The sequence below is a fragment of the Peromyscus leucopus genome, chromosome 3 (assembly GCF_004664715.2).
Source record: "Peromyscus leucopus breed LL Stock chromosome 3, UCI_PerLeu_2.1, whole genome shotgun sequence".
NCBI lineage: Eukaryota > Metazoa > Chordata > Mammalia > Rodentia > Cricetidae > Peromyscus > Peromyscus leucopus.
Genome location: NC_051065.1, coordinates 124,954,252 through 125,098,430, shown reverse-complemented (window position 1 = coordinate 125,098,430; position 144,179 = coordinate 124,954,252).

Genomic DNA, 144,179 nt, shown 5'->3' with positions numbered 1-144,179 from the left:
TAAAAAAAAACGAACCGACAGGAAGTAGGTCTCTTTTTGCGAAGCTGGGACAGCAGGAGGAAGGGTGAGATTTTAGCTCTGAGCTCTGACCTCTCGGCTTTCTCTTTTACATTGTTTCTGTGTTTCTTATTTAATAAGACGGTTGGTTACATCTACATCTGGCGCCCAACGTGACAAGAATCCATTAAAAACTGCTTGGCTTGGCGGCAGGTCCGCTTTCCCGCAAGGGCGGCAGGCGGCCCGCGGCGGCGGCGGCGGCGGCGGCGGCTGCGGCGGCGGTGGCACGCGGCGGCCGGCGGCAATCGGCTTCTTAGCCTGGGTCTGGTTCTGCTTGACCTCAGGCTGGACTATCGGTGAGCTGCTTGCTTAAATCCTGCTTGCTTAAAGCCGGTGCTACAAACAACTCAGAGTTGCCCTGCCGAACAGGGCCCTGCCTGTAAAGCCAACGCACGTGGTCAGAGCTTAAGGAAGTCAGACCCAAGCCTTGACTCGGCACAAGAGGGAACACGTGGCTGCATTTAAACTTTAGCCAGCTACGCTTTCTTGTTCTCTCTCTCTCTCTCTCTCTCTCTCTCTCTCTCTCTCTCTCTCTTTCTCTTTGGATTTACACCTGGGACACTAGGTGGCTGTTTTGAAAATCCCCTCGGATTTCTACTGTTCTACGCAGATTTGGTAAGTCATAATATATCAGATATTTTAAAGGAAACTATCTAAAAGAGAATTTTTTTCCACATTTAAAAAAAAATGGGTTTTATGTGTACATTGGAAGAAAATTGGTTTTTGTTCGAAATTTTAGGCAGTCTGGCAATGGAACAACTATATAATATTAGTATTGGTGGAATTATGCACCTTATCACTATAATAATCCACATTTTAATATTTAAAAAGATAGTCAGTTTAAGTGCCAGGATAACAGCTTTAGAAGAACTTGTTAAACCTGTAAAAATTCAGACAGAAGAAATTAACAGTGAAGTTGTTTCAAGTCCGGATCATAAGGTTGCAGAAAGAAAGCCTGTTTTCACACAGTCACCCTTAATTTATCCTGTAACCGTACAGCAGATGCCTGATCAAATGGCTACACAAAATACTTGGGCTCCAATTGAAATGTTGGATTTAAAAAGGTTTAAGGAGGCAATAGTATCTTATGGCATGCATTCCCCATATGTAAAACAAATGTTAAACTCTTGGTCAACATATAATAGGATAGTACCACAGGACTGGCGGGAACTTGCACAAGGTGTTCTGGAACCCAGCCAGAGACTTCAATTTCTGACTTGGTTTAAGGAGGAGGCTAAAAACATAGAAAAACAATGGAGGGATAAAGGAATACAAGTTTGCCAGGATCAGCTTATGGGCGAAGGCCAATATGCTTCAGCACAAACACAATGTGTATATGATGTCCAAACCCTAATTTTATGTCGAACGGCAGCCTTGAATGCATGGGACAAAGTTGAGGAACCAGGAAAAAAATCTGAGTCATTTACAAAGGTGAAGCAAGGCCCAAAAGAGTCTTTTACAGATTTTTTACAAAGACTGGCTTCAGCAGTAAAGAGAATGGTCTCGGATTCAGAAGCTAGTAAGGCAATAATTGAATCCTTGGCCTTTGAGAATGCGAATGCAGCATGCAAAAGAATAATCAGGCCATTAAGGGCAAGATCTGCACCTATGGAAGATTGGATTAGAGAAACAATTAATGTTGAAGCTGATGAGCATGATGATACATGGGTAGGAGAAGTAATTTCAAAAGGTTTGAGGAGTGTTAGATGTTTTGGATGTGGAAAGCAAGGACATTTGAAAAGGGACTGTAGACAGGTCATTCCCAGAAACAATGTTTCTTCAAGGAACAATGGCAACAGAAGGCCCCTTCCTTCTGGAGTATGCAGAAGGTGTGGTAAGGGAAAACACTGGACCAATGAATGTAGATCAACAAAGGACAGACAGGGTAATCCTTTGCCTCAGTCTTCGGGAAACTCCCAGAGGGGCCTCGCGCAGGCCCCCAGTGCAAATCCAGTTCAAACCTTTCCTGCAGCCATAGAGGAAATGCCTGCTCTGGAGAGCGATTAAATAACCAAATGCTTATTGGAATAAATCATGCTGGTCAGGATGATGAAACAGAGAGAATAGAAAATTCAGGAGAAACATAAAGAAAATTTTTTGGCAAACTTGTATTAATGAACAAAGACCAAAATTAACAATAAAAATAAATGGTGTTTTGTTGTCTGGTCTGGTAGACACAGGTGCGGACGTTACCATAATTGCACCAGAATTTTGGCATCCAACTTGGCCTCTTCAGGAGGTAAACGTTCAACTGTTAGGAATTGGGACATTATCTCAGGTGAAACAGAGTGCAAGATGGCTCGAATGTATAGGTCCAGAAGGACAGAGAGGAAAATTAAAACCATATGTGGCTAACATAACTATGAACCTGTGGGGTCGAGACTTGTTGCAACAATGGAATACTCAGATTAACATCCCTCCAATCTCAGAAACAAATCATAAACTAGCACATGTTACTGAGAGAAATATTAGAAGATATTGTTCTAATGAGTGGTCACCAGCCATCCATATTATACAAGAACAGGGCACAATAACTGATGATCTTCCAAAGACACCAACAGCTCTACCTTTAAAATGGTTAACAGACAAGCCTGTATGGGTCCAGCAATGGCCTTTAACAACAGAGAAACTCCAGGCTTTAGAAGAGCTGGTAGAAGAACAGTTAAATGCTCAGCATATTGAAGAATCAACCAGCCCTTGGAATTCTCCTGTATTTGTTATTAAAAAGAAATCTGGTAAATGGAGAATGGTAACAGACCTTAGAGCAATTAACAAAGTAATTCAGCCAATGGGCTCTATACAATCTGGGATGCCTTTGCCTACTCTGTTACCAAAAGAATGGCCTCTCATAGTTATTGATTTAAAAGACTGTTTCTTTTCAATACCCTTACAAGAAAAAGACAAAGAAAGATTTGCTTTTACAGTGCCTACTTATAATAATTCTCAACCAGTTAAAAGATTTCAATGGAGGGTCCTCCCACAGGGAATGTTGAATAGCCCAACTCTGTGCCAATATTTTGTACAACAGCCATTGGAAGTGATACGTAAAAAATTTCCTAAATCTATAATTTATCATTATATGGATGATATTTTACTAGCTGACTCAAATGCAGATACTTTAGAAATAATATTTGAAGAAGTAAAGAAAATTTTGCCTTGCTGGGGATTACAAATTGCTCCTGAAAAGATACAAAGAGGAGATTCTATTAATTATTTAGGATATAAAATAGAGCTACAAAAAATTAGACCCCAAAAGGTGCAAATTCGGAGAGATAGACTACAGACTCTTAATGACTTTCAAAGATTATTTGGAGACATTTCTCATCTACGAACTATTGTTGGGGTAAAAAATGATGAACTGACTAATTTGTTCAGAACCTTAGAAGGTGACAAGGACTTAAATAGTCCAAGAGAATTATCACCTGAAGCTGAGAAAGAATTGGCCTTGGTAGAAAAGAAAGTGCATGAAGGACACGTGGATCGTATTGATCCAAAGCTGGATTGCATTTTGGTTATTTTACCTTCTAGGCGTTCTCCTACTGGAATATTAATGCAGAGGGAAGATATTATCTTGGAATGGATATTTTTACCAAATAAACCAAATAAAAAATTAAAAACTTATGTGGAAAAAATCTCTGACTTGATTTACAAAGGAAAACTGAGACTTCGTCAATTAGCAGGCATAGACCCAGCAGAAATTGTCGTACCATTAACTAAGGAGGACATTGAAAAATTATGGACAGAAAGTGAACCTTGGCAAAGAGCTTGCAGTAATTTTTTGGGAGAAATTAACAGCAAATATCCCAAAAGTAATAGAATTGATCTTATAAAGAGAGCTGATTGGATCTTGCCTCGAATTGTACGGCAAAAACCCATATCTGGAGTTCGTACATTTTATACAGATGCCAACAAAGAAGGAAAGGCAGGTTACAAATCAGAAAATTTAAGTAAAGTGGTTCAAAGTCCGTATAATTCAGTTCAAAAATCAGAATTGTATGCTATTCTGTTGGTATTAATGGATTTTTCAGAACCTCTCAACATAGTAACTGACTCTCAGTATGCTGAAAGAGTGGTGTTACATATTGAGACTGCAGAATTTATCCCTGATGCTTCAGAATTAACTTCACTATTTATTCAATTACAAGATACAATCAGGAAAAAGAATCATCCTTTATATATAACTCACATTTGATCCCATACTGGTCTGCCAGGCCCTCTAGCACAAGGCAATGATGAGATTGATAAATTATTGATAGGAAATGTGCTGGAAGCCTCAGAATTTCATAAAAAACATCACGTCAATAGTAAAGGTTTAAAAAAGGATTTTTCCATAACCTGGCAACAAGCCAAAGAAATAGTAAAGAAATGTCCTACTTGTTCCGTCTACAATCAAACGCCATTACCAGCAGGATGTAACCCAAAGGGTACTCAGAGAAATGAAATCTGGCAGATGGACGTGTTTCACTTTGCAGAATTTGGAAAATTGAAATATGTACACCACACTATTGATACTTATTCAGGATTTCAATGGGCAACTGCTTTGAGTTCTGAAAAAGCTGATTCTGTAATCACTCATTTGCTAGAAGTTATGGCCATCATGGGTATACCTGCACAAATCAAAACTGACAATGCTCCATCATATGTCTCTGTTAAAATGAAACAGTTTTTTGCTTATTACAATATAAAGCATATTACAGGCATACCACATAATCCTACAGGTCAAGCAGTTATAGAAAGATCAAACAGAACTCTAAAGGATATGCTAAATAAACAGAAATGGGTAACAAAAACCCCCAGAAATAGACTGCATAATGCTCTTCTAACTTTGAATTTTCTGAATGCCAATGAGAAAGGAACAACAGCTGCAGAGAGACATTGGATAATAGAAAAAACTACAGAATTAAATCAGCCTATATACTTTAAGGATGTGCTGACCTCAGAATGGAAACCAGGGTATGTATTACATTGGGGACGAGGTTTTGCTTTTGTTTCTACAGGAGAAGATAAGCTGTGGGTACCATCAAAATTGATAAAGGTTCGATTTGAACAAGAGAGACCTCTTAATTGAGGAGGTGATAGTTCATCAACCAGCATGAACATCCAATTCAAACTAACTTGTATCAATAACACATGCCTTTTCATTTAATCAGATAATAACTTGTCAAAAGGAAACATCCCCAAAATTAGTCTTGGGGAAAGGTTTTTGTTTTTGTCTTGTAGGAGAATGAAGGTTAAGGAATCTGAAGAACACTGGACAAATGAGACAACTGAAGAAAAGGACAAATCATCTATCCCAAGAAACAGAGTGAAACGGTGTATGGGTATATATTATCTAAAAAATTTTATGTCTTCCTAAATGTTTGTTTCTGCTTTTCTCTAAAGATTTAACACTATTGGTTTTCTAATAGTCCCAGTTCAATTAAAATTTAAAGCTGACTTTGGAGTTGGAGAATGGCTCTCTCCTTCTTTAAAATCAAGCATGTTGTTAAAAGGTAAATGCAAACTCCCTGTATCATGCCAGAATAAGAGCCATCTTCTGCTATGGTACAGGACAAAAGCAAAATTAATTAAGGGACTATTCTATTACTAATCTCAACTCTTTGATTCTATTCTGATTCTTTAAACTTTTCTCAAAGTATAAATTTTATATCAAAATTTACAAGATTAATATATATATACATTTTAAACTTTGTTAAGATAGGAATGGTCACATAGAGTACTAACTAATTCTAGAAAAAAGGCTAGCTGCATATATATGTTTTTTGTGTTCGAGTCTCTTATCAGTTTTCTGCAGGAAATCATGGCCAGGCCTAACATCAACTGAAGTCTCCAGAAAGAAGATGGGGCCCCACAACAACAACAATTCCACGTGGACAATAATAATATCATTAAGCTGACAAACATCATCCATAGATCAGCTTTGAACTACAAGGTGCTCAGAGCAAATTTGAGATGACTAGCTGAGATGATCCAGTCTCAAAGACTACTTGAATAAGGACTTGAGATAAACCCTGAACTTTGGCATTATACACAGACTGGATAATGAATGATATAGTTACCTCTCCTAGAATTTGACAATTAACCTAAAATTTTTCTTTCAGGATAAAGAAAACTTCGCCCATACCCAGCAGGAAGCAATTTTAAGAATACGACGCCCACATTCCCAAAGAGGTGGTGTGGGGCGGGTGGTTTTTTGGTCTTTTTAATGGGTTTTGGGTCTGGGATAATTTTCAGTATTTAGGGGGGTTGGTTACAAGTTATTGTCAAGGGTTAGGAAAAAGGCTAAGCAAAGGAGATTAGATTTAAGGTTCTTGTTTAAAAAAAAAAGAAAGAAAGAAAAGAAAAAGACAATTACTAATTTTAAATACTTTACATTGGATTGGATTGTTTTATATTGTATACAAATTTGAAATTGATATTGTTAGAAAATGCTATATGTATATTTCTAATTGTATTTATTCCATCCATTTAACAATGTAATGCAAATTTCTGATCCTTGAATGTTATTATTATCAACTATTAGGATATAAAGAAATGAAAGCTAGTAGTTAGACATTATCATAGAACTTGTAGTCATATTAGATATGTTTGAAAAATTGAGCAGAGATGTTTTAGACAGGTCATCTTCAAACCCTTCAGAGATCTACAGAATATGGCATTTAAAATGTTTTAATAACTTAGAAAATTTTTCTTTTTTGAGACATGTCAGCTCCTGGCAGTACTAATCTACTTCAGAGAAAATATGGGCATTGAAGAAACTGCATATGGAGTCAACTTTCCTTGTGGCAAAAGTTAGCCACTGGACAACAAAGTATCCTCGAATCAACAGGACAAAATGGACAGACAGAACACGAAACAAGGGACTACTGATTCTTGCCAAAACAAGTGTGGTTATGGCTTTATCAAAAGGCATCTTCTGAGGCCAGGACAATACGGCCCCATCCCTGAAATGGCCTTCGCATCCGGAAAAGGTACGGTGCCCTTTTCTTCAAAGCAGCTTAACAGGCAGAGGGCCGATGGATTCTGTTGTACAATGGAACAGCAGCTGAAAGCTCATGCCTCTCGAAAGTAGACTGGCATTTAATAGAGGGATGTGGAGAAGAAGGGGATGCTGAGATGAAGCCATATATACACAGCCAAGAAGAATGGACAGCTGAATTTAAAAAACCGTCAACAATTTCCAGAATTTAAAATCCTGAATCATGACAGGACACTAGTGGAATTCAGGTGTTTCTGGTACGTGGACTACTCTCACCCAATGTGAGGTTGAACTGTTGACCTTGTGTACATCCTACTTCACAAATGAGTCTGTCAGATACACTAAGCCTATAGGCTGAAGATGATGCCCCAACACTGCGGAGAAACCTCAGGTGACTGCCCAGGCAGCTGGCTATTTCTGTCAACTCACAAAATTTTTTGGAAGTTGCTTGCATGCACTTCCTGTTTTTATTTTTGTTAGCTAATATTATTCCCTTCTTGGGTCTCTGAGGAGTTGAAGATTAGTTAGTTATGGTTGAAGATTAGTTAGTTATAGTTGAAAATTAATTAGGATAGAAAGTGTATTAGATACATCTTGGATTTACCAAAATAGGATAGATAATGGAATTATTTTCTCTGATTTGTCAAACACCTGTTTAGGTATTTATTACTTGTATATATTGTATATAGTTATTGTACTTTTGTATATAGTTTTTCTTTTGTTAGTTATAACCCTTTGCTTTTTTTCTTTTTATTAAAATAGAAAAGGGGAAATGTGGTGGTAATCTAATTGTACTGAAATATTATTTTGATTGTATGTTAATAAATAAAGTTGTCTGGGGGTCAGAGCTATTAGAGCCATAGCAAGAGTGTGGCGGTGGTGGCACACGCCTTTAATCCCATAAGATCTCTGTGTGTTCATGGTCAGAGCTATTAGAGCCATAGCAAGAGTGTGGCGGTGGTGGCACACGCCTTTAATCCCATAAGATCTCTGTGTGTTCAGGGATACAGTCAGCATTGGTGACATATACCTTTAAGACCTAGGGGGCTGTACATTCAGACAGTGACGAGGCAGTCATGTGTTTGGGTTTACAACCAATGAGAAGGCAGAACAACATACTATAAAAAAAACGAACCGACAGGAAGTAGGTCTCTTTTTGCGAAGCTGGGACAGCAGGAGGAAGGGTGAGATTTTAGCTCTGAGCTCTGACCTCTCGGCTTTCTCTTTTACATTGTTTCTGTGTTTCTTATTTAATAAGACGGTTGGTTACATCTACACATTCAATATTTAGTTTTAAGACTTAGCTACACAAATGTAAGTGGTCTTTACTAGAGAAACAAACATCCTTAATTCTATGACATAAAAGATGATGGCAAGTCTAAGACACTGTTGGGGTTCTTCAAAACGCACAAGTTCAGAAAGTCTCCAATACCCGTTTCCCCGAGAAATAGCAGGCTTCGTTGGCATGGCAATAGATGACAACCAATTTTCCTTGCCATTATTTTTAAGAATGCTCTCTAATGTCATCTGTAGTGCAGAATCTCACTTTTCAGTGTGAAAATATTAAGAATCACTGACATGTCACAGTGCTGCAGTAATGCGTTTTCTTGTCTAATACTCCCAACTGGAGTGGCTAAGGGCCGGGACAATATATCCTTGTATTGACCAGTCCAGATCTTTCCATGGAGTGAAGATGTAATTTGTGATTTATATTTCAGCTAAAATCCAAAATGGTATTTCCATTCTGACATGGCACCTATGAGAATTCAACATGCTAATGTGAAGCTGGCTCCTCACACTCACCTGAGCCAAACTGGCTCCTTCCCTAATCCTCAGTTGTATCCGGTGTGTAACTATTAACAAAGAAGACTTCAGGTTACATTTTAATGGCTCCATTCCCTACTGTCTAATTATACTCCGACTGTAGCACTGTTATTATAGAAACCTTGAGGTTATTTCCAAATTTCTCTTTGCTGAAATAATAGAACATCTTTAATCAATCGTCACAAGACAGTGGCTTTTGTTTATTGTTTCAGGGCCTCATCTCAGGGCTCCACTGCCCACTTTCCAAGCAGAAATTTCAGGATCAGTCTCCTCACCATCACAACTGCTAATCTTTAGCTCATTTTCCAGCTCCTCACTCGTTCAAGAACCTTCTGTGCTTCCTGTTCACTGTTACATTAAGAATGAACTTGTCTGCCCGTTTCCTAGGTTCTCATAGTCTGCGGCCAAAGACAATAATTCCTTGCCTTATTACCCACGAGCTCTCAGGGTTCAGGAAGACTCCTTCAATCACTTTCTGCACCATTTCACATGAACACACACCCATGCTTTATGTTGTCCCCCCCCTCTTCCACACTTCATCCAGTCTTACTTGAATACCCTTGAGGACCAATTAAAATCCCCCATCTTCACAGGAGCCCCTTACTGGTCTGCCTTTATTGGCACTTACAATGTAGTTATAGTTGTTAAAATGAAAAGTTTACAGAAATTAAACAGTTAATTTGCACAAAACAATTCTGGATAAGGAAGTATGAACGCTGGGAAAGATGATCCTCTCTGCAGTGTGAGCTGTGAGCCTATATTAGGCTGTGGTTGGAAGTTAGTGAATTATTGACCATTCTGGACACAGTGAGGAGTTGCCTGTGTGGGTATGGTTGGAGATAAAGTCCCTAGCAAGTGACTGATTGTTCACGTCTTAGGTTTCTTTTCACTGTTTACATTTGGAGTCAGTTTGCTTACAAAGAAACACAAAGCACTTAGGCCATCTTAGAAAAATGAATGGTCTTTTAATTCCCGTGTGTGTGTGTGTGTGTGTGTGTGTGTGTGTGTGTGTGTGTGTGTGTGTGTGTGTTTCTCAATGGCTTGCCACCTTAATTTTTGAGACAAGGCTTTTTACTGAACCTAGAATAAGACTAACTGACCAGAGTCTCAGGGATCCTCTTGTCTCTGCCTCCCCAGTGCTGGGAGCACAAGCTTTTACCACCTCATCTGGCTTTGTCACATGTGTCCTGAGGATGGAACTCAGGTGTTCATTCTTGTATGACAAGCATTTTAGCAACTCAGCCATTTAACCCATTTACTCTGCTTGTTTTGTTTGAAGCAATCCTCTTATTTAAATAACCAATGTTCTTTTATTAACGATAGATTAATTGGAATTTGGGTCAGTCTCCTCATGGGCTCGTAATTCACAATGCTGATGGAGTTCCTGTGTCACTGATCTTCCAGTTGTCACCTTGGTCACAATAAGACCACCTAGAAATGGACAAGGGCTGATGTCATGCTTGGAAGAGTATTGAGATAAACATATCACACTACGAAGATTTCAGTAATGACTTTTGAGGGACAAAACCAAAATACTGACTGAGGATGTGCCTCAATCAAGACCACCTATAGATGAGCTTGCTAAGATAATGAAAAGAAAACAAAGATTTCGAGTCCAGTGGGCAGTTAGTTGAGGTTTCTAGGCTTGAGCTTGATATTTTCCTGCACTGAAGTCTGAATGTCTGTGTTGTGGCACCTGCTATTGTAGTGAACACCCTGAGTGGGCCGTTCAGCTGGACTAAGTGTAGTTAGTCCTCAGAAGCTCTTATCAAGTCACCCACATTGGAAGCCTTTGGAGCAAAGGCTTTATGTAGACCTGGGCTCTAGAGGCTGACAAGGGGTTTTCCTCAGACTGATACTCTCTCCTTACAGCCCCCCTTCATTTCTTCTTCTTTGTATAAATTTCTTTTAAGATTTATTATTTTTATTATTATCATAATATTTCTATTGATTATTTGGGAATTTCACAAAATGCACCCTGATCACCCTTACTTCCCAGTCCTCCCAGGTCCACCCTGCCCCCCCCCCCCGCCTTCTACCCCCAAAAGAGATTTTTTAAAAAAGAGTTCAATTTGTTTTGCCCATGTAGTCACTGAAGCATGATCAAACTCCCTGTATCCAGCCCTTAAAGAGAGTGAGTTCCTCCCCACTCCACCCCAACCAGTAGCCCTCTGCTGTGAAGAACTGCACTCCAGCATCCTATGACAATTTTCAAGAGTTCTCTTCTGTCTAGGGTGTTACTTTTGGGGGGAGGGCCAGTGGGCTGTCACAGAAGCCTTCTATGTCCCTCTTTCTCAGGTGTGAGTCTACAGTCATCCACACCACTGCAGAAGCAGCTTCCTTGTCCTTTACAGTCAGCAGGAGCTCGAATGGATCATGAACTTCCATGTGATCTCTGGTGACAGCATGGACCATGGACATCCACCTGGTCTTTGGCATCAGCACATGCCACAGACATCAGCATGTTTTCCGGTGGCAGTATGGACCATGGACACCAATGTGATCAACAGAGGCAGCCTGGCCCACGGACATCAACATGGCTTCAAGTGGCAGCACAGATGACAGACATCCCTATGCCTTCAGTGGTAACATGGGTCCACGTAGGTGGACTTTTCTGTCCCATCAGCCAATTCCCAAATAACCACATGGAGACTTCTTACTAATTATAAAAGATCAGCCAACTAGCTCTTATAACTTAGGTTAACCCATTTCTATTAACTACTTTCTACCTCATGGCTTCATTATCTCTATCCCATTTTGTGTGTCTGACTCATTCTGCATCTGCCCCCCCCACCATCTCCTAGCATCTCTGTCCTTCTTCATCTCTACACTCTCTTACTGTCTGCAAGTCCCACCTAAAGACCTCTTCCTGCCTAGCTATTGGCCATTTAGCTCTTTATTAAACCAATGAGAGCAACACAAATTCACAGTTTACAGAGAGATTATTCCACAAAAGGTCCAGATACAGCAAGACCACAAACCCCAACATGGACTCAGGCCACCTTCATTTCTAATGAAAAAAATCACAATAAGCCCCAATTTGTTTATGAAATAGGCCTACTCTCATCAAATTTTATCCAATTGCTTTCATAAATGTTGTGACACTATTAACTATTTATATTTAAGGTTTGTTTTCCTGGAACTACTAATAAGAAATAGCAGGCTGGACTTTAAAAGCCTTTTAAAGTTAGGCAGTCAACCCCAAACCTTATTAACATATTTTGCCTTCAGTGCCTGCAGATTACCAAGGTTCCCTAATGTTCCTTATTCAATCTGCAAGACTGAGAACCATTAAAGCCAAATACCTGGTCTGGTAGTTTGAATGAAAATAGCCCTATGTACCCATAGGGAGTGGCTTGGTAAAAGTTATTAGTTTTCTAAGGCAATGTATTCCAGAAGGTTTTATATGAGATTCACAAGGATGTTAGTCAGACACAGAGGCGGGCAATGGATAGTTACTGAGGAGATGAAAGATAGCCGAAGTTAATTTGGCTCTGAAACTGTGACATTCTAACTCCCCATAGTCACAAAGTTCTAATCAGTCCATCAGGCTCGTGGCATCTCCAACACAGTTGTGGCTTTTTCCTGGTAGCTTCAGTTCTAAGCAATACAACTGAATCCTATAACATAAGCTGCTGGTTGGTCCTGGTACATCTCAGATCTAGGATGAGAACACTACAGTAAAAAGCTTAAATTCCACAATTGATTGCAATTGGGTGGGTACCTTACTCAGGTTTGATCCATCTCTCTTGGGTGTTTTGAATCTCACCATAGAGGGCAAATTTCAGGGTTTTGTGGTGGTGGTGGTGGCGATGGTAGTTTTGCCTTTTGAGACAGGCTAGCCTGGAATGTTAGGTGTACCCATGGCTGATCTCAAACTTTTGACATTCCCATTGCCTCAGCCGCCTGAGTGCCTGAAGTACAGACATGCACCATCACACCCGGCTTTAGCTAGTTCTGATGGAAAAGATGTGTAACGTAAAACCACGAGTCTAAAGCTACAGGCAGCCTTGATGATGAAGGATTCAGGCTGATCACAGGCTGCTGCTTTCATGAACCAGTTTCAGTCCCAGCCACATTCTAGTCAAAAATATGTTGAATAGAAGATGGTTGCTCTGTACCTAATGCTGATCATAAGTAGACATTATGAAAAGCAACCAAGGACATGGGGATTGACACCAGCACACAGTAACATGTGTGGCAATCAGGTCATTATTGTCTCTGTTTTCTGAAAAAGAAGCAAAAGCTTTGTCTGAGTTTTTGCAGGGGTAAACATGAAAACATGGCCCCTAGTCTCACATCCAGGCCTGCCTGTTTTTCTCACTAGTCTATGGTTTCTCATATACTTGTTGGGAGGGTGAAACCTACAGACATGAATTAACTTGAGAATTGGGCATGCCATGTGGATATCCACTGATCAAACAGATACCCTTTCAGTGCAGGGTAAAGCTTGAAAAGCAATTGGGACCTACCACAGTTGAAGGATACAACTTGATCAGTGTGGGGTCCTGAAATTGTTTTTGGCAGTGCTAATTAATAAAGTCTGACAAAAACATAATTGTGAACAGAAACGACATCTGGTTGTAACACAAGAGAAAGTGGCATAACATACCCCTCATCTACTCAGTCTGGCTGTCCCTGTGATAGCTGGGGGCTGACACTAAGATCTTCCTCACAGCTGGCTTCTGGTATATCCTCAGCATACCTCTCATGGAGGGGTGTGTGTGTGTGTGTGTGTGTGTGTGTGTGTGTGTGTGTGTGTGTGTGTTAATCACAAGAGTCACATGTTAATGTGAAACTAAACTTTGAAGACTGCACTGTCTACTTTTGTCTCATAAATTCAGTTCAATGTGATGTAAATAATTTTCAAATTATCCCTTCCCTGCTGTGACATGAGCTATAACATGTGAGGAGAAAGGGTGAGAATTAGTCCAAGAGGAAAGTCATCTGCCTAATCCTGACTCCAGAAGAAAGAGCTTTGGATATTCAGAGCTCTATGCTGGGGGATGACAGGGCTGGACCCTCTTCCTGGATTGGTGTCTATGGCAACCAAGATTCTTTGGTTGCAAGTAATTGAACCAACTGGGAGCACCATGCAAGAAAGATGTGTCCTTAGGACAGTTCTGTATTTCTAGCACCCTCTTTGGCTACAGAAGTCCTGGTGTGATGGCGGTAGGTCACTGCAGCTGTGTGACACCAAGAGATGACAAAGGTGTACTTTGAATGCTATTCATGATGGGCAATAATTGTACCAAGTGCCCTCTGTGTCTCCAGGGGAGAGAGATTACTAAACATGGAGGTGTTTATTGGGGCTCAGCGGGAGGGTGGAGCCCTGTCATGGAGCACTGGGGTCAGGATGAGCTGGTATCAACATCTCATGGCTTACCACGGGGTTCTGGGCCCTTTTTTCCCAGAGAGGGAACAACAGAAAGGCTCTGTACTCCGGAAAGATGATGCCCAAATAGAATCAGGAAAGGGCTGAGGTGAGGGAAGAATTTCTGGAAGTGGAACTGGAATCAGGGAAGGAAACCAAGACTCTCTGGTTCTTGGAGAACATGGAACTTTGGACATTACGTCAGAGCGGTGAGAGCCACTGACTGCCCCATCTGTTCAGAGAAGCGTGGGCCCTCTGCTTTGGAGTGCTAGGTGAGACCTTTAGCTGACACAAGACCTTCCAAGACAACGGCAGACACAAGGCCCGGTGCCTGATTCTGGCAATTTGGTCCAAGTGGCAAGCATCCAGTTAGGTGGTATAATATGACTTCACAATGGCCATACTGGCTAAGACTTTGGGGATTTAGTTAATGTAAGGTCAAATTTGTATTTTGACTTTCCCAGTGTATTGATATCTTAAAGAGCAGAGGTGATAATTCTGCTCTCGCTCTCTTTTCCCTCTCATGTGCATGCACGCGCGTGAGTGCATGCGTGTGTGTGTGTGTGTGTGTGTGTGTGTGTGTGTGTGTGTGTGTGTTTAAAATGTCAGCATAATTGAACCCAGGTCCTCACACATACTAGGCAGATGAAATGCTCTCATCACTGAGCTACATATTCATCACTAATTCTGCTTTCTTTACTCTTCCAAATCCCACTCAGAGTATGGCATTTGGTTTGATTTGGGGAAAGTACCCCCCCCCCAAAAAAAAGGGGAGAAAAGAAAAGAAAATGCCCTGATACATTCAAAGGGAAGATTTCTGTTACCTTTTCATTTATGGATGACTGTGACTGTATGTGGGGTGAGGGCCATGGACAGGTATAGAGGTCAGAGGATAACCCCCAGGCTGGCTCTCTCCTCCCACTATGTGGGTCCCAAGGATCACACTCAGATTTTTAGACTTGGTAGCAAGTGCCTTTACCTTCTGAGCCATCTTTTCAGCCCAGCAAGGAAAGATTTCTTAGAACAGCATGCAAAGAGACCGTGACAGGGGAAGCCACAGGCACTAACAGCTGCCTTCAGCTGAGTGACTGCTGCTCACATAGTGGGACGTCCCCCATTGCCTGGCTGAGAGTAAGGAATGGGTACAATTTTCATGGAGGTAGAATTTTGGAATTTGGAATCAAAAGAACTTTTGATGCGTATGCATTCAAGTACAGACTATGTAGTCTAAGAGGACAGCATTTTTGTCAAATATTAAGAACATACACAGCCGGGCAGCAGCGGCATATGCCTTTAATCCCAGCACTTGGGAGGCCGAGGCGGAGGCGGAGGCAGATCTCTCTGAGTTTGAGGCCAGCCTGGTCTACAGAGAGAGGTCCAGGACAGGCACCAAAACTACACAGATAAACCCTGTCTCGAAAAACAAACCAACCAACCAACAAACAAGAACACACAGGTACTCCTGGATCATACCATGTGTTGGAATAAAACAAGAAAAAAAAAATCCCTGAACTCATAGACTATACATTTGTGATGACTAATGTTTTATTTATTTGTGTGTGTGTTTGTGTGTACATTTGAATGCCCACAGAAGGCATCACATTCCCTGGAGCTAGAGTCATGGGTAGTTGTGAGCCATTCCAACACTAAGGTTCTGTGGGGGATGGTGAGTGGGTAGGAGGAGAACTGAAGGGTGACAGGAGAGGGAAAAGGGAGGGAATTGATGCTCCAGAGCCCTGTGGGCCACAGCAGGCTTGGCTGTATGCCAGGTAAAATGGGGAGACCATGGAGGAGGGATTTGTCCCGACAGACCCACCCTGGATGCTGGGCAGAGGACGGAGTGAAGAGAGGTAGAGGCAAAAAGAGGAATTTCAGAAGACTATGCTGAACTGGACCAAAGCACAGCCCCCAGCCCACCTCCAGCAAAGTGGCTGCAGATGGACAGAACCACTGGCCGTACAGTTTAACAGTTACAGCCAAAGGCTGCTTCTGTGTGTGTGCGCACTTGCTTGGATTCCCACAATAAGCTGATCATGTCTTTTCACATCAACCTGGAAGAACAGGAGAGTAAGGCATAAAGCAAGACACCTCAGGGTCAGCAGTACGGCTCACCACCAGACTTTCTCCAATGAACTCTCTAGTTCTTGGACCTAGGAGAGAATTCTTATGTGACCACCGTGAAGCACTGTGGCTGATTGTGACTCTTATTTTCTTAGGATGAAAACTAACACTTGGTGAACATACTAACACTAGAGGGGAAGCCAGAGAACAAAGAAAGTGGGGCTTTTAGTGTAAGAGTGAGAGGGGGAGCCGGGCAGTGGTGGCCCACGCCTTTAATCCCAGCACTCGGGAGGCAGAGCCAGGCGGATCTCTGTGAGTTCGAGGCCAGCCTGGGCTACCAAGTGAGTTCCAGGAAAGGCACAAAGCTATACAGAGAAACCCTGTCTCGAAAAACCAAAAAAAAAAAAAAAAAAAAGAGTGAGAGGGGGAAAAGAGATGACAGAGAGATAGATGATTGATAGATAGGCAGATAGACAGAGATAGATAATAGATAGATAGATAGATAGATAGATAGATAGATAGATAGATAGATGAGAGATAGATAGATAATAGATAGATAGATAGATAGATAGATAGATAGATAGATAGATAGATAGGAGAGGGTTGTTTTTTTGTTGTGTGTGTGAGTGTGTGTGTGAGAGAGAGAGAGGAGAGGGAGAGGGAGGGAGAGGGAGAGGGAGAGAGAGAAAGAGAGAGAGGGAGAGAGAGAGGGAGAGAGAGAGAGAGAGAGAGAGAGAGAGAGAGAGAGAGAGAGAGAGAGAGAGAATCTAAGGCCAGCTGTCACCCTCAAAGTCCCTGGAAGAGATAACAGGTCAGGAGGAAGGGGGCCAGGGGAGTTTGTAACCCTACCCACGTCATTTAAGTCAAAACATTCTTGACAGGCATAAAATTGCTATTTATGAGGTTCTATGACTTAAAAGAGTACATTGTATATACAAAGAAAAATGCCACCCACAAAGCTAATTTTTCTGTGAGTCAGAATTTGGGTGTGGGGAGGCTTATGAGTAGGAAAGCCAATTTCCCTAGTTTTCAAATTGTGTTTAACATTTGATCAGAGTTAGCTAACCACCTTTTTTAATTTGTGGTTCTTAAACTTTTTGGACTCTTCTGAGTATTTTATGAGAATTACTGCCCCTTTCTTCTGAAAAAAAAAATGAATGCACACATACAAATTTACATATATTGTTGGGAATTTATTATGTTCCAGAATGACAAGAGACCCAAATTATCAACAAAAGCACTCTGCAGTATAAGATGCAAAAGTGTGTACCTTGGGTCATTCAATAGACCAGCTAGTCCTACCAATATCATCAATTTCTCTAACCCTTTAATTTTTTTCACTGTCCAAAGTGGGTATAGATATTTGCACGATGTCTGCATTTTAGAAGTTTCTAAAAGAAGGACCAAAAGAAAGCAGTATCTTAAGAGGAAGAGGGGGCCCTGCTAAACGAGCCTTGAATCTCTCGTACTTTCAGAATTTCTTCTTTGCCATCCTAGCAAAGGTGACCTCAATACTGAGATCCCCACTCCTTGTCTTAGTTAAGGTTAGTATTGCTGTGAGGAAACACCATGACCAAAAGCAACTTGGGGAGGAAAGTGTTTATTTCACTCACAGTTCAGTATAATGGTGAGGACAGAAACTCACACAAGGCAGGAACCTGGAGGCAGGAGCTGATTCAGAGGCCACGGAGGGGTGCTGCTTACTGGATTACTCATCATGGCTTGCTCAGCCTGCTTTATTATAAAACCCAGGACCACCAGTCTAGAGGTGGCACCATCCACAACAGGCTAAACCCTTCCACATCAATCACTAATTAAGAAAATGCTCTACAGGCCTGCCTACAGCCCAGTCTTATGGAGGCATTTCTTAATTGAAGAAAGAGGTTCCTTCCTCTTGAATGACTTTAGCTTGTATCAACCTGATATAGAACTATTCAACACACACCTCAAAAATCTGCATCAGAGCCTCTTGGAAAGCTGTTTAAATGCAAATTTTGAGGTCTGTCCCAAAAACATCTGACTCAGGAATTCTGAAGTGAGGTCCAAGAATTTGCATTTCAGCAAGCTCCCTGTGATTCTGAAGCAAGTTCTACACTGCATTTGGAAGACACCAAACTCGTCTGTTTTGTAGATAAGAGTCTGACATCTCAAATTTCCACAGCTGTTCCTTGCTTCTATCCTGAGGATGGATGAATTCACTTGGCCTTTTGCACCAACTTCACACAGTCAATAGTATCCCAGAATGAGGCAAATTGGTATTACGTATTACGTCAGATCTCAGGGACATGGTACTTGCTGATCCTTTAGAAAAAAAAAAAAGGCCCGGGCTGGGGGGGTGGGTGGTCATGTGACTTTCTCTGCTTAGGTCAGTCCTCTCAAATACTTCCTACTCTGTCTCCTATGGTTTGAATTTTGAGATGTCTCTCAGAAGCTTTTGTTTGCTGTGTCCCAAGTGATTGGGACTATTTTGGGAAAGGAAGGACACATTTGGGAGAAGTGTTAGCTGGAGCAATTAGGTCACTGGGAGCATGCCTTGGAAGGTTGTACCTGGCCCGGGGTTCTCTGTATTTCCTATCTTCTGTGAGGTGAGTGACTTCTCCCACTTGCTCCTGCCACTGTGACACTGCTTCACCATAGGCTCAGCATCCAAGAAGCCAAGGACAATGGGCTGAGGTCTGTCAAACTGTGAGTCCCTCCCTTTCACCCATTTTCCCCAAGTGTCTTTCATACTGACAGAAAGCCTGACTAACATTCTTTCTTGATCCTTCTACTTAAAGTAGTTCTGCTTTGCCTCTCTCCATTACACACCGAGTTAACTTCCAGCTTATCTCAGCCTGGACCATGTGTTTGTTAATTATCCAACAACATAGGGACTAATTCATCATGGTGACTCCAGCTCTTAGAACTAAGCCTAGAGCATAATGGATGGGTGGGTGGGCATCCCAGGAAATATATTTTAAATAATTAATGTTGTAGGTTTAATAGAATAAACATTATTCTGCTTTATGCCTTTAAGGTCTTCTTTGAATTTATTTATTTTTGTCACTTCCACAATGTTAGTGATTTTTTTCTAACACTAATTCAGCAATTATTATTGTAACAATAAAATTGGGTAACAATACTTAGACATAAAAGAACAAGAAAAAGTGTTTATTTGAATGCAATGCAAGCTTGCTTGGTTCATTAGAAAATGTAACTGAGAGACCTCCATAGCCAAAAACAAGGCCATAAATGAAAGGAACGTCCCTGGAGGAAGCTGGCATCTCACCAACTGGTAGCTTTCATTCATCAGTGCAATAAGTATATATTATGGCTGGCTGACTGCATTCCAAACACTGGGCTAGGCAAGGGATAGAGAATAGACAGAAAAGGAGAACATGGTCATCAAAGAGCCTTTGAAGAAAAAGCAGAGAAAATTAAGCAATAAAATATAGTATATGGGAAAGTAATAATGGCTTCAGGAGAAAGAATATGGATGGGGGATAAAACCTCTGTGTCTGTGTCTGTGTGTCAACTTGAGCGAGAGAGGAAAGAAGTGTATACATGTCTTAAAGAATATTCTAGACTTGTGGTTCTCAACCATGGGTTTCAACCCTTTGGTGGGTCAAACGATGTCACATATCAGATATTTACATTACAATTCATAACAGTAGCAAAATTACAGTTATGAGGTAATAGCAAAAATAATTTTATGGTTGGGGTCACCACAACATGAGGAACTGTATTAAAGGTTCTCAGCATTAGGAAGGTTGAGAACTACTGCACTAGACCAACAACAGGAAGTGTGGAGGCCTTCAGGCAGAACTAGGCCTTGCTGGTGAAGGAGCATGGAGGAGGATGGGGTGGCTGGTAGCCTAAGAAAGAGTGTGACAGCAGAAGGTGAAGTTGGAGAGGATGGGGTTTGGATGGGCTTGGGCTTGGCTGTGAAGCTCCATAGACATCACTGAACGGATGTGAAGTCACCAGCAATTTCTGGGGCTTAAACTTAATCATGGTTTGACTTGTATCTTAACAGGCCAGCTTTATTTGTCAGAACACAAACAAAATATCACATGACAGCAGGACATGTGTGAGACCCATTTTAGAAAGAGGGAGAGAGGGAGGGAGGGCGGGGGAGGGGGAGGGGAGAGAGAAAGAAAGAAAGAAAGAAAGAAAGAAAGAAAGAAAGAAAGAAAGAAAGAAAGAAAGAAAGAAAGAAAGAAAGATGGAGGGAGAGAGAGAAAAAGAGAGAAAGAAAAAGAAAAGAGTTTAGGATTGATTTCTCTTTAATCATAATCATTTCTGTCACAACACACCCTTTATTTCATAATAATTATTGATCATCTACTTCAAACCAGATGTAGCTTCTCCCCCACCCCATGTAGAAAGAAAGAAGCGAAGACCTTGCAGGTAGAAGCAGGGAAACTCCGAAGATGTTCATGAAGGGACGATCACACAAAGCCACTGACACAAGCAGGTAGGAGATATGAGATACTCCTGGGTAGAAGAGAAGCAGGAGAAGGTAATGTTCATGAAGAACCCTAGACGACAAGCATTTGTGTCCACACGAAGCATTTCTCACTAACTTGCACATGCATACTCTAATCTGCCTGGGGAGGAATGGCCAAGTAGGAGTTTTCACATTGGCATGAAGGCAGTGATGAGGGGAAAATTCCTCAGGGCAGACAATTACATCGGCATATTTTTCTAATTTATATTTTAAATAGTGCAAGTATTCCCCAAGGCCTGGTGACAGACAGAACTTCTATAAATACATTAAACTCAAGTAATCTGTGCACAATTGCCAGTCTAATGAAGACCCCACCTCCTTCCAGACTCAAACCATGTTTAAAGGCAATTACATTTGGAAATGCAAGACCTGCAGCTAATCAGTCTAAGGAGAGACAGGGCTCCCTCCCTCCAATGGCATCGCAAAGTAATCCTTTTCCTGGCCCACCTTGTTTCTTTAGCATTTATTCTAGGTCATCAGCTAGTGCCTGCCAACCAATAGTTTCGGAAAACACTGGGAGGCATAGTCTAGGAAAGAAGCTGGGACAGATGAGACAAGACCAAAGCTCAGGAGGCATAGGAGGCTAGGGCAGAGGGCTGAGGCAGAAGAGATTGGCAAGGCCCGTAGTCCAGTCCTAGCCCTGTGATGTGACCTTTGCTGTTAGGGGCAGGGAGCAGCTTCAGGTCAGGGCCTTTGGGGTCAGCAGCTGGGGTCAGGTTTTTCCTTTGTTGCCTCCTTCCTGGATGACCTTGAAGAAGTGACCCCACCTCGGTGTACTTCAGTCTTCCTGACTGTGAAGCAACAACAGTGCCCAGCTCTTAGGGTCCTTTATGAACAAAATGATTCAAATTCTGACGGCTGTTAAAATGTCACCTATCAAGGCAAAACCATTGTTTATGGCATTTGCTTGACTGTGATCATTAAACTGAACAGAGCATCTAGAACACTCAAGAAAGGTCTGGGGAAAGCCAGAGTATCACAGTTAAAAATCATAGGACACGGGAACTTGTGATCTGACTGTATGTGTTCAGATGTCAGTCCTGGGCTGGGAATGTAGTTCAGCAGTAGAGAACTTGCCTAACATGTACAAGGCCTTAGGTTCCATACCCAATAACACACACACACACACACACACACACACACACACACACACACACACACCTCAGACTCTCAGCTTATCAACTTAAAAGCCATTTGACTACAGACCAGTCACTAGACTTTCTATCCTCTACTCTGAAAGGTATTTTTGTGGCAATTTAAAATGGCAATTAAATGTCTCAGATCTAAAATCTAAAACTCTTTAGCATTAACATGATGTCAGGAGTGGAAAATCTCATCTCTGACTTAGTGGGTTGGATTTAGTTGAAGCCAAGGTGTGCTAAAAATACTATGTAAAATTATCTTTAGCTTTTAGGCCGTGTGTATAAGGTATATATGAAACATAAATAAAAATTGTAATAAAATAAAATTATCATTATGAATATGTAAATATTGTAACATCTGTGAACATTTGAAACTTCCAGTTTGGAGCATTTAGGGATAAGGAATACTCAGCCTGTGCAAGAGTATGATAACGAACGTGGTGCTGGGTACATATGATTGGACAGTAAATACTGACTGGTATTTGGATCACATGGTCACACATGTATATATGATACAGCTTCAGATATGGTTGCATCTCTGTTAAGACCCTGCAGACCAGTGACCAGGAGCATAATGCTTCTGGAGTGATGTGAAGCTGTAGTTTACTACCCAGGCCATCTTGTTCCTTTAAACTGCATTTATTTTAACCTCTGTATCTGATCTCATATTCTTGTGACTCAGGGAGAATTCTTGAAGGTGTAGCTAAGCTTGAAGGTGTAGGTTGCCTTCAGCAACCCTAGAGCTAAGAACACTTTAATACGATAACAGAATCTCATCAATTTCACCACGTTGCAATAACTTCACTTCCTCATTCTCCATCAATATATTTGGTGAGTGCATCAATTTCTGGCTTTCTTTTATTCTGTGTCCATAAAGTTCATGTAGGACTTTGATGGTAAGATATTCACTCAGAGCACTGTGAGTCCACTGCTCCTGGTTCTGTGGTAACTCACATTTGGCTCAAAATAAACATTTTTCTTTCATTATTTTTCATTTAGTTATTAGTGTGTATGTGCATGTGTGTGCACCTCTACCACAGCACATCTGCGGAGGTCAGCTTGTGGGAGTCAGTTCTCTCTGTCATGGGGGTTCTGGAGATTGGCAAGGTCATCGGGTGTGCCAGTGAGCACCATTACCACCTGAGCCATCTTGTTGACCTTCAAAATGAACCATTTTCTTAGTTCCTTTAAAACAGTCATTATTTTATATCAATACATGAATGGAGTAAAAGCTGGTGAGATCAGAGGCCAAAAGCAACTAAAAGCTAAGCAAGTCTCAAGTCCCAGGGGCTGCTGAGTACTTGCTTTTTGATTTGTTCCTGGTAGAATATTTGGGACAACCAGGCTAAGAGTTATTGTAACAACAATGCAAAACTAGCTCAGAAGTAAACAACATCCTAGATGAGTGTCAGTAAAATACAGAAACAAGTCTCAAAAAGGCCAGGTTGGCCCATTGGTCACAAACCTTCAAAGTTGCCAAAGCAAATTCAACATAATTAAAAATAAATAACCAAATTCAAATAGTCCTCCCAAAAGTACTTAACATACACAATAAAAGATAGTTAAAGCACACGGTTAAAAGATGGTGAAACACCAAAAGTGGTAAATACGGCCAAGAAGAAAATCTGTCAAAGCTAACAATGGCAATAGGTCTCCAAACAACATAGATGCCAGGGTTGATAGGAAAAGATGTTGAAAAAAAAATGGCTATAAATATCATCAAGCATTTGGGATGGGGAAAGTGCTTGCATGAGAACTGGAGTTCTGTAATCTTAGGGTTGGAAGGCAGAGACAGGAGGATCCCTGGAGCTCATGGGCCAGCCAGTCCAGCTGATTCCACAAGGTCTAGGTTCAATGAGGAACCCTGTCTCAAAAATAAGTTTTGGAGAGCCATTGAGAAAGATGCCTGATGTCTACATCAGGCCTCCACAAGTACGTGCACATGTGTTTACACACACACACACACACACACACACACACACACACACACACAATATTTAAAGGAAAAGATAAACACAAGAGCAATGTAAGGCAGAAGATGATGAAGAAATATCTGTGAAATACTAAAAGGGGAAGAAAAAGCAGCTTATCTACAAGGAAGGTGTCTTTCAGAAGTGAAAATGAAGTGAAGCCCCTTTCACCCATCTCCAGAAAATCTGAGCTTTGTTCCCTGGTGAACAAATTGCCGAATGACTGACAGGTCACTTCAGAGGTGTTTGTGTGGCGGGGACCCAGGGCAGTAAAGTCACTCCCTACTCTGAAAGGATCTTAAGGCTCACATGAACCAAGGTTATTTATGACTGGGTAGTGAAAGCACACTGTTGAAAAGAGACATAGGCTGGTGTGGAAAACACAAAGACTCTAGCTCGGCTGGTGGTGCTGATCGTAAGTACATGAAGTGCTCTCTGAGTCCCTATCCTAAGAGAGGAATTACATTATGCACCAAAGCACAAGATTCGGGCAGTCCTGTAATACAGTAATACATGTGCAAATGCTTGCAGAATTAGGAGAGTGCTACTTAAGACATCATTTTCATTACCGTTGTTAAAGATGATAGCATATGTTATTAAGCTATTGGGGCATGGTGTTCTGCTCTTAGACTCATCAGAGCTCTGGGGATAACAGACATTTGGACTATTTATTCTATGTAAAGAGCAATTTTCCAAATGAGGGATATTTTTTTCTTTTCCCTAGTTGATGGCCATGCCACATCTACAGAGAAGTCTGTTAGACTGCACAGCTGATGGGAAAAGGAACTGGGAAATGAGAGCGTCTAGGAAGAAAAATGCTGCTACATTCAAGATCAAAGTAAAATGCAGCAAAAAATCAGAATATCTGTCTCAGGCTTGTATCCCCGGGTCTGCAGCCAATTCATGCACCCGCTCATGGCTTCATTTGCAAGTCTTATTTCCAAGCTCCTGACAACATTGTGAGTTACACACAGGAGTTCCCAATTACTGCTGTGCCTAGATTTAGATGTGCGAAGCTGAGACACAAAAGAAAACGCTGAGCTTAGTGGAGCTGAATTTTTCCCACCAATGACCCAAAAGAGGGATTTTGCTCATAACTATCAAGTGCTATAATGCTATGGAAGAAATAAAGCTATCACTGAGAATTAGAATTTCAAATTACATATCTCAATTAGAGAAAATTAGCTTCTTTCTCAACAAGTTTCCCCAGGGGAAGTTGGAGACTGGAAAGATAAAAGATAACATTAGCATAAGATGGATAGATTTGGGGTACAGGGGACAAACTGTATCACTGAATTCAAGAACAAGGAAAACACACACACACACACACACACACACACACACACACACACACACACACACACACAGAGCAAGACTACAGGGCCAGTCAACTGCTCTGGACATGACTGGGCTCTTTGCCCAACATCCTGTGTAATTCTGTAAATCTTTACAGTTGTGGGAAGTTTGGAAAGATGATCATACATTTGTGAATGAAAATTATGACAGAAAGATTAAAAGGAATCCTGGGACTCATCAGAAAGCAGAGAAATTAGTACACTTTACGCACATAAGAGCTCTCATCCTAAAAAAAAGTATCTGGAGGTTTTGTTTTTTTTAAATCCTACTTAAATTTTTTAGGAAATGAAATTAAACTATATAGGTTCTAAGGAAGGATGTAAATATGACACAGTCAATAACAAACTTTAATTAAGTGCATAAAGTGTGGCCCTCTGACTCCTCCATCAGGTGCTTGCCATCTCTCTAGGAGATGATGTCTGCTTGGAGGAATCAATGTTCTGCTAGGGAAAGAACAGGGAAACATGTCTGGCTCAGAGTGAGGGGAGGGGTCCCATGCTCCTGCAAATGGATAATGTCCATCTTTGAAGGATGTGTGAGCCAGGACAGAGCAGTTCCATCAGAAATAATGGCATGAAGGCCTAGGATGACATGGTACCCAAGGCCTGCAGAAAGAGCCAGACCTATCATCCCCACATTGGGAGGCAGAGGTAGGAAGATTAAGAGTTCAAAATTATTTTTGTTGGCATTGTGAGTTCAAGGCCAACCTGGACTACATGAGACCCTATCTAAACAAACAAACAAACAAACAAACAAACAAGACACACACAAGAAAAGAACTGAAAAATAATGTTGAGATGCCTATAGTTTAGAAATACAGCTTTCCCAGAACCTCTATTTTAGAGTCTTCCAGGGCTTTGGTCAAAGAATTGGCTGGGGCTGTCATCTCACCTGAGGCTCAACTGGGGTGGCTGAGCACATCTGTCTCTATGTGCACGTTGATCGCAGCATCTGTATGCTAGTTATTTGTCTTTCTGTTTTGACAAATACCTTACAAAAAACTGTGTAACGGAGGACAGGTTTGTTTTGGCTCACAGACAGTGCGGTCCGTCATAGTGGGACATCAAGGCAGCAGGAGCATGGGGCACTTGATCCCATTGCATCTACAGATGGGAAGCAGAGAGATTAATGCTCAGCTCACTTTCATCTTTTCAGTCCAGGACCCCACTCAGTGAAATAGCACCACTCACAGATAAGGTGGGTCTTCCCACACTTATGAACACAATCTAGGTAATCCTTTACAGGCTTGCCTAGCGGTTTGTCTCATAGGTGATTCTCGATTCTGTCAAGTTGATGGTATTAATTATCACAATTTACTTAGTTGTTGCTATTCGGCTGAGGTCAGGACTGCCTGGAGTCTTGCTCAGTTCCTGGCATCATTCTCAGTTCCCTCACCACAGCAGCTGCCCTTTTCAAAGCAAGCAAAGAAATCTCCCAGAAATAGTGATACGCCATTAATGTAGTCATGGGAGAAACAGCCTTTTGACTTTGCCAAGTTCTGTTGGCTAGAAATAAGGACAGGTCTTGCAGGTGACGAAGAGTGGGTCATACAATGTTGAGAGTAAAAAGTGGGAAGAAAGAATGTGAACAATCTTCGAATCTGTTTACAACCATATGGTGTATAAAAGTCACTACTAATAGTTATCAGAAAAAAATTAGAGTCCATGAACTGTAATGACTTATCAAAGGCCTTGGGAGTAGAGGGGATGTATTTTTTTTTAAGCTGTTGTCAGATGGTACCATCAGACTATACAAAACCTTCTAACGTGATGAAAAGTTGGATTTTACATCCTGTAGAGAATTAGATTTTCCATAATGAGAAAATTAGCCTTTCTTTTTGGATTAGTTGAGTGTTTGGATTCGTTTGAGATGGTAAAACTAAAGACAGTTGGAAATTCAAGGGAGTTTGGGTGAGATGATGAGAGCCTTGAGTGGGACAAAATGACCCAAGGGATCATACTTAGTACTAGGCATGTGGATAAAAGAGTCAGAGCTTGCATTGTGGGAGATGGTAGGAAGAGACCAGGTGAAAATGAAACCAGATAGAAACAGGCTCATAATGTTAGCTGTTCGTGTCCCTCTTACGCCTCTTTCCCTCCCCAACTCCAACCTATTTATCTTGCTTGGTCCTGTTTCTGGGACATTTCAAACGATTCCCCTTCACAGACTCTGTATTTGCTGGTCTCCCTCCCTGGAATCCTCCCCAAATCTCATACATGGCTAGCTACTAGCTCTCTCAGACGTCACCATTCCCTGCATAACATACCATAGCATGATTCACTCGTGGAAATTATCCTTATAGTTTATTATTGATATATTTTTCCCTGATAGTAATTGAGTATGGGTATAGTTACTCTCTGGAATCCCAGGCTGTGATATGTCAATGATATGCACAATATGTAGAAAGGACCTGAGATATGAAATGAAATGACTGAGTAGGATAAAATGAAGCCAAAAGATACTGGGGTCAACTTAGAGATCACATAACATAGGGGGAGTGAGAAAGTAAAGGATCTCGGGGAATAACATCTAGTGAGATGTCCAGACTTCAAATACAAGGACCTGTAAACTAAAGATATGAAAGTTGTAACCACAGGAATGGGGTAAAAGAGCAGGTCAATAGAGTGGGAGTGACCTAGGGACCATGAGGCCAAGTACTGGCTCAGAACTCAGTGAGAAATACATACACAGGCCAGGAAGGAGCCACGGGGAAATCTCAGTACAGTGCTCAAGTCTCCAATGACTAGAAGGAAGTCATCTGAGCTGGAGTGGTAAGAAATGAAAAAACAAATTGGCTGGGTGAGACTGCAGTAGCTCCAAAGAAGAGGGTCTCTCATGGCGACAAAAACCCCAAGTACTCTTGTCAGTACTATGGGTTTGGCGCTGTTATCACCCCCATTTTCAGTAGAAAAACTGAAGAATAAATGAGGGACTAAATTAACTTGCCCTAATCATAAAGCTGTAAGTACTGAACCCTGGATTCAGGTCAAACAACCAAGACTTCATTTTTAATTGGCATGAAACTGTGAGCTAATCAGAACTCTATAGTTTTTTTTTTTTTCCTTTTTTTTTTTCACTCTTTGGGGGCCCACCACCCAGCTTCCAAATAAACACACAGAGATTTATTCTTACTTATGAATGCTCAGCCTTAGCTTAGCTTGTTTCTAGCCAGCTGTTCTTAAACTATCCTATCTACCTTTTGCCTCTGGGCTTTTACCTTTCTCTATGTACCTTTCTTTCTTTCTTACTCCATGGCTGGTTGTGTGGCTGGCCCCTGGTGTCCTCTCCTCCTTTTCTTGCTCTCCCAGAGCCTAGATTTCTTCTTCTGTTTATTCTCTCTGCCTGGCAGCCCCACCTATCCTTTCTTCTGCCTAGCTATTGGCTGTTCAGCTCTTTATTAGACCAATCGGGTATTTTAAGCAGACAAAATAACACAGCTTTACAGAGTTAAACAAATGCAGCATAAAAGATTGCAATGAGTCTTTGCATCATTAAACAAATATTCCACAGCATAATCACATGGAACACATCTTAAACTAATATTCCACAAAGAAACTCAGCCTTGGGGCTAGAGAGATGTCTCAGCAGTTAAGAGAGATTGCAGAGGATCAAAGTTTAGATCCCAGAAACCACATGGGACAGTGTACAACTAACTGTAACTCTATCTCCAGTGGATATGACACTGTATTCTGGCCTTTAAGGACACTGCACTCATGTGCACATATAAACACACAAACATGCACATAATCAAAAACTTTTTAAATCTTAAGAAAAAACAATTTATTCTCTGGACTCCTGACCCCCAGACCCATTTCAGAAAATACAACAGTAACAACAACAACAACAGACTCCACAAAGGATGGCTTTGGAGAATAGCAAGGGTAATTTACTTTATAGCTTGTCCATTCATACATCCCCAAGTATTTTTCTATCTTTGTTGTTTCACATTGCTTATACATTTTAATGCTCTTAATCTGTTTGTTGGGCTTTGTGAGAGGTGTTGCTCTCTAATGTATAAACAAGTATTTCAGTATCTCCTACAGTGCTGGAATTAAATCGAGTCCTGCACACATTCTATCTAAATACACTTAGTTTGAACGCATTGAATGGCAAGCCCACAGCTTTGCCTGCTTAACACTTTCTTCTTTAATTCTAGAATGTTTCTAGTTGAGCACTATCTATGAAGAAACTCAAATTTAATTTAAACTGAATAAAAGAAAATGATAGTTCAGCAGCTTCCAGTCAAAAAAAATTTACATTTCTCTACCCATCAGATTGTAGAGGGACAGATGCCAAACTTAAGTGGATTTTTGTTCCATCAAATCACTTTCTCTTTTAGCCAATTGCCCTGCACAAGCTGGGTCCTTCCTTCCCATTGTAAGCTCTGTTGTTATATCTTCCTAAAGACACCTGCAATCGGTGTGCTTGGCAGCCCCTGGTCTCATGTTTCTTTTCCAGAATGCTTTGTGAAGGCAACCCTGTCACAGGCTCCTTCAAACACCCACAGAACTTACTAGGCTATTCCCAGGACTCTGCAGATCACTGAGACTCAGCACTAGCAAACAGGGGGCAGTGTGGCTCAGTTATAACAGTCCTGATCCAAGTAAGAATAAATACACACTTTCAGCATGTTTCTTCTTCATCCCATCGTTCTGTATGGAAAAAAAGACAAGTATAGGTAAGTGGTGCCCGGTGCCACCTCTGCCAAGCAAGTCTCTGCCACTGCGTATTTCCCTACCTCTGTTCCAGAATATTTAACTATGTAAAGATGTGTTGTATTTGTTTAATTATGTAAAGATGTGTTCTGTTTTTCCTTGCCTGCCTAAGGCACCTGATTGGTCTAATAAAACGCTGGACAGCCAATAGCGAAGGAGAAGGTACAGGTGGAACTTTCAGGCAAGGAGAGTAAGGAGGAGGAGGAATTTAGACTCAAGGAAGAAAGAAAAAGAGATGCCAGGGGCCAGCCAGACGTAGAGGAAGCAGGAAAGTAGGACATTCAGAATGAAAGTAATGTAAAAAGCCCTGTAAATACAAATAGACTAGATATTATAAATAGACTAGATATTGTAATTGTAATTCTTGCTTGATAATTATTTTGTTATATGTAATTTTACTATGTTAAAGTTAAAACCTTCCTTTTTGAAAAAAAAGAAAAGGGGAAGTGCTGTGGATATCATTCTGTATAAATAAAATGCTGATTGGCTGGTGGCCAGGCAGGAAGTATAGGCAGGACAAGCAGAGAAGAGAATGCTGGGAATAGGAAGGCTGAAAGAAGAGACACTGCCAGCCGCTACCATGAGAAGATGTTAAGATACCGGTAAGCCATGAGCCACGTGGCAACTTTAAGATTAATAGAAATGGGTTAATTTAAGATAGAAGAACTAGATAACAAGAAGCCTGCCATGGCCATACAGTTTGTAAGCAATATAATCTCTGTGTGTTTACTCACTGGGTCTGAGTGGCTGCAGGACTGGTGGGTGAGAGAGATTTGTCTGACCATGGGCCAGGCAAGACTGGAGAAAACTTCAGTTACAAAGCCCAGAGGCAAAATGTAGATGAATAGAAACAGGTTAAGTTAAAAGAGCTAGTGGGACAAGCCTAAGCTAAGGCTGAGCATTCATAATTAATAGTAAGTCTCCGTGTCTTTGTTTGGGAGCTGGTTGGCAGCCCAAAGAAAATGCCAACTACACCCCTTCCTCTCTCACTGAGAAGAATTCACTGACTGGTGCAATAAGTTGCTAGTTGGGGCTGTTTGGGGTGTGTGTGTGTGTGTGTGTGTGTGTGTGTGTGTGTGTGTGTGTGTGTTCAGAAGACAACTTCATGTTGGTTCTTCCTTTCCACCTTTATGTGGGTTCTGCATATGGAACTCAGATCCTCCAGCTTGACTGGCAAGCACCATTACCCCGAGACACCTCGCTGGCTTGGTATTGACAGGTGACTAGAAGTTTCTCCCCCAGAGACTATTGAACTGGCTCTGAGGAGGGTGAAGAAATGTAGTAGTGATAAAGGTTTGGGGGCAAAGTCTTGGAAGGGGAAGGAGAGCGAGCTGCCTGGGGAAGGCCAGGAGCTGAGGAAAGGGGGCTGAGTGGCAGCCCCCAGGAGATTAGCAAACACTGCTACTTAAGAAACCAGAAGGAAGGCTTGCTTTCTTCTCTGATGTCCCATTTTGAGTGTTACATATCCCCAAATGTTCTTCGTGATTTATAATTATAGTGTAGCCACACACAGCACAATTGGTACATTCCTCCTGTAATGGTGCAGGGGATGAAAGTCGATGGCAGCATCAGAGACACCTGGAGGGGGATGAAAGGTAATAGTCTAAATAGTTGACAGTCACTGAATTGTTTATCATATGAATTTATTGGGTGAGGAGATAGGCAGGACTAGCAATGCACAGAATATTGCTATTTCAGAAATAGGGAACTGAACTTGGATTTGACTGTAGCTGTCAGCTGTCTTATTGAGGTTTCTATTGCTGTGATAAATAAAACACTATGAGCAAAAGCAGCCTAGGGACAAACGAGTTTATTTCAGATTGAAATTCCAGGTAACAGTTGGTCACTGGTGGAAGTCAGGGCAGGAACCTGGAGGCAGGAACTGAAGCAGAGGGCCATAGAGGAACACTGCTTACTGGCTTGCTCCTCGTGGATGGCTCTACCTGCTATCCTCTCCAACCCAGGACCACCGCCCCAGGGGTGGTGGCATTGCTCACAATGAGCTGCACTCTCGCAGGCTTGCCTACAGGACACTTGTGCGTGCATTTCCTCGGTTGAGGTTCCCTTTCCCCAAGGGACTCTAGCTTGTGTTGACACAGCACCAGCCAGCACAGCTAGGAAAGAGTTAGAGGACAGCCTTTGGGGGGCCACCCAATATTGCCTGTTTTTTTGTCATGTTTTTCTTGTTTGTGTGCGTGCTGGGGGCCAAGTCCAGGCCTGTACCCACCTCTGGAAGAGTGGAACTGCTGAGCTACACCCAGACTCTCACAGTTGCCCTCTTTCTGCTCTCTCCACAGTCTCTGGTCTGGTGGGAGAATCAGAACATCGGACTGATACAGGAGTCTGAACTTTGGTTCACAAGATGGTTCTATGATATTCAAAGCCAGGGTGCCCCGGTTGCCTTAGTGACTTGGAGTGATCCAGAGTCCTGCTGGACCACACAGCTTTCTGTGCCCTTGTAACACTGTGCATTCTGTTCCTGTAACACTTACACTTCAGAGCCTGACTAGACAGCAAGCTTCTTGGAGAAGGCAGCTGCCTCACAGGCTCTGTCATCCTCGGCTCCCGTGTATTCTAGTCCTTCTACAGGCTAGGTCATCTGGATGATTCAGGATATCCCCCCTGCCTATGGAGTTCTTCTGTGGGGCAAAGCCTGGTCAGAGCCCAGTGGAGAGTTTTAGCCTCTCATATCACCTGCTGGTTTAGACAAAAGTGTCTTAAGTGTGGGTGGCACCCCAGATAGGATCATGCAACTGAATATGGGAATCATGAAGATGTTGGCAAAAAAGCTTTTGGAATTCATGATGACCAAAGTAAAACATGTAAATCTTCCATTCATGACTTCACTGTAGCCTTGATTCTGGACACACAATGTGAGGACTTCACACTACATATTCCAACATGCCATGCAACAATGCCAATCAATGCAACAACTTGAGTCACATTATACACCATGTTATGAAGAACAGAATTTGTACTAAGTGTATAAAACCTTCTGCTCTTACAGAGACATAATGGTTTAATCACAGAAAATAAAGCTCTAGCATTTTCCTACCACTGTTATAAGTATTAAATTAGTATATCTTTGGGTTGTATTATGCTATATAAGCCTGTCTATTCATTTCATTATACTTTGCAAAGGTGCTTTCCTCTCTAAGAAGTTATATAATTAATTGCATATATACCAAGGAACTGTTTTATAATCAATTATTTTGTGATTTATTATCAATAAATATTTTATATTATCAATATTATCAATAAATACCTAGTTCATATACCTATAAAGAGGTTATTGAGTAGAAAGAGGCCATAAGTGGAAAAAGTTTTAAAAGTTTTGGTTTAGTTAACAGCCTCCAGTTAGTGACCAGAACAGCTGGGTTTTTCTGACTCCATAGATGTGACTTGGGGTGTCAATGGTGCACTGAATGTGCTGTGCCTTCTCTCTCCCTCACATTTCTTAGTGAAGCCAAGACTGACCCAGAGGCAATCAGACACCCAAAGTGTCTGCTCTGCTGTGCTTTAGAAAGGACAAATGCATTGCTGAGTGTTTTCCTAGTCAACCAAAGCCCATTGCTTTGTGTTCTATATTTTTACCTTCCTAGAAACAATTGTTTTACTTATTTTTTTCACATTTCACATTGAGACCATGTCTCAAACAACAGGAAACTGTAAACGGAGTTCTCTTGTCCTGACCACCCAGTTCCAAATAACCACTCAGAGGCTTATATTACTCATAAATGCTCGACTGATAACTCAGGCTTATTACTAGCTCTTACTTTACATTAACCTATTTCTATTAATCTACATTCTGCCACATGACCTGTGGCTTATTGCCTCATTTCCCACACATCCTGCTTGTTTGGCAGCTGGCTGGCATCTGCCCTGACCCCGCCCTTCTCTCCCAGCAGTCTCCCTGTGTCGGGCTGTCTTGCCCAAGCTCTTTCTGCCCTGCAATCAGCCAAACAGCTTTATTATTAACAATGAGCATAATCCACAGCAGGAAACAAACAAACAAAAACAACCATGACAAATGCTCCTGAAAGGAAAAAAAAAAAAAAAAAAAGAGTTCAGAAACTGCTACCAGCTGTCCCGCCAGAGTGTTGTTTTATTTGTGATATTTTAAATTTCTATGAGAAGCCACAAAACAATCTGGTTCATACCTTGAAGTTAGACTATTTCAGAAATTTTAAAAATTTAAAAATTAATGCAGTACAAGCAGATGAGCACTCCTTACTACACTTAGAGTAATTGAATGTAATTCTATTCAATTAAATATCACTGCCATCAAGAGGGATTAAAGGCTCAACAGTCAACCTCTAAATACAGTGATTAAGGTAGCTGAGATCCAGGATGGAAACTCACTCCACTATACTGCATTAAGTCAACGGACTAATTCCATGGTTTCAAACAGCACCTGTTGAGTCATTACCAGAGTAATGGAGAATATGGGTGTAGCATCACTTAAGTGACAGGTCTTAATCCCTGGGGTAAAGCCCAGTGACACCATGTTGATAGAGCAGACCAGAGCCCAGGCTGAGCAGACCCAGCTCCTGTGGGGTGTTGTTCTTATCCTGGCAGAATGGGCAATGCATTAATAAGGTGCTTGGCCAAGGGTGTTAGGGTTAATTGGGGTCCACAATTAGTGGCAGAAAGTAAATGAATCATCACTTAGCTATTGGGACATCTGAGGGATTTTGGAAAGAGACTCTTGTCTAAGTGTCATCGATGCCCAGTCAAGATGTCTGGGATCCAGCCATGGTGGATGTGGTCTTCTGCACTGGAAGGTTTTCCCAGACTTTCTGACACTTCTGCTGCCAAGGAGACATGCTGATTCTTCAGGCCAGGACTTGCCATGTCTACCAGACATATGGCAGTTCAGCTAAGCACAGATAACCAGAGAAGCCATAAATCTATGATCTGGGTAGTTATCCCTTTCCATCTCATATATTAAAAAAAAAAAAGACATACCAGCTAAAACGCAAGAGTTATTGCATTTAACACTGTCATGGTGAACAGCATGCTTCTTTACATTACGATTTCTTATCATTTGCAATTTGATCTGTGCTTAGCTTCCAAAATTATGGTGGGTTTTTTTCAAATTATGCAGCTTTGAAACTATATCTGAACCAACTTTCATGTAATTGCTTTTCTTGGCAGAGGAAGTAATTTTAAATTTCTGGCTCCATGTAGGCTCAGATGTTAGTCTCCTTGGCACCTCCTATTCCTTTCTTACGGGCAAAATGGCAAATGCCCAGTGAATCCTTCCTTCACTTTCTCTGCCCTTTCAACTTCCTTGCCATGATTAATTGAAGAAACTCATAGAGAAATTAAGTCAACCATGCACCGTGTTTGGTCCAGTGAAAGCATTTGCCCATGCTCTCTCCATATTCAATTTACCATGTACACTAAATTTCTGCTACACTCTTCTGGTCCCAAGCCCTAAAGAAAACAATTAACTGAGATGAATGCAGCTCAGTGGAAACATCTGCCTCAGATCCCAGACCAACAGCATTTCTCACACCTTTCTTTTGAAAGACAGAAAACAGATTGCAAAGGAAATCCAATGACATTGTTGTAGGACTTCTGGTATGAATTTGATGCCAGTTTGATGCTGCAACCTGACTCAACTCTTCTTGGAAACCATGCAGAAAATGTTTTAAAGAATACAAGCCTTGCCGGGCGGTGGTGGCGCACGCCTTTAATCCCAGCACTCGGGAGGCAGAGACAGGTGGATCTCTGTGAGTTCGAGGCCAGCCTGGTCTCCAAAGCGAGTTCCAGGAAAGGCGCAAAGTTACACAGAGAAACCCTGTCTCGAAAAACAAAACAAAACAAAACAAAAGAATACAAGCCTTGGGTACAATGGAACCAGGAGACAGAGAAACCTGCTCTGCTAACTCCTTTTACCTATAGGAACTGTGAGGCACCTCCAAGGGATTGAACCTCAGAAATCAGAAAATTATTCCCTCATAAGGGAATATACCACTTTATAGGGAAAGGAGCTACTGTAAGCAGGAGTGAGATCAAAGGGGGTGGTGCATTGAAAGTTCTGGGTGGGAGTGATGGATCTGAGCTGGCATATGTCACAAATTGCCAATAAAGACAAACTCTGACCATGTGGAGATGGCCTCACAAAGCAAGCCCTGCTTCTGGATTGTAGCAGAGCAACTCAAGGAGAGGAGGTAGACAAGGGTAAACACGGACAGCCATAGGAATGTGTCTCCACCCCGGGTCATATGTAAAATTAACAGTCTTCCATCAGGCTAAAGGGGGTCAGCTCGGCAGCTGCCATCTGAGGCACTGTGTGACCTCGTCTCCGTTACTTTTCTGTCGCTGTAAGAAAACACCATGAGCAAGGCAACTTATAAAAGAAAGTATTTAGTTGGACTTACAGCTCCAGAGGGTCAGAGTCCATGATGGGGGAGAGAAGGCCTGGTGTCAAGAACAATGGAGAGCTCAGATCTCTAACCACAAACAAGAGGCAGAGAGAGCACACTGGGACTGTATGAGCCAGTCCCCAGTGACAGACCTCCACCCACAAGACCACACCTCCTAATCCTTCCTTAACAGTTCCACCAGCTGGGAAACAAGTAGTCAAACACTTGAATCTATGGAGGGAAGCATTCTAATTCAAACTTAAACACCACAGACTTCTGGAAAGTCTTGAGCAAATACCTGTTCATCCTAGAAAGGATACTGATAACAGTCCAAAGAAATAATTCTGCCTGTCTAGATTAAGGCTGCTTATACAGGAGCATGGATGACTCAGAGGCAGCTACAGCACCTAAAAGCCTAGCCCAGCAGGGGCCCACTCAGGAAAGTTGCATCCCTGGAGCTTGCTAAACTGGTTTTAGGCCATGGACTGCTCAGCTATGCTCTGCACAGCAACTGTTACAGCTTCTCTAACCCCAAGAAGGGGCCTTGTTGACTCTTGTAAGTTTCAGAAGCTTGGTCAGCCTTGTAAGATTGGTTTACTTCCTGGCCCTTGAATGTTTCATCTGCTTCTTAAGGCTTAAGAGCTTCTCTCCTCCCCTAGAGGGGATGTTTCAGGATATAAAATAGCTGCACAAAACTAGAAACACCATTCTTGCCCTAACTACTCTTTATCCCTACATCTAACCTCTTTCAAAAAGAACAATATGATAATAACTTTAAAATTTTAAGAAACTCTGTCATATTTAGCCACAAAGTATTCTAGTATGTGGGAAAGAACAGCAAAACATAGCTGTACAAAAATAAAAGTTTTGAGGAAAAATTGCCAAAAAGGATAAAAAAAAATACAATCTTTTTTTTGTTTTAATTATGGGACTAGGGGTGTAGCCCAGTTGGTGGAGTACTTCCCTGGCATGTACAACCCCTTGGTTAGATCTTCAGCACTTCATGAAGGGACTGTGGTGGTGCACACATTGAAGCCCAGACTCATGAGGTCAGGGCAGAAGGATCAAAGTTCAAAGTCATCCCAAGCCATATAATAACTTTTAGCCAGCCTGGATATGTGGTCTCAAAAAAAAAAAAAAAAAAAAAAAAAAAAGTCAAAGTCAGACTCCACATCCCTTTTAAAATTGGATGGATGGATGGAATCTTCCTGCCCTGAATTACTCCTTTTAAACATTTGTATAGCTTAGGACTCTTTCTTTAATCCCCCACAGAATCCTGTTTTTTAATTAGACATCTTCATTCATGCTTCTTATAACTGATAATAGGAGTCAGAGAAGTTGTAGTAGTGCTGGTGGGTGGATAAAAGTACTCCATGGCACCTTTGATAATCTTCTCACTGAAAACATCTTGTTGCTTTTGTGGGGAGATTAAACCAGTTGTAAATAGAAACTGTCAGTCTTTGGACCATTGAAAAAAGAGAAACACTGCTCAGCTGAATAAGAGAATTTTCTAATGTCAAAATACAGCAAACCAGACTAACTTGGTAGGATGTCACCCAACATTATTGTGAAATCATTACTTGCTCAAATAGTACTTATTGTACAAAGACAGGGAGATGGTTTTTGCACAAATTTTTATTTTCTGTCTTTTTCATCATAATCCATTTAATTATAACTTATTAGGGACCAATAAGTACAAGAAATTTAAGAAAATGTTTAATAGTGGAGGTAGAGAGTAGTCAAGACAACATGCCTACAGAGAAGATCATTTCAAATCCATTATTCATGTCTCCATATACAGGGACCAGCTCCCTGTATATGGAGACATGAATGGTGTTTGCAAATGGTATCTGGAGCCAAATCTATTGCATAAAAGAGCTTAGTTCTCTGCTTAAAAATGCAGAAACTGAGAGCTAAGTGTAGCAGTGCAGCCTGTAATTCCAGCATTTGTGAGGTGCTGGGTTGTCCTTGGCTACCCAACAAATTTGAAGGAAGCCTGGCTTATATGAGACTCATTCACAAAAACTAACCACCAAATGAACAAAAGAGAACAAATTGTTGGCTGGGTGAAGGGACTCATGCTTGCAATTCCAGTACTTGGAAGGCAGAGGCAGGGGGAATACCACAAACTTGAGGCCAGCCTGGGCTATGTAGTAGGACTGTATCTCACAAAACCAAAGCAGTAACAGCTCCCCACTCCCAATTCAACTTTTCAATCATGAAAAGCTTATGGCAGCTCTTCGATCTTACTTTTCAACTAAAATAAGTTTTTTAAAAAATTAGTTTCTGGAAACTGTATCATCCATTGCTTTTCAAAAAATCTGGCTGCAGTTTGGAACTTCCCAAGCTCCCCACTCCTATTATATCAGTGATAATTAGGGTAAGCTATGTCTTTTGGGAATAGGTATTGTCACATCCTTGGCCATGATCGGAACTACTGAGAAATAGAAAAACAGGAAATAGGGAGTTGATGACTAGGAAATCAGCAAATAACATCCAAACCCACATTGGGTGCCATTTGTTGCTGGAGAGCTTCTCTCCAGGTCCCACCAAGCCCCGCAGTCCCACAACCCACGTATAAAATAATCACTCAGATGCTTATATTACTTATAAACTGTATGTCCATGGCAGGCTTCTTGCTAACTGTTCTTATATCTAAATTAACCCATTTCTATAAATCTATACCTTGCCATGTGGCTTGTGGCTTACCGGCATTGTTACATGCTGCTTGTCCTGGCGGTGGCTGGCAGTGTCTCTCCCCGCTTCTTCCTGTTCCCTCAATTCTCCTCTCTCCTTGTCCCGCCTATACTTCCTGCCTGGTCACTGGCCAGTGTTTTATTTATATAGAGCGATATCCACAGCACCAAACTCCTAGACTATGTGCCCAGCCCCATGTCAAATACTGGACCAGAGGGTAAACTGGGGGATAGGAACAGACACTAGTCATCTATATCTTCTGGGGGGTGTCTTTCTATATGCTGAGAATATATGTTGTTCCCATTGGTTAATAAATAAGATGCTCTGGCCTATGGCAAGGCAGCTTAGAGGCAGGTGGGAACTCCAAGGAAGGAGATAGGAAGAAGAAAGGCAGAGGCGAGAGAGATGCCAGCTGCTGCTGAGGGAACAGCAACATGCCAGCAGACCAGTAAAACCACAGCCACGTGGCAACTTATAGATTAATAGAAATGGTTAATTTAAGATATAAGAGCTAGCTAGCAAGATGCCTGCCATAGGCCATACAGTTTGTAAATAATATTAAGCCTCTGAGTGATTATTTTATAAGCGACCATGGGACCATGGTGCCTAGTGGGACCAGAGAAAACTTATGGCTACATGCATCTGTAGTTACAGCATCTTCAAGGCCCATTCACAATTTAATTTTCACTATCAGTACTGTAGATGTAACCAACTGTCTTATTAAATAAGAAACACAGAACCAATGCAAAGAAGAAAGCCAAGAGATCAGAGCTAAGAGCCTTACCTGCATGTTACAGCTAGCCTCTTCAGCCAAGAGACCTCTCTGAAAGAGACCTACTTCCTGTCTGTTTGTCTTTATATAGGCTTTCTGTTCTGCCTTCTCATTGGTTGTAAACCCAACCACATGACTGCCTCATCACTGCCTGTATGTACAGCCCTCTAGGTCTTTTATGGTATTGAGATTAAAGGCATGTGTCTCCAATGTTGACTGTATCCTTGAACACACAGAGATCTACCTAGCTCTGCCTACCAAGTGCTGGGATTAAAGGCGTGCACCACGAACACCCAGCTCTGCTATGGCTTGCTATTAGCTCTGACCCCCAGGCAACTTTATTTATTAACATACAAATAAAATCACATTTCAGTACAATTAAAATATCACCATACAGTACCTCATTCTAATGTCTACTTACACAATGATATATGATTATACACATTGTATTATTTTAGAACTCCAACCATGCATGGCTTTAGAAACAATTTAGATTATGATTGACATTAAAATATCAATTTAAAAAGCACTTTAACTCTAAGTTGTGGCTTCTTAATGTTGTGTATTATGGTTTGAACTTTAAATATTTCTTAAATGTGTTGAAAAGTTTGGTTCAGTCTTGTGCTAATGAAAGTTGGTGGGACTTTTAGGAGGCAAGTCCCAATGAAATGAAATTAATTAAATCATTGGGCATGTGTCCTTGAAGTAGATATTGGGACCCTATTTCTTCCTGTATCTTTTTGTTTCTTCCTTATGTGCATGATGTGAACAGACCTTCTTTTCCACATGCTTCCATCAAGGCAATGGCAATGGAAGCAAGCAACTAGTCATTGAAACCTCCAAAACTGTGAGCTAAAATAGGCCTTCCTTTTCTTATGTTTGTTTTTCTCAGATGTATGCTACAGCGATGGAAAGCCACAACATGTAAACACAGGCTTGAGTCCACTCTGACCTTGACCTATTGACCTGTTTTTGTTTTACCTATAAAGTACAAATATTCAGAATATATCAGATTTCTGTCTCCAAAGCTCAAGATCACCATTATGAATCTGTGACAATAGTAAGTCTTAAGTCAAATTGAAATAAGTTGAAGAAAAAAGGTATCCAAAACTCACGTGAAAAATCTGAGGAGAAACAAGAGCTCACAGTGTACTCTGAGCCAGTGCTAAGAGCTTACACAGCAGCATGTCTCCTTGACCTGCTTATTAACAAGTAGTAACAGAAATTAGTAGGCCCATTGGAAGTCTTTCTAAGTATCTGGAAATGCATCCCAATACAAATACTTTAAGATTCTACAGACAAGAAATCTGTCTCCCCCTGCCTTGGGTTGGTGAGAATACCCAAAAGTAGTCCCTGGAAGTTGAGCTTATGAGCCCTTCCCAACTCAGCTACAACACTCAAGGAGAAAGAGCAGAACACAGAATTGGCTAAGACTAGACTCTTAATAACTTTTTTACATTCTCCTTTAATGATGGGGCTCTAAGTCTAGAGGCTTTGCTCATTGTTATACACTTCAAGTGTTATATCTAAACAAAGGTACATTCACCCCCAACATCTCCCCATGTGTGCTGGTTAATTTTATGGCAACCTGACACAAGATACAGTCATCTGAAAAGAATGAACTCCAAACGAGAAAATGCCTCTATAAGATTGGGATGTAGGCAGGCCTATGGGGCATTTTCTTAATTAAGGTGAGAGGGTCCAACTCATTCATTGTAAGTGGCGCAATCCCTGGGCTGGTGGTCCTGGGTATTATAAGAAGCAAGGCTGAACAACCCATGAGAGCAAGCCAGTAAGCAGCACTCCTCCATGGCCTCAGCAACAGCTCCTGCCTCCAGGTTTCTGGCCTGCTTGAGTTCCTGCCCTAACTTCTTTCAATGATGAACTGTGAGTAAAATAAACCCTTTCCTCCCCAACTTGCTTTTGGTCATGGTGTTTCATCATAGCAATGATAACAGTAACTAAGATGCCCTACAATTTGTTATTTGTGGTGATTTGAGTAAGAAATGACCCCCACACGCTCATGTATTTTAACACTTGGTTCCCATTGGTGGTAGTGATGTTTGCGGGGGTTATGGAACCATTAAAAGGTTCAGCCGTGTTGAAAGAAGTACATCACTAGGGGAGGGCTCTAAGGGTTTATAGCCATGCCCCACTTTCTGTTTGATTTCTATTTCTTGTGTGTGGTTGAGAAATGATCTCTCAGCTTCCTGTTCTGGCTGGCTGTCATCACCTCTTCCCTGCCAATGTGTACATTTAGCCCTCTAGAAACATAAGCCAAAATAAACTCTTCCCCTATGAGTTGCTTTTGGCTATGGTATTTGATCACAGCAACAGAAAGGTAACTAATAGAGAATCTTTTGTTTAACAAGCAAATTTAAATTTTAAACTTAGTTTAGTGAATTTGTTTAGTAAATAAATAAACAACTTAGAGTATAATGCTATTCCAGTGTCATGAATTAGATACCCCCAGGCACATTTATAATCTTATTAAGGTATGGAATGGAATGGTGAAATAAATCAATTATAAAATATTTTATAGCATTTTCTCAGCAGTCCAGTCATTGAGATACACAAGAGTATATGCAATCTAATTGAAAGCATGGTCTAATATTTTAATTTAATGATCCTTTGTATGAGGAAATAAAATTACAAGGTCACTAAATAACATTAAGTGATAGCTCAACAAGACACCTGAAGAGTTGAAACCTGTGTTACCATGCTATGAGAATAATCCAGGTCTTGTATTCATGTCTCATAGTCCATTTCAAACCCATGCATTGCTGAACACAAGATTTCAAGTTGAGCATAAACATGAGGTATGGAAAGTACACCCCAAGAGTAGAGAGGCATGTTAGAAGAACAGTTTTGCACACACATCAACCTGACCTATTAAGGAACGTCTTTGCTTTGTGTTCAGACACTTTTGCAGTTGACAAGGGCTGTCACATAGTAGAAGAGGTGGCCCACTGAGTAAATAACAAATACACCTGCTACTACACATGAGTACCATGGAAAGACAAACTACAGATAGTATCTGAATTGTGAAAGAAAGAATCACTCAGAGTCCCAAATAGAGCTTTGTGGCCATATAAATCAACCTACAAATTTTGTCCTGGCTTCTTGCTTGTAGAAAGTTTTTAATATGAAAAATATTAACCAAAAATGGAGTGGGAATACCTGAGAACAGGCACCTAACAGATGCAAACCTGGGTCTGGCTTGGTGGGTTCCTATCATACCTGTTTTTAGGTACAATAGTTTGACAGCATACGTTACATCATTTAGAAAAAATTTAATTATCACCTCCCTCTTCAATTTCAATCTCTTTTGGGATGATGGAAGGAAGAGGAGCATTGGAGAGCACTGTTTTACCTATTTCCTCTCACATGTGGTGCTGACTCTTCCTCCCTAGTGATCCTGGAAGGGAGGCGCCTGACCTTTTAGTCCAGCTCAGGGTCTGCATGTTGTGGGGTATTTGATCACATCATGTGAATTGTCTCTGTTTTACCTCACCTGCCTAGGGTGCCTTCTGATTGGTTTAATAAAGAGCTGAATGGTCAATAGCTAGGCAGGAGAGGATAGGTGGGACTTCTTGAGAGAGATAGGAACTCTGGGAAGGAATCTGGAGTATTCACCAGTCACACTCAGAGGAAGTTGGACATATGGTACCAAGGAGAGGTAATGAGCTGTGTAGTATAACATAGATTAATATAAATGAGTTAATTTAAGTTTTAAGAACTAGTTGGGAACAAGCCTAAGTTAAGGCCAAGCTTTCATAATTAATAAAAAGTCTATGTGTCATTATTTGGGAGCTGGTGGTCCAAAGAAAGACTCATTACATCTGCATGTCTACATGTTACAAAGTGTAGGGAAGGCTTTGTGAGTGACATTAGGAAGGGAAGTAAGTTTAGACACGAAAACTTTGGTACTGCATTCCTAAATCACCTGACAGGAAGGCAGCACTCCCTTCTCACTCACTGAGGGGACAAGCACTCCAGCCATACACAGAGGCATAATTTATCATTTCAACTTGACTTATTCTCCCTTCCAAATGATGTTTGCCACATTTCCATATTGAAAAAAAAAATAACCTAACCCACTATGTGCATAATATCAATAGCTCCATATTTCTTCCAGCTCACTCCATTTCCACAAGTTCTTGAATAAAATGTTTATCATGGTTCATCTGCATAGTTGGTCTGAATGGACTGGGAACCACCCAGGGGCCACAGCCAGCTTAAGAGGTGACCAGAATGTAGAATGTGGGTGCCACCACCCCATGGGGTCCTAGACTGAATAAAAGGCAAGTGAGTTGGGCACCAGCATTCACCTCTCTTTGCTTCCTGCTTGCAGATACCATGTGACCAGATACCACCACCATGCCTCCTCTGCTATGAAGGACTGTACCTTCAAACTATGGGCTAGTAATGAGAAAAGTACATTGAATAATGTTGAAATTTTCTGAATTTCTTGTGATATTATGAACAACAGCAGCTCATGAACATTGAATAAAAACCCTTAAGGTGGGCCATTAAAAATAATAATGAACAGCAAGGAGAGAGGCAAAAACACTAGAAAGCATTTGGACCCTTGTTACTATTGGGGGTAGGGGTGCAGGGAAAGTTTTTCTTCCTAATCTAGGGCTCAGATTCTCCAGATCCGTTGATACCATGGCCATAGTGCTGCTCTTGCATCACAGGAGTGACACTGTGGCTTCAGGAGATTGTGAACTACAGTCAGTCCCCGGTCCCATCCCTCCCTCCCTGGGATCACGTCAGCAAGTGGAACATTAACTTTGAAGCAATGGCCCTGGTATTCCAGGACAGTCATTCTGAGCTCCACAAGCCTGGCGTCCTGTGTCCTGTATGCTCTGAGGTGGCTTGAAAAAGACACTTCTGGAATTCTCCACAGTAGCCACTTGTATGAGTTTATACAAATCCCCTAATCTCCAGAGTGGCTCAGCTTACAGGACAGCTGTCAGGACCTAAGTAGATATGAAATAACATCTAATAACGTGTTTGTTTTATAGCAAGCATTAAAAAAAAAAAAAACAACTCCAAGTACATGTCTTACAACTGTCAGATAGGCAGCCTCTACAATAAATACTGTACTCCAGAGGATAGAAATGGCCAGATCCTGATTTCTTCAAGCCTGGCAAATGTAACAAAACACTCCTCAAAGCTATGCAGAGGAGGAAATGCTTTGGCCTCATCTAACCCCCAGCTGTGAGCATGGACAGAGATGATCGCACAGCTGAGGACACTCATCTGTCTTGGAGCAGAATGTCCACCTGTTTCTGGTATCAGCATTCTGTCTGGGTCCCCCAACCTGTGTGTGTTGTGCCTACATTCAGGGGAGTATCCCTGTTTAGTTAATTCTCTCTCAAAATCATGAACACGCAGAGATGCATTTTGATGATTAATTTGATAATCAAGCCTAATCATAGCAGTGTGAATTCTTACATAGTACAGGTTAAATGAAACTGTAAATATTTTTAGTGCAAAGAACAGACAACAGTCTCATATTTACTGTGCTGTGACTTAGGCAACACTTTCCTCCCTGATATCTTGACATAAGGGGGAAGGTGTGGCCTTGTCCCCTGCCTGGCCGTCTCCTGACCTACTAGACTACATTTCCAGGTTTCAGATAAATGCACAGGGCTGTGGGGTCACTGCAGTGATTTCACAGGTACAAACTAGTATGGCTGGGGGTGCTAAATCCGTAACAGCTTTCTGAAAGTCAGTCATCCCTCACTGGAGATGAAAAATAGATCCATAAACAGCAAAGCAGGTGTGGCCTACACTGTTTACCAGGCACCAAGTGGTACGAGTGTTCACACAACCTCAGGTGAGAACCCCATGCTCGGACAGGACCTTAGCTCACAGGAAAAGCTCTAAATCGAAGTCAAATAGCACTTCTCATAAGCATATATGGCTGTCTTTACCATCAGTAAAATCAGAGCACACCCAATTTACACAGACATTAAAACAAAACCAGAAAAGGAGATCCATACAGCTGCATACCAGGTAAACAGAGTGTAGACAGAGGTGATTCACATTTTATGCATCTCATTTTCATCTTCATATATATCAAAAGACAAATAACCTGCAGGTATCTGAGCCCTGGGGAGAAGAAAGGTACTAAAAGAATGACCAGGAATGCTGCAGCCATAAAACAGTATCGTCTTCTCAACCCACCGTGTGCTAGAGTCTACCCCAGCGTCATCTTCTCAACCTGCCGTGTGCTGGAGTCTACCCCAGCGCATTCAGAGCTGTGCTTCATCTCAGCTTCATCTCCACAACTGCGCTATAGACTTAAATACATTTTAAAAATGTAAAACCATATTTATCTTCGTGTCATAAAACTAACCAACAGGGAAAGCACTTTCCTCACATGTAAGACTTTGAATGGAGTAAGCCACACTCATCCCCAGGGAACCACCCAGGACCAGCCCACAGATGACCCCTTCCTGTTATTTTCCAAAATCTGGTTCACAGCTGATCCAAAGTGGAAGGAAAAGAAAGGTGTAATTTCCCTGCAGAGTCAACCTTGTGGATGAAAAGAGGCTGAGGATGCCTGCAGGGAATCCAGGCATTTTCTATTACCATGCATCATTTCCCACTGGTGTTGACCTATAAGAAAACTGTAGTTTTCAGCATAAATGGGGTTTGTAATAAAAATTTCTTATTACCACAGAGTCTTCAAGCAGCTGCCTCCTCCAGTTCAGTTCTCAATGTAGACAGGCTTTGACAATACTACTAACACTGTTATTCAGCCTGTTTATAGAAATCTACAGGCAGATCAAGGCTCTTCATGCCCTAGGGGAGCTGAATTCACTGGCAAGAGTTTTAATTACTAAAATATTTTCAATGTTTTTATTAGCATATATTAATTATACATAACAATGGATTTCATTGAGACATTTTCACACATGTATATAATGCATATGGCCATGTTCAGCCCTGTAATAGGTGCTTGCTTGCCTCCCCTCCCAACTAGTCAGGTCCCCTTCTACTGTCGTGTGTGTGTGTGTGTGTGTGTGTGTGTGTGTGTGTGTGTGTGTGCACGTGCGCTTGTGTAACTCTCATGAGGGTTGCTTATAGAAGCAAGAGTGAAGGACTGTTTGTAGGAGGGAAACACCTTACCAGTGCCTACCAGTGAAGAAAATGCCCCCCTTCTCTCTTCCCCATCAACTACCAACTGCCTATAAAACCTAGAACATTTTTATTTAGACAAATGTATATAGCAACACATTAGTTTCCCTTTCCATATTAAAAGTGTTTATTGGTAGAAATATTAAGGCAACTCCACGTAGTTAAAAGGGAGGTTTATTTTGTGGGGTAACTTACAAGTGAAGAGATAGGTTAAGGGTCTCAGAAAGGTGAAGCGCAGTCCAGTGGTGTTCTCTGGAGAACTCTGCTCAGTCTACCTCCAGCATCCAGGATTTAGGAACCAAAAGGAGCCCATGCATCTGGATCTCGGGCCTTCAGGACTCCTCTCTTAGCTCTGCCTTCTAGGCATGACAGTTACCGAAGCCTCAATGGGGGTAGTACTTCCAGGTCAAAGCTGGAACAGCTACCCACTACAAGTGTTTCTGTTATTTTTTTCTTGTTGCTGTTACAAAATCAGTTTAAGGAAAGAGGGTCTATTTTGACTTACTGCTTGAGGTGGGGAAACAGCAGCAAGAGCATCTTTTTGCTACTGCACAGAAGCCTGAGTGAACACTAACAATTTGCTCACATCTAAGTAAACCAGGAAGCAGAGAAATGGATGCTGATGTCCAGGTAGTTTTCTCCTTTCCTCGTTTTATTCAATCTGGGGTTCCAGATAATGAGATGGTACTCCCTCAGAGTGAGTCTACCACAGTTGACTTTCTCTGGAAACATCTTCACAGATACCCAAAGGTGTGCCTCACTATGTCCTGGGCATTTCCAAATCCAGTCAGTTTGACAATCTAAATTAATCATCTCAGAATTGAAATGCTTGAAATATGTGCTGTTTCTTCCTCTAGAAAATAATATATACTCTACTTGTTCTCTTTATACTGATGACTAATACTATCCATTCAAATCAGTGCATTAATACATTTAGTGGTGTATGTTTATATACACATGCATATATTTACAAAGAAAATTATGCTGTTTTTTGCACAATATCACTTAGTATCTTAGGGCTTCTATTGCTGTGAAGTGACACCATGATCATGGCAACTCTTATAAAGGAAAGCATTTAATTGTGGTGGCATGCTTACAGTTTCAGAAGTTTAATCCATTATTGTCATGTCAGGAAGCAAGGCAGCATGCAGGCAGATGTGATGCTAGAGAAGGAGCTGAGAGTTCTTACATCTTGACTTACAGGTAACAGGAAGTGGTCTGTCTCACTCGGCATGGGTTAAGCATATATGAGACCTCAAAGCCCACCTCCACAGTGACACACTTCCTCCAACAAGGCCATACCTACTCCAAAAACGCCACACCTCCTAATAGTGCTACCCCCTTTGGGGACCATTTTCTTTCAAACCACCACATTCCACTCCCTGGCCCCCAAAGGCTTGTAGCCATATCACAATGCAAAAATGGTTTCAGTCCAACTTCAAAAGTCCCCACAGTCTATGACAGTCTCAAACTTATGTAAAAGTCTAAAGTTCAAAGTCTCTTCTGAGATTCATGGCAATCTCTTAACTGTAATCCCCTGTAAAATCAAAACCAAAAACCAAATTACATACTTCCAACATACAATGGCACAGGGTATACATTACCATTCCAAAACATAGGGAAGGGAACATAGTGAGGAAATGCTGGACCAAAGCAAGACCAAAAACCAGCTGGGCAAACTCCAAACTCTGCACCTGCATGTTTGATGTCAAAACACTCTTCAGATCTCTAATTCCTTCCAGCTTTGTTGACTGCAACACACTTTTTTTCTCTTGAACTGGTTCCACTCCCTGCTAGCAGCTCTCCTCAGCAGGTATCCTATGACTCTGGCATCTCCAACATCTTGGAGTCTCCAAGGCCATCCAGGCTTCAACTTCACAGCTTCATGCAATGGCCTCTTTGGGCCTCCATTCAGGGACACTCCTGACACATGTCTCACCTCACCAGCTTTCCTTAGTCATGGAAAACTATTCCATAACCTATTTCTTCTGTCCTTAACTCTAAAGCCAGAACCACATGGCCAAGTTCTGATGTTTGCTGAGGCTGGGACATGGCCCCATTGTTTAATTACACCTTCACCAGCTTTCTGGTTTCAATGGTTACCTTCACTGCCTAAGCTTGGCTGTTCTGGAACTTGCTCTATAGACTAGGTTGGCCTCAAACTCAGAGATCTGCTGGCTTCTGCCTCTGGTGTGCTGGGATTAAAGGCATGCACCACCACACTCTGCTCTAAGCTTTTCTTTAATTCCTTTTCACAGGTTGGAAATTTAGCTGGGTAGGATGTAGCTAGAGTTTTCCTGCCTTGCCCACAGTCAGGACAAATCTCTGTCACCTGCCAGTCCCACAGCAGCTCAGACCCAACCAAGTAAACACAGAGACTTATTTTGCTTCAAACTTTATGGCCGTGGCAGGTTTCTTGCTAACTGTTCTTATATCTTAAATTAGTCCATTTCTATAAATCTATACCCTGCCATGTGGCTCGTGGCTTACCGGCATTTTCACATGCTGCTTTTCCGGGCAGGTGGCTCCAGGCAGTGACTCCTTCTGCCTTCCTGTTCTTTTATTTCTCCTCTCTGTTAGTCCCGCCTATACTTCCTGCCTAGCCATGACCAATCAGGTTTTATTAATTGACCAATCAGAGCAACTTGACATACAGACCATCCCTCAGCACAGCCAAGTGCAGACCATCTCAGATACCTGCACTAAGGCCCATGGTCCTAATCATCCTCTATGCGGACCTGCTGGGTAAAGCCATGAGGAACCCAAGAATGAGCTCCCACAGGACATACAGAACATCCCACAGCAGTGGGATCTTGCCCTGAGGTCACCAATCTCTTTATTCCATTTCTTTAATCTGTTTATCTCCTTGAATACAAGATTTAGCTCCATTCCACTTCTTAATGCTCCTTTTCTTCTCAAATTTTACATTTTCTTTCTCCTTTTCATTATAAATCTTCATTAGAGTTACCACTAATAACCACATGACAGAAGTCTATACTTGGCTGTTTTGAGATTTCCTCTGCCAATGGAATTAATCTAAATCTCTTCTCAAGCAGACATTTTGGACAAGGGCAAAAAATGGCCACATTCTTCACCAAAATATCACAAGGATGATCTCTAGCGACTTATTAAAATCCTTCTTCTCTGAAACCTCTTGAGCCAGGCCCCCACAATTCCCTCAGAACCCTTAGAACCTGTCCTCCATGTTCCTGCTAGGATGGTCCATTAAGCAGCACTTAAAGCGTTCAACTGTTTTTCTAATCCACAGTCCCAACATCCACATTCCTTCAAACAAAAGCATGGTCAGGCCTATCACAACAATACCCCAGTCCCTGGTACCAACTTTTGTCTTAGTTAGGGTTTCTATTCCTGTGAAGAGACACCGTGATCACAGCAACTCTTATAAAGAAAAACATTCCAATTATGGTGGCATGCTTATAGTTTCAGAGGTTCAGTCCATTATCTTCATGGTGTGACATGGCAGCATGCAGGCAGACGTGGTGCTGGAGAAGGAGGTGGGAGTTCTACATCTTGACTCACATGCCACAGGAAATGGTCTGAGACACTGGGAGTGACTTGAGCATCTATGAGACCTCAAAGCCCCCTCCACACTTCCTTCATCAAGGCCATACCTCCTTTTGGGGGCCATTTTCTTTCAAATCACCACACTTAGGAAGGCAGAGGTTTTGAAACCTGGTATATATGTACTACTCAGTGGAATGTTACTCAGACTTTAAAATGGAGAGGTTTTTCATTTATAGTAATGTGGATGAACCAGTAAAACATTAAGTGAAGTAAAATAAGCGAGATGGTGCCTCCGAAAGGCACAGGGAGGCAAGTGTGTTAGCTATTTTACTGTTGTCATGGTACCTTGACAAAAGCAAGAAAGAAGAAATGGCTTATTTTGTCTTATAGTTCCAAGTATTAAGAGAGTCCATCATGGCAGGTAGGGCATAACCGCAACCAGAGAAAGCCTAATGGTAGGACAAGAAGCTTGCTGATGACATTTTACACACACACACACACACACACACACACACACACACACACACATGCGCGCTAGAAGGAGGGAGAAGGAGGAGGAGGAGAAAAAGGAGGAAGGGGAAGAGGAGGAGGGACAGGTTTTAAAACCTCAAAGCCTATCACCAGGGATATACTTCCTCCAGCAAGACATCACCACCCAAAGGTTCCACAACTGTTCAAATACGTGAATATATGGGGTGCCATTTCTCTTTTAACCCACCACAGCTGGTGTTCCAGGGTCTCTCACATGGAGTCTAAGAAAGTTGATCTCACACTCACCCAACATGGCCTGAACACTACTGAATACTGCACTGGGAAGCAGGGCCCGGGAATTGTTAGTCAAGGGTTCAATTTTCAATTAAACAGGATGAATAAAATTTGAAGTATGTATTCAAGAGTAGCTATAGCCAACAATAATGTGTCTAAGAACAACTAAGAGTGAAAATCAAATCTATGACTGCACATAGAGGTAAGTTACTTAACTTTATTCTTTTCATATAAATGCATATGTTCAAGAATCATAAATTACCACATATGTTGGTATGTATATTGTCAACTAAGTCATATTAATTAAAATATGCTGCCAGAAAAATATTTGAAGTAAACAATATTTAGATAATCTCTTTTCCTAATCTATCATGGTTTCTGTGTTGAGTGTTCAACTTAAAAATCATCTTTTCAAATGTCTTATTTGCTTAACACTATTACTAATAATATTAGCAATATTTAAAACTAAACTTTGAATTTGGTTTTCTTTGTAATGAGGTCTCATTATTTAGCCAAGGCTAGCCTCAAACTTGTCATCCACCTTCCAAGTCCCCCAAGAGGTAGGGTTATAAGCACGTGACACCATTCTCATCTCAGCACTTACGTTTGTAATAGAATTTGTAATTTTACTTTCCCCATAGTATAAATGTGTGTTCCTGCAACTTCAGTAACTTTAAGAACTGCTTCATCAGGAAAAAAAAAAGGTACCATGTGTCTATTACTTTTCTCATGTGTCTGTGAAGTTTGTGATAACATATGAACTGTGTGTGAACTCTATTTCAGTGCTGTGTGTGTTAAATTTGGACCTTTGACATGTTAGAATACATAAAGCAATCATAGATCATAATGATTCCACCATAGAAGCTCCTCAAGGAACCTCAGTCCTGTTAGATTACACACAACAAACAAGGGCTTGAAATAATTGGTACACAGACAGTAAGTGTCTTAAGATAGAGAAGCCAGGACACTGTGAACTGGGCTGTTTCGGGGGCAGGGGCGGTTCCAGAGAAAAGAAGACACACCCATGTCATCACTAGGGTGGGTGAGAAGGATGCAGACAAGAATTGGGGGGGACTCCAACCACACCTCTGTGTACAGGTTTGGCAATGTCCATCACCTCTCAGGCAGTGGTTTAGGTGGAGCAGAGGTCCCTCGGCGTGTTGGGGGAAGGGAAGCAGCTGGTCTGAGAGTGAGAGCAAAAGGTGCAACACTATAAATTCCAAACTAAAGGTTAAAAAAAGCCTGTTCATTTATAGAAGTAAATAAGTCGATTATCAGAAGATTTATTCTACAAACAGGCCAAAAAGCTTAGATTTTACTACATAAATACATATAAAGACTAATAAAGTACTAATTTTCATTTGTGAACTTATTGTTTTGATTCTATTAAACATTTATATTGAAAAAGCTTTATTAAAAAGGTTCTCTCCTTGCCTATATCTTGTGGGTGAAGAAACACAACGGGTTTGTCCTGCCTTTTCTTTCTCTGTAGTTTTTGTAGGGCGTTTTGTTTTGTTTTGTTTTTTTAGACAGGGTCTCACCCTGTGGCTCAGGCTGACTTGCACCTCACTATGTAGTCCGGTGGCTTCAGACTCATGGCGATCCTTCTGCCTTGGGCTTGTAAGTGCTGGAATTACAGGTGTGAGCCACCATGCCTGTTTTTCATTTGTTTGTGTGTTTTTAGGGGGCTTGGACCCGTGTCCTCACACCTGCTAGGCAAGGGCTTTGCAATGAGCTGCACCCCAGACCTTGTTTTGTTTTTTAACAGCACAAAGTGACTCCAGAGGTTGGAAGTTAGGGCAGAAAGAAAGCAGAATGGATCACAGGGATCTGGCTGAGGTATTAGCAATGAATGGGCTTGTTCCTATGCTGACTTGCCAGTACTAAACTTGGTTATCACCCTTGACTCGCTGAGAAATGAGGCAGCCTTGACAGTTACAGTCCCTCCCATCCCCACCCCAAAGAGTAGCTCAGAACTGTCCCTGCTCACTTTCCAGGCAAGTCAGGTGACATCTAGAATCCAGGAGACGTGGGGTCATATATTTGCTCAGTTATGTCCTGCCTGGCCACTAACCGAGCAGCCCCTTCTTCCATCCCAGTGTTCATTCTAGCCCCAGCACTCACTGTCACCTAGTGGCCCGAGATCCCCTCGAAGTACCAAATACATATCTGATCACATTGCAAACATCAGTAGCAAACCCCACAGCTGCCCTCTAAGTCTGAGCTCTTTAGAAATGGTGTTATTTTTACCTAATTTGCTCCATCTCCCTTTAAATTATTTCATTAATAGAGAACAACAAATAAAATACATGTGAAAGACTGAAGAAAATTAAAAGCCATCGCTGGCACTGGTGAGGAAGGTGGGTGGGAGGAGAACACCCAAACACCCCGCTCATCTGTATGCCGGAACACTGTGACTCACTAAACACGCTGGATATGTGGCTAAGATCAACCACGCAGAAAGACCGACCGCTGCTACCCACATTTCTTTGCTTCAGTTGTGGGTATTAAAATGCTTAAGACAACTTCTTGTTTCAGCTGGAAGATGTAGTGAGATAAGAGGCCAAGGCTCTCATTCTTACAGTGAAAAGAATGTCCGGGGAAACTGCAAGTAAGCTGTTTCCTTGAACGCACCGGATAACTAAAACCATGAGGTGAACAGCCAACTCGAGGTGCTGCTGGTTACAAGAACAGGACAGAGCACTGGCTCACCTGGGTCAGAGGCCACCAAGCTTCTGAGACAGTAGGAAGATGAGGTTAGGAACATGAATAAATTCACAAAGGGTAGGCATGAGCCATCTCAGTGAACTCTTAGGGGCCGCAGATACAGTCTCGCTAGATCTTTCTCCCATAGCCCCATCAGGCTCTGGAGAAACCAAGGTCCTGGTTCCAATTTGCCCGAGATTGCAGGAGAGCCTGGGGTGTGGGATTTTTAGCTCTACAGCTTTGACTACATGGTCCTACATAAGTTTCAGAGAAGAGACAACGAGGAAGCCCGAGGCACAACTAAAAACTGCCTAGATCATCGAATGCAGGGAACAGGGCACTGAAGCTTAATTTCAGGTAGTTACATATTCTTCCATTTAATTTAGTAAGTCAGATGTTCTTTAACTGGCATTTGTGGTCTCCGCAAACTTTATGGATTCCAAATGCAAACATCAAATCCATACAAGTTACCTTATTTAAAATGCAAGTGACATAGAGAATGTTTCTGAGGAGGTATTGTTCTTCTCTGGGTAGCAGTGTGCTGGATCTAACAGTTATGTCCCCCAAATTTGCAGCAGTGAGGAGGTGTAAGTTAGCCATCTTGGAGGATGTATGTATGGAAATAGGCAAATGCTGTACCACCAATGTCTGTGCATGTGTTTCAGAGTGGGTAATCTCCAATATATGCTTACTGCACAGAGGGCAGGCATGGCATTCACACCCATGTAGATGAGGGAGAGGGAGCTGGACTCTGGGGTGCCATTATGGAAAGCTGCTTTCCATCATGATCATGTGCTTAGCCTCTCTCTAAAAATATTTTCATCTAGTTAATAACGAGTCATAAATTATCTCTTATGAACAAATATCAGGTAGTAGACTATAATAAACTAAGGACTGTGGTCGACTGATGTTTTAGACCCACAAAGCCATATCTACTTTTAAATCCCTGGGGTCTTTGAATATATGCTTTATTTGGAACAAGGATCTGTGCAGATATAATTAGTTAAAGAATTCATGATGAGATCATCCTGTTATAAATCCAAGGTCTCTATCAAACAGAGGAAAAAAGAGAGAGGCTCAGAGGAGAAGCAGAGTGGAGATGAAGGCAGACAACAAGGATGTTGTTACAACCGTGAAGCCAGCAACACAAGAGCCACCAGAAGCGGGATGAGTCGGCAAAGGTTCTACCCACAGAGAATGTGCTCCTCCAGCCCTATATTTCTGGTTGCTGGCCTACAGAAGTAACAAAATAAATTCCTGTTGTTCTAAGTTACCTGAAACTAAGCAAGGACTGTGATGATTTGAGTGTGAAGACTTGGCCCCCCCTGGGGGTGTTGTGGGGGGAAGTGTCACCCTCCGGAAGGTAGGGCCTTGCTGTAGGAAGTGGGTCACTGAAGTGGGCATTGAGGTCAGATAGCTCATCCCACTCACTCTGTTTCTTGACTGTGTGCAAAGTCAGGGGCTGCCTCATATACCTGCTGCCATGCCATCCCCACCATGATAGACAGCATCGCCCACAGACTGTGAGTCCAAATAAACCCTCTTCCCTGTGGCTGCATTTTGTCAGCTATCTGCCCATAACACAGAGAAAACGTGTATGTAAGTACCAAGGAACATCCTCTCTCTCTCTCTTTGCTGGCTACATAGACATTTCACTCTTCATCTCCACTCTTGATTCATCTTTTGAATACAGAAGATGATCTGGCACTCTGATGTCCCCCTACTCAGCAAATGTTGTTTCTTTTATAATCTTAGGTTTTCTTAGCAGCTAGGATGGTGTCATCAATACCAAACTATGACAAACAGAGAAATATCACTTCAAAGAAAAAATGTCCAATATCATTAAATAACAGCCAAAGAAGAAGTCTGGTGTGAGCCTGCACCCAGGGCCTGCAGCACTGTGGGGAAATGTGTCTGGTGTGAGCCTGCACCCAAGGCCCACAGCACTGGGGAAATGTGTCTGGTGTGAGCCTGCACCCAGGGCCCACAGCACTGGGGAATTGTGTCTGGTGTGAGCCTGCACCCCGGGCCCACAGCACTGGGGAATTGTGTCTGGTGTGAGCCTGCACCCCGGGCCCACAGCACTGGGGAATTGTGTCTGGTGTGAGCCTGCACCCAGGGCCCTCAGCACTGGGGAGAAATGTGTCTGGTGTGAGCCTGCACCCAAGGCCCACAGCACTGGGGAAATGTGTCTGGTGTGAGCCTGCACCCCGGGCCCACAGCACTGGGGAAATGTGTCTGGTGTGAGCCTGCACCCCGGGCCCACAGCACTGGGGAAATGTGTCTGGTGTGAGCCTGCACCCCGGGCCCACAGCACTGGGGAATTGTGTCTGGTGTGAGCCTGCACCCCGGGCCCACAGCACTGGGGAATTGTGTCTGGTGTGAGCCTGCACCCAGGGCCCTCAGCACTGGGGAGAAATGTGTCTGGTGTGAGCCTGCACCCAAGGCCCACAGCACTGGGGAAATGTGTCTGGTGTGAGCCTGCACCCCGGGCCCACAGCACTGGGGAAATGTGTCTGGTGTGAGCCTGCACCCCGGGCCCACAGCACTGGGGAAATGTGTCTGGTGTGAGCCTGCACCCAAGGCCCACAGCACTGGGGAAATGTGTCTGGTGTGAGCCTGCACCCCGGGCCCGCAGCACTGGGGAGAAATGTGTCTGGTGTGAGCCTGCACCCAGGGCCTGCAGCACTGTGGGGAAATGTGTCTGGTGTGAGCCTGCACCCAGGGCCTGCAGCACTGTGGGGAAATGTGTCTGGTGTGAGCCTGCACCCAGGGCCTGCAGCACTGTGGGGAAATGTGTCTGGTGTGAGCCTGCACCCAGGGCCTGCAGCACTGTGGGGAAATGTGTCTGGTGTGAGCCTGCACCCCGGGCCCACAGCACTGGGGAAATGTGTCTGGTGTGAGCCTGCACCCCGGGCCCTCAGCACTGGGGAAATGTGTCTGGTGTGAGCCTGCACCCAGGGCCCACAGCACTGGGGAGAAATATGTCTGGTGTGAGCCTGCACCCAAGGCCCACAGCACTGGGGAATTGTGTCTGGTGTGAGCCTGCACCCAGGGCCCACAGCACTGGGGAGATATGGAAAGGGGAGAAAACAAAAACAACTTGCTATGTTTTGCATTTGTTGGCAGCTTTCTACTTCTGCAGACTCTGCCTTCACTCCATTTGACCTCCATCTTCAAACATGTAACTATATATGCCTGAATGGCTCCAGAGAAGGTTATATCTATCTGGATATTCACAGAATGGGCCATGTGGCCACGAATACCTTATGCCTTCTGACCCAGCATTTCTATGTTCTGAATCTGTCTTGACTACCCCCATAGTCCATCCTTAGGAAGTCAGATACAAGAATACATTTTTTTTCTCATAAGATATAAAAAAAGTACTTGGAAAGATTGTTCAGTAGTTAAGAGCACTTGCTGTTCTTCCAGAGGACCAGAGTTCACTTCCCAGCACCCACATCAGGTAGCACATGACTGCCTATAGCTCTTAGCTCCAAGGATCTGATACTCTCTTCTGGTTTTAGTTGCACCCACACACATGTGTGTACACTAACACACACACATACACACACACACACAAGTAAATAATAAAGTATTCAAAAATAGAAAGGAAACCAAATGATCAGCAATAGTTATTAAATACCCTCTGATCCACCCATTCAAGAAGTACTAAGATGATATGCATGGAGGTCCTAAAGTAAAATAAAGGTGTGCACATTTTCTAAAATAACCAGTAAACAGGAGAGGATTGACATGTATAAGCATCTGACATATGAATATATGACTAGACTATTATTTTATACTGCAGTCTAACCAATTACCACAACTAGTGCCTCAAAACAGTCCTCATCTACTAAGGTATAGTTTTATGGGTCAGAATTTTGAGGCTAAAGTGGATTTTCTTGTTAGTGTCTCATAAGATGAAAGTCAAGGTGCTGGTCAGGCTTGTTCTTACTTGGGGTCATTGGGGGACAAAGGGACAATGCCTCCATGGCCTTATTGGGGTGATAGAGGGGTGCTTTTCCTTTGTAGATCCCCACATTCCTTCTCATTCCTCTGTCTTCAAACCAATAGACTCATCTTCATGTTTTAACTTCTTCAGACTCCTCCTTCCTCTAACGTCTTGTTAAAGCGCTAACAAGATGGACCCAGGTCTGCCTGGTAACCTCTATAGTTTAGGGTCCATGGATTAGGACTTTAATTCAACCTGCAAAGACCTTCACAGAAGCAGTACTTAGATTGGTGTTCCCTTGTATAGTCAGGGATATGGATCTTAACAAGACCACCTTAAAAAAATCTACAGACCTATCAATCTATCATACACCATCTTCCCATACAGGAAGAATGGACTCTGCAAGATTCAATTTAGATGTGAACAGAAAAGAAAACAACCAAGAAAAATGAAAATTCAGCCTGTGCTACAAAAAAATACACTGGGATACACAACTGATGATGAGTTAATATCCATGGTCCATAAGAAACCTATACAGCTCAATCACAAAAAAACCAACAAAGACAAATAACAGAAGTGAAAATGGACAGAGATGCTATATAGACATAAATAGAAGAAATATTGGCATCTTCTGGTTTTTGGTCACTAAGATAATTATTTCAAGTTAGTCGTATTTTTGACAGCCTCATTAACTTAGACCTGGGGAATGCTTTCAGTCAGGTGCCACACAAAAATGTCAAGTATCACCATAAACAGAACAATAAATGTGAGCAGGTAATAAAGAGAAGTCTACAGTTAGTTGTCTCTCGATTAAAACTGAGCTCAGCTTGAAGAGAAGTTTCTAGAGCCCTACCCCAAGCTTACTATCAGTTCTGCTCTCTTTAACACGTCACTTTACCAAGGACTTTAAATATTCGAAAAGTACTGTAATTTAATTGGTCGATGTAAATAGCTAGAGTATTTTAAAGGCAGTGGATAACAGTAGAAGCAAAACTGTCCCTGTTTCAGGGAATGGGACAGGCCTCAATGATGGTCTCTCTAGGTTGAGATAACACAAAGGGGGCTGGGGGTGACTTAGTCAGTAGAGTGCATGCCTTACAAGCATGGTGCCTTATTGTAAGCATGAGCACCTGAGTTTGCTCCTCAGAACCCACAAATAAAAGTCAGCCATGGAACTTACAATCCAAAGAATGTGGAAGCAGAGACAAATAGATCCCTGTGTCTCACTGAACAGTGAGCCCAACCTACTTGATCAATGAGAGACCCTGTCTCAAAAACACAATATAAATGGTGCCTGTGGAACAAAACCCAGAGCTGACCTCTGGCTCCATGTGCATGACCACATACATGCATGCTCACCCACCTACACATATGTTTACCCACTCACACATGAATGAGAACACGTGCAAAGATGTCACAAAAGCAATTTGTATTTCTTCAAAACTGTACTTCGAATTTTGATCTTTTCTAGGGCTGTTGTGACATGCAATACAACATTCCTGGGACCTCAGAGGACTTAGTTACTTTTCAGTTGCTGTGTCAAAACACCATGACCAAGGCAATTTATAAAAGAGAGTATTTAATTTGGGGCTCCAAGTTCTAGGGGGTGAGAATCCTTGACCATCATGGCAGGAAGTACAGAAGCAGGCAGACAGGCATGGTGCTGGAGCAGTAACTGAGAGAGTTTAAAACATCTTGGTCCACAAGCATGAAGCATGGCAATGACTTTTGAAACCTCAAAGACTATCCCTATGACACACCTTCTCAAACAAGATCACACCTCCTAATCCTTCCCAAACAATTCCATCAACTGGGGACCGAGTATTCAAATATATGAGCCTAGCAACCAGTTCTCATTTAAATCACCACACTGGGCTGTGGTATGGGTGTCAGCTGCCTGTCACAGCTATGATCAAAAGGAAGCAACTGCTACTTGACAGTGTGTGGACAGTGTTTTGGATGTTAAAGTTTCTGGGTTTTGTCATACACACACACACACACACACACACACACACACACACACACACACTACTTTCAACTTGTTAAATGAGATATGAGACACTTTGTCACAAAATAGGCCTTGTGTAAGATGATTTCCCTTAGCCATGGCCAACTGGAAGCCCTCTGACACCTTCAGGGTAGTCTAAGCCATGATGTTTCTTAGGTTAGGGATATTATGCAAAGCACATCTACCACAACATAGGAATATAACCCCCTCATAAATCAAGGAGCAGCTATATAAATAAAATGAATTCTTCCTTTCAGGTCTGGTTTGCCATGGGTGAGACACAGCTGAATAGCAACTAAGATTACAACAACAAGAAACAAATAGATTTGTGTTGGGAACAAAGCGTTTGTTCAGGGACGATTCCAGATGCCTAGATCATCTGAGCAACAGGCAAGGAAGTGCTCTTTCTTCTTGTACTTAGTGGAGTGTAGTTCAAAATGCAGTTCCTCCTCCAGATTCTGTCTTTTAGTGGGGAGAGATTAGATCTGTAGGATAGGCAAAGCATCATTACCAGAAAGATAACCATATGGAAATGTGGGCAGGCGAGGAACACAGAGGAGGGAAAAGGAGCATTTACCTAAAATCGGTGTGAAGAAGTGTAATGTGATGCCTGTGGCTCTGAACTAAACAGGCTCTCAGGAGGAAGGAGGGCAGAGCCAATCAAGTTCAGATTAGCAGGAGACAAACTTCAGTTTAGTGGGTACGAGGAGGTACTTTTAGTCATTCAATTGCTCCTCAGATAGAATGTGTTCAGTCAGGTACTGGATATTTCCATCTGGAACATTTTGTGTGGGGGTGCCTACATTTGTAGGAGGTTGAGTTGAAGAAAACAAAATAACAGCTGTGGTCTTTAAAATCATCTCACCTGCTCTTAACCAGATGTTAAGAATGCAGTAAGAATGGGCTGCCCCGTGGATAGATGTGTCACTGAAAAAAGAGATGGGGCTGAAAAGGATTTCACAAGTTGTAGCCAGCTGATGAAGATTTATAAAAGCAAACCTCACATGGCACGGAGGGCGGGGATGATGATGCGGTGTCGTTTCTGCAAGGCTGTTGAGACACAGGCTTTCCATGAACAAATTCTCTGGGTTTTGAATGGGACCTGGAGCTGTGCTATGCAAGATACGGGCAACAAATAGCTCAAGGGAGGAAATGGTTACTTGACTCAAGTGTCAGAGGACTTAGTTCAAGGCAGCTGGCTCAATCACTGTGGACCTGAGTTGAGGTAGGATGTAACAGAAGTAGAGAAGGCAGAATGATGGGCTATTTCCTTCATAGAATCCAGGAAGTAAAGAGTCCATAATAAGAGGGCATAGGGAAAGACACCTCCTGCAAGACACCCCCCAGTGACCCACTTTCTCCAACCAAGCCATACCTCCCAATCATCCATTCAAACTGTGACTCCATCAATTGATTAATCCAGCACCCTTGTGATCTCCCGGCTAAACCACCTCTGAATGCTGCTTGCATTGAGGACCAGGTCTTCAGTGCATGAGCCTCTTGGGCAAGAAATACTGAGTCACCACCACAGGAATACTCTCTAGTTACCACTGGAATTTAAAATATGAAAACCAAAGAGAGACAGGCACTCCTGAGTTATGCTCACTAGCTACTCTTTCTTTCCATGTGAAAATCAATTGCCCCAAAAGCTCAAGAACTAATCTTTCAAACTTTCCATTTATTTCTCAAGCCTCATAGCATTTTAGAGTTGTGTTTAATATAAGAAATATTGGCAGAGAATGCAACCTCTAGATACAGCAAAAACCATAGTCTCACTAATACTCTCTTTAAAATTACTTACAGTTTCAAATATCTGAAATAAAAAAGTTCATGTCAAGATAACCTTGAGATTCATTCAAATTAAATTTTACTATTGTTTCTAAAATGAGACGCCTGTCACCTTTTTAAACATAAGAGAAAACAAATATATATGTATGCTACCATTAAAACTATTTTTTATAAGAATGATCAATAGCAAAGATAAGCAGAAAGATATGAAATTTGGCTTCAGGGGCAGTGATCATCTTTTTTTTTTAAAATGATAGTACTTTTTTTTTTTAAGGATTTATTTATTATGTATACAGTGTTCTGTCTGCATGTACGCCTTTATGTCAGAAGGGGCACAAGATCTCATTACAGATGGTTGTGAGCCACCATGTGGTTGCTGGAAATTGAACTCAAGACCTCTGGAAGAGCAGCCAGGGCTCTTAACCACTGAGCCCCAGTGATCATCTTAAAAATTTTTAAACAATAGCTTTTCAATCAGAATCACTCAAAAGGTAAAATTTAATTTTGCACCAAAATTAAAATAGGCTCAAAGCCAGGCTTGGTGCAAGCATATTATTCCTCTCCAGAAGCTGAGGCAGGAGGATCACTGTGAATTTGAGGCCATCATGGGCTACAGAGTTCCAGGAACCTGAGGTACAGGACTCTATCTCAAATGAATGAATGAATGAATGAATGAATAAATAAATAAATAAATAAATAAATGTACGTATTTGGAATATCAGGTGTTATTGAAAGCACAATTGCTATTTTAAATATGAATATATTATAGCATTGAGACGATAGCCTTAATTATAATGGGAATTTGTTCTATCCATTATAATATTGGTTAGTAGTTGGGCTGATATAAAAGGGATAACACAAGGAATTCATAAAATTTTATAATTAGAAGAGTAGAGATAATGTTGTTTACCTATTTTATTTTATTTTTGAGATAGGGTCTCACTATGTAGCCTTGGCTGTCCTAGAACTCATTATGTAGACAAAGTTGGCCTCATACAGCGATTTGTCTGCCTTTGCCTCCTAAGTGTTGAGGTTAAAGGTTTTTGTCACCACAGCCAGCTCCCCAAACCCCCCCCCACCACACACACACACACACACACACACACACACACACACACACACACACAGCTTTGTATTTATAAACAGATCCAGAGAGATCAGCATCTTTCCAGAGCTCACATACCTAGCTCCTGGGGGCTGAAGTTAGAAGCCAGGGCTACTGCTCACCACCCCATGCTCTGTGTACCACTGAGAGGCCTTCCAAGACCAGGAGAAATCAGGCTGGAGCAATGACCTACATGAAGCCTGGTCTAGACATCCATGACTTTTCCCAGCAGACCCCAGTTTTTCCCAGTGCTTCTCATTCACCCAGGCTTCCATGCAGCCATATTTCTAGACTTTTCTAGGGAGCAGTGGGAATACTCAAAAGCATTGTGTTTCTCTTAAAGAAACAGACAGTTTTCGCTCAGGAGATAAGCCTACAAAGCTGAAAATTAATGAAAATTTAAATCACAGCTTAAGATAGCAGTCCAGGAAGTGAAAGTACATGACTGGTGGGCAAAGACAGAAGTGGGAAACAGCTCTTGGGGAAAGAGGGACACTGGTTTGTGTCTGAGGGATCCCTAGAGTTTAGAAGAAAGGCACAGCAGAGAGGGTATTACATGGAAGAAAGAAATGGAGGAGCATCTGTAAATAGTGCTCACATCCGCAGTGTGCTCCCCCAGATGCGTGAAGAGGCTGTAATTTTCATTTACAGTGAAAGCAACTACATGCTTATTAAGTTACATGAAGTCAACAACTGAGGGGAAACAAGCAGGCCTAAATGCAAGGCCAGCCAACCGTAAAACACAGCATACAAGCTATTCACCAGGATGCACACACAACAACCAAAGATACTTAATTGTCAATGAAGATCAAATGTGTAAGTCAAGGGGGAAATTTTGCTCTTGTATGTGTATGAAAATGTTCCCTAGTGAAGTGCTGGCTGGTGGCCTTGACCCATCTCCAAACCTAAAGCCACAGTGAATGATTTACATGGCTCTTTCTTATAATGTCCCCCTGTGTGGGCAAGAATGTCACACAGAGCACACCTTGCTAAGATGAGGCAAAAGCCTCAATGCAAGAATAAAATGGAAATGGATGAAAAGGTGTGTGTGTGTGTGTGTGTGTGTGTGTGTGTGTGTGTGTGTGTGTAATTTTTAAGAAATGTTTTATTCATTTTACATACCAATAACAGATCCCCCTCTCTTCCCTACTCCTGCCCATCTCCCAGCCTTCATCATGCAATCCATCCTCCATTCCCTCCTCCAAAAAGATAAGGCTTCCCATGGGGAGTCAGCAGACTGCTACATTCAGTTGAGGTAGGTCCAAGCCCCTCTCCCTGCATCAAGGCTGTGCAAGGTGTCCCACCATAGGTAATGGGCTCCAAAAAGCCAGCTCATGCACCAGGGATGGATCCTGATCCTACTGCCAGGGGTCCCTCAAACAGATCAAACTACACAACTGTCTTGCTTATGCAGAGGGCCTAGTCTAGTCCCATGGAGGCTCCACAAGTATTGAAGTTCCTAACTAAATTTCATGAGTTCTCACTAGTTTGGGTTAGTTGTCTCTGTAGGTTTCCCCATCATGATCTTGATGCCTCTTGCTCATAGCAAGATACAAGATTAACTAAAAAAAAAAAAAAATAAATAAATCAGGAGCTCTGCTATATACAAATGACAAATGTAACAAATGGACTGAGAAAGAAATCAAAGAAACATCATCCTTTACAATAGCCACAAATAATATAAAATACCTTGGGGTAACTCTAACTAAGCAAGTGAAAGACCTGTAAGACACAAACTTTAAGTCTCTGAAGAAAGAAACTGAAGAAGATATCAGAAAATGGAAGGATCTCCCATGCTCACAGATAGGTAGGATTAACATAGTAAAAATGACAATCTTACCAAAAACAATCTATAGATTCAATGCAATCCCCATCAAAATCCCAACACAGTTCTTCACAGCCCTTGAAAGAATAATACTCAACTTCATATGGAAAAACAAAACACCCAGGATAGCCAAAAGAATCCTGTACAAGAAAGCCACCTCTGGAGGCATCACCATCCCTGACTGTGGTGATATTGTGTTCCCCAAAATATTGTGCACCCTAATAAACTTATCTGGGGTCAGAGAACAGAACAGCCACTAGATATAGAGGCCAGAAAATGGTGGCACACACGCCTTTAATCCTAGCATTCCAGAGGCAGATATCCGTCTGGATCTCTGTGAGTTCAAGGCCATACTGGAAACATCCAGGCGTGGTAACAAGAGCCTTTAATCCCAGGAAGTAATGGCAGAAAGCAGAAAGGTATATAAGGCAGGAAAACCAGGAACTAGGCTGGTTAAGTTTTTAGGCTCTTGAGCAGCACAGTTCAGCTGAGATCCATTCCAGGTGAAGACTCAGAGGCTTCCAGTCTGAGGAAACAGGATCAGCTGAGGAATTTGCAAGGTGAGGTAGCTATGGCTTGTTCTGCTTCTCTGATCTTCCAGCATTCATCCCAATCCCTGGCTCTGGGTTTGTTTTTATTAATAAGACCTTTTAAGATTTCATGCTACACCTGACTTCAAGCTCTACTATAGAACTATAGTAATAAAAACAGCTTTGTATTGGCATAAAAACCAATGTACAGACCAATGTAATCGAATTGAATACTCTGGCATTAATCCACATACCTATGAACACCTGATGTTTTGACAAAGAAGCCGTGTACTGGCTTCTGTACAATGGAAAAAAGAAAGCATTTTCAACAAATGGTGCTGGCATAAACTGGATGTCAACATGTAGAAGATTGCAAATAGATCCATATCTATCACCATGCACAAAACTCAAGTCCAAGTGGATCGAAGACCTCAATATAAAACCAGTTACACTGAACCTGATAGAAGAGAAAGTGGGAAGTAGTCTTGAATATATTAGCACAGGAGACCACTTTCTGAATATAACACCAGTAGCAAAGACACTGAGAACAACAATTAATAAGTGGGACCTCTTGAAACTGAGAAGCTTTTGTAAGGCAAAGGACAGAGTAAATAAGACAAAATGACAGCCTACAGAATGGGAAAAGATCTTCACTAACCCCACATCTGACAGAGTTCTGATCTCCAAAATATATAAAGAACTCAAGAAAGTAGACAGCAAAACACCAAACAATCCAGTTTAAAAAATAGACTACAGAGCTAAACAGAGAATTCTCAACAGAAGAATCTCAAATGGCTGAAAGACATTTAAGGAATTGCTCAACATTTTTTTTCAACCTGTACTCTCATTCTGTGAGTTTAGCTGAGTGCTATACTAGGGTACTTTTCACAGTGTGGCAAAATTTCTGGCAAAGCAGCTTAAGAAAGGGTTTGTTCTGGCCATGATCTGAGTTTGCCCATCGCGGCCAGGTGTGGGCCAGCCAGTCACCTTGCAAGTCACTTTGTTAGCCAGTGACCACACCGATCTATAGTCAAGAAGCAAAAATGAACCGTGCTCTTTGTACTTTGTCCTTTTCATTCAGACTATGAAGTAATACTGCCTACATTTGTGCTGGGATTTCCTACTTTGTTAAACATTGCTGAAAATACCCTCCTAGATACACCCAGAAGCATGTCTCCTAGGTAACTCTAAATCCCAGAAAGCTGACAAGGTCAGCCATCAGAAGTGTGACTAAGAAGATAGCGTAAATAAGACCACACTGAGGGGATGTTGGTACACAATGGAACAGACTAACTTTACACCCTGGGAGAGTCCCCACCAGGGGAAGAGACAGCAAGCCTGACAGGACCAGCACTGTTATACAGAGAAAGTCCTCATGGCATCTCTTTCAGACAGAACAACGTTTGAGTGAGACATCAATGAAATGAGAAAGGCAAGAATGGGAAACAACCACAGCAAAGTCCCCAAAGTAAAGCAAACGTCTCACAGAAGAGCAGGAAGGCTGTAGTGCCACTTCTATGGGAAACAACCACAGCAAAACCCCCAAAGTAAAACAAACGTCTCACAGAAGAGCAGGAAGGCTGTAGTGTGACTTCTTTGCAAACACTGTTCCTTGGGGAGCTGGTGGCACCACAAGGCACAGCAAACCAACAGTTTTCACAGATGCCCACGGCATTCATCTACCTCGTGTTCAGTAAATGATCTTATACTGTAGGTTAGTTGTCTATGGCCAAACTGAGACACATAAACCCTGTCTCAAAAAGTAGATAAGTTAAAAAAAATATATTAATTATCTTCTCTAGAATAATCATACATTTTAAGTAATAACAATGAGTGGATAATAATTATAATAGCTCTCTCTCCATCTATCTTTAAAATCATACTCAAGGAAAGGTGATGGAGAACGCCTCACCCAGTGGATGACCCTAGCCCAAACCTTCCTGCCATGGAATGCTAACTAGGCATTTGTGTCAGAGCCTAGGCTTATTGTTTTCACAAAAGAAAATCGTCAGGGAGATTAATGTCAATTATGAGATTACGCATCAAAGCTGTTACATGAAAATCTGTTTAAAGTCTTAAATTACAAACTGACTGTCTTGATTTATATATTTTGTAAATTGTAATTGGTAAAATTGGCAGTTAATTTAAAAGTGTTACATAACATTAAGTGGAAATGAGGACCTGCTTGACTGATCAGGTACCAGAACTACGAACTTCGGGTTGTGTTTCATGGACCCTGTGTAAGAGCAAAACCTCTTCTTAACCTCTCCTGAGACTTAGAGAGTTAATGACTGTGCCTAAATGCGTCTTGGTTGGACCTCAATATTATTAGTTTTTGCAAATACTACATGATTTACTATGAATTTTTCACTCAGAGTCAACTAAACCAGACTTTGTCAAGGTACCAAAAGATGTCCTGCCTCTGAACCCTCAGTAGAAAGGATGCTAAGGCTTGGAGGAACTCAGGTACTCCAGTGCCCCTGACAAGCTGGGGGAGAGTTTTGCTCAGCAGGGTGCAAGCTGCTCACAATACCCCCCCTCCACCTTCAGCTGAGCATTTTCCAGGGCAATACTAACAGCTCCAGAGCTGTTCCACAAAGTTCTGGAGGATGACAGGGACCCTGGGGCTGGGTCATCCCACTGCAGAGTATCCTCCAAGGAGAGCTGAGCCCCTGCCTGGGGCAGGCCTGGCTCTCTACTCAAGAAGAACAAATTTCAAACACAATGTTTGCAGCTGTGGGGCACATGCGACTTTATTAGGAAAGGAAAGCTGGCTATTCTAACACTGTGATTTTATTGGAAGGGCTGGTTGCATCTTCACAGCTGGCTTAGTGGGGCCTGGGGCCTCTGTTAGTACTTTGTCAGTAAAGATTCTGTCATTGGCGCCACAGGGAACCATCAAGCCACCACCTGGCAACTGTGTCTGTGGCCACAACACAGAAGCCTCACTAACGCTGTGCCTGAGTTAACAATGCGGCTCCAGCCCCTTAGTGGTCTGCACAGCCCTTGGAGGCAGAGGAATCGGGGTGCAGAGGCACTCTAAACTGCCGTGCTGCTTAGCACCGCATTGACTAGCTAGGAAGCATGACTTTGTGTTAAGTCACTGGGAGATTCTCACAAGGCTGTTTTCAGGTATATATTAGCGTAGTGTTGTTACTACATGCTTTTCTCCCAGGACACACAGTGTAAACTCAGTATAGTGGGGTGACTTGTGTTCTCAGGGGTCTCCTGACTCTGGGTACAGTTCACAAATACTCTTGTATCTGTCTGTCCTTCAATCCACCTCTTCCCCTAGTACCTTATTGCCAGAGTGTGGACCACTGATGCCCACCCACCTCAATGTCACCTGGGCTTGGGCCACACCAGGCTCACTGAGGTCTAAGACTGGTACAGCAGAGCTGCTGGGGGAAACATCAAAGGCAGCCAAGAGCAGCACCAGCTGCCCACCTGGATGCTCCCTGGGGTAGGGAAAGGCTTCATTTTGACATTATGCATTTTCATGATGGCATGCCCGAGGTTGCTTGTTCCCAGGCCATTTTGCCTCCAAGGCAGTTTGCTACCACAGACCTGGAAAATAAAATGCACTGCACTGCCCTTCCCCCCACCTTTAAATTTTTCAGTTTAGCAAACTCGTAGAATTGCCCCCCCCACCCTGTTTGTTTTGTTTTACAGAGAAATCTAGGTAAGCTGCCCATGCTGGCCTTGAATTGTGCCTCAGTCTCCCCTCAAGGCCATCCCTGTGCCTCAACCTCCCCCTCAAGGCCATCCCTGTACCTTAGCCTTCCTCCCAAGGCTATCCTGTGCCTCAGCCTCCCTCCCAAGGTCATCCTGTGCCTCAGTCTCCCCTCAAGGCCATCCCTGTGCCTCAGTCTCCCCTCAAGGCCATCCCTGTGCCTCAGTCTCCCTCCCAAGTGCTGGACTTACAAGTGACAGGACATCCATTGCCTATCCACATGTGCCAGGCACAAATAAAATGTAGTCTTGGAGCTTTCCCAGGAAGGAGGCCTTCCCTCTATACTGTTCCACTGTGAGTCAGCCCATCGATGACTCTGACTGTCAGATCATCATGAAGTTGTACCTTCAGGCTGCTTTCCCAAGGAGCCACTCATTCACGGCACACGCATTTAGCATACATACAGACCCTGTGAGGCCTTTCATGATGCACATAATCCACTCTCACATCACAGCACTCCCCAGAGCTACTTCCTCCGGCATACATTTTTAAATGAAGATTTTGTTGCTGCCATCTAAGTACTGGCAATTTTTCTTGGGTTTTTATGGCTAATAGTGCTATTTCAGTTAAAGGCTTTAAAACTCTTCACCAACATCTTCCCCAGAAATCTCTTTCAAGGAGAAGTGAATTTAGGAATTCAGACCCCTTAACCTGTGTGCGTTCCAAAGTCAGAAGAGCAAAGGAAATGTTATACTAAGTGTTGACTGACGGGTGCTAATGAGATGGCTCTGTGGACAAAGGCCCTCGCTGCCACACAAGCCTGCCATCCTGAGTTCAATCCTGGGAACCCACTTTCACGTTGGTTCCCAGCAAACTGACTCCAAAATGTTGCCCTCTGACCTCCATCGGCATGCTGAGGCACATGTATACCCACGCATGATAATAGTAAAAAACTTTAAATAAGTAAAATAAAATAAAGGTCTGACTGTTTCATTGGCTTGTTTTTATCCCAAAACTGACCTCCTGTATAGCACCTGTGTTGAAGTTTATGTCATTCAAACAGAGATGGCTGATTTAAATACCCCTGCCTGTTTTTCACTCACCAAGATATATCATCAGAATTGCTCACTGGAAACTGCATCTTCATGGCGAGCCACAGCTCTAAAAATCCCATTGCAAAAAAAAGCACCCAGAACCACACAATGGCACACAGCCTTAGGCTGCTCAAAATGATGGAGCTCTATGCCACTTTGAAAGACCGTGGTTCCATCCATGACAAATGGAGAGCATCAGAGAGTCAGAGAATTCTTGTCTTTCACTTCACGACAATGTGAGCCTGTGGCTAACTGGGAAGAGTAGGTCCTTAAGTGTTATGATATTTTCAAGCGTATTCAACCATTTTTATTTACTCTATTGCCTTTTGTGTATTCATGTGTATACATGAGTGTGGGGGGGGTGGGGGGGAAGTCACATGCATATGTGTGTGGAGAGGCCAGAGGTCAGTGTTGGTGTCTTCAATCACTACCCACCTTGTTTTGAGACAGGGTCTCTCATTGAACCAAGAGCTTTCCAATGTGGCTAGGCTGGATGACCAGTGAATCCTAGAGATCGATCCTTCTCTGCCTCCCAGTGCGGGAACTACAGGCACACGTTCCCATACCCACTGTTGCCGCTGTTATCACATGGGTTCTAGTGGATCCAACTTGGGTCTTCGAGGCTTGCAACATGAGCACTTATAGACAGAGCCATCTTATCAGCCCTCAATTTATTCCTTTTAACAAGGGCAAAGGAATGTCTAGACATATCAATATAATACAAAACAATCAACACTCTGGTTTTGCTGCTTAATTGTTCATTACATAGTAAAACACATTGGGAAGTTTCAATGTTATTGCCTGCTGTCTCAGGGCAACCTATGTACCACAGTAAATACTGTCATCTATATTGTTAAGAAATTGAATGATATTTGTCTGGAACTTCTTGCATATTTTTTAAAATGCCTGTATATTTAATTAGCTCCTAGAAAAACTATTTAAGAAACTTGCCTGTCTCCCCAAAATTTCTAATGGCGTCTGTTTTTTTTCCCTTTTTTTTTTTTTTAAAAAAAACAGCTTTATTGAGATAATATTCATGTACTATACATTTCAGTCACCCAGTCTGCCTTCGTATTCTAGACTGATGACCACATGTTAATTTCAGCTAACAGTGTTCATTGCAGACTCTGGTAGACTCCCTGCTCTGAGGTGGCCCCACAGGAGTGTAGTCCGTAGCAGACCTATTGGTGAGCTGATCTTGGCACTATTTTGAGACCTTCCAGGAGGCTACTTTCCTGAGAAAATAACAATATTGACATTGTCCCACTTTGTAAGGGGTGCTCAAATCTAATTCAATTTGATCCTATCAAAAGAGCTAAGTCTAGTTCTTAGAAGAAGCATAAAGATTAAATTCTTGCTTTTTAAGGACCATATTTTTAAAGGACACACTGAAACATAAGCAGGATTCTACTGTGAGGCAGAGAGACAAAACAGGAGAAAACAAATCAAGTAAAAAAAAAAAATTTGAAATTGTGGTCTTCGCTGCTCGACTTGGAGCCACTGACACAGAAGCATAAATAGCTTATGGAAAGTAGAAATAAAACCCGGAGCTACCTAAATGTGGATTAGTTCTGCTGCTTTCTGGGTCACCTCTTCTGAATCAGAGAGGCTAGCTTAGGGGGATGCAAACAAAATTCAGTATTTTCTGGAGACGCAGTGAAGAGGGTGCTTTCCTCCAAAAAGGAAATGAAATGGTAAACTGGAAACCTAAACAAGTTTGGGGTGGCAAGCACTGTGGCAAGGAAAACTGACCGGGATAAGGGGTTCTGGGCAGGGATTCAACCTTGGGACACCTGAGGTTGTCCAGCTTTGTCAGAATCTGGGAAGGAAGGCAGAGGGGGGAGGCGGAGGGTTACAGTAGCAGCTCTGACAAGCATTACGCCCGAGTCAGTCTGGAAAACAGAGACTTCTACACAATGTTAAATGTTACAATGTTCCTACTCTACTATTGTCTACACCAAAATTCAGTCATTTTACTTGCAAATGCAAAAACAACAAACAGCAACTCAACAAGCATTACCTCCTTTTTACTCTGATCTATTTCCTGCACCTGTGAGGTGCTCATAAAATAAAGAACACACCTACATTTTATTTATTTGTTTGTTTTTATTTATGCATTTATCACAATGCCAGGGATTGAACCCAGATTTTTGTTCATACTAGGCAAGTGCTTTACCACTAAGCCAGAGCCCCAGCTTTTGCCTCATTGGAAAAGCACTAGAGTACTATTGTCATGGAAGGCACAGTTCTTACAAAGAACCTTCCAAAGACTTCAGTGTAGCAGCATCAGGAAAAAGAAGCCCTAACCTGGTTTTGCCTTACTTTTTTTTATTGCCGTTTCACCTTCACACACACACACACACACACACACACACACACACACACACACAGAGAGAGTTGTACTTAAATACAATAATAAAAAGGTTATTAGAAATTTATGTGCCTTGAAAAGGAAGATGGTGGTATCAATCTCTTTCTTGTATCTTAGTAAAATGGCTTAGAAGAGCTTCTGCCGCCCTTAACATGCTGTGCACATTACACTGAAGATTCCAGACCTCTTTCCTGAGAGTGAGGTGTCTACACTGCCAAGCCCTGAGAGCTAGCTTTCCTGGGAAGAACCAGAGGAAAAACCTCCACATGTCTCCCTAGGACTTGAAATCAGCTTTTCATTTTATTATATGATCCATCCCCCCAAGGCATCAGAACCCATTTTTCTAGCCTTTCTGTCATTGGGGCTGCAAGTGGAATGTTGAGAAAGAAGCAGCAGTAACTTTAACAAACGAGTCCTTAGCAGGAAGGAGAAACTATAAAACCAACAGCAGCAGAATAAAATACCAGACACCCTGGAGTCCTGTACTCTAAATAAATACCACAATAACCATCTTCCAGTTTCCTGTATCTTTGACTCCCTTTGCTTTCTCGGGCTCTTCCTGGTAGTGAGATGGAACATCTGCTTCAGAAGTTACCTTCCTCCTTAGTTTCTATCTCAAAGTACCTGGCCTCCAGATTTTATTTTTAACTTTTCAAAAAAAGTTATTTATACTCAATATACCTTCAACAGTAGGGTAATAGTGTCACCTGTGTTTGCGTGTGTGTTGTGTGTGTGTGTGTGTGTGTGTGTGTGTGTGTGCATGATGTAGCTAGAGTTTTCCTGCCTTGCCCACAGTTAGGACAAATCTCTATCACCCACCAGTCCCACAGCCGCTCAGACCCAACCAAGAAAACACAGAGACTTATATTGCTTACAAACTGTATGGAAGTGGCAGGCTTCTTGCTAACTGTTCTTATAGCTTAAATTAATCCATTTCCATAAATCTATACCTTGCCACATGACTCATGGCTTACTGGCGTCTTCACATAGTGCTTTTCATGGCGGTGGCTGGCAGTGTCTCCTTTTCCCTTCCTTATGGTGGTATTCTATTAGTACTGAAATGTGATTTTAATTGTATGTTAATAAATAAAGTTGCCCGGGGGTCAGAGCTATTAGAGCCATAGAAAGAGCATGGCGGTGGTGGAGCATGCCTTTAATCCCATAGATCTCTGTGTGTTCAGGGATACAGCCAGCATTGGAGACATATGCCTTTAAGACCTGGAGGGCTGTACTTACAGGCAGTGATGAGGCAGTCATGTGTCTGGGTTTACAACCAATGAGAAGGCAGAACAGAAAGACTATTTAAAGACAGACACACAGGAAGTAGCTCTCTTTCGGAGAGCTAGGACCACCACAGGAGGAAGGGTAAGATTTTAGCTCTGAGCTCTGACCTCTTGGCTTTCTCTTTTACATTGGTTCTGTGTTTCTTATTTAATAAGACAGTTGATTACATTTACACTTCCTGTTCTCTTAATTCTCCTCTCTGTTAGTCCCACCTATACTTCTGCCTGGCCACTGGCCAATCAGTGTTTTATTTATTAACCAATCAGAACAATTTGACATACAGACCATCCCACAGCAGCATGATTTCAGCTTCTTCATATTATATTCTATCATGAGAGCTGAGGCTATTTTTTGAGTGCAAAGCTTACTTCATACCCATGATAAGCACTAACTCTACAAAAGTAGCTCCATAGTTAACCAACAACATTCCACTGAATGAAACTGAAGAAATCACAAGCAGACAGAGATACAGACATGCATCCACACAATCAGTGAAAAGCACAGGTCTCCCTAGGAGCACAGCCCTAGGCACAGTGTAATCAGGCAACAAAGAAGGGGTGTTACACTGCATGGTACACCAACTCTATTGTGGAGAGCAGGAGAGCAAACGTGTGCATGTTCCTTATTTCGTAGCTGTGATAAAATTCCCGACAAAGCAACCTCAGGAAGGGCTGATTTTGACTTACTGTTTCAGGGATACCTTTCATCATAGCAGGGAAAGAGTGATGACTGGAGCCAGGAACTGCTGGTTGCGTGTGCAGTCATAGCACACAGAAGGATACTTGCGCTCTGCTTCCTTTCCTCATCTTACTTAGTCCAGAACGCTGGCATGTCGGATGGTGCTGCTCTCACTTAGGGTAGAGTTTCCCACCTCGACTAATCTTACCTGGATAATCCCTATGGGCACACCCAGAGGCTAGTCTCCTGGGTGATTATACATCACGTCAAGGTCACAATATTAATCATCACAAAACAACCCCCCTCATTTTAAGGATGACCCTGAAAAAGTCTTTTTCAAGGCATCAATGAAAATTAGCAGTCCTGTCAATCATTGTCTATGCATGTTCAGCAAGGTGGCCATGACTTCATGGAAAGTTACTATGAATAATCAAAAATTTCAGAACTTCACTGATTCTATAGCTCCAATGCATTGAGCTGAAAGTTAAAACCAATCTCATTGCCACCTTAAAATTAATCAAATAACTAGCTTTAAAAGAAAGTCCTTCAGAAGTTTTCTGGTCTCCAAAGTTCTAAACACAAAATACCACTAGATAAAATTTCATTGCACCAGGCCAGGTGGTGCACACCTTTAATCCCGGCACTTGGGAGGCAGAGGCAGGTAGATGGATCTCTGTGAGTTCGAGGTCAGCCTGATCTCCGTAGCTAGCTCCAGGACAGGCCCCAAAGCTACACAGAAAAACCCTGCCTTGAAAAAGAAAAAAAAATTATTGCTAATTTTCACCTTTGTTGATAAGCACAGCACAGCAACAGTAGTCAATGTGATGTGTTGTGATGATTCAGTGAAGAGTGGTCCTTATTTTTCTAGCAAATATGTGGCCCAGGCCAGCACAGGAAGAGACAAAAAACTGAATGAACATGTTCCTTGTCCTATTTCTCTGTTTCCCTATTTGTATAAACACTCATCTCCTTAAAAGACTTAAATAAATGTTTCATAAGTGCTCTTTGAGTCCTAAATTTTTAAATGTTTACTTTGTGGCTGTTGCTTTCATTCAGAGTATCATTACCACTTCTGAAATCACCCATGTGTCTAAGAACTGTGTGAATAAATACACAATATCCCAAACTCCAAATCCAATCTTCAATGACCTGATTATATGATCAGGCCATAGCATAGTAACAAACAAAACCCACACTCCACTCCTAAGAATGAATATTGCCAATTCTAACACAAGTGTACTGTTTCTTACTGGGAGCATAAACCAGGCATTTCATTATAACCAAGTTCTATATCCTGTGTGTTCATCCCCAGATTATATGCCTTGGAATGTTGGTCTTAAGAAATGTTTCCCTAAGAAAAGTCACTCCTTGACCAATGCTGAACTCATATTTACTTCTTAAAGATTCACAGGGCACATTAGTGCATTAAAGGAGGCATGCCTTCAATCCTAGAACATAGGAGGTGGAGGAGACAGGAGACCTACAGAACAAGCTTGCTAATCAAACTAGCCAAACCAATGAGCTCCAGATCAGTTAGAGACCCTGCCTCATTATATAAGGTAGAGAGCAATCCATGAAGATATCAGATATTAACCTTGGACCTTTATGTACACAAGCACATACACACACGTGAATATACATACATATACATACACACCACACACATACATGTACTAAAAGATAATATTTTTGAAAGGACCCTACAGTAAAGAGTCTGTCAGTGCTACCCTTAACTGAAGAATGGATAAAGAAAATGTGGTACATTTATGCAATGAAGTATTACTCAGCTGTTAAAAACAATGACATCATGAAATTTTCAGGCAAATGGATGGAACTAGATAAAATCATCCTGAGTGAGGTAACCCAGACCCAGAAAGACAAACATAATTTCCACTTATAAGTGGAGATTAGCTATTAAGTAAAGGATAATCATACTACAATCCACAGACCCAGAGAGGCTAAGTAACAACGAGGGTTCAAGGTGGGAATACGGATGTCCCTGGGAAGGGAAAATAGAATAGGTTTTGTGGATGGACTGGGGGATGTAGGGATGGGAACAGAAGGGACAAGGTAGGGGCAGGGGGAGGAGAGAGAGTACTGGGAGAGATGACTGAAATGGGGGACATATGGAGGGCAGTGAGACCTAGTGCAGTAGAAACGCCCTGGAATCTACAAGAGTGACCCTAGGGTAGACTTCTAGTAATGGAGGATACAGAGCCTGAACCAGCCATCTTCTATAACCAGGCAAGGCTTCCAGTGGTGAGACTGAGACACTAATCTAGCCACAAAACTTTCAACCTATAATCTGTCCTGCCAGCAAGATGTGCTGGGGTAATGGTGGTGCAGAACTCGGAGTGGCCAACCAATGACCCATCCAACTTGAGGTTCATGCCATAAGAGAGAGAGAGTCCATACTTGACACTACCTGGATGGCCAGGAGCCAGAGGCTAGACAGCTCAGAGATCCAGGATAGAACCAAACATAACTGGAAAACAAGTTCAATGATTACTAATGATATTTTGCTATACTCATAGATCAATGCCTAACCCATTTGTCATCAGAGAGGTGATGACATCCAGCAACTGATGGGAACAGATGGTGAGACTCACAGCCAAACACTAGGCAGAGCCAGGGAAACCTTGCAGAGCAGGGGAAGGCAGGATTGTAGGAGCCAGAGGGGTCAAGGACACCATGAGAACACAGCCCACAGAATCAACTAAGCAGAGCTCACAGAGACGGAAGCGACAGTCACAGACCCTATATGAGTCTGAACTAGGTTCTCTGCATATATGTTATGGATGAGAGGCGCGGTGTTCTTGTGGGACTCCTAACAGTGCGAGTGGGGGGTATCTCTGACTTTTTGCCTGTGCTTGGGACCCTTTTCCTCCTACAGGGATTTCTCATCCAGCATTGATATGAGGGTTTTGTGCCTAGTCTTGTTGTAACTTGTTATGCTATCCTTTTTTTGAAGAGAAATGGGGGAGGAGTACACCTGGGGGGAGGTTTAGAGGGAGGACTAGGAGGAGTGGAAGGAGGGAAAACTGCAGTCAGGATGTAATGCTCAAGAAAAGAATTAAAGAGAGAGAGAGAGAGAGAGAGTCTGTCTCTGTGCTAAACACATCATTTTCCAAACCTACCTGAGTGGCAAATGCCCCACATCTATTTTGGTCATTTAGGGCAACTATGAAAACAGCATCTTCAAAAAGACATTTGGAAAGATGCTGTTGAGCAACAAGTGGAGGAATTCATCCCAGTGAATTTTACATCCTCCCAAAACCTGAGGTGGTGCTGAAACTGCAGCTTCAGAGCCAAACCTGTGTGATTGCAAAGCCCTTGACACTCCACTTTCTTTTTTTAAAAATATTTTCATTTTATAATTAATTTAATTTTACATATCAGCCATGGATTCACCTGTCCTCTCTCCTCCCACTCCCCAGCCTTCCCCCCTAACCCACCTCCCATTCCCACCTCCTCTAAGGCAAGGTCTCCCCTGGGGAATTCAGCTCAGCCTGGTAGACTCAGTTGAGGCAGGTCCAGTCCCCTCCTCCCTGCACCAAGGCTGAGCAAAGTGTCTCAGCATAGGCCCTTTGTTCCAAAAAGCCAGCTCATGCACCAAAGACAGGTCCCAGTCCCACAGCCTGCGGGCCTCCTAAACAGTTCAGGCTCATCAACTGTCACTTATCCAGAGGGCCTGGTCCAGTTCCATGCTGGCTCCTCAGCTATTGGTTCATAGTTCATGTGTTTCAACTAGTTTGGCTATTTGTCCCTGTGCCTTTTCCAATCTTGGTCTCAACAATTCTCACTCATATAATCCCTTCTCTCTCTCTCGCCAGTTGGATTCCTGGAGCTCCACTGGGGTTTGGCCGTGAATCTCTGCATCTGCTTCCATCAGTCACCGGATAAGATTTCTACCACAACAGTTAGGGTGTTCGGCCATCTGATCACCAGAGTAGGTCAGCTCAGGCACTCTCTCAACCATTTCTAGTAGTCTATTGTGGAGGTATCTTTGTGGATTTCTGGGAACCTCTCTAGCACTTTGCTTCTTCCTATTCCCATGGGGTCTTCATTGATCATGGTATCTCTTTCCTTGTTCTCCCTCTCTGTTCTTGATCCAGCTTGGATCTCCCACTCCCCTAAGCTCTCTTTCCCCTGACCCTTGCCCTTCATTATGTGCCCACATGTCCAGTTTGCTCATGTAGATTTCATCCATTTCTCTGTCATTGGGTGATCCCTGTGTCTTAGGGTCCTCTTTACTAGGTAGCCTCCCTGGAGTTGTGAGTAGCAGCTTAGTCATCCTTTGCTTTACATCTAGTGTCCACCTATGAGTGAGTACATACCATGTTTTCTTTCTGAGACTGGGTTACCTCACTCAGGATGATATTTTCTAGATCCATCCATTTGCCTGCAAACCTCATGATACCATTGTTTTTCTCTGCTGAGTAATACTCTATTGTATATATATACCACATTTTATTTATCCATTCTTCAGTTGAAGGGCATCTAGGTTTTTTTCAGGTTCTGGCTTTACAATGTCGCTATGAACATAGTTGAACATGTATCCTTGTGGTATGATTGAGCATTCCTTGGGTATATGCCCAAGAGTGGTATAGCTGGGTCTTGAGGGAGGTTGATTCCCAATTTTCTAAGAAAGTGCCATATTGATTTTCAGAGTGGCTGTACAAGTTTGCATTCCCACCAACAGTGGAGGAGTGTTCCCCTTGCTCCACATCCTCTCCAACATAAGCTGTCTTCAGTGTTTTTGATCTTAGCCATTCTGACAGGTATAAGGTGATATCTCAGAGTCATTTTGATTTGCATTTCCCTGATGAATAAGGATGTTGAGCAATTCCTTAAATGTTTTTCAGCCATTTGAGCTTCTGTTGAGAATTCTCTGTTTAGCTCTTTAGCCCATTTTTTAAATTGGACCATTGGGTATTTTGATGTCTAATTTCTTAAGTTCTTTATATATTCTGGATATCAGCCCTCTGTCAGATGTGGGATTGGTGAAGATCTTTTCCCATTCTGTAGGCTGTCGATTTGTCTTGTTGACCGTGTCCTTTGCCCTACAAAAGCTTCTCAGTTTCAAGAGGTTCCATTTATTGTTTCTCACAGTGTCTGTGCTACTGGTATTATATTTACGAAGTGATCTCTGGTGCCAATGTGTTCAAGAATACTTCCTACTTTCTTTTCTATCAAGTTCAGAGTAACTGGATTTATGTTGAGGTCTTTGATCCACTTGGACTTAACTTTTGTGCACAGTGACAGACATGGATCTATTTGCAGTCTTCTACATGTTGACATCCAGTTATGCCAGCACCATTTGTTGAAGATGCTTTCTTTTTTCCATTGTACAGTTTTGGCTTCTTTATTGAAAATAATATGTTCATAGGTGTGCGGATTAATGTCAGGGACTACAGTTCGGTTCCATTGGTCCACATGTCAGTTTTTATGCCAGTACCAAGCTGTTTTTATTACTGTAGCTCTATAGTAGAGCTTGAAGTCAGGGATCATGATGCCTCCAGAGGTTGTTTTATTGTACAGGATTCTTTTGGCTATCCTGGGTTGTTTTTTTTTTTTTTCATATGAAGTTGAGTATTGTTCTTTCAAGGGCTGTAAAGAACTGTGTTGGGATTTTGATGGGGATTGGATTGGATCTGTAGATTGCTTTTGGTAAGATTGCCATTTTTACTATGTTAATCCTGCCTATCCATGAGCATGGGAGATCTTTCCATTTCCTGACATCTTCAATTTCTTTCTTCAGGGACTTAAAGTTCTTGTCATACAGGTCCTTCGCTTGCTTAGTTAGAGTTACCCCAAGATATTTTATATCATTTGTGGCTATTGTAAAGGGTGATGTTTCTCTGATTTCTTTCTTAGCCCATTTGTCATTTGTATACAGGAGGGCTACTGATTTTTTTTTTTTTAGTTAATCTTAAAGGCATTTACACCATTTATTGTACCCCAAGCTAGGCACAGGGTGATCTGTTCTTTGATCTCCCCAGGATATTCCACTCTCAAAATAAAACCTGGTGAATTTTGCCTCAGTCGGAAAATAATCTCCATGGAGCATGAAAATAAGTAACCATCCAGTAATACACACTACCAGGCAAAGGTGACCCGATACACACACTGTAGTTCCTTACAACAGAATGTCCTTTTTAGCTCAGACCTGTGCTTCTGGCCTGCTGGGATGCTGACCCTCTGATTGCACATTATCCTTTCAGGAGAAAGATTCTGCCTTAAAGAGAAAGTAAAATGCAAGATTTCTGAAAAAATTTATTCTTACTCTAGGTTTTCCTGTCTGACTTCATCTCCTGGCATGTGTGTAGATTTGTGTGTTTGTGTAAATGTGTTTTGTAGATGTCAGAGAACAACGTAAAGCCTCCTACCCAGTCTCTCTCTACTGAACCAAAAGCTCATGGATTCAGCCAGGGTGGCTGGCCAGGGGCTGGGGGTCATCCTGTCTCCATCTCTCTGGTGCTGGAATTACTAGCTGACTCCTCCTGCTTCTCAGGTGGATGCTGAGGGTCTAAACCCAGGTCTTCATGCACATGTAGCAAGGACTTTATTTATGGAGCCATTTTCCCAGACCTGCCAGGCTTCTATTTTCGGACTGAAACCCTGGCAAAACACTTAAGCAATATGTTTATGACACAAGGAAACCTCCAAACAGACAACCCTTCCCAATGACAGAAGCAGATACAAAGGAGAGCCAGCCACCTGGACTTCTATAGACCAAGGTGCACAACTGAGGAAGCAGAGAATTAGTGTTACATCCTCACTGAAAAGCTAAAAGATGCCCAATGGATGGCCACTGTGTAACTTAGCTGCTTCTGCTTCCTTTGGATTAGACATGTTTGCTATTTAATAGGCACTTTCCATCTCTGTCACCCAATGTTCTAAAAATAAGACAATGGGGATGGCTTTTAATGTAGAAAAGCCACGATAACTCCCAAGTAATAAAAACAGGATCAGTGCTTGTCAAGTTACTGGGCGATTAAATGTCATTCTGCCCCCTCTCCTGCCCCATCACTTTAATCCCTTCTGAGGACAGAAGGGATTTCTATTGAAACGGCAAGCCGCATTAGCTCACAAGCCGCCAAGAACTCGGGACACAGTGGCCTAGCAGAAATCATCCTGAGCCTCAGGGAAGCTTCCACTAGCCAAGACAGTTGACTTGAGGGACTCCATACCCCTCCACCACACAGTAGGCAGTGGTCAAGGGACAGTAAACTCCAGATGCCATCTCAGAGAGACAGTCAGTAGAGGTCACAGACATGGCCATCCCCTCAGGTCGTGTTCTGGTTCCTGCTCCAGGAGTTCGCTGCGGCGTGGCTGTCATTCCAAGTTTGCGTCATTGGTTTACGTTTTACTTATGCTAAGCTCAGCTCCCTGACAACCCTCAGGTATGAGAGGTGTCCAGTGGACACAGTGAGGCGTTCCCACACAGGCCATCTCCTTCATGAGGTGCATCGACAGAATGAACACCCTGATTCTTTCTACCCTTGATCACATGAGAAGTGATGACCCCTGTGAGCAGGGAGCACCGCCCGCAGCTGAAGCTGCAGGAGGGAGCCAGAGAGGCTCACAGCCAGAGTGGGCCTTGCCTTGACAGAGTCCTTACATCTCGTGAGCAGGGTACCCAGCGTCTACAGCAATGTACTGATGGTGCATCCACATGCAGCCTCCGTGTCAACAATGTGCAGGTAATTTTTGTTTCTGGGAATCTGAAGGGCCTGGAAGCAATATCCACTCTCTCTGGGTATCTGATTAGGTGAAAATTCCTTCAGGTTCAACCAATTAATGCAAGCATTGCCTTAGTTATGAGACAAAGCTCAACTTCCTTAAAGGATTCTTCAACAATCAGGTTAAAAAAAGAAATCATTTTTTTATTTTGATTTGCTTTAAGTACATTCTATTAAAATATGCACTTTTAAAATGTACTCTATATGCATGAAGACACAATACATGCTGTGTATTTGTCTTTTACACATGTATTTGAACTAAACTGTAGTTTGAGGTCTTTAGATGAGACAAGAGGATGGGGCGGGCGTATTTTCCACTAAAAAGATGAATAATTCAAGAGCTGTCTGTCAGAACTACTAATTTAAGCTCATTTTGATTTTGACTTTTACAGGTATGTCATACAAAATCCTGTTAGTGATTAATCTCTATTTCATCTGAAAAAAATAAACTCAGATTCCTATGGTACCAAAGCTCTACTGAGCTGTAACCAATGGTGATGAGCACTGTACTTGCAAATCATCTGAATGGCTGTCCAGCTCTCCTCTCACAGTCCTGTTCAATCTCTGTCTCTTTATGTCTCTTGTGATTGCTTTTTTTTTTTTGTAAATTGAATTTTTAAAAATTCATTCATTATAAGATACTGCATTCAATACTCTTAATAGTTCCAATAAAGACAGCATATTTTCACCTGAAAGACAAAGACATAGATGTTACTATGTTGATCAGAAATAGAATAAATTAGCAATCAAGAAAATAATGTCTAATCCCTGGAAATTTTAATCTTCTCAGTTAAATATTAAAAATGTAAATTCTTAATAAGCATAGCTATGTTATTGTTTAAGGGGCTCATGATTTATATCTACCATCATTTCCATTAGGTGAAAACATTGTTACTCCTCTTTCATGTTAGTTATTGTAACTAGGACACAGTCTTTGGTAGGAAGTGCATGTCTAAAGGAAAAATGAAGACAAGGTAAATAAGTTCAAACAAGCTGTGGCCCTGGTTGCTAGTATGTGTTACATTTTCTAGTTTTTAAAGTTTTTCCACTCTTTAGATCATGCCATCTTCACTATTCTTTAAAGTAAGGTGACTACTGTCCCTACCTTACAGGTAAGAAAATCAGTCTAAAATAAATCAGTCATTTAAAAAATGTATCCAGGCTGGAGAGACAGTTTAGCAATTTTAAGAGTCCTTGTTGCTCTTCCAGAGGACCTGAGTTCAGTTTCCATAATCCACATAGAGTAGCTCACAACTGCCTGTAACTCCAGCTCTAGGAGTCCAACACCTTCAGTCTCTGAGGACACCTATACTTGTGTTTACATAATCTCATACAGACACACATACACATAATTAAAAATAAAATAAATCTTAAAAAATAATCAATGAGATGAATTACAGAAGACCAATAGACATATGAAAAGTGTTTAACATCACTAGCCATCAGAAAAATGCAAATGAAAACTACACTGAAATTCCGTCTCATTCCAGAATGGCAGTCGTTAAGAAACAAATAACAATAAATGCTGGTGAAGATGTGGCCAGAAGGGAGTTCATATGGCTCTGTTGGTGAGTTTGTAAACTAATAAATCTCTATAGAAATCCATAGGGAGGTTCCTTAAAAACTGAACAGCCCCAGTTATACCTCCTGGTATTTACCTAAAAGATTCTAAGTCAACATACCAGAGATATTGCACGTCAATGTTTATTGCTACACTGTTAACAATAGCTAATAACATAAGTATCTATCAACAGAGGAACGGACAAAGAAAATATGGTCAATGAATTCAACAGGAGGGCATCATACTAAGTAAATTAAGTCAGACTCAGAAAGACAAACATTGCATGTTTTCTCTCATTTGTGAGTCCCAGATTTTATATGAACATATAAAATTATAAATATATATGAAGCATGAAAACAGATTTTAAACTGTCTAAGGGATTAAAGAGAGTAATGGGCACAGGGAGAAAGTAGAGCGTGGGGAATGATGGGAGTGGAACATACTCAAAGGATGTTATATCCTCGTACAAAAAATATGCCCATGATACTTACCCAGTCCCATGCACAGCGACTATATGCCAATAAAAATAATTACTATGTTAATCACGTTATTCCGAAGTGATGTTCAGGGGCTGGAGAGATGACTCCAGTCCCAGGATATCTGTGCCCTCTTTTGACCTCCATGGGTACCTCTTTTGACCCTCCATACATGTAGGGAAAACATACATACACATAAAACAGAATAAATCTAAGTTTTTATTTTTTTAAGAAAAGAAGTGATATTCATAAAACACAAGGGAGCAAATATCTTGAGGAAATCTTTGCATTTCAAAAACAACAACACAAACTATAGAGGAAAATAGTCAACTAAGGAAATGGCAAGTGTACAGCTATTAATTAACTCTTCCACCAAAATAATTACTTCTTCTTTTTGGCTAATTTATTCTATTCTTAGAAACCACTTCTCAAAGACAGAAGTCATATAAATTCAATTTTCAGGAAACCAGGTGTCCAAGATTTCATTTTTAAGTAGAAAGCTTGTCTCTTACCATATTACATCATTGCTATATCCCTGAAAAGTATAACATTATAGAAAGCTCTTGGAGGGGGATATGTTTAGAAATTCATAGAATTTGGTTTCCTGGGTATTTTAGAAAAATAAAGTGAAATAACTCAGACTCAGAAAGACAAACAGTATAAGTTTCTTCTTATATGTGGAAACTAAACTCAAGGGTGGCGTGGAGGTATATGGGAAACGGTCTAGAAAGAGGAAGGAACCAGCTAGAGGGGGAAGAGGATGATGGAAGGGCACCTGGAACTGAATGTCAAAGCACATTTTATATTTGTGTATGAAAATATACTAACTGTATCATTTCATATGGTAATATATGCTAAAAAATATAACAGAAATTCAGTTGTTATTTTCAACTTCAACCCCAAATCGATAGAACAGAGTCTGGAAAATAGCTAAATGAGCCTGTGACACAGACAGGAAACAAAGATTTCTTATTGGTGAAATCTGTATCTGTAAAGATACAGAGGCCAGAATGAAGTGAGGAACAGCCTTGGGCAGGGGAACAGCATAACAGAAGCTCAGAGGCAGGGCTATGCCTGTCACTGTGCTCCAGGAGCAGTGAGGACCCCTGAGCAGAGCTGTGGAGGGCAGGGGGCAGGGTAGCTCTGAGGCTGCCTCTGGATGGGGTAGGACCTGTGCATGGCTGTGAAGGAAGGAAGGAAACTGAACCTGGGGCCCGGGAACCCTGAGGACAGGGGTGGGAGCAGGCAGGCAGTGGACAGAAGGTAGCAGGAATATTGTTGAGCAGAGAGCAGACTCATGAAGAAGGATAGATCCCAACTGCAGTAGCAGCCCACACAGTTTCCCAGTGCCACTGTGACTAAGAACACCACATAGTTGATTCTTAGATAGTTACTTCTATGGCTAACTCGACTTCAGCAATCTGAAGCAATTTGGTGCACATAACCAAATGCCAATGAAACTTGTTTTGATGTGCAGGAGAATCTGAGGCCAAAATAATGCAAACTCTTACCGAATTACAAAGAAAAAGCAGTGCTTTGTTTATTATCTTAAGGGTTTATATTCTCAAAGTCACTTTTACTTTGTTGTTTTATTTTTAGGACAGGGTCTCATAAATTCCAGGCTGGCCTCAAACACTCAGTGTAGCCAAAGATGATCTTGAACTTCTGATCCTTCTGAATCTATCTCTGGAGTGCTGGGATCACAGACATGCATCGCCATGCCTGGTTTATGCTGTGCTTTGTGAGTGCTAGGGATGTACCAGCCGAACTACATCCCCAGCTCTATTCCAGTTCACTTAAAAATTAGTGTTTAGCACTAATGTATTTGACTTAAGGATCTCGTGGATCAAAGACTACTTTGAAAAAAGAGGCCAGCCCCAACCATCTGTTCCCTGTGTCACAGATGAGATGTCAAACTCAGAAGTGCATCCATGTTGAATGGTGCCGACACATGCATTGGTCCAGCTAACACTGCATGGGGCAGAAACAAGCTGACCAGCAGAGCTCTGTCCTACGGAATAATTCTGACCAAAGAGGTGGTGATTGTTATATTATGTCACTGCTTTTTAGGGGCAGTTTCCTAGGCAACGGAGAGAAACTGACTGGTTACAAAGCCTTGGCCCTGCAGTGTTCTCGTTTGCTAAAATATATAATCACAATCTATAACAAGGAAGATTTTCTCCGATGAAAAGAAAGCCAGCACTGGTGTGAGTGCTGGAGCTTTAAGAAAAGGATTCTGACCTTTTCCTCCAATTCAGGCTTTAAATTAAACCTGTAATGTCAGAAGTGGCACATCCAGAAGAGTTTGCTCACAGCATAGAAATAAAATTATGCTTTGCTAAAGGAGAAGGCCCCGATCTTCAATAACTTAGAAACAAAACAAAGAGCTGAAGAAGAGGAGTTCATATGGCTAGGAAGATGTATTGAATATTCACTAATTGAAAACATGCATGTGGAAAGGAGCAGGTTGGTTATTACGATGAACAAGTAGACACCTGACAACAAACTGTCTTTGAAATCAGTAATTCTTGCAGTGGGACAGGCACTGAGATCTGACTTCTGGTCCTATCACCTTGGTCTGTATCTCTTCAATTATTTTCCTTCCTACTGGGAGGATGGAGAACTTGACAGACTCACAGAGTGTAAATGGGCAAGGAGAAGATGGCATCTCCTTCAGGAACGTCTACAAACTCCAGCAAAGGCCACCCTGGAGTGACCTGAGTAAACAGCCACTAAAATGGTCAGTAATTGTGCCTGTTTGCTTTCTCCATGGTGCATACTAAAAAGTGACAATTTACTTCAAAATACCCAACACCGTTTGAACATTTGCAATACAAGGTCTTCATAAGAACTGTATTTTCAAACAGAACATGTTTTCAGTCTGGTGTAAAAAGATAAAATATTTCAAAATTACTGCGTAGTATATTTAGAGCTTTTTTTTTTTTTTTTCATTTCTCAAGAGACACACTTCTTCCAGAAGCACAGTTGATAAAACATGGTTTATTTTTATAATTCAGGCAGGGAAAAGCTGAAAGCAGCTACCAGCACCAGTACTCTTCCACAATTAACCACCAGTGACTTCTGCAAATGTTACATCCTTACTGTGAGGTTTGCTTTAAGGACTGCTTATTCTTGTGTTTGCACTGAGATGAAAAATAGAATGAGAAGACTGTCCAGCCTGTAGTTCTCAGACAAACCTAGCTCACTCTTTTCCATCACTTGGTAACAGCATCTACAGTTGCTAAATGCAAATTAACTGCCATCTCATCTGTCTTGTCTCAGCTTAAAATGGCATTCTCTAATAAAGCCATAAGACACTCCTTACAGAATGTATGCAAATAAGAGCTTCTGAGGAAAAAAACCTCAAGCATAACCCCATGAGCCACAGGTGGTCATTACCAATTTTGCTAAACTGTCTTCCAGTAAAGGAATGTGAATGTCTCATGGATCTCTAGTGTGCCTTCTACACCTGATTTTTCTTTTGTAATTTATACTTCTTGTAATTATTAGGGATGCTTTTGATATACCCTTGTAACAGGCTATTTTCCAAGTCAGATTTAGGTTCATAGTAAGATTAAGCAGAGCATACCAAGATTTCATGCATACTTCCTGCCTGCACATAGACACATGGTCATTTGTTTTATAAATGGAAGTGTGTTTTTGATGCAGAGTTGGCTAACCCTGAGGATAGAGGGAACCTTTAGGTAGTATGGAGGGTGCATGTAATGAACATGAGTATCCATGGATTTTCATCTTTGCGGGTTCCCAACCAGAGAAGGCCTCCAGGACACAGGGCAGCTAAGCTGAGACTTAAGACTAGGTAGAAATGAGCCTGTATGGGGGAGGAGAGGAAAGAGTCCTTCCTTCTCCCCCCAAGAGGTCCCAGAGAGGAACTATGCAGCTCCTCAGAGTCTGAAAGAACTTCAGGGTGGCTGGTTCCTCAAGGGGTCTGGGAGCAGAACAGCCCTGACAGGGCCTTGTGAGTCACATCTGAGATTTGGGGGGGTCCATTTTAGAGCAACAAAGAATCACTGGATGATTGGAAAGAGATGAACAACATCACTTATCTGTCACTTTAGAAGACAGACGTGCCATCGCATGGTGCACATGGAAAATCCCAGCACTTGAGAGGTAATGGTCATAGGTTCAAGTTCATCCTCAGCTATAGAACAAGGTAGGAGCTAGCCTGGGCTACATGAGATAATATCTCAAAAACAAACAAAAATAAAATAAAAAGAAAGGCAAATAGACAGGTGTGTGCAGAGTACAGCAATTAGCAGAGGAGACAGGGAGCTACCGAGGGCGAATTTCAATAAAGTAGGAAGACCGGAGGCTGGCTGCAGCCATCACACTCTGCTGAAGAATGTCCACCATCTCAGTGCACTGAAGCAAGCTGTCATTGTCTGGTACTCGTGCAGGACTGAAGATGGGTGTCTAGTTCTCCTCCTCTCGACATTCTCTGCTTTACTACCTGCGTGAAATTCATCTCTTGACATGATGATTGTCTCAGATGAAACAGACAATGTTAACAAGCAAATGGTATTAGTTTGGCCATAGACAGTGGAACATAAATGTAACCCAGATCATACCAATGAGCTGTGATGTATTTGAGAAAGAACATTCCTCATCCTTCTGTAAGAGAAATGATAGGGTAGGACCTTTCCTATGGAGACAGGCTAGGAAAAGCTGATAGCAGATAATAGAGGAGCAAATTTGGTATTGGAGTAACCATGTTGAGATACCAGATCCTTTATTGAATATTTGTTATGTGTTCGACACTATTTTACATGTGTTGACTAATTTATTTACTCTCTATACCAATCCATCTTGAACTTACAACAGAAACTCTCTTTATTGCTTGGGTCAGTTCCAGGTTTTACCATCTGCAATCACATGCATTTGCACAGATGCAAATAGAGTGTTTTGTTTAGATGGGTGTGAGAAGGGTCCAGTCAACAAGCACAATCACACTACAAAGAAAGCTGTTCCTGACTCATCTTCTGTATCTCCTACCCGGCTAGTCCACAGCTCAGAATCAGCCCAGCATGCTTCTCCTGGCCATCAAATATTGTTGTGGAATACCATGTAGTTAAACATCAGGACACCCCAAAGTTTGAGGCCTTCTCATTTTGCTTCAGATAGGAGTGTTGCTCAGTGACTCACTGTAAACTCACTAACTCCTTGAATTCTTCAGTACACTAGATATACACAACACACAAGGATATAGGCACAGGCTTGTTGCCGAGAAGACTTACAAATTGTTCATAAGAATTACAGCATGGGAAGGCTATGCTGCATAACTCTAAGATGGGATGTGTTTAAGGGTGGAAATGTGGAAATGGAGAAAGACAGGGCCATACATTCCTGACTAGAGAGACTCTACAAGCCCTGAAGCAACCCTGCTGCTGTCCCTGGAGTCTGTCCTGGAGGGACTTGGCAGAGTAGGACTAGACAAAGAGCTGAAAACCAGCTTCTCCACTACCTGCCTGGAGCGCTTCAGACTGAGAGAACTACAGAACACAGGGACGCAAAGCATATGGAATGCCACACAGATATTTCAGGATCTCTGACCTGCTCACACATCAGAGTTCATCATCTGCACAGAAATCTGTGATTTTGAACTCAGCACCCTCGTATTTCTAAACTAGCAAATCTGAAAACGGTTCTGCATGCTTGTTTGTACAAACCTTTGCTAGCCTCGCCACACAGCTTACACTCTACAGGCTGACAGTACATTCATTTACTTGGAAGATTGTTCTTGCTGTCATTACTGTTGTTAGATTTTAGGGTTCTGTGAAGGGAAGTTTCAAGAGACAGACGGTCAAATCACCCTCAGGCAATAGCTTTATTAATGATGCCAGGGAAATGGGCAGCAGAGCACAGTGGGGGGGGGGGTCCTGAGGTAAGATGCCGCAAGCCTGCTGAGAGAGAGTAGAGCCTGTTCTTTTATGGTCCCCAGTAAAGGAAATAAGGAGGGAGAGGTGTTGTGCTGTGAGGTAATGGGTCCAAGTTTGGCTAACATCAAGATAAGAGACATTATGTTTTCTTCTATTTCTGGCTGAGGCAGGTGTTTGAAAGGTCTCAAGGGCACTCCTGGTAAGGGGCCTCTGGGAGAGCAATGGGACTGAGCAGTATGTGATGTGATGGCGGTCACCTGTCCTGCCTGGAGCCCTTGCCACCTGGAGCTTTTTTGTTTGGAATGGGCCCATTCCTGGAGGGCCAGTTTCCCCACCTAGGTGTTCTAACAATTACCATTTCCAGGTTCAGCACTCATATGAATGCAGAAACAACTGTCCCTTGGGCTGCATGTTAGGCAGGTTTATTGACTTATCCAAGGTCACCATTCAGCAAACAAAAAGCTGGGGTTTGAACCTGGATCTGATGGACTATAAAGTCCGTGGCCCCGGTTATTAGAAAGAGCTACTCGCTCTCCCATAAACCACTCAGGTGCCACCAGAGGCTGCTGGGGGGCGGGGTGAAGCTGTTTCTGAGTGAAGAGCCACCTCTCCAAGCCTTTCTCAAGCCAGGGCAAGCATTTTCCATCCATCATTTCCCATTCCTTCATCCTTGGTCATAGGATGAGGGAGGCTGCTAGCCATTTATAGCTGCCTCACATTAGACCGTCTTGCTTACCTTTTCCTGGGAATCAAACCTTCAGTCTGCCCTTCCCAGGAAACCCCTCTGTCTCCAGTGTGGCCTCCACAAACTGTTAGCGTCACCCTGTGGTTTCCATCCCGATGCCCTCAGTCTCTGCATTTCCCACAGAAGAGTGAGGCTCTTGGGGACAGGAACCCTGCTTCCTCACCTCCCTGTCACTGCACCAAGCCGGGGTTCCACACATGATCTTACCGAATTGTTTAAAATCCCACAATAAATATTCCAGAGATCAAGATGTGTTCCCAGTACAATGATCTTTTGTTGTCTGATTTTTTGAGATCTCTTCGGCCCAGAGCGTTGATGGGTATCTTTTCCCTCTCTAGGAGCAGGGCAGGGATTCTTCTTGAAAATGAAAGTTCCAGTTATTGTGACACCCACCCTCCCCCAGTGGAAAGAAGGATAGAAGCTCATGAAATGAGGCCCTTCTCAGAGGTTATATGAGCAGTAAACAGTACCAGGGTGGGGGGGGGGGAGATGCTTGGTGCTGTAGCTGCTTGCAGGTTGGGCAGAGCAAGCTCCAAGGATGCAGCTTTCAAGAGCCAAACTGGTGTGGCTTTTTTTTTTTTTTTTTTGTGATGCAGCTACAAGTCACCCAGGCTCCTGTAAGGAATGCTGGTTAAGCTCACTAGTACACCAAGCAAGGCTAGATGCATCTGGGGTAAAGAGATATTTGTTCTAATCTCTCAGGAGAAGTCATGCAAAGGAATCACCTGTTTCTCTCATATGAATTGAAGTTCCAAGGGGAAGAAAGAAGTCACACCTGCTTAAAAATTCTACAAGGCCATGGCTGAATTTGGGGGCTACAGAGAGTTCAAATGTTAAAGATCAGAGCCAAATCATCTTGGACTATCTATTTGCTTTGAAAGCCGTTCATCACCAGCCCTACATCTGGCCTATCATCCTGTGACTATCAAAAACTTAAAAAATGTGTTCTTAGCAAACACCTACCTTCCACCACTCCAAAAGCTAGGGTTATCATTAGAGCATCTGAGACCCAAAAGAGATTTCCTTGCTCTTCTGTAACTATCTACCTGACGTTTCCATCAATGTGTTTTAAAAGCATCTTGATTTATACCTTTCTTTGTTTGGTTACTATAAAACTTCTTGAAATTGTTACCACACTGGGACACGGGCTTCAGGGTAGCTTTAATCTGTGTTCCAGAATAAACCATCGTTTATTCCCTCTGAGGTGAGAATTGTTTGCACTGTCACTAGCCTCAAGAAAGATAAAAATAGCATTCAGCTGGTCCTGGGTGTGAAGAAGACTCTAAGATTCTGAAACAAATACTTCTTACACGGACCGAGAAGGAACTGCTAACATGCAAGGACCACAAGACAAACTCCAGCTGCCGAATGTTTCTCCCACAGCATCCCACACCAGACCCTTTTAATTCTGGTGCATTCCCAAAGCATGCCTGAGATATCAAACTGTAACCTGTGGGAATGAGGTGGTTCCCCGACTCATAAAAGTGATCTGCAGGCTAATGGTATGTCTGTGCCTAATTTTAAATATGTTTTCATTGGCACTTAAATACTTAAATAAAGATACTGTGTCATGTTACATGGCTGGACAGGCAAATTAGCAATATTTGTTTAAGTTAAAATAAAACAAATTTTCTTAGCTAAGCTTTTTAAAGCCTATCACTTCAGAGCACGGTGAGTATTTAATTACTGTGTGAAATGCACAAATGTGCCTTCATTAATCATTCCTGAAGCTTGTAAGTAATGAACGAACAATACTTCCTGTTCTAATTTCCATAAGCAGTCTTCTAATTTGGGGTAGAGTCTTTATGTTTCTATGGTTTTTCTGTAGCTTCCCTTTTTAATTTAATTTACATGCAACTTAAAAAATGCTTTTCTTTTTCTACTACAGAGTATTGGATTTCTACCTTTTTGCATGTGATTTAGCTCACAATCTGCTGAGTGCCTATAAATAACACTAATGATATAAAACAGACACCGTGTTATCATTTTGTTGGTTTTTCTAAAGTCATAGCTGGAAACTGCTCCAAACGGAAGGAGAGGAGAAAAGAACGTATGTGCAGAGTATTTGATCCTAGGCCAGCTCCCATGCTGAGAGAGAAATGTTATGCATGACACTATGCCCATGCAAAGGAGGAGAATAGGACACAGAAGAATGTTCCAGAGCTCTGAGAAGAATATACAGGGGTAGAAGAGCAAAACCCTCCCACCCACGGCCGTGGTGGTTGGTGTTGACAATCAACTGGATGAAATCTAGAATGTCCCCACCCCCAGAAAATTCTTTTATGTATTCAAATGCTTAACAATGTGTCTATAAACAATATTTAATACTTGCTCCATTCAGGCTAAGGCTGGAGGAGGCTGGCTAAGGTCGGCATCAGCATGTGGCAGAGCTAGAGACAAGGAGAAGCTGTGCCTGGAAAGGAGGTATGGCTGTCCCCCCCCCCCCCAGCTAGAGACAAGGAGAAGCTGTGCCTGGAAAGGAGGTATGGCTGTCCGTCCCCCCTTCCTGGGGCCTCTTCTCCCAGCACAAACCTTTGAGCTTTCTGGGGCTTAATGTACTGAGGTTGTGAGTGGCCAGCACGTAATCAGGGCTGATTAGTGAGCATGTGAGTGAGTGAGCAGACACTGCAGTGATGGAACTGCTAGGTGATTTAATGTAAAATATAGATAATTAACTCCTGCCTCTGCAGAAACTGAACTATAGCCAACCAACAATAAACTATAACCAAGACCCCTGAACACTGTAAGAAAAATAAACCTCAGAAGAATCCAAAAGCTGGTGAGATGGGGCAGACATAGGACTGACACAGTAGTGAGTTTCCTGACTTTTCATATATATCCCTAATTTAACCAAAGGAGGCAGGATTCAGAACTACCTGTAGGGTGTTTGTTTGTTTGTTTGTATGGCTGGTTGGATTTTTTGGTTGTTTGTTTGTTGTTGGTTTTTGTTTGTTTTTCGTTTGTTTTCCAGACAGGGTTTCTCTGTAGCTTTGGAGCCTGTCCTGGAACTAACTCACTCCATAGACAAGGCTGGCCTTGAACTCACAGAGATCTGCCTGCCTCTGCCTCCTAAAGAGTGCTGGGATTAACGACGTGAGCCACCACTGCCCAGCCAGTTTTTGTTTTTTATTTGCCTAGTGAAAGCTTGATTTCTATAATTAAAAGATCAGGAAAGAGCATCTAAGTAAGATAGGAAACTTCTGGACAGTAATTACGCTATGTTAGCCAGAGAGAGAGAGAGAGACAGAGACAGAGAGAGAGACAGAGACAGACAGACAGAGAGAGAGACAGAGACAGACAGAGAGAGAGACAGAGACAGAGACAGACAGAGACAGACAGATACAGACAGAGAGACAGAGACAGACAGAGAGAGAGAAGAGAGAAGAGAAACAAAAACCTATGGCCTTACAGTCATTCACACCAAGAAATGGTGTGAATCTAAGATCCATCTGCAGCAGGCTGAGTCCCTGTTACACTCACCCACTGAGGTTGTAGGAGAGAAGATCACACTGAGAACTGAAACCTTTACCCTCAGTAGGTCTACCAAAGCCTATCACTACACACTTTAGATTCAGTGGACCCACATGGGAAGCCTGGACTCCCACCCTGACCAGCAACGATAAAATAAATACCCCTCTCTCTTTCCCTTTGTGAGAAAGGGGCCTAATGCAGCATTAACATGTTCATCACCATATCCAGGTCATGAGGCAGATCCTCTCCTGTGGTACCTGAGAGACTATGGAGGAATAGAAAGCAGGCACTTAGGAAGTGTTGGTGTAGACCTAGGCAGGAAGCAGAAGTCCCACACTGCCCTACAGTCTCAAGGAGCCCTTCGACCAAATCACCACCATAGATACCCAGAGGCCAACCATCTGGCATTAGCAGCATGGCCCACCTACTTCCCCTAGAAGAGGAGGTACTCAGGGAAGATGATGGGTAAATCTGAAGGTTGAAATAAGATCTAGGGTCTGCTAACAGCACACTGCAAATAGACAACATTTCAATCAAAAATTGCCCACTATATCAAAAGCCAGGAAGATATGAAAAATTAAAATCATTAAAACCAACACACACACACACACACACACACACACGTTCCCACCTCCCCAGACTACTACCTGCATGTTAGATAACAAAAGTCGTGTAAAGTTCATAGTAATGACCATGATTTTATATTATATTGCAAAAGTATTAATACTGAGGCACAGTTTTCATAGAAATTCTCATTTGGCGTTTTAAAAACTGCTTTTTAAATTGATTGCCAAAATTTGAAGATTCTACTCAAAAGTGAGAATTACAATTTTCCATGTCGCATGTGCATAAGCTCGGGAGCTGAGCAGCCAAGCAGCTCTTTCTAAGCCGAGAACAAGCGAGCTGCTTAACATTCCCTTCCTTAGAACATCCTTCAGCTTCTACTCCACGCTCCATGTGGCTTTTGACCCATGCTGTCCTAGCTCACTGTGGTAGCTTCTCTCTTGTGATTTCCCGAGGTGGCTTGGCTCTGTGTTCTTTGGCCCCTAGTGAATTAATCATTCAGAAGTCTGGCTTGTGATGAATATCTGCACATTCTAGGACTTCCTTCAAGAACCCCCACCAACTACTTCTGCTTCATTAATCCTAAAAAACATCCTAGATGTTTGTTAGTTGGGGATGGGGGGGGGTTGTAAAAGATAAAAACAAGAATATATGTGTGATCTTAGCATAAGAATAAGAAATGGACCATTCCAAGAGGAATGGCCCAAGCGACAGATTCCTGACTGTTCACAAAAAACCCACAATGCTATTTTGTTTTGCTCTTTTTCCTGGCTCTAGAAAGGTCTGCATGGCTCTAGGTTAGAAAACTGGGCTTTTGTTTGTAAATCTTTGCCACAAAGAGAGAGGAGAGATATCACAGATCTTTTTAGAATGATCAAGGTTTCATCACTTGACAGAATTTTGAAATAACCAAAAATTTTCCTAGGTTTATAATATCATTGAAGGTTGTCTGTGACAACCCCCCACCCAAATGAAACAGTCTAGACAGAAAGCCATTGAAGAGACTCCTTAAAAAACGTGATAAAGATGCTGATTGATGGCTTCCGGCGGTAGGGGTTAGGGTAAGGTAACTCAGTTATCATTAAGGGGCTGGACACTGGGAATTTGACCATGCTCCAATGAGTATATAGGCTACACAAATTAAAGTTCGCATATATTGTTTTCTTCTTTTAGGGGGGGCATATGGGTGGGAGGATAGACCTTGGAATGGGAAGTGGGTATGATTGGGGTGCATTCTACAAAATTCCCAAATAATCAATAAAAATATAATGTTGGAAAAAATGTTAAAGAAATGTTTATAGAAACCAACTTCAGCCTAATAACAAAAAATATTAACTACCTGTGTTAAATGTACAATAGAACTATAACAAAATTAAGTTGAGATATTTGACATCTAGTACAATAAACTTTCCTATTCTGCTAAGATATGTGTACTAGAGTGTAGAATGAAATGTTAAATGCTCTTATTAATAAAAAACCTGGAACCAGATATTGAGGTTAAAATCTGAGAGATCAGAAGAATAGGAAAAGCCACAGCTAACCTCACCTCACCAGCTCCGCAGCTTCCAAAGAGATCTACTTCTTGTCTACCCACACCTATATGCCTTTCTGTTCTGCCAACTCATTTCTTCTCTCTACCTAGCTACATCACTTCCTCGTCCTGCCCACCTCTGTCACTTCCTGTCTATCTATACAGACCTCCAGACCTTTATGGTTAGTGCTGGGATTAAAGGTATGTACCCCCATGCCTGGCTCTGTTCCCAATGTGGCCTTAAATGCACAAAGATCCAGACAGATCTCTGCCTTCCGAGTGATAGGATTAAAGGTGTATGTTATCATTGCCTGACCTCTGTGTTTACTATAGTGACTGGCTTTTCCCTCTGATCCACAGATAAACTTTATTGGAGGACACAGATAAAATATTACCTCACTAGAGCAGGTTACTTAACTGTTCAAAGCCAGCCTTTTCTGTATTATCCACAAGGTAGAGCTGATAGTAAAAATAATTGTTATAAGAATTAACATGTACCAAATATTTACTATCCACACAGAATTTTCATATTATTTCCTCACTTAACCTTGAAAACACTTCAACACAATGAAGGTTGACATCATCATAGCTAATGGTCAAGCTGAAATCTGAACCCAGATAACCTCTGGCTATAAAGTCACACTGAGAAACATCATTAATGTGGGAAGTATACAAGGTCATGGATACTAAGTTCATAGGACTGCACTTGACATACAAAAGCCTTCACACTGGCTCATTAAAGGTGTGCTAATATCTTTGTTTCATAGCCAGAGAATGTTTGGTAAATAGGAGGATGGATATACTAATGTTTTAGGGAATGTTAGGGCTTACTAGATGCTCTGGCTAAACATTGACTCTGGTAGTTGAAATTCCCTTAATGATATTTGTTTTTGAAACCAGATACTGAGGATCTACTTCCAAGGAGGGGATCTGAGTCAGGTGTAGTGGCTCATGCTGATCATCTCAGCTCATAAGAGGCTGAGGCAACAGGATTGCTCTGAGTTCCAGGCTAGCCTAGACTACAGAATGAGACCCTGCCAAAATATAGTAGGCAGTCTATAAATGCAAGTTTAATTAAAAAGCGTTCACAGTGGCTATAAATATTTAGTAAAGTCCACATTAGGCCTAACAGAATCATCAACTCTCCCAAAGGTGTCCTTGGCATTGATATTGGGTGCAGGGCAAAGCTCTCTGCCTCTTCTCACCTGCCAGGGCAATGTGGCAGCTCTCAGCATTGCAAGGTTTGCCAAGACCCACTCACGATGCAAAGAACATTCTCCTATTTTTGCCTTTATGAAATATTTAATTTTGCTTCTCAAATTATGATGAGGTCATACAGGTGAAAGGATGGCCAACCACTCCCTAAATCCATTCCTCCAAACTCCATATTGAAATGTCTCCAGAGAGCTTGAATAACAACTTATGGCTTTGATCATTTGTAATTCAATATCAAGAGAAAAACTTCTTTCTTCTCCCTCTTTTTCCTGTTTCAGTGTATAGCACTCCCTATTAGTAAATGTCACTCTTATATGTCATCAATAGAGTAAATAATGTTGGAGATGGGCTGGTCAAATGACTCATTTTAAAAATGTGTGTCTTGGCCGGGCGGTGGTGGCGCACGCCTTTAATCCCAGCACTTGGGAGGCAGAGGCAGGCGGATCTCTGTGAGTTCGAGGCCAGCCTGGGCTACCGAGTGAGTTCCAGGAAAGGCGCAAAGCTACACAGAGAAACCCTGTCTTGAAAAAACAAAACAAAAAAAAAAAATGTGTGTCTTGCTTATGACTATGTGGCTGGCTAGTGGTGGAACCAAGACCCTATCTTTATAGTTGGGAATTTTCCAGTCATGTAAAGAGAAACACATCTCTGGGAAGATTGCAGGTGGGTCCCTTGGAAACATTGCAAATATCCAAAAGCTCAGTGTCATTTTTTTATAATCTCTAACTTCTCAATACTGTAATTTTAAAACCCCTTTGTATCTTTTTAAAGGCCAAATTCATCTGAGGTTTTCCTCATTAAATTTTTTTAAAAAGAGAAGAATCTTGGAATAATGGCTCATCAGGAAAGAGTGCTTGCTTTAAAATCACAAGGGCCTTCGTTCAGGTGCGGCTGTGAGTGACAGAGACAGGAGGCTGCCTAGGGCTTGTTGCCCACTAGCCTAGCTTCAGGTTCAGTCAGAGGCTCTGTCTCAAGAGCACAAGGCAGGAGTGATAAGCAGGGCACTCTATATCCTCCTATGGCATTAAGGTACAGACATGGGCACTGCACACACGTGCACATCCATGACAGACAGACAGACAGACAGACAGACACACACACACACACACACACACACACACACACACACACACAAAGATTTGCTAAAACAATGCTACTTAATCAAGTACAATTGAGTTAATATATACAAACCAACACTTGCAGGCATCTTCTTTAGTTACAGCTTTGAATATGTAGATGTTTGGGAAAGGACTTCATGAACTTAGTTACTGCTGAGTACTTGTGTGAGCTCAAATCAACTGCTCAAATTTCCTTTACATTTTGCAGTTGTGTACAAACTATTATGAACCACAGTGAACAGGTCCGAATTTAACCTTATTCAATAGTCTTTAGGGCTATCTATCTCTAAGGCTGTTGTAATAAAAATCTCAAATCCACATGAGTCTACTTTTCACATGTGTAAGAGTTCTTCCCTTAGGATAAGTAGAGGTTAGTGAAGAAGGGCAAGATTCATTAGGGAGGAAATTGTGTGTGGCAATTACCCCAGCACATAAAGGATTCTCTTGCCCACCACAAAACCCACCTGAAGGAGTTTGCTCCCTAGGATGAAAGGGAACATGGGGAATCATAAGTCAATAGAAATGACTTCTCATTCCAACCGAGCAGACTGTAGTTTCTAAAAATGGCCTCACAGTATTTCTGGTCTCCAGTGTTCCTTCTGAAATATGCATGGGGCTGTATGCCCAGACAAATGGAATGTGCAGAATTCACTGTGCATAATTTCTTATGCTATGTCTTAATGGAGAAATGTCTCCTGACCCTTTTCGCAGCATGCCCACCCCGGACTTGTCTGGGGATGAGGAAGCAGAAGCCACTGGTAGATAACTTGGATCACAGCTCCACAAAGCACCCAGCCAGCAGCCAGCATCAAATGCCCCACATGTGAAAGAGCCTGAGAGCTGCCAATCCCAGCCTTCTTTGTGTCCAGGCCAATTGCACGTGGAACAGGGTAGAGCTCCCCCCACTATATCCAATCCAAATGGCAGAACCACACACAAAATAAATGTCATCCATGCAAGTCACTCTGTGGTTTGCTAGTGAGCACCAGCTAGGTAGGGAGCACATGTCGCCTTTTGAAAGGTAGAATCATGAAGGACAAATTAATTTTCCCTTAATTCCTCTATGTTGATTTTTACCCATCTCTGGAAGTTTGCAAATTCTTACTGAAGGAAAGACAAACTAGACAAATGCAAACCTTTGATGAGAGTCCTGGGCTTAGCAGAGACAGCCCTTGGGTGAGTGCCTGGCACTTCTGAACACTCACATGTTTTATTTCTTACCTTAATTGCTTTCCAGGAATAACTGAGGTCTGTACAGTATGGCCACTTCATCAGGTCTAAGCAAAGAATGTAGCAAAGGAGACCCTGTCTTTTTCCTGTCCCTTTCAGTGTCTCTGTCCCCCAGCAGCAAAGCAGTTAGAAAACCCAATCACACTGCAGAGGCTTGGAGCATTTAGGTTGTCTTCTGGGATGAATTAGCACCAGAAGTGAGGCTGAATGTGAAAGGAACAAGTCATTGGCAGTGGTGTTTTGGGTGCTGAGTGAGGAGCCTGTTGGAGCTGAGGTGATAATACCTGTTATGACTGAATCCCTGTGAGTCTGAATTTCCACATGCTGAAATCCAGCCACCATGCTGGTGATCTTAAAAGGTGCAGCCTTTGGGGTCTGATGAGGTCCTGAGGGAGGAAAGCTCAGTTTGAGTTTGGTGACCATAGTAAAGAGGCCTGAGAGGCCTCTCCCACTCTCTCTTACTGTGTGAAGATGTAAGAAGTTGGAATTCTGAAAACTGGAGAAAGCTTCCACCATCACTCAATCATACTGGCCCAGATCACAGGTTTCTCAACTTTCAGAAGCCAATACATAGCATTTTTCAACCACTGTGGATGTGACAATTTGTTATAGAAGTACAAATGGACTTACCTCCAGTCCATAGTTAGTAGATAGCACACAGCGTTCTAGGCTGAAGGTACCAACAGGAATATGGAAATGCTACTGTCTAACACCCAAGAGCAGCGATGGTTAACTCTGCTGATCAGTTTGATAATAGTTGGGGTCAGCTGTAGGAGACCAGCCCCCACACTTATTTACCCCAGGACTCTTGAGGAATGAGGGATAAGAGACTTAGTTAGAAATAGAGAGCAAAGAAACAGAGAGAAAACATAGGATAGACTCAGATGGGCCTGGATGCTTACCCACAGGCCCAGGACTTTATTCCAAAGGTCTATTTCTAACAATGCAAAGGGGTGGAGCAAAAGACCTCCCCCTTGCTAGTTACAGTCACCTGGTACCCAGGCCCATGGTCCAATCAACCTCTTATGCAGTCCTGCTGGGCATAGCCACTAGGCAACCTAGTGGGTTCCAACAGTCACCTAGGAGACACATCCCTGGGCATGTCTATGATGGCATCTCCAGAGAGGTATGACCAAGGGAAGACCTACCCTGAATGTGGGCAATGCCATCTCATGGGCTAGCATCCTAGACTGAATGGGGGAAGGGAGCTGAACACAGAATTCATCTCTCTGCTTCCTGAGTACAGATGGACCGTGGTCAGCCATGACAGACTGCACCCTCAAACAGAGTTAAAGAAACCTTCCCTTCCTCGTGTTTTAGTCAGGTATTTAGTCACAGCATCAGGAAAGTTGTAGACAAACTGCTAAATGGTTTTATTAATAAAAAACCCAGAGCCAGGTATTGGGGTAAATTCTGAAAGATCAGAGAGACAGAACAAGCCACAGCCAACCTCATCTCAACAACTCCTCAGCTGACCCTGTTTCTTCAGACTGGAAGTCTTTGTGTCCTCACCCAAATGGATCTCAGCTGAACTGCTGCTGAAAAGCCTAAAGCTTAAAAGTCTCTAGTTTCTGGTTCTCACTCCTTAAATATCTTTCTGCTTCCTGCCATCACTTCCTGGGATTAAAGGCATGTGTCCTTCCCAAGCAAAGACAAGAGATCTCAAGTGCTGGGATTAAAGGCGTGTGCCACCACACCTGGCTCTGTTCCTAGTGTGGCCTTGAACTCAGAGACCTACCTACCTCTGCCTTCCAAGTGCTGGGATTAAAGGCGTGTACCACACCGCCCCACCTCTATGTATACTACAGTGGCTGGCTTTTTCCTCTGATCTTCAGATAAACTTCATTAGGGTGCACAATATATTGGTGGACACAATATATCACCACACCATTTGATACTGTTTAAATGCCAAGCAGCAAAGGAGGATGGCAGGAAATAGACGGGGAGGGGGTGAAGGGGTGGAGGGGGGTGGGGGGTGGAGGGTGGAGGGGTGGGGGGTGGGGGGGTGCTATGGAGTGGTCCTCTGCCTAGGATCCACTGATGAAAACCATGAAGATCAGCAGGGAATGGGTCCAGAACTGAGTCATAGCTAATTGTCATTAGCTCTTCCTCTTTAAGGCCTGAGGAGGCCCAGGGCTCTATGGGGCCCGGTGAGCGCAGGGAGCAGCATTTCTGAAAATCCATGACACATGAGTCACATCACTTCCTGGCTTGAGGCACTCATAAGATAAGGGAGCTGTGAGCTGTGGAATCAACTACTCTCTCCTTTCAGGGCACCCGCCTACAGAGGCAAGGAGCTGATCTGCACTTTCCTTTATTTTTTAAATGTTAAATTAGAGGCCATAACAAAATACCCAAACTCCATGAGAATAATTTTGAAAACAAAAACAGTCACAAAGCTTCTTTGGTGTCAAATTCCACCTTTCTCGTGTTTTCCTTCTTCCTCCCCAATTAGCCAAGTTGGATTTAAATATTTATGATGCTGCTTCTTGAGACTGCACACACATCTGCCAAGAAGAAAGTTAGAAAATGAGGCAAAAATATGCCACTGAGTCGTCTGCACTTCCCAGGGTACGAGGGACTGGAGGAGAGCCCAGCTCTGAAACTGGGGATCAAAAATTGGCTAAACATTTTTATGGCTTATTTGACAAAACTGTCTAAAAAATTATAGCGTATTTCATCCAACTAAATTCAGACAAAATTTAAACACAATGTGAGAGCCCAGAAAGAAAACATTTTCCAAAATAAACACAGAGCATTCGTGGCTGAGAAAAGAGGCCAATGAACATGTTCCTAATCACACCAGGGAAGGAAGAGACACAAGAATCAACAAGCTAATGGCACATCCCAAATTGGCTCACAGCACTTCTGCTTCTGATTGTAAGATATTTGTTTCTATACAGTAATCCGGTGTTGTATGATATGTTGTTGGTGTTCTGACAAATAAAGCTTGCCTGGAGATCAGAGGGCAGAGCTAGCCACTAGTTAACCATAGAGGCCAGGCAGTGGTGGTGCATACCTTTAATCCCAGCACTTGGGAGGAGGAAGCAGGAAGACCAGGAGTCCAAGACCACCCTGGGCTACACGAGATATAACCAGTCTAAAAGAGAAACAGAGCCAGCTGGTGGTGGCTCACGCCTTTATTCCCAGCACTAGGGAGGTGGAGGCAGGAATATAAGGCAGTTGGAGACAGGATCTTCCCCATTCAGTCTGAGGATCTGGAGAGGGATGGAGTGGCTGCTGCTCTGCTTCTCTGATCTTTCAGCTTTCACCCTGGATAGCTGACTCCGGGTTTTTATTTTATAAGGCTAATTAGGATCTCGCTTCAATCCAGTGCTTAGATATTTTTAAAAGGTGATTGATGCTGGCCGAGCCCACCTCAGCAGCTTGTGAAAGTCAAGTGTGTGGCAGGCACCAATGCCATGGCAGGGATTGTTCAACATGAACTAACTGCTTTTCTGTTTGGGGTGGGGTTCTTCAGCAGCAGGGCTATAAATATCCTTTCTCAATACCCCTGTTTGACTCTTCACAGTGACAAGGTATAAACCCAGAGAACCTCCCAGCTGTCATTCAGGCGGCTACATGTCTGACCCAGCCGCTGAGGAGACAGAAGTCTTTCTCATGCCTTAAATGACTACAGGGAAAATACAGCTCAGGGTCTATGTGCTCAACTTCCAGGGCACAGAGACAGAGACAGAAACACACACACACACACACTCCCTCCCTCCCCCCTTCCCTCTCTCCCTCCCTCCCTCCCTCCCTCCCTCCCTCCCTCCCTCCCTCCCAACAAATAACTACATACACATATAGAAGTGTTACCAGAATAAAACATCATAGAATAAACAGAATAAACAGAATAAAACATCATAACCAAAACAACTTGGGAAGGAAAGGTTACAGCTTACAATTCTCAGGTTACAGTCCATCCCTCAGGGATGATGTCAGGGCAGGAACTCCAGCAGGGCCAGGAACCTGGAGGTGGGAACTGAAACAGGTGCCATGGAGGAGTGCCGCTTCCTGGCTTTCGCTTCCTGACTTGCTCAGTTTGTTTTCTCATATACCCCAGGACCACCTGTCCAAGGGTGGCACTGCCCACAGTAGGCTGGGCCCTCCCACATCAATCATCAATAAAGAAAAGGCCCCACAGACTTGCCCATACAGGCCAATGGAGACATTTTCTTGGTTAAGAGTCCTTCGCAGATGACGCTACATTGTTTCTGCTGACATAAAATTAGTCAGCACAGATGCATATACACAGAGACAGACAGTCAGGCAGTCAACACATGGAGTCAGACACAGACACACCCAGAACACACACAAATATGTATACATATACACATATACACCCCTCTCACACACACATACTCCACATATATGCACACATACATTTTCACATATATACATACACACAAATACCTACATGTACATATAAACAAACACAGGGAGTTAAGCAGTCACATACAGACACACCCAACACACAACTACACACTCATACCTGCACACATATATACATGCATACACACAAACACACATGCAAATGCATACACACAAACATACACACAGAGAAAGGTATGCAGACAGTAAAACCTACAGACTCACATATATGCAATATATTCACACATCTACTAACGCACACACAAGGATATATACACAGACATGTGCATACAATCCAGGCAAACACAAACAGTATGGACGTAGACAACTAGGCACACGTGCAGGTACAAACATCATACAACTACATAATGACACATGGATATGTGCTCACCCTATAGATAGAAACACAGTGACTCTTACACACATCCCTCTAGCCATGTATAGACAGGACAGATGTGGACATCCAGAGACACACACACGCCAGACACAGGCAAGGATTCTGGCCAGCAGCGGGGTGAAGGGCATGGAGGAGGCCCCTCCCCCGTGACACAGACTCCACCCACTGCAGACTGCTGCCTTCACACCAAGACAGAAAACAAGCTCCTGGCATTTCTGTTTCGTCCCCAAAAGCAATGCCAGTGCAGTTAGGGCATGCGGTCACTCCTCCTAGTTTGATGCAGAGTGCGGCTATATCTCAATCCTAAAGATTTATTTGGCAGCCCTAAGCTCTAGCTGTCTGTCTCCAATTTATCAATCGAAGGGAAATAGCTGACAATAAGCCCCCCCTTCCCACCTAGATGAAGACACCAAGCTGACAAGGACACCAGTAGAATCTCCACTTACTAGATTTCCTCAAAGCCCCAACCTTCTGGGGATGTATGACTCTTCCCTTACGTCAGACACCATCATTAAGAAAGGGGCTGCCCAACAGGCATGACAAAGACCCAGGGCACAGTCAGATCTGCAGTCCAGGAACCTGCTCTCCCCCTGGTTTTCCTCCATCTCTCCTGAGACAGCTCGGACACTGTTTCCCTCCACTTAGAATCCAAGAGTGAGGCTTGGAGAGAGCGCTAACTGCACAGCCAACTGACCCCACTGAGCAGTGTGCTTGCTGCAGCGGAGAGTCAGTGACTAAGCAAACACATCGTGAGGATTTCAGGCCTCCTACGCCCCCAGGAATCTTGTGGGGCCACTCCACACCACTCTATCTCTGCTGTGCACCTCTTCTTGGTGTCCCCAACACACCACGCTTCTATTAACTCACTGTTTCCTGTCTGGTTAGGTGGTTAGAGTCTGTGCTCGTGCAGTTGGTTAGCTGGTTTGTTGCTTGTTTGTTTGGATTGGTGGTTGGTTGGTTGGTTGATTGTTGGTTAGCTGTTTGCTTGTTTGTTGTGTTGTTTGTTTGTTTGTTTGTTTGTTTGGTTGGTTTGTTGGTTCCTTGTTTGATTGGTTAGCTGCTTGTTTGTTTGATTGGTTGGTTAGCTGGTTGCTTGTTTGGTTGGTTGATTACTTGGTTTTATTATTGTTACTGTTTTCCATACACTTCAGAATGTACTCTATATTAAAATTTCTCACTTTGGGAATACGCAGGCACATCAATAGAAATATGAAGGGCTAAAAAAAAAAAAAAAATTAGTGACCAGAACTGTGTGATTTGGGAGCACTAGTGTAGGTTTTTATGAGACTTTCCCCTAAGGTCATTTTTTACCTAAGATATTGGTGACACATGGCAACATGGGCTTAAGGTGGTGATTCTTAGATTTTGAATACTGAATAGTGTGGCATGATAGTTTGACAGAACTGACACTTGTGGGAAATGGTTTGCGGTAGTGGTGGTGGTCGTTTTTTAATGAGGATGCAGGGTTTGTAGTCTGAGATTCGACCCTAACATCCACTGTTCTTTGTTACTACTTATTCTATCATGAGTGTAGTGATTTATTTGCTCAGGGGAGTCAACATGTTTAAGAGTCATTTCTTGTTTTCATTATTGGGAAAAGCTATTAAAGAATGCTAAGTATTTTAATCACTGGAAAGGCACCATCTGTCAGCAACCCCTTCTTGACGTTTATGAGAAATATGTTCAGACTTCCAATTGTATGAGGTAAGGTGGGAGGTTGAGTCCTTAGATAGGACATTTATGAGTTAAGTTACTTGAATTACAGGACACAGCAATCTAAATTTTTTTCAGGCACTTAAGCAAATTCCCATTTGATCCTCACAGCAGTTCCTCTGCTGCTGTCCACAGAAAATGAAACAAGGAGGGGTTGTAACTGAGTCACAGGGCCAGGTTCATTAAATGATTGTGAAACTCTGAAGCCATCATCTTTACCCTTGCTAATACTATCAGTGGTGACTCAAATACCATGCAATTAGCCTTTATAATCTCACATAATCCTCCCCCTTTTCCAGAGGCCAAATTTCTTCTCTGAGAGGCACCACCATATACACAATGATGATTAGAGAATTAAAAGCAAATAGAATCCAGGGTGTTCTTACAGACAATTTGCATGTCTGCTTTGTGGGGAACCAGAACTTGATCTCTCTGTATCAATCTTGAATTACTTGTGTGTATGTGGTGAGTGGGTGGGTATGTGCTTCCATATGCATAAGTTTGTTCGGAAGTCTACATCAAGCATCTTCCTCAATTGCTCTCCACCTCACTTTTTTGAGACAGGGTCTCTCGATGAACCAGGAACTCATCATTTGAGCTAGGCTGTCTGGTCAGAGAGCTCGGGGATCCCCCTGACTTCCCCTTACCCTGCACTGGTATTACAGGGGTATACCCCACACCTGTCCTTTCACATGCTCTGGGAATCTCTCAGATCTTCATGCTTGTGCACTCTGCCCACTGAGCATCTCCTGAGCTTCTGGCTGGGTTTTTAATCAGTTGTCTTGAACTTCATGCAAACCAGTTGGGAGTTTAAACTATCTTATTATGAAAACTATGATGAGTATATTTTTGAGTATAAATATTTCAAAAAAGAATTCCTTATTTCACTAGAGAAATTTTTTTAAAAAAGAAATACTTATCTGGGTTAACTGGGGTAGTTTATTGCTACTCCAAGATTTTTTTCTTTTCATTATTAACGTGAAAAAGCAAAACTTCAGTTCTGCTTAGAAATATAAGCTTATGAGTGTCCCTTGCCTTACGCTAGGGTTTATATCTTGATGAAACCATCATGAGCTGAAAATATTAGTCAACTGCAAGTAATGTAACCACCCAGCCAGCTCCTCAGAGCCTTGGGCTTGTTGCCACCACCGAGCATTGTGGCAGAGCACTGTACTGAGAAGGGTTTGGTGGATTATAAATGTGAAATACAGGGCTTAATGCAATCCAGGGAGTATCGAGTAACGTAACGTTCCTTTATCACTGTTATTTGGTTACAACCAGAAATGGGAAAGGAAGCAGAAAACATGTTATGGTATGGTGTATCTTTGTGCATATTCATGTTTGTGTTTAAGCTTCTCTCTCTCTCTCTCTCTCTCTCTCTCTCTCTCTCTCTCTCTCTCTGTGTGTGTGTGTGTGTGTGTGTGTGTGTGTATGTGTGTGTGTTAAGAGTAAGAATTTTAAAAAAGAATGGTAGGAGGGCTTAGCTTAGATGACCATAAGTTCCCTTCCAAATGATAAATTCTATGTGTGCTATCAGGGTAAGATTTAGAGCTGTCAAAGGTGAAAAATCAAACAAAACAATAAAGAAAGAAAAAAAAACCAAAGTGTCTAATAAGTAAGCTGAAGCTGGTGGAGAGTTATAAAGTAGTTTATAGCATAATAATATATATTATAAGGTATATATGGATACTTTATAGTATAAGGTATCCATCCCCCAACAGTGTGCCCTATAAGCCTTTCTGGTAAACTTACAATGACTCCTACTTTCCAGATGAAAAAACCCATGGTTCAAAGACATTAAGTGATTTAGTCAGGTTCACCCTAACAGCGAGAGGGACAGCCAGTTCTAACCTGACAGTTGGCAGTCCGTCTTCTTCCCACAGTTCCTGCAGCTCTGGACCTGAGGCCATTCTCAGCATCTCCACTGTTTGACTCACAGGTGACTGAAGAGCCCTCTGCCAACAGTTGTGACACAGTGGCAGGCAAGTAAGACAGCCACAGTGGATCCGGAGCTGTGAGTCTCTAACATGAGCGCCTCCGAGTCCCTCTCCAGTTAAGTATAGACACAGCCATCCTCTGATATGGAAATAGGAAGTTGCTGACATTCAAGCCACTCTCTGACCTGAAAAGACACAGCTGCTGACAATGAGCCTTGCCAATCAGTGTGTCCCTTAATTTAATGTGAACCACCAAGTATGCTGCAGGAGCATCAGAAGGGCAGACACGTGCATGTGCTCCAGGGATAGTCCATCACAGGAATAAAGATTATATGCTAATGTACCACCCTCCTTATTCATTAAGCATTCAAAGGCTCTGTTGCATTTGCTCTTCTCAATAAGAAAAGCGAAAGAAGGCTGGGAGTGAGAGGGGGACATTCACATTTCAGTGACCACAGAGGCTCCATGGGCAAATGGCACGTTTAGAACTCAGCTTGGGAACTCAGATCTTCCAAGCTGTGGAGTCCATAAATATCCCAGTTCTTATCATTGTCACCACAGTGCCTCCCTTTAGTTCACACCTGTCTAACTACATTACATTTTTATGAACTTCCCAGTAGCATCATCTTTCAATTTTATTTGAGGCAAGGTATCATATATCCTTGTATATATCCTCTGTCAGCCACAAACCCACTTTGACCTGCTGATCTATGACCTCCACCTCACAAGTGCTAGGATTTAGCATGTATCTCCATGCTCAGTTCTATTTGGTTCTGGGGATGAAACCCATGGCTTTTCCATGCTAGGCAAGTGCTCTACCAAGTGAGCTCCATCCACAGTCCTTAGTAACATAATCTTATCATGATCTCTCAAAGTGGTAAGGTATTTGTTAGAGTATTATAGTATTATAGTTTTCACTAACACTGATACAGGATTCTGACTTTGCTCAAATTAGGTCCACTAACTCACAAGTCCTGGGTTCATTATCCTACCATAATATAGAACATTCACTCCTTTTCTGTTCATTCAATAAATATTTTCCAACATCTGGTAATGCAAGTACCCCATGCTGTCATTGGGAATATGTCAAGAGAGCAAAGTCCAAGGCTTTTGCACACTAATGGGGACCCATATAACAAGCACATAAGCATGTGATGTAGTTTAAGTGTGAAAAGGTCTCACAGGTTTATGTGTTGTAATACTTGACCCCCAGCTGCTGGTGCTGTTTCGGAAGGTTCTAGAAGGTTCTAGGAGGTGGTGCCTCACTGAGGGAAGTAAGTGATATTTCACTTGCAATGTGCCCAGCCACCTCACACTAGGTTGCCATGACTTCCTCTCCATGGTAGACTGTAACCCTAACCTTTTAGCTAAAATAAGCCCTTTCCAGCTTAAGTTTTTTATCAGCCATTTGATCACAAAAAGATGAAAAGTAACTAATACCCCAGAAAAATTCAGACAATGGCGTACCAGGTGGGGGACACTTAAATCTGCAAGAGATGCCTTAGGGAGTGAGCTCTAATGAAGCAGAGAAACCCACATCTGTATGAATGAGGTGCACGCATTAACAGCTTTGCTCCAAAGTAGGCTTCTGACATTGCTCAGTACTGTTTTAGGAAAACACATGTCATCAAAATTTCCAGGCATCCAACATGAAGAAGATTTTTATTCATCTGCCTCTGCTTTTGCAAACGGTGACTTTGTCCTATCAAAGTCAACAAGAAGCAAGAGTTTGGAATTCTCAGCCTTTAGTGAAGATAGGAGAAGCTGAAAGCGAGCAGTGTCTCCCGCAGGCCGATGAGAATTCCCCACACCTATCGGCCCAGTGTGCTGGAAGGGTCTCAGCTTACTTCAAGTCTCATTATAGAAAAGGGACCTTAAAACTAGCAAGCATCATCTCAGAATGTGTGCTTTGGAGAGCTGTTGTTAATAGTGCAGGTGGTTCCTATTCTAAGTCAATCGGTATATTTACCCAAAAGCAAAATATCTTCTAAATCAAAACCTAATGTATCTCTCTGGACAAGATCCACATTTCTACTTCTGAGTACATGGTGATAAAGCATGATGGATTATATAGCTTCTTGGGAGGTAGCTAAAAAGCTGTTTTCAGAGGAAACCCACTTAATCCTCTTCACTTTGAGCTGCACAGGCACCTGCTTATACAGCCTCAAAGGAAAATGTTACTAAACTAAAAACAAAATGTGGTGAAGGTTTTGTGTTTTAAATAGTCTAACGCCTATAGGCAGCATGGTTGCCCAGAGGAGGGAGAAATGATTTCTTCAGCAGTGCAGCCACTAGAAGGTTCTCATGCTCTTGTAAGCAACCCTAGTGAAATTCATCTAGTCATAAAAACAATACAAAAGTAGAAAGGGGGGGTCAGCTGGGAAGAAGAAAGGGGTGGGCAGGAGGGGAAAAAGTGGGTGATGTGGGTAAATATGATCAAAACATATTACATACATATATGGAGTGAAACTCATTATGTATAATTAATGTGTGTTGCTGGAGGGCTTCTCTCCAGGTTCCCCAAGCCCCGCAGTCCCACAATCCACGTATAAAATAATCACTCAGAAGCTTATAATGCTTATAAACTATATGGCTGCAATGTCTCTCCCTCCTTCTTCCTGTTTCCCCAATTTGTAGCTAGAGTTTTCCTGCCTTGCCCACAGTCAGGACAAATCTTTGTCACCCACCAGTCCCACAGCCACTCAGACCCAACCAAGTAAACACAGAGACTTATATTGCTTACAGACTGTATGGCCATGGCAGGCTTCTTGCTAACTGTTCTTTTATCTTAAATTAACCCATCTTTATAAATCTATACCTTGCCACGTGGCTGATGGCTTACCGGTGTCTTTACATGCTGCTTGTCCTGGCGGTGGCTGCAGTGTCTCTCTGCCTCAGCCTTCTGCTTCCCAGAATTCTCCTCTCTCCTTGTCCCACCTACTTCCTGCCTGGCCACTGGCCAATCAGTGTTTTATTTATTGACCAATCAGAGCAATTTGACATACAGACCGTCCCACAGTACTAAAAAAAAAGGTTTCTGGGCTACACACTGCTTTGATAAAAGCATAGACCCAGGATGGCTCCCAGAGCTGGTAGAAAACATATTACCGCCATTTTGGGAAGCTGAAATGGGCAGAGCCAGCAGCCACAGCGCCGTTTCAGTCTTAGAATACTGCAGTTTAAAGCAATAGATTCACAATATGTAGGCTTAAAAGAGACAAAAAAGATAAATTAATATAAAAAAAGCCACGTAAAGATGAATATTACACAGACAATCTGGATTGTGTTGTCTTTGGGATTTTTAACTGCAAAAAGATATTTGATCAAAAAAGATGTTGAATTAAACCAATATGTATATTTTAAAGGTACCTTGACTCAAAATTTGGATTTAAGGATATGTTGCTTTGGAAAAGAGGTTCTGCTTTTGTTTCCACAGAAAGCCAGAGGCTGTGGATTTGTTCCAGATTAAGATACATCAGGTTTCACCAGCCAAGACCCCCTGAAAGGTCTCCGATGACACCATGACCCAGATGATCCAACATCCAGAGCAGTTTCAAGGCAACTGGTTCACACAATACAGCCTCACGGACTACCCCATAGAGCTAAAATTTTCTTTGCGTCCCCATAAGATATAGGGCCCCCCTCCAGCAGGAAGTAGTAAGAGATGCTATGCACAAATTCCCAAATATACCAAGCTGGCTTTAGAGGTGGAATTGGCTCACTCCCCCTCTAAACCCAGACATATTGCTTAAGAAAATGGTTAAGAGATTCTTGTGTCCCAAATCAGAAGAGCCTTCTGGTGTGGGACAGAGAAAAACCAATATTTTTATTTAAAACAGGTTGATTATAAATGTGATCTCTTTCTAAAAAAGAAAAGGGGATATGATATAGATATATAGGAGGATATAGAGATGATAAGATAAAAGGGTAGATTAATGAACCTACTTTTAAAGAACAACTTGTTTAAAATGTTTTACATTGGGATAGATTTTAGTTTATGTTTAAAATGTTTTACATTGGTATAAATTTTAGTTTATTGATACAAACTTGAAGTTAATTTTGTTATACTGTATATATATTGTGGTGGTATTGTGTTCACCAAAATATTGTGTACTCTAATAAATTTATCTGGGGTCAGACAACAGACAGCCACTAGATACAAAGGCTAGAAAATGGTGGCACTCACACCTTTAATCCTAGCATTCCAGAGATAGAAATCCCTCTGGATCTCTGTGAGTTCAAGGCCACATTGGAAATAGCCAAGCATGGTGGCACACGCCTTTAATCCCAGAAAGCCAGCCTTTAATCCCAGGGAGTGGTGGTAGAAAGCAGGAAGATATATAAGGCGTGAGGGCAAGAAACTAGAAGCATTTTGGCCTGGTTAGGCATTTTGGCTGGTTAAGCATGTGGCTGGTTAAGCTTCAGGCTTTCGAGCAGCACAGTTCAGCTGAGACCCATTCCGGATGAGGATTCAGAGGCTTCCAGTCTGAGGAAACAAGACCAGCTGAGGATCTGGCCAGGTGAGATAGCTGTGGCTTGTTCTGTCTCTCTGATCTACCAGCATGGACCCCAATAACTCGCCTCGCGTTTGACTTTATTAATAAGAACTTTTAAGATTCATGCTACTATATATATATATATATATATATATATATATATATATATATATATATTATATATATATATTCTTGTTTGAGGTATTATGTTTAACTCATTTAAAATTGTAATGGATAATTAAAAATAGATTAATAATTAGTCATCTATGATAATCATATTTGTAGCCATGTTAGTTAAGTCTTCTAGGTATGCATAGATATATTTCAGATAGATAGGTAATCTTCAAACACTTCATAGACCTAGAGAATATGGCATTTAAATAACTTAGAATTCTGTTGATGTGAGACACAATTGCTCCTGGCTGCACCAATTGATCCCAAGAGAATGTTGGGCTTCTAAGACATTTCCATTTGGAAGTTTGTCTTTTTGGCACAAAATGGCCTACTGGGCAAAGAACTGCCCTTGCCTTGATGGCTGACAGTACAAATGCAATGCTGTCCTTTCTGGACAAGCAGGACACCAGGAAAGCGACCACTATACTCTGCCAAGACAGGGTAAGATGGTCTCTCAGAATTCCTGCTTCTGAAAATGGTCTGTCAGATACTCTAGGCCTGTAGCCAATTTGAATGCACTAACAATGCTGAGAAACATTAGGTGACTGTCCAGGCTGCCAGCTGTCTTGTTCTACTCTTGCAAGATTCCCGAAAGTTGCTTGCATCCATCTACCATTTCTCAGGTACCATTATGTTCCTTCTCAGGTCTTTGATGTGGTTGAAAGCTAGATAGTTGTAATTTCCTCAGTTATGATAAAAGATAAGTTAGATATAAAATCTTAAACTCACAAATATAAGATAGATAGGACATCTTTAATATTGTAACTGTAATTCTTGCTCGATAATTGTTTTGTTATATGTAATTTTACCATGTTAAAGTTAAAACCTTCCTTTTAAAAAAAAAAAGAAGAAAAGGGGAAGTGCTGTGAGATGGTCTGTATGTCAAATTGCTCTGATTGGTCAATAAATAAAACACTGATTGGCCAGTGGCCAGGCAGGAAGTAGGTGAGACAGGGAGAGAGGAGAATTCTGGGAAGCAGAAGGCTGAGGCAGAGAGACACTGCAGCCACCGCCAGGACAAGCAGCATGTAAAGACACCGGTAAGCCATCAGCCACGTGGCAAGGTATAGATTTATAAAGATGGGTTAATTTAAGATAAAAGAACAGTTAGCAAGAAGCCTGCCATGGCCATACAGTCTGTAAGCAATATAAGTCTCTGTGTTTACTTGGTTGGGTCTGAGTGGCTGTGGGACTGGTGGGTGACAAAGATTTGTCCTGACTGTGGGCAAGGCAGGAAAACTCTAGCTACAAATGTGTGCTCATAAAAACTCAAAAATTGGTTCCATATCTATATTTTCCTGAATTCAGACATTTGTTCACCTATTTTCACTCTTTAATGTCATGGAAAATGCTTTCTTCAAAAAGACTACTGTAGCAGGAATCTTAAAAGTTCTTATTAATAAAATCAAACCTGAGGCGAGTTATTGGGGTCCATGCTGGTAGATCAGAGAGACAGAACAAGCCACAGCTATCTCACCTTGCCGGATTCTCAGCTGGTCTTGTCTCCTCAGACTGGAGGCCTCTGAGTCCTCATCCGGAATGGGTCTCAGCTGAATTACTGCTCAAAAGCCTGAAGCTTAACCAGGCCAAATGCTTAACCAGCCAAAAGCTTCTAGTTTCTGGTCCTCACGCCTTATATATCTTTCTGCTTTCTACCACCACTCCCTGGGATTAAAGGCTGGCTTTCTGGGATTAAAGGTGTGTGTCACCATGCTTGGCTGTTTCCAATGTGGCCTTGAACTCACAGAGATCCAGAGGATTAAAGGTGTGAGTGCCACCATTTTCTAGCCTTTGTATCTAGTGGCTGTCTGTTCTCTGACCCCAGATAAATTTATTAGAGTACACAATATTTTGGGGAACACAATACCACCACAGACTACTTTCATGCAAGCATGGTGGTACATGTCTTTGATTCCAGCACTCCAGAGGCAGATGCAGGTAAATTTCTATGAGTAGGAGGGCGCTACATAATGCAACTATATCTCAAAACAAATGAACAAAAAAATCTTTCCTTCAAAAATATCAACACTATCTTGTGGTGGTACTGTGTTCCCCAAAATATCGTGTACCTTAATAAACTTATCTGGGGTCAGAGAACAGAAAAGCCACTAGTTAGGCAGTGATAGCACGCACCTTTAATCCTAGCATTCCAGAGACAGAAATCCCTCTGGATCTCTGTGAGTTCAAGGCCCCTTTGGAAACAGCCAAGCATGGTGACACATGCCTTTAATCCCAGAAAGCCAGCCTTTAATCCCAGAGAGTGGTGGTAGAAAGCAGAAAGATATATAAGGCGTGAGGGCCAGAAACTAGCAGCATTTGGCTGGTTAAGCATTCGGCTGGTTAAGCTTTCAGGCTTTGAAGCAGCACAGTTCAGCTGAGATTCATTCTGGATGAGGACTCAGAGGCTTCCAGTCTGAGGAAACAGGACCAGCTGAGGAACTGGTGAGGTGAGATAGCTGTGGCTTGTTCTGTCTCTCTGACCTTCCAGTATTCACCCCAATAACTGGCCTCGGGTTTGATTTTATTAATAAGAACTTTTAAGATTCCTGCTACATCTGGCGCCCAACGTTCGTGTTATGAATTCATGAAAAAGCTGTTTGCCTGTGGCCTTGTGAGCCCCAGCTCAGGCCCAAGCTACACTCAGCCGGTTGTGGTGGCACATGCCGGTAGGATTTGCTGAAGGAGACAGAGGCAGGAGGATCCTGAGTTTGAGGCCGGCCTAGGAGGCTTGGGAGAAGCTTTGGCCCAGACTGAACCAGAAACAGTGGTGGGAATATGGAAGCGGTGGCTACTGCTCCACGTTGCCAGCTCCTTCTCATCATGTTGGTGACTGCGGTGATGCTGCTACCTGGGATGAAGGGTTTACTGCTGCTGGTTCAGAGAAGAATTGCCAGGACCATTGTGTTACAAGAAAGCATCGGCAAAGGTCAGTTTGGAAAAATTTGGCAAGACAAATGGTGGGGAGAAATTGTTGTGAAGATTTTCTGTTCTAGGGAAGAATATTCATGGTTCCGAGAGACAGACATTCATCAGACTGTGATTGCTCCAAACCACAGAGGAGGTACACACACACACACACACACACACACACACACACACACACACACACACACAAAAGTCTGCATGGAACCATGACCACACCTAATAGCAACTTTGAAATCTTCAAAAGGACTATGGTAAAGCCATTAAGCTGATTAACACCATGGAAAGATCTGCTTTGGACTACAAACTGCTTTGGACTACAAACTGCTTAGGACAATTTTGAGATGGCTAGCTGAGATAATCCAGCCTGACAGACTACTTGAACAAAGACTTGAAACAAGCCCTGAACTTTCCTTTTATGCAAAGACTGGACAAATGATACAGGACTTGACAATTAACCCAAAAATTTTCTTTTCAAGATTCCCTAAAGATATCTTCACCCCTAGAAACAAAAAGAAAAAGAGAAAATAGATATGAGATAGATCATCGAATCTACTCTGAGAAAAAAGATAAAGAAATAATAGGATAAATAGGTGGATCATTGAATCTACACTGAAGAAAAAGGGGAAGATATAAAAATGACAAAAGGTAGACTACTGAATCTATTATGAAAAGAAAAAAGAGAGAATATGGATATGATAAGATAAAAAGGGAGATTATGGAAATTACTTTTAAAAAGGAACTACTTGTTTTAAATAAGATAAGTAATGAAAATTTTTTGGTCTGAGTTTATCAGATGTTACTAGACTGGACATTGTTAATATATATAATGGAGTTTTCATCTGAATCTGTCAAATGTTAATGGACTAGACATCATTAATGTAAGTTTTGGCTGTATATATTGTATATACTTATTGAAGATAGTTTTTCTTGTATTAGTTACAAGCTTTCTTTAATTTTAGACAAAAAGAGAGGAAATGTGGTGGTATTGTGTTTCCCAAAATATCGTGTACCTTAATAAACTTATCTGGGGTCAGAGAACAGAAAAGCCACTGGTGAGGTGAGATAGCTGTGGCTTGTTCTGTCTCTCTGACCTTCCAGTATTCACCCCAATAACTGGCCTCTTGAAGGAACACAGTCATTGGAAACTTTGTACCATTTACGTTACAATTCCAGGAAAGAGTCATGTGAAAAATCTAACATTAATCACTAAGCAAAAGCTTTTTCTCCCTAGAAAATGCCTTTAAGAATTTTAAAGCTTTAGATGGGGTGGGATCGGGTGGATAGGATACAGTTGCTAAAACCAGCAGTTCTAGCATCCAGTTATTACCGTACAAAGATATGCCTATAACAAGGACCTAAATCTACAGGATCCAAAAGACTAACCTAAGTCCCCAAATCAAAAGACCACAGTCAACTGACTAGAGGAGATCCCAGGCTCTTCCCAGCAATGGCTTTTTAACAGAGAATTCTGTACTTCCCCTGCTGTGAACTAAAGTAAGATGGTTTGGCCATGTAACAAAGGCCAGAGTCTACAGCTCCTGGCAATAAGAACAACATTTAGAGGCAGAGGAGGCAGCTGTGAGTAATGTCCTCATCAAGACCTGGGTAAACACAACACCCATGTAAAACACCGGAGGTGGTGGTATACCGTTGTAATTTCAGCTGGTGAGGTTGGATACAGGAGGGTCTCTATAGTTCAATGGCCAGCCAGCCTAGCTGAATCCTTGAGTTCCTGGTTCAGTGAAATACTGTTTCAGAAAGTAAGGTGGAGAGCAATAAAGACACCTGGTATTGACCTGTGGCCTCCAAACATAAGTGCACACACACACACACACACACACACACACACAACCATACACCAAAAAACCAAAAATATACAATGATGGAAGTATGCCTTTGCAAATATATGCTGGAATGCAAACACTGGCAAGTTAAACAAAAGGTGTCCTGTTCTCCTAAGCTTTGGGAATCCCTACTTTGTTCTCACCATCTATTGCAAGAACCCTGTATGGCAGATCATTTTGAGGAGATAAACCAATGTTCTGGATAGAACACCTGAAATCCACAGCTCACCCTGAATCAGGTCAGTTGATGGCCTTCCCTGCAAGGACCCAACAACACAGAACTTGAGTCATGAGGCTGCTGGACGTGCTGGAGTTGGACCTTTTAAGGGTAAAGGTCTTTGCTCTCTCTAGCCAACCTTGTGGTTTGACCACTGCTTATCTCAAGATAGAAGGTCCCACCTTGTCTACAACAGAGCAAACCCCTGTCACAGATGGGTTTGTGACAATGACAAAGACAAGTTGTCTTACAATGACGACTTCATTGTAAGAGCTCGTCCATGTGACTAATGCCACATGTCAACTTGGCTAAGGAGCCTAAGAGTTTTGTCAAGCATCTGTCTAGATGTTCTTATGAAGTCATAAATTATACTCATGAGACTTTAAATAAAGGAGGTTACCATCACCCAGTCAGCTGTAACTGATCAGGGAAGACTGGGTTCCTTAGGAGGCAGTAATTCTATCAAAACTACAACAGAAAAACCTTTCCCTTCTCAGCTTCCAGTCTGCTTGACAGACTTCAGCTTTCCCACTATACAGTGTGATGTGAACCAGTTCCTTTCCATCTCTTTCTTTCTCCCTGTCATGTATTCATCTGCCCTCCATTCCCATGGGCTCTGCCTCATGAATTTGACCAAAGGTGGATCAAAAATATTTGAGAATGACTGCATTTGTATTGAACACATATTGACTTCTTTCTTGTGATTCTTCCTTAAACAATAATTTATAACAACTACACAAAACATAAACATTGTTATAGCTATTGGAAGTGATCCAAAATGAGTTGCAATATACAAGAGTATGGGTATTATTTATACACATATGGGTATATTTATATACAACCATATAGAAGTGGATGGTTTTATACAAGGGACTACAGCATCTGTGGATTTAGTATTCAAGGGAGGTTTTGGAACTAATCACTTAGGAAGGGAAAGGAAAAACTGCATAATACAAAGACACTAAGGACCAGCCCTTCATGTACACACCACCCCATGGGCACTGAGGATCAACCCCTTCGTGTACACACCACCCCACAGACACTGAGGATCAACCCCTTCATGTACACACCACTGTAGCAGGAATCTTAACATGTCTTATTAATAAAAACAAAACCCGGAGCCAGGTATTGGGATGAATGCTGGAAGATCAGAGAAGCAGAACAAGCCACAGCTTCCTCACCTTGCCACTTCCTCAGCTGATCCTGTTTCCTCAGACTGGAAGCCTCTCAGTCCTCATCCAGAATGAATCTCAGCTGAACTGCTGATGAAAGCCTAAAAGCTTAACCAGCTAAAAGCGTCTAGTTTCTGATCTTCACGCCTTATATACCTTTCTGCTTTCTGCCATCACTCCCTGGGATTAAAGGCTCACTTCTTGGGATTAAAGGTATGATTCACCATGCCTGGCTGTTTCCAATGTGGCCTTGAACTCACAGAGATCCAGACAGATTTCTGCTTCTGGAATGCTAGGATTAAAGGCATGAGTGCCACCATTTTCTACCCTCTGTATCTAGTGGCTGTTCTGTTCTCTGACCCCAGATAAGTTTATTAGCATGCACAATATTTTGGGGAACACACTACCACATTTCCCCTTTTTTGTCTAAAGTTTTTTTTAAAAAAGCTTATAACTAATACAAGAAAAACTATCCAGTAAGTATATACAATATATGCAGTCAAGAATTACATTAACGATGTCTAGTCCATTAACATTTGACAGGTTCAGATGAAAAACTCCATTGTATATATTAACAATGTCCAGTCCAGTAACATTTGATAAACTCAGACAAAAAATTTTCATTACTTATCCTATTTAAAACAAGTAGTTCCTTTTTAAAAGTAGATTCAGTAATTGACCTTTTTATCTGATCACCCCACCCCACTACAGACACTGAGGATCAACCCTTCCATGCACATACCACCCCACAGACACTGAAAGGCACCCTGTGTGCATAGTGAATCCCCTCATGGGTACAGAGGACTAACTGTTCCCTGAGGAGGACAAAGTTAGGACTTGGTGTTTTTGCTGCTAACCGGCTGCCTCTAGGATCTAGATTGATGTGAACTCACTCTTACATTGAACATAATGTGTAATACTTCACCACAGGTCACTGTACCACTTTATACTGTGTGGCTCCCTAATACTACTTCCCTTCTCTCCCCTCGCCACTTTTTGGGCCTCATTTCAAAGTAAGAGGTAAGGACATGTAGACATACCTCCTCTCTGATGTATCTTTCCAGTTAAGTTACTGTGGTCCTCAAACCTTCAATCAATGGCCGCCATGTGCCACAGCATGCTTGGAAAGAGCCAGGTGACCCTTCAGGGTGGTAAGTGAGCTATTCTAGGTGATGCCCTCCTCCCAGGTCACAGTCCCTCCTGAGTGGCCTTGGAACCATCTCCTGTTTCATTAGGAGCATTCAGAAAGAGCCATGTGCTTCACAGCAAACCCCCTGGGGTGGTTCTCACCACACCTCTGCTGTTGCTGTCCAAAGCAGTGTGTCCAGAAACCAAAATGAAGACTGACAGTCTTGTTGCCAGTCTACGGCAGCTCTCGGGAGAATGTTCTCATAAAACTATAAAATGCGTGGTTCTAAGGAATCTTAAGGCATATTTTGAGTTTTGTGTGGTTGTCCACAAAGTCTTAATGTGCAAGAAAATTTTAGAATATTGTGCCAATATTCACAAATTTATCTGCCATCTTGGCTATCTTAAAAATTGGAACAACCAGGCCAGACAGGGCTACACAGCAAGATCCGGTCTCAAAAAAAAAGTCATACAGTACACCAATCCTAAAAGAATCCTGTTTAAAAGTAGGTTAGGTGATAAAATATATTTTAGAACTATTTTCCCTTTTCAGGTGCTGTTCCACTGGGAACTCACAAAACATGACATGTGGGCAAGCCCTGTGTAGGCCTTTGCTACAGTAACTCTCGGAACATGGTTAAATAGGTGACTCTGAGAAGCATTTGATAACAGAGCTTTTATTTTGAGAAACTTCCTTTAGCAGTTCATAATGCTAGAATATACTCAGAAAACGTTGGCACACACTGTTCCAGAGAGAATAAGGTGAAAAGTTTCCCCAGTAAGTGACCCCATAACTGCTTTCTAGAAGTCATCTGGCAAACAGAAAACCTTTCCTGCATCCAAGATAAATCATGCTTCATTCTCAGCAACACCCCACCTCCCAGTGTTTTGCTCTCAGAGATGAAGAGAACAACATCCACTACCTCTCCTGTGAGGAACCACTGCTCACTTGGAGACCATTATGAGCATATCCATCCACTGACTTCCCCACAGGAGTAAGGGCACCAACCAAGTCTTCTCAGATACTCGTTTCCCATAAATACTGCCTTTGTTCACAAGACTTGAAATCAATCATCCACTTTTCCCTTCCTTTTTAAAACATTTATTTGTTTGTTTGTTTGTTTGGGCAGAACCCAGGGCATTGAACCTGTTTGGTAAGTGATCTTACCAAAACACCCTTTGTTTTAAGATAAGACCTAAGTTTCTGTGATGGTTAATAGTGGTTGTCAACTTGATTGGATCTAGAATCAACTAACAGATGGAACATCTGTGAGGAATTTTCTAGAAGTGGGAAGACCTACCTACCCTACATGTGGGTGGCACGTTCTGGTGGTGGCCAGATCAAGGAGGTCTGGGGGAAAGCTCCGGTTTTTGCCTCATTGCCTTTGTGTCTCTCTGGCAAGTTTATCTACCCCGTTGCTGCTGTTGCTGCCACTGCTGCTGTGTTCCTTTGCTGATATCAGAACCCATGTTCTTCTAATTTCTTTCATGGACTGAAGAAGCAGCTCTCCAGGAACCCTCCAGACCTTCAATACTAGATTGAGACTGCTGAAACATCCAATCTTTTGGGCTGAGCAGCTACCAGTTTCTTGGCCTCTTGAGTGTGAAGATAGCCCTTGTTGGGTTATCTGATGTGTATCATGTAAGCCAATCTAATAAGTCCACTTTTAATATATATTAAACCTATCAATATTCCTCCTCTAGAGAACTGAGACTAATATAGTTGCCCAGGCTAGCCTTGAACTCATTCTGTAGCTCAAGCTATTTTTGAATATTCAATTCTCCTGCCTCAACCTCTCATATAGCTGAGACTACAAGCCTATGAAATACTAAAATAAACATACAGTTTATTTAGTAATTTAAAAATATGCAGCATATTATTAACTGTCATCACTACGCAATGTTACAGGTCACAAAAGACTCGTCTCTTTAGACTTTAGCAAACTAAAGCTCTGCAGCATTTGACATCTTCGTTTTCCGAATCCACTAGTCACTTCTTTTCTAATTTTGTTTCTAAGATCAACCTCTTTATATTCCACATACAAGGACAGTCATAGAGAATTTGCCTTTCTGGGTTAGACATGTATGTTAGATAGGCCCCCTGGAAACAGGATATGACAGTACCTTGGTGCTAGCAGATGACACTGTGATCCTGCTGTGTAAGCTTGGTTCAAAAGTCAGAAAATGAAGCAAAATCACACAGATTAAAAATCAGTCTTGAGGCTCCTTTACAAAGTCTATGTGGTGTAGAAATGTACACTGTCTCTAAAGATGCTCAAAAAAGAAGCTTGCCAAACAGATCTGGGACAGATGGCTTATACCATATCAAGCAGTTGGCATTCTTCTCAGAGACCATGCTGCATGCAAAACGCACGTCTTTAAACAGACTCTTATCTGCCACACCAAGATGTTTACACCACAAGGTCTCTCAGGGACAGAAACTGAGAGGAAGCCAAGTTTACTCCTCTTGCCTCCTGCCCTCTCCTGTATGTTCACAGAGGTCGCCAGCAAGAACCGTGGTCATAACACTGACTTTGTTCTCACCTGCCTTCTTTTCATTTTTAGTTTTGATTTAAAAAAACATCTATGAAAAGTCTGTGTAGGAAAGATTCATACTCTGGAGCTTCGTTCCTAGTTTCTGAAAGACTAAACAAATGATAGGGAGAAAAGAACTGGTACTGAGGAAGGATCCTGATGTTGCTAAAGAATATGGACTCTAAGTAAACAGCAGAGAGACCAAGACAGTCCTTTTTTTCTGTCTTTTTTAAATTAATTTTTTAAAATTTATTTTACATACCAACTACAGTTTCCCCTCCTCCTCCTCCCTCCACCAGCCTCCTTTCTACACAACCCCAATCCACTCCTCAGAAGGGCAAGGCCTCCCTCCCATGGGAATCAACAAAGCATGGCATAACAAGTTGAGGCAGGACCAAGCTTCTCCCCCCTGCACCAATGGTGAGCAAGGCATACCACCATAGGGAATGGGTTCCAAAGAGCCAACTCATGTACCAAGGACAGATCCTGGTCACACTGCTAGGGGCCCCACAAACAGACCAAGCTACACAACTGTCATCCACATGCAAGGGGCCTAATTCGGTCCCATGCAGGCTCACTGGCTATCCGTCTAGAGTCTGTGAGCTCCTCTGAGTTTGGGTCATCTGTCTCTGTGGGTTTGCCTGTCACGATCTTGACTCCCCTTGTTCATATAATCCCTCTTCCCTCTCTTCAGCTGGACTCCTGGAGGTCAGCCCAGTGCTTGGCTGTGGATCTCTGCATCTGCTTCCACCAGTTGCTGGATGAAGGTTCTCTGATGACAGTTAGGATAGTCATCAGTCTGTTTACAGGAGAAAGCCAGTTCAGGCACCCTCTCCACTATTGTTAGGAGTCTTAGCTGGGATCAACCTTCCAAATTCCTGGGAGTTTCCCTGGCACCAGGTTTCTCCCTAACCCCACAATGCCCCCCTCTATCCACATATCTCTTTCCTTGCTCTCCCTCTCTATCCCTCCCCCAATTCAACCATCCCGATTCCTCATGTTCCCATCTCTCATCCTCTCCTCCTTCCCTCATCTGTTTCCCCTTCCCAGGGCAATCCATGCCTCCCTCTCAGGGACTTCCTTGTTACCTAGTTTCCAAGACAGTCTTGGAGGAGACTGGCATGTCAAGTCATAGCATTGAGATGTACATGCAACAGAAAGAGACAGGCAACTCCTGGGTCTTATCTTATCTACACTTGGCATGTTCAGTGGACTCTTTTGTCTTTACTTCTCTGACAGTTTTTACTTACATAAGCACCACCTTGCTTGAATCTCCTCTGCCCCCACATCCTTTCTCACTCCAGCAACCTGCTCTGCTTGATTTGAATTATTTGCCCCATTTATGGTTGGTTCATTTCCATTCTCCAAGTGATGATCAGCCAATGGTTCAGTACACACAGGCATGGATATTTTTAGCACCTGCTGTCAGTCAGACAGACATAGCCTCTGCCCTTGAGACACAGAATATGGGAAAGGTGGCTAATTGATATGATAATGGGCAGAACTGCCACCTATCTGCTTTTATGTGGATCCAATTCTTAGCAATGCTGTTATCAGTAATAAAAGATTATTCATTCTTCCAACAATACAGTCCAGTACCAAATACATGCCACATTCCTTTCCAGGTTCTCTGGGATACAGCAGCAAGCATACCAGAGAAAACTCCCTGATGATATTCTGTTGGGGAAAAGAGATTTTCAGGGAGCCAGATAATTAGCAGTAAATCAGTAAGTAAATTTTGCATCATATTAGAAAATAGTAAGTGTTATAAAGCTGGACATAAGATGGATAGCAATTAAACTTAATGACCAACCTGATCACCACCATTCAGTAATAATGTAAATTAAGATAACACTAAGACAAGTCTTCACACACACACAATGTTGGTTAAAAGTTTTTTTTAAATGGCTTATGAAAGAAAAATATTGCCCCAAGAAAGACACAAGGATCACCCAATGATGGAGAAATGACTGAGATCTACATAAACAACCTGGACATGAGTGGGAGCAATGAAGGGTGAGAGTCGAGGGAAAGAGAGCGGGAGATCCCAGCTGGATCAAGAACAGAGAGGGAGAACAAGGAATAGGAGACCATGGTAAATGAAGACCACATGAGAAAAGGAAGAAACAAAGTGCTAAAGAGGCCCACAGAAATCCACAAAGATACCCCCACAAAAGACTGCTGGCAATGGTCGAGAGACAGCCGGGACTGACCTACTCTGGTGATGGGATGGCCAAACACCCTAATAGTTGTGCCAGAAACCCCATCCAAGGACTGAGGAATCTGGATGCAGAGATCCACGGCTAGGCCCCGGGTGGAGCACCAGGAGTCTAATTATCGAGAAAGAAGAGGGTTTATATGAGCGAGAATTGCTGAAACCAAGGTTGGATAAAGCACAGGGACAAATAGCCAAACAAATGGAAACACATGAACTATGAACCAAAGGCTGAGGGGCCCCCAACTGGATCAGGCCCTCTGAATAGGTGAGAAGTTGATTGGCTTGATCTGTTTGAGAGGCATCTAGGCAGTGGTACCAGGTCCTGGGCTCATTGCAAGAGTTAGCTGTTTGAAACCTGGGACTTATGCAGGGACGCTTGGCTCAATCTGGGAGGAGGGGACTGGACCTGCCTGGACTGAGTCTATCAAGTCGATCTCAGTCCTCAGGGGAGGCTTTGCCCTGGAGGAGGTGGGAATGGGGAGTGGGCTGGGGGGAAGGGGAAGGGGGCAGGAAGGGAGAGAACAAGGGAATCTGTGGCTGTTATGTAGAACTGAATAGTATTGTAAAATTAAAAAAAAAATATTGGCTAAGATTTAGAGAAAACTTCCTAAATGCTGAGGAAATGTAAAATGAATCAGCCTTTTTAGAAAGTTATTTTTTACAAGAGATGACTTGAGATTGAAAAAGTGGATGCATTAAAAAAAAAAAGAGCCAGTAGGATTATGAGGGGTTAAGAAAGTGCAACAAGCGTCTAGGACAAGCTAAAATTGGTATCTGAAAAACTGTAACTATGGGCTTGGGGCTACTACATGGAAAGGCTAGGAAGCAAAGGCTGGGGATCAGTTTAGTTCTGGACATGCAATATTTGAAAGACCCAAAAGAAAATGTGGTACAGTCAGCTGTGAGGACTTGTGTGAGAAGTCTATGCTAAGGCATAAATGTTGGGATAAACACCAAACAGGTAACATCTGAAGTCATGAACATGCAAGCTAGCAGTCCATGACACACTCTGAGGTACTGAACTATTCAGAAGTAGAAAAATGAGGGCATTTCTGGCGACAGATATCCTGTGAGGCAAAGAAACACCCAAGTTGAGAGTGACAACAGGAAGTCTTTACAAAGAAGGAGACATGATTGGGCGGAGTCAAATGTGCTGAGGGGCAAGGTGAGGCTGAGAATTGGTCCCTGGATTTGAAAAGAAGATGGCAAGTTAAGCTACTTTCATAGAAATGCCCAGAGAACATTCAAGGAAAAGAAATAAGGAGTTTCAGGCACTATGTAGATCATGGTGAGTCGCTGGGCTCAGCTAGACATTAAGTGGTAGTTTAAAAGGGATGGGAGGTTAAGGGAGGGTTTTTACCAGTGAAAAACATCACAACACAATTGTAATAATTCATTTAAATGTACATACAGAGATGATGTATGACTTTGGCATAAGCGAGGAGCAATGAACTCTGCAGCATTAAAAAATAGGTCGACGAAAGGCATGCCACTGAGAATACGAACACTCTAGTCCAATTCTTTATACTTTTATTGATGGAGATTATGATAGAAAAGGTATGGAGTATTGTGCAAGAATTAAGGAACCTGGGACTGAAGAGATGACTCAGTAGCTAAAAGTAAGTACTGCTCTTGCAGAGAATCTAAGTTTGATTATCAGCACCCATCTCGGGCCCCTGCTCACAACCACCTATAACTCCAGCCCCAAGGGATCTAACACCTTCTTCTGACCTCTGAGGGCACTTGCTCTCACATGAACATACTCACATATAGACATGCTCATCCATACATGATTTAAAAATAATAAAAATAAATCTTTAAAAAGAAAAGAATTAGGGAGACCAAATGGACCATGGTTGTGAGGCCAGACATCATGGAAGTGCCAGGAGTCCACATGAACTCCATGATCACTGGATTTAGAGTGAGACACTAGAGGAAGTGATAATCACCAGAAGTGAGTGACAATTGCATCACACTGCAAAGCCATAACCTAAACATTTATTTGGGTTGGGGCAATGGAGTTAAATTTTCACATGTTTTCTTTTAAGACATAGTGCAAGTCTGTGTTCATGGAGTCAAGTAGCTCCATGGGAAAAATGGTTTAAAATAATCTCAGAACTGAAGAATGCCATAGGCATCAAATAGTAAAATGTCGATTAAATAGCAGAAAGTTACTACATAAACGATAAGGTGCCAAGCAGGAACATTAACTGCTGCTAGGTATAAGCTGAGAGGCCTCATTGAGGCCAAATCTGGACACACAGGGACAGTGACAATGCCCAGTCAGAGGAGGCCATGGATGAACCCAGTAGGTCAAACCACAGTGTCTCAAGTCAGAACACAGCAGTATGGGCTATATAAGCTATACCTACAATAGCATGGAAATGTATATTTTAGTATCACAGAATAAGAGTTAGATCTAGCAAAGTAAGGCAGATAAAGAGGAATGTAAGCCAGAAAACAGGGCTATATACAATTATGTTTACTCTGTCTCTAAGTAAGACGTTTCTTTTAAACCTTATAACATGGTATTTATTCTATGGTGTTCCACAGTAAATTTTTCTGGAAATCAAAAGCATTCCAGAGTAACCTATCTGCCATGAAAATTGATAAGCCTTTAACCTATCAGATCTATATGCACAGTATTCCTTTGACAACACCAAGCAGATCATTTCCTCTGCTTGACTCTGGCCCTAAAACAGTCTAATTCTACTCTTCTGAAGATATTTTTCTAATCTGCTTCAAGTCCATTTGTCAGTGCCATATGAGTATAAATATAAAAGTAAATGATTTCATGGTATTCCCTGTGCCTGTGTATATGTTCATCCATTGTATTGAAAGAGAGACTAGCCGGGCAATGGTGGCACATGCCTTTAATCCCAGCACTTGGGAGGCAGAGGCAGTCGGATCTCTGTGAGTTCGAGGCCAGCCTGGGCTACCAAGTGAGTCCCAGGAAAGGCGCAAAGCTACACAGAGAAACCCTGTCTTGAAAAACCAAAAAAAAAAAAAAAGAAAGAAAGAAAGAGAGACTAGACAGTCTTTGATTGCCGGAAAAATGTCTATTGTTTTCATGAAGAGATCGATTGGAAGACATGAAACAGGTGATCGTGGAAAAAATTAAAAACAGGTCGTGACGAGGCATAAAGGGAAGTCCCTGAGATGAACAACACTCCCAACCTAGGTAAGGAAATGTTAGTCTTGCTGTCATCCTTCCATTTCAGAGTTTTCACTGGCAATTAGCTCCATCCATCAGCTGTGGATTCATTCCCATGTAGGCCTGAAAATTTGGCTTGTTTTCCAGGTCCCAGAGCTACATCCTGTGATTGATGTTGGCTATGAGAGGAACAGCACGAGGAAAGATGATGGATGGATGAATGGATAAATGGATGAATGGATGAATGGATGAATGGATGGGAAAATGGATGAATGGGTTAGGTGGATGATAGATGGGTAAGTGGATGGGTGGGTTGATAGAAGAGTGGATGGGTAGATGAATATAGGTGGTTAGAAAAATGGATGGGTGGGTAGGTAGTGGATTGGTGGGTGAATTGGTTAGATGGATGAGTGGGTGATTGTATTGGAACAGATGATCACGTTCACCTTTAGAGGGAAAAATATGTTCAAATCACCTTTCCAAAGAGACTCCACAGATTCATGCCTTGAGCAAAGGACATATCAAGGTTTGGGTCATTGTTCAGGAGGTCAGGTCTTCCCTCCTACTCCTGCTCAAGGTTCTTTACTTACAAGTACTCCTTATAATCGTAAAATGCATAATAAAAAGCCCCAAACCACAAGACAAGCTGTGAGAATGTAATGAAAACCCAATACTAAATAAGTTATTCACAAATAAAATTCAATGAAGTTTCCTCTTGGTGCACAGGGAACACACATTAGGAGTCATAGGAACAATCTGACTATAAAAAATAGGCCCAATGACTTTAATTCTCCCAATCAAAATCATGCTGGCTCTTTGCCTGATTTATGTCACTATTTATTGCAAACCAGCATGCCTAGTCCAGCTTAAATCTGCAGATTCTAGTGTGTGTGCAGAGACTGTCCTCCTGGGACATGAGCATTAACTATTCATAGGAGGAAATGGAAGCATCAGCCTTTGGAGCTATAATTCCCTCTATCCCTATTATACACATATTCCAATGGGGCAATTATTCTAATCACAATGGTCAATAGCAAATTAGCTCATTTTAAAATTTATTGCCAACAAAGGATTCAATCCAATGTTAATTCCTAAATTACTCTATAGCTGATGTGATTTCAGCTCACATTCAGTCTCATGGCAGGTAAAAAAGAGCAGTGCTGTGGTGATGAAGGGGCACAGATAAGACCACTACAAGCACAAGCTCTCTCCAGGCTCCCCTCAAGGGCCACAACCCTGCCAAGTATGTGAGCTCTTTGTCCAAAATGGGATGCTAAACTTGAGTTCCTACAACTCACACCATGGAGAAATGGCTGACACTCAATCCACAATTATTTCTAACCCAAAGTGCTGCTACTAATCATGGGCATTGTAAAGTTCAAATATCTCTTCTTCCAAGTCTTCTACCCATGCTAAACCTCCTATTTGTTTTCCCCTCTATGGGCGGGAGGGAGATCAACCTCACATTAAATTTCTAAAAAAAAAAAAAAACCCGAGAGATTCTGACCCATGCTTTGCAGCATCCTCCTCCATGACCCTGTGCTTCTTTCTGTTTACTCTCTACCCAACCCTGCTTCAGCTCTTTGCTCCCTGCTGCTCTTTGAACATGTCAGCCAGGCTCCTTGTTGGGGTTCCAGAGCCTTCCTTCCTTCCCTGTGTCTGGAATGTTCTTCCCAGAAATATCCCAGTAGTCTATTCCCTCACCACCTTCTGGACTTGGAACAAGTGGCTTCTTACTTGACAGCCCTGATTTATTTCTTCTCAACGTTTTTCTTACCAGCATTAATTCTGATGCACACATAGAGTTTGCACATCAATTATTCTCTATGACGTCCAAGTCTCTGAGGCTGGAGTTTTTGTTCTGCTCATGGCTGTAACCTAACACTAGATAGGTATCCAACCCATCGCAGGCAATCAACAAACACCTAGAAAATGAAAGAAGATGGGGGCATGAGAGGCTACTCTTGCTTCCAGTGGGATTAACAACAGAGGAAATGTTTGACCTGGTTCTCAGGGTTCTGAACACAAGGCTTTCTACCCAAAGCACTCTTCCTGGCAATAGACTTTCTCTCTCCTTAAAATAGGACATAGGTGATATAGAACGAGTTTAATCTGACAGTGACATCAGAGAGGTCATTACTGAAAGCATTTTCAGCTCTGGTATTGGTATTCCCATGTGTCTCACTCTCAAAGCTCAGAACGTCAGCCAAACCTGTCTCCTGTGAGTTTGCATTGCTGGACGATGTACAGAGTCCTTAAAGTCATTGCCTTAGGAAAAATCATCACTTTGAAAAATAGAGTACTTAGAAATAAAAAAGACTGGGCTGGGAAATAACCTAAGAGGTGATTGATTAGCAGAGAGCCTGACTTTCAATCCCTGATTCCCATCTCCTTTCCAGTGTATGAATAGACCCTGAAAGAGAGGCCAAGTCACAAGCACAGGGGGTAAAGGCCCAACCTCCACCACCCTCCTCTGCAAGATCAAGATGTAGAGCATGCATCTCCTCCAAGCATTAGTGAATGTTCACACAGGCATTTGAGGATGAAAAACAAAACACCACAAAGGCTGGTCCCACAATCTCAATCACTACATCTTTTTACTCCCTTTTCATAATGTGTTGGAGATTCTTTTAAGTTTCCACCAAAAGAAAACCCTTCCACTCTCCAGAGGGAATTTCCATTCATTCCTCAGATGAACAAAAGCTCTCAGGAGAGGAAAGCCTTTCTGTGAGTCTCCCAGCATCATGAGGGTCTGTATTTAACACACATGAATGACATATGCAGAACTGAGGTTCTTAGGCAAAAAGAAGCTATGTCTAAGTAGAAAATGCTACAAACTTGATTGATTAGAATTTTGGAGGGTTAGAATGTAATAGATCCAGAGTCAAATTATCTGGAGATATTTACATATGAAACAACTTGAATACCTGAAATTTGCCTCAAAATGATCCTGTGTAGGGAAAAGGAAAAACAGGAGGGACCCAGATGGAAGAAAACTGGGTTGGCAAGTTGGGAGCATAGAGATTAATAAGCTGTTCTCTGCTCTGTTGTGGGTGATTGAAATTATCCATAACAATTTTTTTTCAAAAGAAACAGTTCATTAGGAAGAGGAAGTACAAAGCAAATGCACCAGGAAGAGTCAGGAGCAGTGCACCTACAGCAGTTTCTCTTTAACCTAGAAACTCAAGATGTGGCTGACACTCAGTACACCAGAAGTCAGCATGACTAAACAGACTCTTCCATTGCTACCAGAAACGTCACCACAGCATTGGAAAACTTGAATTAAGTGGGGGAAATAATGTGATGGTTTTGTGTCAGTTTGGTTGGGTAAGGTGTGCCCATATACCCAGGTTGTCTTAGAGTTTCCATTGCTGTGAAGAGACACCACAACCACGGCAACTCTTATAAAGGAAAATATTTAATTGGGGCTGGCTTATGGCTCAGAGGTTTAGTCCACTATCATCATGGCGGGAAGCATGGCAGTATGCAGGCAGACATGGTGCTGGAGAGGTAGCTGAGAGTGCTACATCTTGATCTGCAGGCAGTAGTAGTAAATGTCACCCTAGATTTGGTTTGAGCATTTGAGGCCTCAAAGCCCACCGCCTAGTGATGCATGGCCTCCAACAAGACCACACCTACTCCAACAAAGCCATGTCTCCTAATATTACCACTCCCTGTGAGCCTAGGTGGGCCATTTTTATTCAAACCACCACACAGGAAACATTATTTCCAGGTGTGACGTTCTGGGCGGCATGTGCTATGATGGTTGATCTTCATGGTCAGTGTGACTAGATTTGGGATCACTTAGAAGACTCACCTCTGGGCATACATGAGGATTTTTTTCCTGAGAAGATTAACTGAGAAAGAAGACCCACCCTGGATGTGAATGGCAGCACCACACATAGGCTGGGGACCAGACTGGAATAAAAGAGAGAAAACAAGAAAGCCGGTGGATGTGGGCATTCTCTCTTTTCTTCCTCCTGACAAGACACAGTATAGTTTAGATGTTAAATGTCCCCTACAGGCTCGTGTGTCTGGTCATTCGGTCCCTAGCTGGCAGCACTGCTTCGGAAGGTCCTGGAACCTTTAAGGAGTGGAGCCTTACTAGCAGAAGTGGGTCACTGGGGGGGTGGTCCTTGAGGTTTTGTAGTCAGGCTTCACTTCCTGTTAGGTCCTCGTTTCCTGACTGTGGTTGCAATGTGAGGAGCCATTGCTCACTGCCACAACTTGCTCATGTGATGGACCAGACCCTCAAACTACAAACCAAATAAGCCTTTTCTTCCTGAAGCTGCTCTGGTCAGGCATCTGGTCACAACAATGAGTCTAGAAGCTAAGTGGAACATGCTCTACCCCACCAGTGTGAGTGGACGTCAGCCGTCCACTGAGAGCGTGGGAAGAACAAGAGAGCAGAAGGAGACAAATCCAGGCTCCTTCTCAGAGTCAGGACACGCCTCACATCTGCTGCCTCCAGACATCCATGCTCCTGGTTCGTTGGCTTTTGAACTCTAGGGTTTACAGCAGCATCTTTCCTCCTTGCTGCCCTTGTATGTCATCAGGCTAGGACTAAATTACAGCCCTGGTGCTCCTGGTCTCCAACTTACAGGCAGCATACCGAAGGACTTCTCAGCCTCCAGAAATATGTGAGAAAATTCCCACAATAAGTCTCTCTCTCTCTCTCTCTCTCTCTCTCTCTCTCTCTCTCTCTCTCTCTCTCTCTCTCTCTCTCACCTACCTCTCTTTATCTTCTCCCCCACTCTTCTCTCTTTCCCTCTTTATGTACATATACTATGCATCACACACACACACACACACACACACACACACACACACACACACACACGCTCCCTAGTGATTCCTTTTTCTCTGTAGAGCACTGTTGAATACAAAGGACACTTGGAATCATTCCAGCAGCTCATTGCATGCCCAGGATCTATCTGAGCTGTAATCAGCAACTCAAGTATTTTGTTTTAACCATTGACTATAAATTACATTTCAAACTAATCATCTTGCTTATTTCTGCTAAAATTTTAGAAATGAGGCGATCAGCTTAAAATTTCTGCCCTGCTAGCATTTGTTCTCTCTCCTTCCCTCCTCCTCCTCCTCCTTCTCTCTCTCTCTCTCTCTCTCTCTCTCTCTCTCTCTCTCTCTCTCTCTCTCTTTCAAGAAAAGCAATTATCTAGTATAAATCATGCTCATGGGAAGAAAGTCATTAAAATATCTTGTACACAAAACAGACTATACAGCAAAAACAAGCCAGAAGTTGAGTTTAAGTACTTTGGTCATGCATTTCCACTAGTTAGCCAAATAAAAGATGCTTGTAACAAAGGTTCAAGAAACAGAAAGGGAAGATGAGGGAACAGAGCAGCCAGCACTCATCAACTGATACTTAATTAAATTGTCTGGCCCCTTAAATTTGAATCATCTTTTAATCAAGAAATTAAGATTCTTTAAATTCCAGAATGCATTAAGTTCAAATGGGAAATTGGAGCTCTGTAGTTTTGCTTTTGAGAAAACTTCAGTAAAGAAATAACAGGAGCCTAAAATATTTCCTTGTCATAAGATCAAGTCTGTGGTGAGCACTGAGCACAAAACACAAACAAAACACAGGCAGCAACTGCCTACTGAACACAGAGCACTACTGATACTAATCAGAGGCTCCCCCTGATTCTTTGACATTCTGGAGATCTGATGGAGTAAACAGTCTTATATTTAGAAGTTGTAATGGTATTAAAAGCGCTTTGATTTTATAAAGATGTGGTAAATCAGTGTTTCTTCAGATGCTTCTTGTTGGGAAAAGTATTGTGCACTTTGTCAAGAATCCAGACTCAATATAGGATTGCTTTCAGGCCAGCGTTTCAGGCTGCAGAGATGCCTCAAGTAAAGCGCTTGCTTTGCAAGTACAAAGACCTAAATTTCTTCCCCAGAGCCTCATTAAAAAAGGTCAGTCCTGGCCTAGAAAGATGGCTCAGCAGTTAAGAGCACACTGGCTGCTCCTTCCAAAGGACCTGCCCAGAACCACATGGCAGCTCACAACTGTCTGTAACTCCAGTTCCACGGAACCCAGTGCCCTCTTTGGCTTCTGCAAGCACCAGGCATGCATGTGGTACACAGACATACATGCAGGCAAAACACCCTTACACATAAAATAAAAATCATACATATATATGTATATGTGTGTGTGTGTATTTATATATACACAGATACACACACAATATGTTTTTAAGCCAATCATGGTGACACATGTTTGTAGTTGAAGTGACTGGAGGGTAGAAATAGACATAATTTCTGAGGCCACTGGCCAGATGGCTTCTAAGTAGTGACCCCTTAGATTGGCCCCTGACCTAACATGTATCTGAACATACACAAACATGTATTCACATGCATGTGTGTACACACGTGCCCTAGCATGCATCTATTGTCTCACCCATTCCCACAGCCTCTGTTCTATTCACCAGCTGTGAACAGTCAGACACATCTATCTAGGCTGCACCCACTTTTGCTCCAATCACTCCAGACTTAGCACAGATGCTTCAAAAAGCCTCCAGATTTTACCTAGCACTGGCTACAGCAAGTCAATGAAAGTGTTGCCTTATAAACAAACTCAACATGGCAATTTCTCATCACTGAACTTCTCTAGGGCCAACCAAAGAGAGGTGCCATCAGCACTTCATAAACACTATCCAATGTAGACGGAAATTCTTCTCACAGGGCTTAGACTCATTAGGGACCAACACACACACACACACACACACACACACACACACACACACCATAGTTGAATGGTTTATATGTCACCAACACCAAGTGTCAGTAGCACTCAAGAAATGAGAGATAATGAAGGGTACAGCAGTGACTATGGGGACACCCACCAGTAAGAAGGCAGAACTGGGAAAGACTGAAAGGAGGAAAGATGCCCACCCGGCAGGGGCCACTAAATTAAAACTATTTAAAAAATACTATTTTTGAGAACAATGAAATTACAGCTGAGGCTATGTACTAGAGAAGAGAAATAATTGGGAAACACAGTTGGAGAGGTGACCGTTTATAGCAAACTGTAGAGAGCCTTAAATCCCAATTGGTATAATAAAACTTGTTTCCACAGTTTTCTATGATTTCAAACAAAAGAGAGGTCTCTGAAAAGTAAGTCAGTGATCTACAAAGACTGATATGGTGAAAATAACACAGAGAATAATGACAGTCTCCCAGTCCTGGGGAGAGACAGTGGCAACAGGAAGAAAGGAAAAGGAGAAAGATAACGTCAAAGAAACAAAACAAAAACCAGGGTTCTGAACTAACAAACAACAAAGAAAGGTCTTGTCAGAAATAACCTGTTTCTCACTTATAGGGCTAGAAACTGGTGAGGCATGGACAGAACAGAGCACACAGGAAGGGAATTCGAACTGTGGGGAAGAGAGTGAACTCGCTTGTTGGCAAGCTGAGTTTGAGGTCACAGAAGGAAGCTTGGTGTCCATGATGTCATGCTAGGGATATTTCTCCAGACCGTATGGTGACCAGGTAAACCCCAGCATAGTGCCCAACTTGGGACTTCCAGTTAAAGTAGAGACGTGTTTTTTCCCAATTATCTTGGGGGTTTGGGTAACTTCAGGAGGGAAAGAGGTGAGCGTCACATCTTGGCTAGATCTCACCTCTGGGATTTAAGCTCTGGCAAACATGGAACATGACACCTAAGCTTTCAGCTGAGTGGAGCCCTTCTTCAAACAACAGGATTTGGTCTCACTCTTGATCCTCTGGGAGTTTCTGTCAGCCTCACTCTGGTGCCCTTGTGCTAGAAGCATGACCTCTACCCACACCCGTGTGCCACAAGACAGCAGCACACATGGTGAAATGGCCAGCAGCCATCACTTTTGTTCAGTTTTACTTTCAGAAGAAAATAACTCAACACAAAGTAGCATATTATGTACATGGGGACACTCACTCTAATGCTTCAACAAACTGATATCCATGGCTTCCACTAGGAAATAGTGTTTGTTACTCAGAATCAGTCTCCCAGGGGCGTCATAAGGGTCAAATGATGATGCAGCTATGGTAATGCCAGCATGATCCACTGACAAACGCTGATCAAATTCATGTGGAGTCACAGAAGATTCCAACAATGGCTCAGCAGGCATCCAGACCATGGGTTCTGATCATGATGCTTGGAAAGTGCTGGAAGAAAAAGAAGCAATGAATCCTTGTTAAGGAAAGTGGGACAAACCCAAAGTTGAGCTGACTGAGGCCTATTTGAATCCACAAATAACAAATCAACTGGGGACAATTTATGTATAAATTGTACACATATAAATTGTATAAATTTATGTATAAATTGTCCCCAAACAGGGCACAGAAAAATCTTAGGAACTAAGGAATAAACTAGAAGGCACCAGCAAGAGAAGAACTCACAGGCATTTTAGGGTCTCCTCTCAACAGGAGCCCCAGAGAGCACTGCTCCAATGCCTGGGAAGTCCAAGATCTCTGACTCAGGAGGCAATGGAGACTCATTCAGTCTAATTCAAGCACTAGGGAGGTGGAGACAGGAAGTGATACTGGCTGGGCAGAGAAAAGGAATATAAGGTGGGAGGAGACAGGAGCTCCCCTTCCAGGCTGAGGTATTGGTGAGGTGAGAAGCGGCTGTGGCTTGCTCCTTTGTCTGTCTGATCTTTCAGCATTTACCCTGATATCTGACTCTGGATTTTTATTATTAAGACCAATTAGGATTTGCGCTACACCTCCCATCCTTCATGTCCTGTGTAGATGTCACTTCCTCCAATAAGCCTCCTTTGTCCCACCCTCTCCCCAGGCCAGGCTGGAGGCCCACAGCACCAAGGCTTTAGCACACCCCTCTGTGCCTGCCCCATCCTCTCACTAAAACAGGAGCTCCCAGAGGCAGGGCCCATGCCTCTGTATGATCATTATTCTGCACCCAGCTCTTTAAATAAATGTACTCAAATCCAAGTGGGTTTAATAACCAGCCTTTTATTAAACACCTTAAACAGTGGAAATGCTTCACACATGTGCTTCTTGCTTATGTAAGAATGTCCATCTTTCTGTGCCTGAGCTTACTCATCCTCCAGTATTTGGCTGGGATTACACCCTTGGGTATCTCCTTCACACCTAGTGAGATCAGTTAGTGAGAATGTAGTCCCTTCTGCAACCCACAGAAATGCAAATGTTATATATAAGAAGTTATATCAGTTTTCTTTTGTTTTGCTCTGAATATTAATATGGCTTAAAGGATGACTTTTTTTACCCCAGATAAATATATAGTAAATTTAAAACGCCATTATGACTCTGAAATTTCTGATATAGCATCAATATTTAGTACCTTAGGATCAGACATAGATTCAAAAGATAAAACAGTAAGTTTCTAGACATTTAAGCAATGAGAAAACATGATGAGCACTTCTAAAATACATCATTGGTTCATTTCTTACCTATTATCAAGCTCTGTACTATACTTAGACCTTAGACCAATATTGTTCCTTCTTCTAACCTCTTTCCCCAAGTTTTTATAAACAATGACTCATTGATTATACTTGGCACCAAGCACAGGCTTCCAGACTTCAAATTCAGATGAGAGTCACCAGACACCAACAAAACTTCGTCAGTTCTGTAGGGTGGGAGACAGCCTAAGAGGTCTCTGATTTTCTCAAGGACATGCCTAACACATGGCAGGTACCTTTGAGGCTCTGACTTCTGTGTTTCAATCTACTGCCCTCCCTGGCATCATTCCAGCTCTGTGACCATAAGGAGATAGACCCAAGAATGTGCTGAGTTTGGTATTGACTCCAGGAAGCACCTCTCTAGACTGGGCTGTTGGTTCAACTCAGGTGAACATGAGCTTCCACATGACTGACTTAAGTTGACAGATGTTTACAGAGTCTAGGACCCCTGATAGTACAGCCCTCAGATGATCACATTACAGAACACTTGTGTTAGAACTACAGTCAGCAAGGAACAAAATTTTAAATTAAAGGCTTTACATGGTACTCACTAGAGCCTGGCATTTTTGTCATTATAAAAATGACTTTTGCCATTATGTTCCAATTTTTTTTCAAGAAAAGGATTGTTCCCTTGGCTTTATCGGGTTTTCAGCATTTGAAAATTTTAATAGAAACATAATATGTGGAATCATGCCATTTTCTTCAAGAGGTAAAAAGCCAATTATATTCAATCAGGATTTTCCAGCCAGATGAAGGAAGGATGGTGAAGGACAACACTGAAGTTTAGTGACGTGAGCAAACATCCTAGTGGAAATGGATTTACAGACATGAAATCATTCATTCAATACATATTTACCATGGGGCTTCCTCTGCTAGGGACACAGAAAGCCTGACATAAACCTCAAGGGGAAAAGAGTGATTGGCAGATAAATAACATCCAGGGTAATGAGATAGAAGAAAATGCAGGTTTCCTGAGCATCTGATACAACTAAGACATCCAGGCAACAAGTCCTAGGAGCAACAAAGAAACAGCTGTCACCAAGGTGTAGATGTAAAGTGGAAGAAACACTTGAAAAAGCTTTGGGACAAATGGAGTTTGGTAGGAAATGGGCATTTAGATGGATGGTGCCTATTATTAAAGAGGAAGAGCAAGGGAGGTGTCACTATCAGAGACCAGATCAGTGAGGTCAAGATCACAACAGTGCCCTGCCCAAAGCAGTCACCCAACCCTAATGTTAAAGCTGCAGACTTGACTAGACACAGATGAAGGAGACAGTGTAGTCAGCACAACTGCCACGTATTTTAGCCTGGACAAGTCATAAGACAGCTGTTCTAGTTTCTTACTGTTGAAGACCACAACTAAGAGCAACTTGGGGAGAAGGGGGTTTATTTCATCTTATGCTTCCCAGTCAATAATCCATCATGGAGCAAAGTTAAGGCAGGAACTTGAAGTAGAAACCATGGAGAAATGCTGCCCACTGGCTTGCTCAGGTAGCTTTTTATACAGCCCAGGCCCACTTGCCCAGGAATGGCACCACCAACAGAGATCTGGACCCTCTGACATCAATTAACAATTTTTAAAAACTGACTCATAGACATGGCTATAAGCCAATCTGATTGAGGCAAGTTTTCAGTCAAGGTTCCCTCTTGCCAGGTGACTCTAGCTTTGTGTCAAGTTGACAGTGAAAGTTAACTATGATACCCTTTGAGCCTTGAGGGTGTCTGCAAGTGGAAGTTGTCCAGTGAAGGCATGTATCTTCACAGGCTGCCAGTTCATAAGCCCCCTTTCATTTCTTCACTCTAACCAAAACACAATGACTCCTTTAACCTTTAACTTTTAATTACAGCTTTCCACAAAACTTGAAGGCAGACACATTTACAATCCTATGTCATGCCATTCCATTGATTAGCACATTCTATTCACTCCAGGTTGGAAAAGTTATTGATCAGCCCCAGAAATGCTGACTACTTGAGACAAAATAGAAAATGTGAGCGAATAAATGATTCCGGCCACTAGCATACCCAAATAACTACCCCCAGTTAGTAATGGCTCCCTTGTAGTTTAACAAGACAACTGATAAAAACTGAGAAGTCAAGTTTTAAAAGCCATCCAAGGTTTGCTGTGCTGCAGCTCTTTCTAGGCAGGGCACCTGCTACTGGTTTGTAGAGCATCCTCCTGCAAGCCATGGGCAAGGAGCTCAGCAGTCACAGGAGCCAAAAAGATGCTGGACTAACAGGTTCAAAGAAACAATCTTTTCTTCAAAACACTAAAAGTGAAACTACCACATGGCCCACCTAAAAAAGCAAGGAAACAAGTAGTCAACAGCCAAGACATGGCATCAGCCACGGTGACTGGTGAAAGATTCTTTAAAAATTATGATAGATTGGGCTGGAGATGACTTGGCAGTTAAGAGCACTGGCTGCTCTTCCAAGGACCTAGGTTTGATTCCTAGCACCCACATGACAGCTCACAACCATCTGTAACTCCAGTTCCAGAGGATCTGACATTTTCTTCTGGCCTCTGAGGGCACCATGCACATCCTGCATAAATATACATACAGGCAAAACATCCATACACATAAAATGAAATGAAAAACTTTTAAAGAAAGATACATATATATATATAATTTATATATAATACATTCCTAATATATACAATTTACCTGTGAAAGAATGAAGCACTGCCATTTGTAGCAACATGGGTGGAACTGGAAGACACTGCATTTGATGAAGAAGTCAAGCACAAACAGACAATACTGTGATGTGCTCTCACTTGTACACAGGGGAAAGCTACTCTCCTGAAGTGTGAAGTAGAACAGGGGACACTAAAGCATGGTTAGTGGGTCTAGGGAGACACTGGGAAGGAATAAAACTTCTAAAGTCTCTAGTAGCTGTAACTGACAACCATTAATTATATATCTAAAAATAGCCAGTGAAGATGATTTTTAATATTCCCAATACAAAGAAATGACTGACATTTGGGGTGATGGATATGTCAGTTACCTTGATCTGATCGCTGCATAATGTTTATATTAAAATGTCACACTGCACCCATACATATGTGCGATTACATTGTGTCAATGAAAACACAGAACAAAATGGGACACAGAATTTAGAAACCCTTCAAAAGCACTCAAGCACCAGAGAAACAAAACTGACATCTAAAATGATGAGCCTGTGATAGCAAAACAAGAAAGACGGAGCTAACGAACAGAGCTGGTGACAAAGAGAAACATCTACTGGGAGGGGTGGAGAAACAAGGAATAATAGACTAGCATGCACCAGAGGACATATAATCAAGCAAAACACAACTCCTACCTCGGGAATAAATTAAAGATAATTTTATGGACTGTCAAGATATCAAATTCTAATACAGATATCTTAAAGGAGTGTGGAAAGCTCTTGTGGGATATTTGATCACACTGTGTGAAGATGTGTCTCTGTTCGTCCTTGCCTGACTAAGGCACCTTCTGATTGGCTTAATAAAGAGCTGAGTGGCCAATAGCTAGGCAGGAGAGAATAGGCGGGACTCCAGGGCAGAGATGAGGTAGAAGCATCCCACGAAGGGCTGTTACAGATTAGATGAGGTAAAATATGCTTCATATAGGAAAAAAAAAAAAAAAAAAAAAAAAAAAAAAAAAAAAAAAAAACATGTAAAACTCACTACATGCCAGGGCTTGTTCCTAAGTTACAACTTCCTTGACATTGTTAATAACAGGGTGATCCATGGCAGCAACACTAGCTAAACCTATTAAGTCTAGAGGGAACAGAGATTAACCATATTACTCTGACTAAATTACTAGTATGGTACACTGAGAAATTTCTGAATTCACCAGAAAGAGCTTAATCTGGATTTATTGTTGGCACTCTGACATAAATGACCATGTGTGACTTTATGTACGTCAGTTAGTATCTCTGGCCTCTTTGTCTCATACATAAAGCTGCGAGAGTGCTTGTGTTTCTGCTAATTCAGTCTGGCTGCCATTCCTTCTGTGACTTTCAAACTGGCTTCCAGAACGGAACTGCTGCTATTCCCAGGTGCCTCACACATTCCTGCTGTGATAACAGGAGACATGTTCTCATGCACAACACTTTCTTTGTAAGTATCATGCTGGGATAAGAGTTGGCTGTGAAACAAGAGATTGAAGGCTAGTCAGAGCCTTAGTAGAGAGATCTCTGTGGTGCCTTCTCTGGTTAGACAGCTTCCTGCCTTCAGAAACTGCCTTTGAATATCAAAGAGATCAGGGCTGTCCCGGTCTTCTGTAGGACTGCGTTTTCCATACTGTGTTTCTTTCTTCCATCCAGGGAACCCAGACCCAAAAGCTCTTTGTTCCATTAAACTGTAATCTGCCCTAATGTGGGCTGTGTCTCTGCTTCTTCAGCCAGTGGAGAGGGTGTGTGTGTGTGTGTGTGTGTGTGTGTGTGTGTGTGTCTGTGTGTCTGTGTGTCTGTGTGTGTCTGGTGTGTGTTCCTTCTCTTCAAAAGGAAAAAGGATTTCAGGATTTTATTCTTTTTCAAATAACTCTGGATTCAAATTCTTTCTTGTTAGAATACATGATTTTTAAATTCTCTTTTCCTAACTAAAAGAATAAGGAAAACTAGTGTTTTAATTAATGCTTTAGGAAAACTTTTATATAAAGCTCTTTGCACTGTATGGACATTCTGTAAGATAATAGCAACTTTTTCACCAAAGTATTGGTTTCCAGAATCAACATTTAGGCAAAAACGATGAAGTATTTATTTATTCAATGAAGAACTCAAGACTCTAATGGAATGTTTTTGTTTAAAAAGCCAGGAATTGAGGTGGGGGAAACTGGGCTGGCACTACAGCTCGGTGGGAAAGTGCTTGCCTAGCATATGCAAGTGCTTACAGAAATGTAGAGAAATAATTCCTTCCACACAGTTCTCCCTGCCCTCTTGCTCTTTCTCACCGTGGACATTGTAACTCTTCTTCTTGATTTGTTACTGGGTGGTAAGAAAAAAAAGATAGAAGGTGAGGGAAATAGCAGGGGTGGAAAGAAAATGTTACATCTGGGGAGAAATGAAGCCATTACAAATCCATTTTAGTAAATGCTTAACTGCATGTCTTGTGGGGTGTCAGACACACTCACCTGGGTCGAGTGAATAAAAACATAATTTTGGTCTTTTGGAGGCTCAAGACATTTGGAAGAGATGAGTAAATGCATTTTCAGTACGAAAGGGCTGATTGTACCAGAGGCACCAGGGGGAAGCTAAGATCAGGGGCTCTCACACCAGGCCCTGCTCTCTGTACTTCCAGTCAACTTGAGCAAGGTATCTGCTGTGCTGAAACTCCAGTTTCTCTGCTGGGGATGTGGCTCCTCTGATAGAGCATTTGCCTATCATGCTGGAAGCCCTGGGTTCCACCATCCCATAAACCAGATGAGATGGAACCGGCCTGTAACCCCAGTATACATGAGGAGGAAATAGAAGTTCAAGGTCATTCCGGGCTACATGAGACCCTGCCTTCAAAACCCAAAAGTAGCGATAAACAAACAAATAAATGCCCTGTTTTATGCAAATGTAAATAATGACATCTACCTACAAGAGTTTCTTCCCTCAGTGCTTTTGATGATGAGCTGTGATATGGAACTGTGAGCAAAATAAATCCTCTCCTCCCTAAGTTGCTTTGGTCATGGTGTTTCATCACAGCAATAGTAACCCTAAGAAAGACAAGTAGGAATGATGACCTTCCTTTTGAAGGCGGTAGGGAGCCAAGAAAGGGCATTCAGGCAGGTAGGCAGCAGGACTGGATTCCTAGCAGAGCAGCATTCCCAGCACATCACATCTGTAAGGTACCTCTCCAGGGCCCTGGCAGGAGTGCCCCCACAGCACAGAGTGAGGTGTGCAGCGACAACTCCACCAACTAGGCAACAGCGTCAGTTACAGGAGCCAGAACAAGTAACAGATGGAGAACTTTAGCAAAATCTTAGTAGCAGACAGGGGACTTTTAGAATTATTGAGGAGACCTAGAGGCAAGAAGTGAAATCTCCTTGGTGATGGATAGGGGTGAGGAGAGCAGAATGTCAGACATTGGATCAATATGAGTTGGAAGTCAGGCATCCTCTGAGTGCATTTTAACCTTCAGTGACTGGCTACTGATGTATCACAATGAGAGCATTTTCTAAACATTCAATTTGCCAGAATATGACTCAGTCACATATATATTAGATAGTCAGATATCACTCTGTGGTTTGAGAGATTTTATATTTTCTTCCCTAAGATCCTCATGAAGGTGGGGGCCAGCAAGCCCAGACTCATATGCCAGAGAAGGATCAGGGAGGTGATGTGGCCATAGGCAAAGAACAAGGAACAAGGATTTGATCTTGGCATTGAGTTTGGTGTTCCTTTAGCCACATGATCATAAATAACAATATTCCTTATATTTCCTTCTTCTATTTCCATCTTCTAAATGCTAAGCTATCCATGCAAATAACAGTGCTACTTGAAGCATGTATTTATGCAGTTGCACAACATAAGTAAACTTGGCACAAAGATGAAAAACAGCCAGTGTTTTTGTAGTCAGGTTTCAGGAGTTCCTAATTGGGATGAAGATCAAATAAATGACAGTCTGATAATGCTATGAAGCAGAATATTTGACATTGGGACTGT